The 144,179-nt window shown below is 41.9% G+C and overlaps 4 protein-coding genes across 6 annotated transcripts in view; 3 read left to right on the plus strand and 1 right to left on the minus strand.

The window, feature by feature from the left end:
• The window catches only part of LOC140467013 (protein transport protein Sec61 subunit alpha), a 27,245-nt gene extending 20,780 nt beyond the window's left edge, over positions 1-6,465 (plus strand). Inside the window, exons 8-12 of the mRNA XM_072563030.1 lie at positions 100-260; positions 1,421-1,618; positions 2,716-2,907; positions 3,763-3,839; positions 5,437-6,465. Of these exons, the coding sequence (XP_072419131.1) occupies positions 100-260; positions 1,421-1,618; positions 2,716-2,907; positions 3,763-3,839; positions 5,437-5,623 (815 nt within the window). The 3' untranslated portion in view covers positions 5,624-6,465. The remainder of the gene's footprint in view (positions 1-99; positions 261-1,420; positions 1,619-2,715; positions 2,908-3,762; positions 3,840-5,436) is intronic.
• Positions 6,466-7,815: 1,350 nt separating this feature from the next.
• nudt5 (nudix (nucleoside diphosphate linked moiety X)-type motif 5) lies at positions 7,816-47,941 on the minus strand. 2 transcript variants are annotated; one of them, XM_072563031.1, is made up of 9 exons: positions 33,888-34,086; positions 33,477-33,544; positions 31,968-32,020; positions 23,483-23,590; positions 16,435-16,530; positions 12,131-12,232; positions 11,436-11,444; positions 10,417-10,470; positions 7,816-9,159 (listed from the first exon to the last, which is right to left on the minus strand). In XM_072563031.1, exons 1-9 carry the CDS (start codon positions 33,930-33,932, stop codon positions 9,050-9,052), a joined length of 645 nt encoding a protein of 214 aa, XP_072419132.1. In that variant the 5' UTR covers positions 33,933-34,086; the 3' UTR covers positions 7,816-9,049. The 2 variants fall into 2 exon arrangements, 1 of the variants encoding a protein (XP_072419132.1); XR_011955325.1 differs by lacking the exon at positions 33,477-33,544 and adding an exon at positions 47,822-47,941 and having other exon boundaries at positions 10,417-11,444; positions 33,888-34,089.
• A 53-nt stretch (positions 47,942-47,994) lies between these two features.
• On the plus strand, positions 47,995-83,642 carry cdc123 (cell division cycle 123 homolog (S. cerevisiae)). The gene is made up of 13 exons (XM_072563032.1): positions 47,995-48,124; positions 57,600-57,671; positions 58,821-58,881; positions 59,026-59,058; positions 59,422-59,517; positions 62,183-62,289; positions 63,529-63,577; positions 67,899-67,974; positions 68,065-68,187; positions 71,992-72,020; positions 76,257-76,373; positions 80,685-80,822; positions 83,326-83,642. Exons 1-13 carry the CDS (start codon positions 48,051-48,053, stop codon positions 83,365-83,367), a joined length of 1,017 nt encoding a protein of 338 aa, XP_072419133.1. The 5' UTR covers positions 47,995-48,050; the 3' UTR covers positions 83,368-83,642.
• A 28,604-nt stretch (positions 83,643-112,246) lies between these two features.
• camk1da (calcium/calmodulin-dependent protein kinase 1Da) overlaps positions 112,247-144,179 on the plus strand; it is a 433,544-nt gene continuing 401,611 nt past the window's right edge. Inside the window, exons 1-2 of one of the 2 annotated variants that reach the window (XM_072563034.1) lie at positions 112,341-112,422; positions 113,051-113,180. Coding sequence is in view for 1 of the 2 variants with exons in the window: in XM_072563033.1 (XP_072419134.1) it covers positions 112,331-112,422 (92 nt within the window). In the remaining variant the exon portion in view is untranslated. Of the gene's footprint in view, positions 112,423-113,050; positions 113,181-144,179 lie in introns of both variants that reach the window. The other variant, XM_072563033.1, reaches the window with a different exon arrangement.

Raw genomic sequence — 144,179 nt, forward strand, 5'->3', positions numbered from 1 at the left:
ATTAATGTAGCTATCAATAGCTGAAGCCCTACAAAATGAGTTCCAGCACTCTTACAACTCAAAACTCGTGACTCAAATCATCATTATGGCTTTGTCCAGGCACTGAATTTGAGGGTGCAGTGATCGCACTCTTCCATCTGCTGGCGACTCGACAAGACAAGGTTCGAGCTTTGCGGGAAGCTTTCTACCGACAGAATCTGCCCAATCTTATGAACCTCATTGCCACTATATTTGTGTTTGCTGTTGTTATCTACTTCCAGGTAAGGTTATGTCTGGAAGAAGGAGATGTTCTTTTTAAAATCCAACATTATAAAGTTCAAAAGAAGCCACGTGCATCTTGCCTGATTCAGTTCAGGCTAAGCATTTGCTCAAATAAAAGTGTAACACTGCAATGAAATCGTCTTTGCAATATCAAAAGTGTAATGCTCCTAGTGAATTGTATTTATTTATCCAGCTGTGCTCAGACTATAAGTTGTGGTTTGATTTTTATAACTTCTCAATTCATTGTGTTTACAAAGCTTATCTGAATCATCCTGTGGATTATTGTACCTCCCAGGTGGGGGAATGGGAGAGAGTACAAGTGGGAATCTTCAGCAGAGTCTCTGTGAATTAGCCGGATCCAGTCTGATGCATACAACGTAAACTAAACATTCATCCTGAGTTGATGATGGGCAGCACTTTTGTGGACTAGTGGCAGAGGTTGATATTGTCTTTACCCCAGGAGCATGGTGATGGAACAGGGAATCAAATAATTTCTTCACAAAGTTTCTGTATTGGTTTTGTGATAGAAACACTGCAATCAATAGCTTATTGGGAATGTTCTTCATGTTGTATTTAATATTAAAGAACTTGCGAGATAGGAGCAGGAGTAAGCCATTCAGCCAGATCATAGGTAATATTCCTCCAGCATATACCTGTTCTCTTCCCACATCCCTTGTATCATTAATATTCAGAAATCTATTGATATTTGTATTGAATATGCTCAGTGTCCGAGCTCCCACAGCCCAGATTTACTTCTAAGTACCAGAAAAATAAATTTATTAAGAAATTTCATTGTTGGTAAGAATAATGTCTCTTGATATGGGGATGATTTTATTTATGTACTCTTCGGTTAGTATTGAACAGCTTGTGGCCTGCATGTTTTACTGGAAATTATGCATTTTCAGCATAAAATTGTTCCACTTCAATTTTTTAAAAATTTGTTATTGTCTTTGCACTGTTTTTTCCTCCTGGAGTATGCTAGGCTGCTTATCTTCCCGGCAGTGTGTTCTTTTTGTGAGTAAGCATTCATTTGTTGGTATAGAAAGTCATATCGATTACGATAGATGTGACATGTGCATGCTCTAAATGATAGATGGAAGTTAGGACATTTTTACTTATTCAAATAACTGTAAACAGCTGTAAATGTTTTATTTTTCAGGGATTCCGCGTGGATCTACCCATCAAGTCTGCTCGTTACCGTGGACAGTACAGCAGCTATCCCATTAAGCTGTTCTATACATCTAACATCCCTATCATACTTCAGTCTGCTCTTGTATCCAACTTGTACGTTATCTCTCAGATGTTGTCTGTTCGATTCAGTGGCAACTTCTTGGTCAATCTGCTGGGCCAGTGGGCTGTAAGTATAACTCTGCACCAATTTATTTTGAATGCTGATGTGAAGTACAGCTGCGTTCATTGCTATCGCAGATGCCTTTTAAAAATGCATTGTTACATTTATTTTGGAAAGGGTATACTTAAAATAATTGGCCCTTTTTTTAAAGAAAACAATTTCCCCACGCATCCAACTTTGTTGTGACTTAAAAATGCTGTTTTTTGTTACAAGATTGGTTTAATGTTAGTTGTATTTGCAAAGCAAATTTGTATTTCTGTGTGAAACTTTTAACAGCCTCAGCATGTCAAAATGCACTACTGCTTTATCATTAGAAGCATTTCAATTAATGTTTTAAAGATGGTTCATGGCCATAGTTTTGTAATCTGTGTGATTTAGTGATTTGTTTTTGCGCAAACATTTTAATTAACTTTGGAAATTCTTTTTTGCAAGGTTTGTGAAGGTTTGTAGCTCAGGTTGAGGTTTAGGGTGTAGGTTTGCTGAGCTGTAGGTTTGATATCCAGACGTTACCTGGCTAGGTAACATCATCAGTGGCGACCTCCAAGTGAAGCGAAGCTGTTGTCTCCTGCTTTCTATTTATATGTTTGTCCTGGATGGGGTTCTTGGGGTTTGTGGTGATGTCATTTCCTGTTCGTTTTCTGAGGGGTTGATAGATGGTATCTAGATCTATGTGTTTGTTTATGGAAGTTCTGTTGCAAGATGGAAGTAACCAATCTCAATGTTGTACTGTAAAAAAACTGAAAGACTTTGTGAATTCTGTACTTAACGAGTTATCCTAACAGTGACCGAATATTCAAAATAGTTTTTGCCATCTCCACCCCACTTAATTGTAATTTTTTTAAAATTGTGGATATCCCCCCAGCTCCATCCCTGCTAGTAACTTCAGCATTGGCTTACTCCATTTAAGATTATGGTGCATATTAACATTTGTACAGCAACTCTTCTAACCCTTGCTCACCTTCTGGTTATTGCCACAATAATTTACAAAAGTTAAACTTGTTGTTTAAGATAAAGAATTAAAAGATTCTTGTTTTCCTACCTGCATTTGTATTATGTTTTGTTGTAGTTTTAAAGCTCTTCACTTATTTGGTGATCACTTCCAGGATGTAAGTGGAGGTGGGCCAGCTCGCTCATACCCTGTTGGTGGGCTCTGTTATTATCTTTCACCTCCGGAGTCTATCAGTGCTGTGTTTGATGATCCCATCCATGTCGCTGTTTACATCATCTTCATGCTCGGATCATGTGCTTTCTTCTCCAAGACCTGGATTGACGTTTCTGGTTCTTCCGCTAAGGATGTAAGTAATATTGAGTCACAGTCCGCCTGGATTAATTGGTTATGATGTGGATCAGAAGGTTATAGGAATGAGCCTATGGTGGGTTTTGAACACCGAATATAGGCCAGTGCTGTGTACATTTTTGAGAGAGTACTGCATTATGTGAGCTGCTGTCATTTGAACAAGATGTTAAATAGAAGACCCATCTGCTTGTTCAAATGCACATTCAAAATCTGGAATGGAAAGTCAAGAATGGGAATGCAATTCTGGAAAGAAGTGACCAAGCAGATTGCATGCTTCCAAATAGATTCGTATTGAAGTTAACAACTAAAATTGTATTGTTATTCCTCAGTATTCCCTGTAGTCTATGTCAAGATCCTTCCCATACTGAGTCTTCGTTTAAAACTGTTCACTTTCTCTTCCATAAGTATTTGCCAGGATCTGGTAAATTAGTGTAAGCCTCAAGTTATTTTTAAGTGACTTTTAGCAAATGTACAGTACTAAATTTGACACTTTGAAGTAGTGCAGAAATATTTGGGTGTATACTGTTGCTGTTGCTTTCTCATACTCTGGTTCTAATGATGTACGCTGTCAGAAAGATGCTGGACAATATTCTTCTATGCTCATGGAGATCGTGACTTGTGTCTCCGAAACAGCATAATGAAGCCAGGATTGGGGGAAAGAGGTTGGAAGGGGTAGCAGGCTATACCAAGTCTTCTCTCTACCAAAGGAAATAGTTAGAGGAAACCAACTCTGCATGCTCTGAATTATCTCTCAAAATGTGAAAGCTGCTGTTTCTAGCAATATGATAAAAGGGGACAAAATCCCATTTGCAAAGAATGCTAAATATTCATTACAGGATGTATCTTTTTTCAGGTTGCTAAACAGCTGAAAGAGCAGCAGATGGTAATGAGAGGCCACAGAGAAACCTCAATGGTCCATGAGCTCAATAGGTCAGTATTAACTTTTTGGATTGTGTTGGATAATTGTATATTCAAAATATCGTAGCTGTAGTGGAAACCTCCTGAATTTGAGATAATCATTAAATGATAGAGGCTGAAATTTAAACACTCAAGTAAAAATACATTAATCTCTCAGGTTTAATGTCTTTTTGCGATGAGGCAGACCCGACAGATCCTAAATCCATTTTTAACATTGATTCCTATGTCACAATTTTCAAGAATGCACAACTTTAAATGAGGACTTGCTATATTTCAGATGTAATCCTATTACTCAGCAACAAATGAGGTGTAAAGTAGACAAATAGGAAGCTGGAGGAACATTGCAAGTCAGACAGCACTGGGAGGTGGCTCCTGATGTTACCTGGCTTGCTGTGCTCCTCCAGCCTCCTGTTTGTCTACTTTGGATTCCAGCACTTGCAGATTTTTAAAACAAATCTCTAACCAATGAAGTACAGTTCATTTAAAAAAAATATATTGTGTAGAGCTCTGAGAACATGGAGGAAAATATGCCCAAAGTTATTATTAGAAAAACTAATTGCATGGCAATCTACTTGTATTTTACATTTAAATACATTGTAATATGTGCACCCAAACGGTGCAACTTTTAGTGCTGTTTTGTTTTGGGAAGTAGTCTAATACTTCATATCAAAATTATTGCAAATGAGTTTTAACCAAAATGAGTGTTAGATAAAATAATTCTTTTTTTTGATAGACCATTGTCTATTGTATTTTACTGAACTCGAGATCAAATTCTTTGAGAATGGAAAAATGATTTTTCATGAAGTACTATAAGCTATGCAAAATCTGTATTTCAGACAGCATTATTCAAAGGAGAAATAGTATTAACGTTTCAGGTTTGCAGCTGTTCATCAAAAATAATCAACTGGTTCTGATGTAAGGTCAAATTTGACTGCTTTCTCTCTCCACCTGAGTATTTCCAGCATTTTCAGTTTTTATTTTCGATATGTTGTATCTACTCTTATTTTGATTCTTTCGAAGCAATATGGTTTACTTCACATTTAAAATATTGTTGATATTTGTAATAAAAAAAAAATTACATTTACATGGTACCATTCACAACTTCAGGACACCTTAAAATGCTTTACAGCTAATGAAGTTGGGCGGCACGGTGGCACAGTGGTTAGCACTGCTGCCTCACAGTGCCAGAGACCAGAGTTCAATTCCCGCCTCAGGTGACTGACTGTGTGGAGTTTGCACGTTCTCCCTGTGTCTGCATGGGTTTCCTCCGGGTGCTCCGGTTTCCTCCCACAGTCCAAAGATGTGCAGGTCAGGTGAATTGGCTATGCTAAAATTGCCCGTAGTGTTAGGTTAGGGGTAAATGTAGGGGTATGGGTGGGTTGCGCTTCGGCGGGTCGGTGTGGACTTGTTGGGCTGAAGGGCCTGTTTCCACACTGTAAGTAATCTAATCTAAAAAAGTGTCGTCTTTTAATTTTAAATGTACAGGTATTAATGATTCCGTATGTACCAGTGAATCATTTAATACTTTATTATCGTGCTGCATCTTGTTTTAAAACATCCATCTGCTGTTGTTTTCAAGTTTGTAATGGGCTTTCTAATTTACCTCAAGGTATATTCCTACAGCAGCTGCTTTTGGTGGGCTTTGCATCGGAGCACTTTCAGTCCTCGCAGATTTTCTGGGAGCCATTGGATCTGGAACAGGAATCCTACTTGCTGTTACTATTATCTATCAGTACTTTGAAATCTTTGTGAAAGAACAAGCTGAGGTTGGAGGCATGGGTGCATTATTCTTTTAAATTGCCAAACCTTGAAGAATTTACTTACTTATGGAAAAGGGATTTTTTTAATGTTATGCACTGTCTTCTGTATGAAGTTTTGTTTTTGCTTATCCACTTAAAAACTCTTCCCCCCCCTCCCCCACCCCCACAGCTGTCTTTGAACAGCATACTGTTCATTGCCTTCACTCTTAACACTCCAGTACTAGCTAGCATCATCAGTGCTAAGTAGTGCTTTCTGATGCTTTATTACTGTCACAATATCTGCAGTACAGATGTATTCAATAAGCATGCCTGTTCCATTTTGTCTGTCTTCTCATAAACAGAAGAAACTTGGATAAGTTAAATTATGATTTCCAAAATGCTAGATGAAATAACTTTGTTTTAGATGTGAAAGTGACTCTCTATTTTAGCACATCATAATTTTTAAAATTCTAAGTTACAATCCAGTGTTTTTTTTCCCTGATTTATGCTTGGAGTGGCATTTTGAAATTGCCTGAACTTATGTCTGGATTCCAGGCTGAAACCATTTGTCCTGTATCTGGCAACCAATCTGTGCCAAATGTATTCATGTAAATTATTCATAAAAACAGTAGTCCATATGAATGTGCATTTGTATGAAGACATACACTACAGTTCATTATTTATTATATACTGATATAGAAGTGAAAAGTCAAAAGTATTAAATAAATGTATTGATGCCTGAACAGGTAGAACTTGTGTTAAAAGTGTACACTTTGGGATATTGAGACCATTGTGGTAATCTTGTAAGTTGATGCTTTTAATGATTTCAGTAAAGTTAGGGATGACACAACAGTTTGAGTTTCAGTTAGGACAAGTTTAATAAATCTGTTTCTGTGTTACACTATTTCTCAGTCGTTACTTCAAATTTGAGCATTTGTAAACTTAGTGAAAATGTTGCAAAGTTTGCTTGGATTCTGCTTCCTTTCCTATGGTTCTAAGTGCCGACATTATTAATTGCACTTTTTTTTTTAACTTGAGCCTCTCCAGTGAATGCCAGGTAGATTTCCAACCACAGAAGGTATTACATCCTAGGCTGATCTTCAGCTCACTCCAACTTCGACTGTCTGAGGAATACCTAAAAGGTAGCTAGATCCCCATCTTAAAATCTGTTGTTACTGATTCATTTGAGACTGTTTAAAGTTATGTTGAGTTAACTGTTGTAATGGAACTTAAATTTTCTGACGTCTATAGTGCATAATCAGAGACTGGCATCCTTTATGGAAAATAGATTTGACGAAGGCTAAAATACTTCAAATTTGACATTTTCTGCAACAATTTTGAACATTAGTTTGATTTAAACATCTTGGATTAAAGATATGTTTAAGGAAAATATAATTGGAGATCTACAAAATATCCACTCTAGATGTTGGAATCCATCATGCTTTGATTTTAATAGCTCTACCCTTCTACAAGGTTATTTGCAAATCATGTAGCCCCTCTTTTCCTATCTGAATAAAATCATTACTGCTAGTTCTTGATCAGCAGTCATTTAATCTGTAATCACATTGAAACTGTAGCACCAAATTATGAAATTGTCAGAAGACCTTTAAATTGACCCTGGATGGAAGTTTCTTCAGTGAGTACAGAGATCACATAGTGAGCAGAGTGATAGTTAGATTGATCAGTTATGTTCTTTCGGATAACTGTTTACATACATTGTTCTGGGGTAGTAAGAAATGACATAAACTATTACTCTGTAAATTCTGTACTTTTGTTGAAGATGAGCCTTTCAGTGTTACAATGCCATATCACACATCATTGGTCAGTACCTTCACAGTGACTTTCTCAAATAGCTAATGCCTTCATTAAACTGCAGGACTGTTAGCATCACAGAATTACATTCACAAGCATTGATTTAAAAAGAGAGTTTGGAAGCTTTGAACTAAAAAAAACCTTATTGCTCCAAATGCCAACCTGTTATTTTGACTTTTCTAAAAGCTAAAATCACACGTTGCTTTTTATAGAAAGCAACATTATTTAGATCACTTGGGACTGAAAATGTGTTTGGCAGGATAGCATTTATTTTCTCTAATCCAAAAATTACTAGCATGCTGCTGTAAATCTAAACTCTTAAACCATTAAATCTGAAACAGCATCCTTAATCCACTTTCATTATTTCCTCAAATTTACAGCAGATATAAATAAATGACTTCTTAAAAAAAAACAAGTCAGAACAGTAATAAATCAAATGCTTATGACAAACATGTTCTTTACTGAAACACATGTTGAATGCATTTTTCTTTACAGTAGTTGTATGGTACAAAACAAAATTGGCCTTGAGGATTAAAGCAATCCAAAAGGAATGTTTTTTTTTGACAACCAGAAAGGTTGATTAATGGATGTGAAGAAGATATGCCCTGTTTCTGATCCTACATATCCAGGATTACATATCTATTGAGAGTCAGTTACTGGTAAGCAAACAAAATTTTAAAGTGCCAACCTCAAAAGTGGTCCAATTATCCATTTTTGTGAGGGTAATATTCTCTACAGTAGTTAAAAAAAAAATTGACAGCAGACTTGTTCAATGGAAAGTTGTGTGGTTCATCATGCCACCTGAAAAACTCCTTGTAACAGTTGCCTACCTAGTGAGGCCTAAGATCCTAACTTCCCAGTTACATAACAATCAGCTTATAGGGAAGGGAAGGGAAATAAAAGCACAGGTAGGGAGATACATTACATAATCTGTCAAAGATTTGAGATTTGCTCGAGGGAACTACCTCCACACTAACTTCTCAATGGAGACCTAGAGGGACAATCACAGTCCTTAGCCTCTATTCCCAGCTAATCTGCAAGCCAATATCCAATCAGTAAAATGATTTTGACTCCCAATAATGATGGGAATTCTAAACATATGCCAATGTGGACAGAGTGCATTCCTAACCGGGACATAGGAAGCCCTGTAGATGTCTGAGTATCTTGAAATAGAGATTCCTAAATGTGGTGATGGGTTTCTGCTAATCAAAACTAATTGTACTTAATGCTATGATTTTAGAGGCTAACAAAGGCTGCTGGTTTTGCGTCTATAGTATAATTTTGCAATAATTCAGATCATGTTCCACAATTCTGTCAAACCAAAAGCTCACACCATAATATTCAAAGATTTCTCTACCAACTCAACGCTGATTTGTACTGGCTTTAGGTATCTGACCCACACACAACTTTCTATACCAGGGCAAAAATTTGAAAGACATTTTTAAAAAGTGCAGTTTATTTGCTGCCACGTATGGATTTTGCAAAGATAAAGTGATGCAGTTATGAATAAGGCAGTTCTGTAAATCTGGCTTCTTAAATTTAGTTAATTATATCAATGTTATTACATTCTAGACAAATGGTTCTTTGTTCCTTAGTACAACAGTAGAGTTCAAAACTGAGATTAAATATATCCATGTGCAACAGCTGTAGATGAGAAGATCTTTAAGACCTTCAAGCTTTCAAAACAGGCAACATGTTGGGCTTTGAAGAGGCATACATCAAACCCATCGCAAAGGCGTAAACTCGAGCATCCACCACAATATTTTCTTTTTGGAGCATTTCTGGAAAATAAATTGAGCACAATCATGAAAGGTGAAATGAGAATGGCTAGCTGTTTATAACTGTAATCCTACATTGTGTTTTCACTGATGGCCCTCAATACCTTTCAGCAAAACTCTGACTTTTCTTTATTTGTCATGGAATATGGCTGTGCGTTTCAACCACTGTGCACTAGGGGGCTGTGAAGTTTTGTACGAAGGTAATGAAAATCAATACTAGTCAAATATTGTTTTTATCTTAATATTCTACCGAAGCAAAATTACTCATCAAACTCATGGAAAGTATTGTCTTTCAGTTTTAAAATGGACATTTTAAACACATGATTAAAGGGAAAAATTAAAATGACATGAAAAAATGAGTGTGCGACATGGAATTGTTTTGTCTCATTGAAGTGTGCTGTGTCACTGAAAAGATTGGGAACCAGTTTAATAGTAGTGTTAGTGGCAAGGCCAACACCTATATTCTGTATCTAACTGCCTTTAAGAATGCAGTGGTGAGCCACCACCTTGAGCTGCTACAGACTGTGTTGTGTAAGTAGACTAACAGTACTGTTGGAAAGGGAGGTTCGAGACTTTGACTTGATAAAGGAGCAGCACATACATTTCCAAGCCAAGATCATGTATGACTTAAAGGGGCTTTTGCAGGTGTTGGAATTGCTATTTGCCCACTTCCCTCGTCTTTCCAGGGACTACATTAAGTCCAGAAGCATCAAAAACAGTGGCCTCAACCTTCCATTCACAAGCAGTAATCATCTTATATTTTTGTATGACGACTTTTTAAAAAATTCCTCCAACTCTGTAAACCACTTTTGATAAAACCCTCAGCTGTCTCTAGTGTCCTATTGAGAACAGAGTCAAAGTGTGGCACTGGAAAAGCACAGCATCCAAGCAGCAGGAGAGTCGATGTTTCAGGCGTAAGCCCTTCATCAGGACTGCATGATCTGCAGTCTTCAATTTCTCTCCGGTTGAGAACATTACAGTGAGCCCACCCCAGTTGCTGGGAAGAATTGAACGTTACTACCCAACAACTCTTGGAACCAAGTGCTCTGACTGTTACATTTCACAAAACATTGGCTTGTTCAGTATAAATGAAATGGCTATACAGGTAACTGGAGGATTTCCTCACACATACAACTACAAACTTTTGCCACAAGCCAATAATAAGATATTAAAAACTACACTAGTTACTGTCTGCACATTGTTACAAAACCTAAACTTCTAATCTTGAACATTTCAGCAAGAGCAGAAAAGCAATCTTACCATCAAGTTTCTTACGAAGCTCATTCATTGGAATTAAAATAACCTCAACAAACTCTGAGAAAATAAAAAGTTTCAATCAGATGGTAATGCACTGTTAAACAATTCTATTTACAGCCTCAAATAAAGAATATTGGCATTTGTGTGAACTAGAGGTGTTTTTATAAGGATGCTGCCAGCACTAGGAATTGTAGCTATAGGGAAAAATTGGATAGCTGGGGCAGTTTTCTCTGAAACAGGAAAGGCTGAAGGAGATTTAATTTGTATATATGAAATTCTGAGGGCCTGGATTGACAGGACGTGCAAACGGTTCTTGTTGTGGAGTGGTACAGTCCCCACACCTCTGGGCCAGGATATGTGGGCTCAATACAATGTAGCACAGGAACAGGCCCTTCAACCCACCAAGCCTATATCGATTCCTAATCCTTATTTAGACCTGCTACTTACTGCCCATGCATGTTATCTATCCCTCTGCTTGCCTCATGTTCATATGTCTAGCAATATTTAAGATGTATCTTGATAATGTGTCTGCTTCTATCACAACTTCTACCTGCTCCAGAGGGAGTATCATAACTATCAGAACAGGTTAATTAGAAAATATCTAAATAGGACGTGACCGATACATTTCCCTTGGGAAAAAAAAGAGTTCAATAACCAAGGACATAGATTTAAAGGCAGTTTACAGATGAATAGCAAGAGGTTGAGGAGAATGATATTCACTTGGAAGGTGGTGGTACTGGTCATAATTTGCTGTCTGAAAGGGTGCTTGAAGCAGAAAATCTCATCGCATTAAAGAAAGGTACTTGAACATACACTTGAAGTGCAATAATCTACAGGGTTACATATCAAGAGCTGGGAAGCAATATTAGGCTGCCTGGCGCTTTTTTTTCCTGGCAGAGACTTGACTAGCCAAATGGCCTCCTTTGGCGCAGTAAATGTCCAAGATTTAAATTTTGAAAGAAGGATAAGCATACTTATCCAAGTCAGGCCTCCAAGTTATTTAAATGCAAATGAAAACGTACCTCCATCATCTGAAAAGGTAAAAAAAGGTCTACTTAATCCATGTGGAAATTATGGATTTCACAAACATTCAGTATGTCTCCAGGACCCAATACAACAAACTCTAAACTGCAAAATAGTTTGAAACATTATAGAACAGATTAAATAGAAAACCCAAAATGATTACAACATAATCTGGACCGGAGGTTTCCGTATTCATGTACAGTATTGTTTCCTTATTTGAACTGTTTGGAAAATACCATGAATTGAACCAAACTGGTGCTTTGAGAACTCTTATCAGAGACAAGATAGTGGGTACGCATATAACCTAGACTAACACATCACTGTCCTATCAAAGGAGTTACAGTGTAAAGTTGCCAAAATCCCATAGGGCTTCTGTTTCATCAGACAGAGACAGATGACTAGTGGATAGTTTGACCCGAGAATCACCATCTCAGGTGAGAGGCCAAACCTTGATCTCTGCTGGTACAGGAATTACCCCACACTGTTGGCAACCTCACATTGCAAATGTAAGCTGTGTCCGGTCTACGTGACCTCACCCTTCACGTGAGGCATGGTGACCTTCATGTTAAACTCATCACCAGTTGTCTCCCTCTGATGAGACACAGTCCTATGATCTTCTGGGACTGTGGTGACTTTGCCCTGTAGCAAAGGAGTAATGCAGCGAGAACACTACGTAAGAGGCTGCCCCACTTACCCAGCCTCTGTTTTGGATGGAGGTTTTCTGAATCATCACCGTTAATATTAACACTCACATACTGCATTGTGCAGTTGGTTAATCCGGGATCCAGGCATAAATCTGAAAGAAGTGAGGATTGAAGTTATGTTAGACATTGTTCAAACTCAAGTGGAATTTCCCAACTTGTTACAGCTGTGCAAAGTACTCTTACAGATATAATTATAAATAACCTTTAAATTGCATATAGGTGGTGTAGGCTTCACAGTATACTTCTCACTATCCCAACAAATTCTAAAACACAGCACTGAGTCCATTAAACTTGTCATATTAAACTTGAACCGTGAGCATACGGGAAAACAAATTGGTAGAAAGTAAGCACTGCAGATGATGGACATCAGAATTGAAGAGTGTGGAGCTGGAAAAGCACAGCCAATCAGGCAGCATCCGAGGAGCAACAGAATTTTTGTTTCGAGCATAATTCTGATGAAGAGCTTATGCTCGAAACGTCGATTCTCCTGCTCCTCGGATGCTGCCTACGACTGGGAAACAAAACTGACCAACTTAAGCAATGATTTGATAAATCCCTCTGACTTCCTATGGCAACCAAGTAGTATCTGTAGTAAGTGGTTTTGAACTCCTTCCAATCACAGTTATGGGGAAACGTACTCATAACGGCAATTGTAAGAATTTGCCATGTTCTCTTTAAAAGGACTAATTTACTGAGTTTTGAAAATATTTGTAGCTCACGTTGAAGTTCTGGATGTAGGATTGGTTGCTGAGCTGGAAGGTTCATTTTCAGACATTTCATCACCATTCTAGGTAACATCGTCAGTGAGCCTCCAGACGAAGGCCTCATATGGTGACAAAACATCTGAAAATGAACCTTCCAGCTCAGCGACCAATCCTACATCCAGGACTAATTTACTTTCGTGCCATTATAAGAAAGTATTTGTAATTGACTTAGTTAAGATGTATAGAAAAGTAAATGTAACTAAAATTTGGAAAGGATTTAACAAACGTTTGCTTTCATCTTGTTTTGTTTTATTCATTCAAGGGAGGTGAGCTTTGCTGGCGACACCATTATTTATTGCCCAACCCCAACTATCCAGAGGCAGGAAAGAGTCAACCACTTTGCTGTGGGTCTGGAATCACATGTAAGGAACCCCCAGGGAAACACTACAGACTTCCTTCCCTAAACTGTTAGTGAATCAGATGAGTTTTTCCCACAATCGGCAAAGGTTTCATGGTCATAATTATACTCTTAATTCCAGATTTTTATTGAGTCAGAAGAGCATTTTCGAAGCCCACAGAAACTATTATTTAGCTTTATAATGTTCTGTATAGGTTATATTGAGATACTATGTTCAATTTGATAGCCACTCCACAAAAGAAAATCTCCATGTTTTGTCAAGCTGAAAAACTGATCAACGTGCTAAGATATTGACTTAGAGTCATACAGATGTACAGCATGGAAACAGACCCTTCGGTCCAACCCGTCCATGCCGACCAGATATCCCAACCCAATCTAGTCCCACCCGTCAGCACCCGGCCCATATCCCTCCAAACCCTTCCTACTCATATACACATCCAAATGCCTCTTAAATGTTGCAACTGTACCAGCCTCCACCATATCCTCTTGCAGCTCATTCCATACACGTACTACTCTCTACGTGAAGAAGTTGCTCCTTCGTTCTCTTTTGTATCTTTCCCCTCTCACCCTAAACCTATGACTTCTAGTTCTGGATTCCCCGACCCCAGGGAAAAGACTTTGTCCATTTACCCTATCCATGCCCCTCATAATTTTGTAAACCTCAATAAGGTCACCCCTCAGCCTTCGATGCTCCAGGAAAAACAGCCCCAGCCTGTTCAGCCTCTCCTTGTAGCTCAGATCCTCCAATCCTGGTAACATCCTTGTAAATCTTTTCTGAACCCTTTCAGGTTCACAATATCTTTCCGATAGGAAGGAGACCAGAATTACACGCAATATTCCAAAAGTGGCCTAACCAATGTCCTGTACAGCCGCAACATGACCTCCCAACCCCTGTACTCAATATTCTGACCAATAAAGGAAAGCATACCAAACGCCTTCTTCACTATCCTATCTACCTGCAAGTCCACTTTCAAGGAGCTATGAACCTGCACTCCAAGGTCTCTTTGTTCAGACTTGTGAAAAAAGATTAAAGAAACCTTACAGCTGAGAAAGAGTGATTTATAGTACTGCATCATTTATATATGCAGTTCAATTTAATGGTTTAAGATGAGATAAACACAGTTTATTGCTTCTATGTAAATCAGGAAAGCTGCCCTGAGTGGGGAGTCAGAAATATTAATTTAGGACAGTTACCAAATTTTACTTTAAATCAGAGTGAGAAATATTTGGAATAATGTGAGAAATCAAGAGCGTAGATAGGCATGAGCACAGGAATTGTTCCGAATACAAGTAGCTGTGACCATGGGGAGAGGAATCTGAGTGGAACAGGCTGGAGAGTGATTTCTTTGATCTTGCCCTGTTGTGATTCCAGATCCCTGCACAAATATTGCATGACATAATTTCAAGTGCATAAAGGATTACAGAGGTCCCACTTTTTGTTTTCTCATTTTAGCTGATCCCTAGGGATGGCTGCAGTTGCCCCAATAACCTTCGGTTGTGAAATGGAAGTCGTACTGCCCAGTGGGTGACAACTGTTTCTGTGCCCTGACCTGGAAAAGGGGGGTGAATGATGTGAGGGGGCATTGTGATCATCTGTTTTAACTTGTGCACTACTGCCATGTCTCCACATGTGTGTGCGCATGTGCGAATGGCACTGGTGAAACTATCAGTGTTATGTGAGCTTCACCCACCACAAGCTCAGGTTCAGTATTTGGAACATCAGGTCAATTTGTAATCCCTCATTTAACATAATTCTTCAAAAGGTCAACTGAAGTTCAACTTTCAGAAGTGGTGTGAGGGAAGTTGTGATGGCATAACTTTCCAAACATAAGTCTTTAATTTCTCATGTGGCATTCAGTCAAGTAACGTCTGTGCCACACAGATGCCAGGCAACGACCACCTCCACTAAAGGGACACCAGTCCTTGATATTCAATGGTGTTACCATCAATGAATCCCCCACTATCAACATCCTAGGGTTACCACTGACCAGAAATTCAACTGGACTAGCTGTACAAATACAATGGCTACAAGAGCTGGTCAGGGGTTAGGAATAATGCAGCAGGTGACTCACCTCCTGACTCTGTAAAGTCTTTCTATCATCAATAACGCACAAGACAGGAGGGTGATGCTCTCCAGTTGCCTGGACTGGTGTAGCTCCAACAAAACTCAACACCATCCAGGGGTTGGCACATCTACCAGCATCCACTCCCTTCACTACTGACACTCAGAGCAGCAGTGGGTACTATCTACAAGATCCACTGCAGAAATTCACCAAAGATCCTTAGGCAGCATCTTCCAAATCCACAACCTCTTCAATTTTCAAAATCAAGGCAGCAGATACATGGGAACACCACCACCGTAAATTCCTCTCTAAGCCACTCACCATCCAACTTGGAAATGTATTGCTGTACCTTCAGTGTCGCTGGATCAAAATCCTAGAATCCCCTCCGTAAGGGCGCTGTGGATCAGCCTACAGTAATGGACTGCAGTGGTTCAAGAAGACAGTTCACCACCACCATCTCAAGAGCTACTAGGGATGGGCAATAAATGCTGGCCAAGCTAGTGACATTCATGTTTCATGAGTGTATGAAATGAAAATTCAAATTCCAGGACCTGTCATGGTGGAGTTCAGGTGCCCAGGACATTACCTTGGTCTCTGTACTCTAACGAAAATATGACTAGGCCATTTGCTCCCCTCATTTCAGATGACACAACACAGCTACAATTCAAAACTAGTGAGGGTGGGAGTGATTATATGCATTGTACATCTACCTCCACCATTCAGAAGGACAAGGGCAGCAGAAATGTGGGAATATCACCACCAGTTCACTGGGAGGATCCCTGGTATGGTGCGATTGTCTTATAAGCAAAAGCTAAACAGGTTGGGACTGTACACACTGAAGTTTATAAGAATGAGAGGAGGTCTCATTGTTCAAAATGTTCACATTGAAGACACACCATCCTGACTTGGAGACTTAGCACCATTCCTTCACCACCTCTGGGTTGAAATCTAGGCCCTCCCTTTCTAACAATACTATGGGGTTACCTAAACCACTCAAACTATAGCAGTTCAAGAAGTGGCTCCTTACCACCTTCTGGAAATCAATAAATATTGGCCTAGCCATTTTCCCCCAGATCCTGTGAAAGATGTTTTTGAAAAAAGAATCAAACCTGGAGTTGTTTCGCTGATCTCTCCTATGTATCCGGTTTCTTCCAAAAGCTCCCGTAAAGCAGCAACCTCTGCAGTTTCACCATCATCTATGAGACCTGAGATGGAAGCATACAAACAGATATCACCAAAGTGAACATAAGCCCCTTAGGAAATGAATCTGGGGAGACAATTATGGGGAACTAGAAAATGGCAGAGGAGTTAAATGGATATTTTGTACCAGTCTTTACAATGGAAGGTATGTTGAACATTCCATTAATGCTAAAGAATATGGGGCAGAAATTAAGTAGCATCACCATCACTAGAGAAGCCGTACTAGACAAACTAATGTGTCTGAAGTAAGATAAGTCCCCTGGCCTTGATGACTTGCATCCGAGGATTTTAAAGAAATAGCTACAGAGGTGGTGGATGCAATGGTTGTAATTTTCCAAAATTCCTTGGATTTTGGAGAAGTTCCAGAGGACTGGAAAGCTGCCAATGTGACACCCCTATTCAAAAGGCAGGGAAGCAAAAAACATGCAAATGTAGAGCTACTAACCTAACATCCATTGTGGAAAAATGTTGGAATCAATTACCAAGTACTAGCAGCACATCTCAAAAATCATAATCTAATCAAGCAGAGTCAGCACAGTTTCATGAAAGGGAAATACTGTCTAATTCATTGGAGCTTTTTGAGGATGTCTCAACCAGAGGGGAACCATTAGATATGTCATATTCAGACTTTCAGATTGTGTTCAACAAGGTACGCACAAAAGGCTGTGTCATAAGATGTGAACCCATTGTGTTAGAGGTAGTATATTGGCATGGATAGAGAATTAACTAATGGGCAAGGAACAGCTATTGAGGTGAAGGGATTCTTTTTCAGGTTGGCAACCTCTACATGTGGTTCCACAGGGATCAGTGCTGGGACCACAACTGTTTACAAAATATATTAATGACTTGGAGGAAGGTAGTGAATGTATTATAAACAACATAAAAATAGGTGGAAAGGCAAGTTGCAATAAGGATACCAGCAGTTTCCCGAAATATATCGATAGGTGAAGTAATTGGGCAAAATGTTAACAAATGGGAGTTTAACATGGAAAAATGTGAAGTTGTTCATTTTAGAAGGGAGAACAGAAGAAGAGTATTATTTAAATAGAAGAAAGCTGCAATACACAGGGACTTGGGGGGACTGATGTACCAGACACTGAAAACTAGCACACCAGTACAACAGGTGACCAGGAAGGAGTAAATGAGCAGGGAAGTCTTACTGCAACTGTACAAGGTGCTGGAGAGACCACACCTGGAATTCTGTGGGCAGTTTTGATCCCCTTAGTTAAGGAAATATATCATTTCATTGGTGGCAGTTCACTGGGATTGCCTTATGAGCAAAAGCTAAACAGGTTGGGAATGTACTGACTGAAGTTTATAAGAATGAGAGGAGGTCTCATTGAAACATACAGGATCCTTAAGGGGCTTGACAGGGTCAGTGCTGAGAGGGTGTTTCCCCTCATGGGAGAGTCTCAAATAAAAAGTGGTGCCAATTTAAGACTGAGCTGAGGAGAAATTTCTTCCCTCAGAGGATTGAATGTCTTTGGAACTCCTTGCCACAGAGATCTGTAGAGGCAGAATCCTTGTGTACATTTAAGGCTTAGAGATTCTTGATCAGTCAGGAATCCAGGGTTATGGGGAAAAGGCAGGAAAGTGGACGTGAGGAATGTCAGATCAATCATGATCTTATGAACGGCACAGCTGGCTTGAGGAGCTGAACAAGGCAAAAGTGAGGACTGCAGATGCTGGAGATCAGAGTCAAGGTTAAAGTGGTGCTGGAAAAGCACAGCAGGTCAGGCAGCATCCGAGGAGCAGGAAAATCGATGCTTCGGGCAGGAGCCCTTCATCAGGAAGGATTCCCTGCTCCTCTGATGCTGCCTGACCTGCTGTGCTTTTCCAGCACCACTCTGATCTTGAGGAGTTGAACGGCCTACTCCTGTTCCTATTTCTTATGGTCTTGTACCACGTAAGCAGTGGTTTACGTAAGCACAATGCAGACACTGCCGTATCATGTTTTTAACTCTCTCAACTCACCATGAAATGTATTTGATCAAAAACATCAAACCAATATGATGTACCATTTATATTGATTTGTATTTTTCAAGCTTCAACTGAAATTATCCCAGCTTTTGTAGAGTCATTTTGAGTCACTTTCTTCAGAGAACCAGTTGTATACTAAATAATTTTTAAAAAATCTATGGTATAGCTCCTTCTCTCACACAACAACCTTTCAAAAAAGTGCAATGAGTGAAGGTTTTCCAAAAGGTGCCACATCAAATAGCACTCTAGAAACTGGAGTACTGGTACAGATAGATTTGTGAACAATCGGAAAACAGAGTAGATCCAAATAGGCTTTTTCCTGGCTAGCAATATGTAACAAGTACTCTACACCAGGGATCGGTGTTGGGACCTCAACTGTTTATAATTCATATAAAAATGATTTACATGTCATTGTGCTAGCACCACAAGGTTGGAAAGCAAGCTGAAAAAGAGGACATAACAAGGCTATAGAAGGATACTAATAGGTTAAACAAGACAGCAGAGATCTGGTAAATGGAGTACAATATAGGAAATGTGAAGTTGCCCACCTTGACACAAACCTGTTGAGATGAGAGATTGCAGCGTTCTGAAATGCAGCGGGATTTGTGTGTTCAAGTTCATGGATTGTAAAAGCAGGTACAGCAAGTAATTAGGAAAGCTTTTAGGGTGTAGGTTTGCTCGCTGAGCTGTAGGTTTGATATCCAGACGTTTCATTACCTGGCTAGGTAACATCATCAGTGGCGACCTCCAAGTGAAGCGAAGCTGTTGTTTCCTGCTTTCTATTTATAGGTTTCTCCTGGATGGGGTTCCTGGGGTTTTTGGTGATGTCATTTCCTGTTCGTTTTCTGAGGGGTTGATAGATGGTATCTAGATCTATGTGCTTGTTTATGGCGTTGTGGTTGGAGTGCCAGGCCTCTAAGAATTCTCTGGCATGTCTTTGCTTAGCCTGTCCCAGGATAGATGTGTTGTCCCAGTCGAATTGGTGTTTTTTTTCATCCGTGTGTAGGGCTACGAGGGCCACAAAAAGACACGACCCTCTCTCCCTCATAGCCCTACACACGGATGAAAAAAAAACACCAATTCGACTGGGACAACACATCTATCCTGGGACAGGCTAAGCAAAGACATGCCAGAGAATTCCTAGAGGCCTGGCACTCCAACCACAACGCCATAAACAAACACATAGATCTAGATGTCATCTATCAACCCCTCAGAAAACGCACAGGAAATGACATCACCACAAACCCCAGGAACCACATCCAGGACAAACATATAAATAGAAAGCAGGAGACAACAGCTTCGCTTCACTTGGAGGTCGCCACTGATGATGTTACCTAGCCAGGTAATGAAACGTCTGGATATCAAACCTACAGCTCAGCGAGCAAACCTACACCCTAAACCTCAACCTGAGCTACAAACCTTCACAAAGCTTGCAAAAATTAGGAAAGCTAATAGAATGTTACCATTTATTTAGAGAGGAATCGAACACAAATGTAGGTTTTGCTTCAGTTATACAGGGTATAATGAAACCACTTCTAGAGCACCACGTACACTACTGGTCTTGTTATTTAAGGAAAGATTTAAGTGCAATGAAGCAATTAGGAGAAATTTTATTAGATGAGAGAAAATATTGGACAGGCTTAGTTTGTATACCCTTCAGTTTAGAGGAATGAGAGGGGATTTGAGTGAAACAAAAAATCCTGGATGGTGTGGGGACATTTGATAGAGTTGATGCTGAAAGCATGTTTTCATGGGTGAATCTAGGTTAGATTCCCTACAGCATAGAAACAGGCCCTTCGGCCCAACCAGTCCAAACTAACCCTCTAAAGTGCAATCCACCCAGACCCATTTCCCTCTTACTAATGCACCTAACACTATGGACAATTTAGCATGGCCAATTCACCTGGCCTACACATCTTTGGACTGTGGGAGGAAACCGGAGCACCTGGAGGAAACCCACGCAGACACAGGGAGAATGTGCAAACTCCCCACAGACAGTCACCTGAGGCTGGAATCAAACCGGGTCCCTGATGCTATGAGGCAGCAGTGCTAACCACTGAGCCACCATGCCACCAGGGTCTAGAATCAAGGTCACCATTTGAAAATAAGGAGTCACCCATTTAAGACATAAATTAGGTGCAACATTTTTTTTCTCTCAGGGTTGATTATGAGTGGTTACAACTCTCTTCCTCAAAAGGCAGAATACTTTGAATATCCAAAAGGCAGAGGTTGACGGTTCTCGGTAAGAAGGGAGGCGAGAGGTTGTAGGAGGTAGGAAAGAACGTAGAGTCGAGCTTACAGTCAGAGCAGACACGATCTGTTACATCCGAAACATCGGATTCTCCACCTCCTGATGCTGCCTGTCTACTCATGATCTTGTTAAATGGCAAAATAGGCTTGAGGGACAAAATGGTCTATTCCTGTTCCTAGCTTATTTTTTTTTCAGTCAAGCTCTGCAAAACGTCATCCATTTTTTAAAAAAAAAGACATATTGAAAGTGAAGAATATTAGTGGCGTTTAGGTGAGGATACTTTCCCACTTCAGACACTTCTAGGTCAGACACAATCAGATACAGAGTGAAACAACCTTCATTCTGTTCCAGTCTCCAACTAGCACCTCATTTACAATAAGGGATAGGCAAAAGACCATTGGGTCCAGTTGCTTTATTAGTGCATCATTTTTACACTTCCCATTTAAGGAATCCCATAGCTTTTAGAATCATTGATTCTGATATAGAAAAAGCAATTCACTGTACTTGTGCCCGCTCTCCAAGCAATGATGCTCTTTAGTACTAAATTAGGGCAAATTCCAACATTAAGTTCTGCTTAATTTACACACATTGTTAGAACATAAAACATTCCAGCACAGTACAGGCCCTTCAGCCCTCGATGTTGCACCATCCGGTGGAACCAATTTGAAGCCCATTTAATCTACCTATTCCATTCTTGTCCATATGCCTATCCAATGACCATTTAAATGCCCGTAAAGTTGGCGAGTCTACAACTGTTGCAGGCAGTGCGTTCCAAACCCCGACTACTCTCTGAGTAAAGAAACTACCTCTGACATCTGTTCCATATCTATCACCCCTCAGTTTGAAGCTATGCCTGAACCTGCATCAGAAACTTTGAAAGAAAAAAAAGGCTTGCATTTATCAAGACTTGCCTTTCACACCACAGGATGGCCCATTGCTCATAACAGCTAATTAAATACTTATTGTCGTAACATAGGAAATATAGTAACCAGTGTGCACACACCAAGGGCCTAACCAGTAGTAAAATGATGATGATAATTGTTTTGCGATATTAATTGAGGGATAAATAATTCAAAGTTTGTGAGAAGATTTGTAGCTCGGGTGCTCGTTGTTGTGGTCCTGTTCGCCGAGCTGGGAATTTGTGTTGCAGATGTTTCGTCCCCTGTCTAGGTGACATCCTCAGTGCTTGGGAGCCTCCTGTGAAGCGCGTCTGTGATCTTTCCTCCGGCATTTGTAGTGGTTTGATTCAAACTGGAAGCGGCAGATTCAATCCACTACAAATGCCGGAGGAAACATCACAGAAGCGCTTCACAGGAGGGTCCCAAGCACTGAGGATGTCACCTAGACAGGGGACGAAACGTCTGCAACACAAATTCCCAGCTCGGCGAACACAACCACAACAACAGGGATAAATAATGGCTGGGGGAACCAGGAGTAAACATCCCTCTCTTCTTCAAAATAAGACCATGAGGTATTATACAAATTACAGCAGGCAAAACAGGACATCAGTTTGATGTTTCATCTGAATGATGGCACTTATTACCACGCAGATCATCCTCAGTACTGCACTGGAGTTACAGCTCAGACTGTGTTCAATTCCCGGGGTGGCATTCGAACCCAAGTGTAACCAAGTGAGCCACAACAGGCACTCTGGGAACAACATGGCAGTCTGCCATCACCCCTGCTAGAAACGGAGTCAACAGAACTTGGAAACAAAGTGTAGGAAAAAGAAAATCTTCGTCCGATTATGTACAAGAGAAACTGGAGGCAGTGCAGAGAAGGCTCATTAGGTTAATGCCAGGTATTGAGGAGTTATCTTGTGAGTGATTAAGTTAGGACTATATTCATTGGAATGTAGAAGATTGAGAGGCGACCCCAGTGAAACATATAGGATTATTAGGAGACTTGACAGGATAGACATGGAAAAATTGTTTCCCTTTGTGGGACCAGTCTAGGACTAGATGGAATAATTTCAAAGTAAGGGTCTCATTTAAGACAGAGATGAGGAGTAATTTCTCTCAAAGGGTAGTAAATCTGCGGTATTCTTTACTGCAGTGGGGTGTCAAGGCTAAAGTAAAGGTACACAATCCTTTATCCAAAACCCTCGAGGCCAGCTGGCTTTTGGAATTTGGAATTTTTCAGATTTCAGAATAAGTGACAGTTTCACAATGAAATTTAAAAAAAACTTACCATACAGCAGGCCCACCTGTGAATACTACAAGCACAGACAGAATTGATGCCTGCCAGTACTGGGCCACGCCACCACTTCATGTCTGAGTGACATGGATCAAGTGGTTATGGAGTTGGGTTAACTGTTTGCATGCCAAACAACCTTGTTATGGAGAAAACAACTTCACAAAAGAAACCTGGGACTTCAGAACTTTTTTGGATTTCAGATAAAGGACTGTGTACCTGTATATTCAAGACTGAGGTAGACAGATTTTTAATCAGTAAGGGAATCGAGTACTATAGGGATGCGGGAGGAAGGTGGAATTGACTATTATTAGATCAGTTGTGATCTCATGGAATGGTGGAGCAGACCAGATGGGCCAAATGGCCTAGCTTTTGCTTCAATATGACCCAAGTGTAATAACATTTACAGGAATTTCAGAAAGACATGATGATATTTGAGACTTTTTGTATCATTCTTGCACAGTCTCTTCATAACCATTGTTGTTAAATCAAAATAACGATGAGTATGTTCAAACGAACATGTACTACATCACCTGCTGGCAATTCCAGACAGTAGCATCCCATTGGTGGCCTGAACTGTTTCACCATAATCAAACAGTCATAATGCAGAGTCTTTTTCAGCACGGCTAGTACAGCCACTCCTAAAGGTTCGGAGAAAACAAAGACATGTTATTAGTTTGAAAGCTGAAATTGAAAGAGCATAACAAAAGGAGCAGGAGTAGGCCATTCAGCCCTTCAAGCCATCCAATATGATCAGGGCTGATCTTCTACATCAATTCCCTTTATATTGATTGATTCCCAAATCCTTGGAGTTCAAGAATCCATCAATCCTGATGTTGAATATAACCAACACTGTAGCTCTCTATGGTACAGAATGCCAAAGACTCAAAACCATCTGAACATAGACATTTTTCATCCCAATCTTACAACAATCACCCTCTCATGCTGCATCCATGAACCCTCATGCAATTCTCCACTGTCAGCAGAAGCAGCATTTCTGCACCTCCTTGTCAAACCCTCTCAGGATGTTGCATGAAATCACCTCTCACTCTTCTAAACTCTACACAGTACAGGGTAATTTTACTCAGATTGACATTATCCCCCAGATATTGCTGTACGAACAATGCCAGATGAATTAATATACATGATCAATTCAGTGCCTTTCAGCTAACTACAAGCTTCTGCTCTCTCAAATTAATAGTCTTTTCAAATATTACATTTATTCATAAATGGAATGCAAGGCTGCTTTAAGAAAGGTTTACCTCAGTCACAACAAACTGGTGACCGCACAGACAATTATTTTTATTTTCAAGGCCCATGCAGCACTCCATAAGAACTAGGAGTGGAAGTAGACCATTCAGCTCATTGAACTTGCTCTGCCATTCACAGGTGAGTTTGGGTTTCAACTTCACTTTCCTGATCACTGTCCACATTTCTCAATTTCCTGAAAATTCTCTCTCTCCCAGCCTTCAGTGTATACAAGGATAAGTGACCATAACCCTCTGGAGTAGAGAATTCCAAAGGTTCACACCATATGAGCAAAGAAATTTCTCATCTCAGTACTAAAATGATTGGTCCCTTTGCCCAAGACTCTGGTCAAAGTTTTAGATTCGTCCAGCAGCAGAAACAATCTCGCAGAATCTATCCTGTCAAACATCTTCAGTATTCTGAAGGCTTCACTGAGATTGGTGCTTAGAGAAATCAGAGACAATGAATATAGACCCAATTTACTCAGGCTCTCATCATAGGTCACTCCCTCATCCCAAGGCCCAATTTGGTGAACCTTCACTTCAAAGCAAATACATCCTTCCTAAAATGTGATGACCAAAACTGCACACAATCCTCAGGATCTGGGCTTAGCAACCTCTGGTACAATTGTAGCAATAATATATTTTTATGAAGAAAAAATAGATTTTTAAATATTACAAAAAATACAAAACAATGCAAATCAAAACAGTACAAAAATAGTACAAAACTAAACCCAAATAATAAAAAAAATTCCCCAACCCACTCTCCTATACGAATGTACAAACATATATAGAGAAGTATAAAATTAAAAAAAACCTAAACTAGCTATTTAACTAAATAAATAAATAAATACCTAACAATAAACAAATAAATAGTAATAACTCAGCACAGCCGAACAAAACACTCATACATTCACAGTTCCTCCTCCCTGGATATTGGACTCATAAAACACAGTCGTTACGGCTATATAAAAGCCCTCGTTAGTGTGGCAGATAAATCTGTGTCCAGGTATTTCAAAAAGTGTTGCCATGTCTTGTAAAAATTCTCAGTTTTGTGGTGTACCATATTTGAGAAAATTCAGGGGAATATGCTCCATAACAATCTTCCGCCAACCCGACAGGCCTGGGGGTTTTTCTGATATCCAACCTAGCAAGATATTCTTCCTTGCACAGAATGTAAGAATATTGAAAAGTTTTGCCTTATGCACGTCTGCAGGAAATACAATGGGTAGGCCCAAAAGGAGAGAAATAGGGACCTTCTCCACCACTACACCTAAAATCCTCTCCATTGCATCCACCACAGTGCTCCAATATGTTTGAAGCCTGTTCCAAGACCAAAGACAATGGGTAAGAGTGCCCGTACAGACCTTGCACTTGGGACATGCTGAAGATACCCCTGGTTTAAATTTTGACAAACGGTCTGGGGCTAAGTGGAGAATCTTCAACTGTAAAGCATGGGTCCTATTGCAAATTGATATCTTCCTTGCAATCTCCCAAATATCCTCCCAAGCCTCTGAAGAAACTTCAACACCCAGCTCTCTTTCCCACATCTTGCAGAGTCGATCAGACTCATCTGAGGTGGCACCCCCCCCAATAGGTGATATAAAGTACTGACAGAGTGTACTCTTAGCCCTTAGTACCCCTCTTTCTATGTCAGATTTGTAGGGATCAGTCAAAAGTGTGGTCTTTTTTTGAATGAAATCCCTAACATGAAAAAAAACAAAAGAGGTCTCTATTAGGTAACTCGTACTTCCGTACTAACTGATCGAAGGACATTATTATATCTCCCTCAAATAAATCACCCATGCAAGATATACTCCTAGCTGCCCAACATTTAAATTCTGAATCTATCATACCTGGATGAAAACCCGGCATACCCACTAAAGGTGTAAACAAAGATGTTTTGCCAATATTACCTTCCCTCTGCCGAATTGCCCTCCATGCTTTAACAGTATTGATGATTATTGGGTTATGGCAATATTCCCTAACTGTCCTCACCTTGTCCAAAAACAGCAAACTGGTAAGGGGGCACCTTGCCTGGGAGGCTTCGATATCTAGCCATATTGAAAGAGGGTCCCCACAAACCCAATCACTTACGTAGGTCAACAGCGAGCTTAATTGGTAATTTTTAATATCCGGAAGATCTACTCCCCCCAATCTGTGAGGCAACTGCAGTTTGGCTAATTTAATGAGGGGCCGTTTACGATGCCAGATAAAGGAGCTGAACCAACTGTTCAGTCTCCTGAGTGTTTGTTTATTGAAAATCAGGGGGAGCATCCGTATAGGGTAATGCAAACGAGGAAGAATATTCATCTTAATAAGGGCTATCCGACCCAACCATGAGACTGGAAGTGCCTCCCATCTTTGGCGATCTTGTGTAATTTTTTCAAATAATTGAGTAAAATTGGCTTTGAACAGCCAATCCAGAACTGGAGTAATGAATATGCCCAAATACACAAAACCCGTGACCACCTAAATGGGAATCTATAGTCACTCTCAAGAACCAACTCTTTCGTAAGACCACCCATAGGCATAGCCTCTGATTTAGCAAAATTAATCTTATATCCTGAAAAAGCGCCAAACGCGTGTATGCATTGTATTGGGCAAGGCACTGAGACTGCTGGATTTGTCAAGGAAATTAGAACATCGTCTGCATACAGCGAGATCTTATGTAATTTTGACCCCACTTCTGGAGCCGATATATTGAGATCCCCATGAATGGCCTCTGCCAACGGTTCAATCACCAACGTAAAAAGTAATGGTGGAAGGGGACAGCCCTGCCGGCTGCCCCTAGAAATATTAAAATTGCTTGATTGTACCCCGTTGATAATGACCGCAGCGAGAGGTACACTGTAGAGAACCTTTACCCATCTTACAAAAACTTCACCCAGACCAAACCGGTCTAGAGTATAGAAAAGGTACGGCCACTCAACTCGGTCAAATGCCTTCTCTGCATCTAAAGAAATCACCAATCCCTGTATTGACTGCTGTTGGCATGCTTGAATTACGTTATGCAGCCTCCTAACATTATTGGAGGATCTGCGACCCTTTATGAAGCCCGTCTGATCCTCTTTAATAATAGAGGGTAACACAGTCTCCAGTCTTAACACGAGAGCCTTAGAGAGTATCTTAAAGTCCACATTTAAGAGCGAGATGGGCCTATACAAAGCACAGTCTTCCGGATCCTTCCCTTTTTTAAGGATAAGTGAAATATTGGCCTCTCTCAGAGATGGTGGGAGACAAACATGACTGTATGAATCATTGCACATATTCAGCATCAGGCCTGACAGTATACTTATAAATTCCTTATAGAATTCACTAGGAAGTCCATCAGGACCGGGCGCCTTTCCACTCTGAAGCTGCCTCACAGCTTCCTGCACTTCTTGCTCTGATAATGGGGCTTTGAGAAAGGACTGTTGTTCGGGAGTCATACCCGGGAGCTTCAGATCTCTAAAAAAAAAAGGATTGCATTTTGGCCTGCCACTCCTCACAATTCTCAGACTGATATAATTTAGATAGAATCTCAGGAACACCACATTAATCTTTTTAGAATCACATGTTAGGTTCCCAGACCCTTCCCTAATCGCTGTAATGGTTTGTGGGACACTTCTCTTTCTGGCAAGGTATGCTAAGTATTTGCCTGGCTTGTCACCATGCTCGTATAACCTTTGCTTTGCAAAAGCCAGCTCTTTCTTTGCCGTCTGCGTGAGCACGGAATTTAGTGCAGACCGCAGTGCCGTGATCCTCTGTAGTTTGACCAACGAGGGTCTGTCAAAATAGGCCTTCTCGGCTGCCTTCAACGAGACGTTGCTGCTCACCCTTCTGCCGCTTCCTACTGGCGGAATATGAAATAACTAACCCCCTGGCATAAGCTTTGTCTGTTTCCCAGAGAACAGATGAGCTATCAACCGAGCCTATGTTGATGTCTAGGAATGCCTGAAATTCCCTAGAGGAATACTCCACAAGTTTACTGTCCATGAGAATAAAGGGTCCATTCACCAGTACCTTGAATCCACTGCAACATCCTTAATTTTAACCATGAGTACACTGGAGCATGACCAGAGATGGCAATATTACCAAACATACAGGATGCCACCAGATTCAGGGTTACTGCAGGGGTCAGAAAAAAATCAATCCTTGTGAGACAACTATGCGGATTGGAGAAAAACGTGAAATCCCTACCTGTAGGGTGGAGACACCTCCAGACGTCCACCAACCCTAATTCCCCACACAAACCCAATAACTGTTTAGTTTGTGCAGAGGGTATCGAGGGACCTTTAGGTAATCTGTCTACTGTGGGGTCCATGAGGCAGTTAAAATCTCCCCCTATAGTGATGTGCCGAGACTTGAGACTTATCAGTTTAGAAAAGCATCTACCAAGAATTTAAGAGGATGAGCTGGGGGACAATAAACATTTAAAATATCATATCCTTCCCCATTTATCAAGGCTTTAAGAATTACAAACCTCCCGTATGTGTCTTTAACACATTCCAACAATTTAAATCAGAGATTTTTCCTTACCAATATAGCCACTCCCCTACTTCTGGTATTAAATGAAGAAAAATAAACTCAGTCAAAGCCATTCTGCTGTAATTTCAGATGCTCCTTCTCATCCAAATGTATCTCCTGTAACAAAGCAATATCCACCTTCTCCTTTCTAAGACTCAAGAGTATCTTCTTCCGCTTAATTGGTGAGTGACTTCCCTTGATATTCCAGGTAAACCATTTAATGAAATCATTAGCCATAATCTTCTGCAATTATATTTAAATTCCGGAGAGGAGGAACCCGAACCACAAATTGCTGCGTCTTAGTGTCGCATGGTCCACCAAATATAAAAAACTACATAAACTAAAACCACTACATTTAACAAACATACAAAATTATTAAAATAAAAAACAACAAAAATCAGAAAACAAACCAACATATAAAGCGCCAATAGTGCTGAGTAGGGGAACTCACCCCCTGCCCGGAGGGGGCAACTACCTGTCCCGAACTGCCCATAAATAGGCATCTAACCATCTCAACCACCTTCACTTCTCCCAGCTAGAGCCGCATCGCAAGCACAAGCTAAAAAGAATAAACACCCCCAGAATATCAATTTGAATAAAAAAAATTATTTTATTAAAAAAAAGGGAATAAATACCCCACCCATCCTTTGGTATGTCCCAACTTACAAATTTAAAATGTACATCTTAACCACTGCCAGACATAGTTTGAACCAAATTATTGTCAAAAGCGGAAAGAAAAAGGGGGAAAAACAAAGCTCCAACCAGATTTCCTCCATTTCTTTTACAGAATGATAAACGCATATCCAAGCACAATATTTATACATACTACAATTGTTTAAATTAGGTTAGTTTGTCCACAAACTCTCTTGCCTTCTGCGATGTGTCAAAGAAATGCATGGATCCATCTAAGGTGATCCAAAGCCCTCTGGGCATCTCGGGGAGTACTGAATCCCAAGTCCTTCAGTATTCTCTTGACACCATCATATGATTTTCATTTCTGGATCACCACTACTGAAAAGTCCTGAAAAAACATCATTTCAGACCCCTCGTAAATTAGGGCCTTTGGATCCTTCCCCTGGAGTCTGGAAGCCTCCATGACTCTCTCTTTATCCCGGTAATGATGGAACCGCACCAGGAAAGGACGAGGGCCTTGACCCAGACCTGACCTCCACGCTGCGACCCACTGAGCCCTCTCTATCCTCAATCCTCTCATGCCAGTCTCCAAGTCAAGGAATTTCGGAAGCCAATCTTCAACAAATTCCACAGGCCGCTCACCTTCCTTACCCTCAGGCAGACCGATGATCCAAATGTTTTTTCTCCTGCCCATTTTCAAGATCCACTTGGTCACGCAAATTACGAACCTGCGTCTTCAGAGCTTGGATCTCATCCTTGAATGAACTGGCATCAGCTTCCATCACTGTGACCCTGTGCTCCACCTCATCCGTCCTCTTCTCCAGGTCTCCCAGCTGCTGCTCATACTTCTGCAGCATGAGAGAGATTGGAGCCAGCTTCGCTTCAATCTCTTTCCCCAGCATCTCGCAAGATTTCGAGTGCTGGTTCACCAGGTCCTGGAGAGTAATCGGCTCCGAGGCTGCTGCAGGCTGAGCTGCAGACCCGGCCTCGGATGCTCCTCCTCCCTTTTTAGGTATTTCTGGACAGCTGAAAATACAGGTAAGTCAATTTTTAAATGTTTCTTGGGGCTCCACAAGCTTTCCAAAGCCCCAAGAAATCCTGATGACCTGGGTTGGGCGGGCTAAAGGACCGTCCTGCTCCTGCTTCGATGCGAAGCTCTGCAGTGTGATCTTCTCAGATTGTCACCATCTTAGATCCCCCATAGAAAGACTTCTTGAGTCATATACTCTAATCCCCTTGCAGTAAAGGCCAGACTGGCATTTTTTTTATAAACAAAAGAGTGAAAGGTGGCAGCAACTAAGTTTTCATCTGGGATCAGCTTCAAACTACAGTCTGAACATGGGAACAAGGCAAGAGTGTGGATAGATACAGCAACACCTGTTACTGTTCTCAATATCTTTAGGATATAGTCAGTCTCATCAAATAAAAGTTTAAATGGTCAACCATGGAAGTAGAAACCCTTCATGTTGATGTAGTGGTCAACAATGATTTATTGAGTAATGTAGCCAGGTTTTTGATTATTAAATGGGCGGACTTAACTCTCTCTATCCATGGACTGTAGTGGTTCAAGAAGGCAGGTCACCATTTAGGGTTGGGCCATAAATGCTAAACCAGCCAGCAACACCCACTTCCCACAAATGAATAAAAATAAATGACTTATTTGTTCCAATTGCATCTCTATGTAATGCTCCTTCAACTCAAAAGGACAAGGCTAATTCAGAAATTCTCCATTTGGTCAAAAAAAAGGATTCTTATTGAGATGAGATGATTTCAGGTGACCAACTCAGATTGTATTAATGAGTGGGTGATGTGGCACAACTGCAAATAGTCAGAAATCAGAATTGAAATTTTGAAAGGGTGATTGAGGATCTATTATGAGTGCTGCCTGTCTTTTCATTCCCAGATGTTTGAACCGATCATAGTTTAGGCTAGGGAAGATGAGAACTCGAAGCCCATATTGCCACGCTAATTGGTAGAAGATTGCTAAGGGAGGTATCGTTTCACACTCTAGTGCAGCCGTGATTGTGGTTTTAATGGAATACTTACTCCACACACAACTGATTTCTAGCCAATTAGTAATTAGCTGTTTACTGACTAGACATCAATATATAACAGAGTCCAATATATTAAGTAGAGTGTTATAGGGTCATTCTGTCAAATTTTCCATGGAAACATTTGATGCATAATACTTTTTCTGGTTGTAGCAACTTTAGAGACAATACAGTTGTAATTGTTATTTTCTGGCTATGTTTATTGTGAATGCGACCACTAGGCGAAAGGGCAGCCAGGGGATAGCTTGTACGTTCTGTCATAGTAGTGAGATGTTATTACACCATCTGCACATGTGCAGGTGACCAGTGGTCGTCTGCCATTTGGTAACATTGGTATTTTATAGGGCAAATGCATCTACAATCTTGCGTAAACATGCAATGCAGCACTGTCTCAAAGTGAATGAGAAAATGAATCACATTTGGCTTAAGGTTTCTGTATCTGCAAATGTTCAAGTTAAAATGATTACTGTACACTGCACTTACATCTGAGACCAACTGATGTTATCGCAGGGAATCCAGCCACAGAACAGAAAACAGGCATGGGTAATAAACGATGAGAATTCTGATCGTTCACTCACCATCAGATTTACTGCTTGGTTTCCTGGTTGTTCGTTTCACTGTTTCCCAAACCCTATTTAAACAAAAATAATGCAAATAAAACAATATTTAGATTTGTCATTACTTTAATGTTTTTAATTTATAAAAATGCATCAGTGAGCTTCACTGACGTGTAATTAGGCAATTATAGAAGCTAAACCAAGAGACACAACCATAAATTTGGTCAAAGAGTTGGCTTTAAGAAAGCCTTTGAACAAAACAGCAAGGAGGAGACAGAAGAATTTACTGAAGGAACTCCAGAGCAAATCGTTAGAGGGGATGAAGGCACAGTTACCAGGTGATGGGATGAAGAAGAGATGTACAAAGCCAGCAGAGGAAAAGTGAGTTGTTAGTTGTAGCACTAGAATAAGCAACACATAGGAAATAAAGAGCAACATTCAAGAATCGATCTAAGAATTATATTCACGCACAAAAGCATGGGAAATAGGAGCAGGTGGTTATTCAGCCCCTTAACCCTTGCCTGCCTGGTCCACAAAACCCCCAACTCTGCCAAACTCAGCCATAGATACATCCAATGACTGTGGAAAAAAATTCCAAAGACCAATGACCCTTTGAGAACAGAAAATCCTCATCATTTCTATTTTAAAACAGAAACCCCCAACATTCAGTCTGCGAAGCACACTCAGCATTTTATATATTTCATTAAGATCACCTCTCATTCTCCTCGACTCCAGTGAGTACAGGCTCACTGCTTCTGAGGAAGGCAATCCAGGCATCAGCCTAGCCAATCTTCTCTGAACTGCTTCCAATACATACACATCCAAATACCAAGGAAGGAAGTCCAAGTATGCACTGTACTCCAGGTGCGGTCTCACCTGTACAGCCATAACAAAATTTCCCTTTTATATTCCAGTTCCCTTTGCAATAAAGGTCAACATTCCATTTGCCTTCCTAAGTATTTGTTGTGCCAGTGTACAAGGACACACAGATCCATCTGTACTGTAGTATTCTGCAGTCTCCCTTCAATTAAACAATACCTGCTTTTCTATTCTTCCTGGCAGAGTGGATGACTTCACATTTTTCCACATTATGCTCTGTTAATGTTCTCGCTTAATCTATGTATTATAAATTCTTTCTATCCTCCTCATTCCTTGCTTTCCTACCCATCGTTGTATCCTCAACAAATATGGCCACAATACGTTATGTCCCTTCATGCATATCATTAACACAAAATATAAATAGCTAAGGCCCCAGCAAATACAATTAGTCATGACACATTGATCTTCCAGATTACGTACCTGTTATCAAGAGTAATGTGGAAGGAGGAGTTCAGGGCTATTGCCCATAAGTTATGAACTACTTGCTGGCTAATAGAGATTCCAACAAGCAGTAACTACAGAATCTGGCTACATTTCCTTCTCAGCCACAATGATTTTAAATCCTGAAATTCCAGATCTTGTAGGATGAATACTTCTTTATCAAGTTGTGGCAGAAAGCTCAAAAAAATGAAATATTTTCCCCCACCATACCTGGTTTTGCCAGTAGGATCTATGTAGGTTGTCTGTAAAAGTTGAGCCCATTTGCCTTTTGCCAGTACCTAGAAATGAATTAATATCATGTTCAACAGAGCAGAATGAACTCAGTTTTACTGACTTTGACCCACAAGGATAGATCAGGAAGATCCAAGGCTGATCCCTGATCTAAGGGGATAATTGCACTGCAGCAGGACAGCTATAATTGTCCTCAGTGTCACTCAATTAAGTAGTTTAGGATGGGGGTGAGGGATGTTCGGAGAGATGGAGGGAAAAGTAGAGTACTCAGGCTGGAAACACATAACCACAAATACTAGCTGAAGTGAAAGTCATTTTGCAGAGTGTGCTGGCTTTGTGGTTGATCAGCATGTATGAGATCAAAACTATAGAGCAATTTGAACATGTTACCTCTTCTTTGACGATTGATTGGTTAGCTGTATTATTTGGTTCCATGTTTGCTGATGGTCCCTGAAGTTGATAGTTAACTTTGCTTTGCACAGTGGAAGCAAATCAAATGGACCTTTGGACTCAGGAATAACAATGCTCTGTTTATGGATTCTGGCCAGGTCACTCTGTGCTCTCATCAAAGTTTCTCAATCTACAAAGCAAACTGAAGGAAGATTTGTTTAAGCTCAATGTTTGCTAAAACATCACCAGCACAAAATAACTCAACTGTCACAGAAAATAAAAACTAATATCTCTTTTATCATTGTCTCTACTCTTGGCTCTAAGCCATTTGCAGCTCAGAAAACAAGTCTAAGCTGTAGACTTATTAAAGGCATCAGCATAAATCCATCCAGGTACATGAATCATATGGGACTGGCTACAGATATAAAGAACCTTAAACTGGCCATAAAAATAACAGAAAAGTGCGTTGGCAATTGATAAATCACCGTCAAGCCCCAAAAGAAAACAGACAGACTCATCCAAGGTGCTGCAGAAACTTCAAGTAAATTTAAATAATAATTGCTAGAGTTAGTCATGCTTGCAACAAAAGAACAAAATAATTATTTATCATTAAAATATGATTCACATTCTGGACCTTTTTTTTCCAATAAGGTATAAAGATTAGCTTAGTAAGTGAAATTGACTATTTAAATTCCTCTCATATGATTTAAGCTATTATTTTACTGTTATTTTGAGAGGTTGGGTTTATCTGCAATGCTTCATGTGGTTGATTAGCTCATTAACACTGATCTGAAGTCTCAGGTAAAGAAATTAGGGGAGGTGATGGCCTCGTGGTATTATCACTGGACAGCCATTCCAAAGACCCAGGTAATGTTCTGGGATCCTGGGTTTGAATCCCGTCATGGCACATTTGAATTCAATACTGTATTATTTGATTCCATGTTTGCTGATAGATCCTCAAGTTGATAGTTAAGTTTGGAACATGGAATTTGAATTCAATAAAAATCTGGAATTAAGAGTCTGATGATGACCATGAATCCATTGCTGATTGTCGGGTTCACGAATGTCCTTTAGGGAAGGAAACTGCCATCCTCACCTGGTCTGGCCTACATGTGACTCCAGACCCACAGCAATGTGGTTGATTCTTAACTGCTCTATGGGCAATAAATACATGGAACACTACAGCGCAGTGCAGGCCCTCTGGCCCTAAATGTTGCGCTGCCCTGTGAAACCAATCTGAAGCCCATCTAACCTACACTTTTCCATTCTTGTCCATATGCCTTTAAAATTGGCGAATCTTCTACTATTGCAGCCAAGCCATTCCACGCCCCTACTACCCTGAGCAAAGAAACTACCCCTGACATTTGTCCTGTATCTATTACCCCTCAATTTGAAGCTATGCTATCTATTACCATCCATCTCACTGTCCACCTGATCTAACCCTCTGATTATCTTATATGTCTCAATTAAGTCACCTCTCAACCTTCTTCTCTCTAACAAAAACAGCCTCAAGTCTCTGAACCTTTCCTCGTAAGGCCTTCCCTCCATATTAGGCAACATCCCAGTAAATCTCCTCTGAACCCTTTCCAGAGCTTCCACATCCTTCCTATAATGTGATGACCAGAACTGTATGCAATACTCCAAATGTGGCCACACCAGAGTTTTGTACAGCTGCTGCATGACTTCATGATTCTGAAACTGAATCCCTCTACCAATAAAAGCTAACACACTGTATGCCTTCTTAATAGTCCTATCAACCTGGGTGGCAAGTTTGAGAGATCTATGTACATGGACAAAGATCTCTCTGCTCATCTACACTACCAAGAATCTTACCATTTGCCCATTTCTCCTTCCAAAGTGAATCACCTCACACTTTTCTGCATTAAACTCCATTTGCCACCTCTCAGCCCACCTTTACAGCTTATCTCCATCTCTCTGTAATCTGCAACATCCTTCGGTACTATCCACAACTGTACCAATTTTAGTGTTGTCCGCAAATTTATTAACCAATCATTCCACACCCACACCCTCGCTTATAAAAATGACAAACAGCAGTGGACCCAAAAACAGATCCTTGCGATAGACCACAAGTAACTGAACTCCAGGATGAACATTTCCCATTAACCACCACCCTCTGCCTTCTTTCAGTTAGCCAATTTCTGATCCAAACCACTAAATCACCCTCAATCCCATGCCACTGTATTTTGTGCAAGAGCCTACCATGGGGAACCTTATCAAACACCTTACTGAAACCCATAAAGGCTACATCAACGGCTTTACCCTCATCCACTTGTTTGGTCACCTTCTCAAAGAACTCAATAAGGTTTGTGAGGCATGACCTACCCTTCACAAAACCGTGTTGACCATCCCTAATCAACTTATTCCTCTCTAGATGATTATAAATCCTACCTCCTATAACCTTTTCCAACACTTTGCCCATAGCCAAAGTAAAGCTCACTGGTCTACAATTACCAGGGTTGTCTCTACTCCCCTTCTTGAACAAGGGAACAACATTTGCTGTCCCTCAGTCTTCTGGCATTCCTGTAGTCAATGACAGTACAAAGATCAAAGCCAAACGTTTGGCAATCTCCTCCCTGGCTTCCCAGAGAATCCTAGTATAAATCCCATCCAGCCCAGGGGCTTTATCTATTTGTACACTCACCAGAATTTCTAAGTTAAAAATCATGCAACACCAGGTTATAGTCCAACAGGTTTATTTGAAAGCACTAGCTTTTGGAGCGCTGCTCCTTCATCAGGTGGTTGTGGAGTATAAGATCGTTAGACACAGAATTTATAGCAAAAGTTTACAGTGTGATGTAACTGAAATTATATATTGAAAAAGACCTGGATTGTTTGTTCAGTCTCTCATCTTTTAGAATGAATATATTGGTTTCAGTTCTTTCATATGTAAATCGTAGAACTTTTTTAGAAGTTACATTCTCAGGTGAACTTTAACAATTGGTGTCATGTTGGCCCAGATAATGTATTTGAGGTGTGAGCTGCCCGTGTGAGACTGTCTGTGCCACTATGGTCAGACTGATTATCATCTTAAAAAAAACAGAATTACAGAATCTTACATGGGTTTATGCAGTTTTTGAGGAATGTAAAGGAGTAATGAACATATTGGCTTCAGTTCTTTCATATGTAGATCGCAATCTTTTTTAAAAAGTTACATTCTGAGGTGAACTTTAACAATTGGTGTCATGTCGGCCCAGATAATGCATTGAAGGGGTGAGCTGTCCTGTGTGAGACTATCTGTGCCACAATGGTCAGACTGATACTAATCTAAAAAACAGACTTACAGAATCTTACATGGATTCATGCAGATTTTGAGCAAATAAAATGTAATTTTGCAAGTACAAATTCACCCCACAAACCTATATGTGTATGTGTGCATGTGGGTGGGTGGGTGTGTGCATGGAGGGGTATAAATGTCTGACAGAGAGTATGCGTATGTGTGAGTGTGAGTGTAAAAGGGTAGAAATCTGTGAGAGGGTTCATGTGTGAGTGTGGGAGTGTATGTGTGAGCTTATGAGAGAGGGTCTGTGTGAGTGTGTGTGTGTCTGTGTGTGCGTATAGTGCAATGGGGTCACATGTAGTGTGACATGAACTCAAGGTCCCCGTTAAGGTTTTTAGATTAGAATCAGTCTGACCATTGTGGCACAGACAGTCTCACACAGGACAACTCGCACCTTCAATACACTATCTGGGCCGACATGACACCAATTGTTAAAGTTAGCTTCAGAATGTAACTTTTAAAAACCGTTCTGCGATTTACATACAAAAGAATTGAAACCAGCATGTTCATTCTAAAAGATGAGAGACTTAACAAACAATCCAGGTCTTTTTCAATGTGTAATTTCAGTTACATCACATTGTAAACTTTTGCTCTAAATTCTGTGTCTTACAATCTTATACTCCACAACCACCTGATGAAGGAGCAGCGCTCCAAAAGCTAGTGTTTCCAAATAAACCTGTCAGATGATAACCTGGTGTTGTGTGATTTTTAACTTTGTACACCCCAGTCCAACACCAGCATCTCCAAATCAGAATTTCTAACACCTTCTTCTTGTGAACCTCGATCCCATCTACTGGATTAGTGGTGCTGGAAGAGCACAGCAGTTCAGGCAGCATCCAACGAGCAGCGAAATCAACGTTTCGGGCAAAAGTCCTTCATCAGGAATAAAGGCAGTGAGCCTGAAGCATGGAGAGATAAGGTAGAGGAGGGTGGGGGTGGGGAGAGAGTAGCATAGAGTACAATGGGTGAGTGGGGGAGGGGATGAAGGTGATAGGTCAAGGAGGAGAGGGTGGAGTGGATAGGTGGAAAAGAAGATAGGCAGGTCGGACAAGTCAAGGAGACAGTAACTGAGCTGGAAGTTTGAAACTAGGATGAGGTGGGGGAAGGGGAAATGAGAGTTTCAAACTTCCAGCTCAGTTACTGTCTCCTTGACTTGTCCGACCTGCCTATCTTCTTTTCCACCTATCCACTCCACCCTCTCCTCCTTGACCTATCACCTTCATCCCCTCCCCCACTCACCCATTGTACTCTATGCTACTCTCTCCCCACCCCCACCCTCCTCTACCTTATCTCTCCATGCTTCAGGCTCACTGCCTTTATTCCTGATGAAGGACTTTTGCCCGAAACGTTGATTTCGCTGCTCGTTGGATGCTGCCTGAACTGCTGTGCTCTTCCAGCACCACTAATCCAGTATTTGATTTTCAGCATCTGCAGTCATTGTTTTCACCTCGATCCCATCTAGTCTAGTAGCCTGTATCTCAGTATTCTCCTTGACAACATTGTCTTTTTCCCAGTGTGAATACTGATGAAAAATATTCATTTAGTGCTTCCCCTATCTCCTCTGACTCCAGGCACATCCTCCCACTACTGTCCTCGATTGGCCCTAACCCTATTCTAATCATTCTTTTTTCCCTTATATACCTATAGAAAACTTTAGAGTTTTCCCTTACCATATCTGCCAACAACTTCTCAAGTCCCCTCCTCACTCATCTTAGCTTTCTCTTTAGGTCTTTCCTGGCTACCTTATAACTCTCAATCACCCTAATTGAGCATTCACATCTCATCCTAACAGAAGACTTCTTACTTTTGACAAGAGATTCAACTTCCTTAGTAAGCCACGACTCCTGCGCTCGACAACTTCCTCTGACAGGTACTCTCTGCAACTGGATCCTCAGATTCTGACCCACAGGCCACAACCAGTGAAAACTGGGGACAATATTGCATCCTCACTAACACTCAATACTACAACCCCCAAGGGTGCGTCTCAGCCCCTGACTGTACTCACTGAATACCCATGACTGTGTCGCCAAATACCAGACTAATGCCATTTTCAAGTTCGCTGATGACACCACCATAGTCAGTCGAACCTCAGGTGGCGATGAAACAGACTACAGACGGGAGGTAGAAGACCTGGAAAAATGGTACACTGAGAACAACCTAGCTCATAATGCCAGCAAAACCAAGGAACTCAATATTGACTTTCGGCGTGATGTTAGTCATGCCCTCCTACACATTAACAGCACAGAGGTGGAATGAGTGGAGAGTGTCAAGTTCCTGGGAGTGGTTATCCACAACAAGTTTTCCTGGACTCTTCACGTGGATACACGAGTTACAAAGGCCCAACAACATAATCTTTTGTCAGGCAGCTGAGGAAATTTGGCATGCCGGCAAATACCCTTGCCAACTTTTATAGGTACGCATATATCAAGAGCATTCTGTCTGGATGTATCACTACCTGGTATGGCAACTGTACTTTTCAAGATTGGAGACGGTTACAGAGAGTGGTGAACTCAGCCCGGACAATCACAAAGGCCAACCTCCCATCGATAGAATCCATCTACCAGGTCCGCTGTCAAGGAAAAGGCTGCCAGCATTCCCAAAGATCCATCCCACCCTGACAATGTTTTTCTACAACCTCTACCATCGGGGAGAAGGTACAGAAGCCTGAACATACGCACCAGTTGGTTTCGTAACAGTTTCTACCCTACTGTTGTTAGAATACTGAATGGACTCACAAACTCTTAACATTCGTCTGTACCTGTGTTTTTGTTTTTGCTGTTGTTTACCTATAACTTACTTACCAGCGCTACTTAACTCTGTGATCTGCCTGTATTGCTTGCAAGACAAAGCTTTTCACTGTACCTCGGTACATGTGACAATAAATTCAATTCAATTCAACATACTTATCAAGGACACACAGTAAATGTTCCTTGAATAAACTCCACATTTCTATTGTGCCCAACCCCTGCAGTTTCCTTCCCCATCCTATGTATCCTAAATCTTGTCTTATCGCATTGTAATTACCTTTCCCCCAGCTGTAGCTCTTGCCCTCTGGTGTATACCTATCCCTGCCCATTGCTAATGTAAACATAACTGAATTGTGGTCACTATCACCAAAGAGCTCACCTACCTCCAAATCTAACACCTGGCTGTGTTCATTACCCAGTACCAAATCTAATGTGGCCTCACCCCTTGTTGGCTTGTCCACATACTGTGTGGAACCCTCCTGCATACAATGGACTAAAGTACTTGAACTACAGTATTCCCAGTTAATATTTGGGAAGTTCAAGTCCCCCATAACAACTACCCTGTCACTCTTGCTCCTATCGAGGATCATCTTTGCTATCCTATCCTATCCTCTACATCTCTGGAACTATTCAGAGGACTGTAGAAAACTCCCAACAGGGTAACCTCTCCTTTCCGGTTGCTAAAGTCAGCCCATACTACTTCAGTTGACGAGTCCTCAAACGTCCTTTCTGCAGCCACAATATTGTCCTTGACTAACAATGCCACACCTCCACCTCTTTTACCATCTTCTTTGTTCTTACTGAAATATTTAAGTACTGGAACATGCAATATCCATTCATGTCCCTGCTCTATCCATGTCTCTGAAATGACCATAACATCGAAAATCCCAGGTAATGACCCATGCTGCAAATTCACCCACCTTATTCCAGATGCTCCTGGGAATGGACAAACTTCAAACTAATTTTTTGCCTGCCGGTGCCCTCTTGCGACCCTGAAACCTTATTTTGGACCTTCCTACTCTCAACCTCCTGTATATTCGAACTGCAATTCAGGTTCCCATCTCCCTGCTGAATTAGTTTTAAACCCACCCGAAGAGTATAAGCAAATTCCTCCCCCCCCTCCCCACCAGGATATTGGTATCCCTCTGATTCAGGTGAAGACCATCCCATTTATAGAGGTCCCACCTACTCCAGAATGAGCCCCAATTATCCAGGTATCCAAAACCCTCCATCCTGCACCATCCCTGTAGCCACGTGTTCAAATCCTCTCTCTCCCTATTCCTCATCTCGCTAGCACGTGGCACGGGTAACAAAAAGATAACAACTGTTTGTTCTAGCTCTTAGCTTCAACCTTACCCTCCCTGAATTTCTGCCTTAAATCCTCATCTCTCTTCCTACCTATGTCGTTGGTGCCTATGTGGACCACGACTTGGGGCTGCTCCCCCTCCCCCATAAGGATCCTGAAAACATGATCAGAGACATCACGAACCCTGGCACCTGGGAGGCAACACACCAACCGTGAGTGTCTCTCATTCCCACAGAACCTCCTGTCTGTCCCCCGAACTATGGAGTCCCCAATGACTAATGCTCTGCTCCTCTTCCCCCTTCCCTTCTGAGCAACAGGGACAGAATCCGTGCCAGAGACCTGTACACCATGGCCTGCTCCCCCCAACGGTATTCAAAACAGTACACTTGTTGTTGAGGGGAACAGCTACAGGGTTTCCCTGCACTGCCTGCTGGTTCTCTTTCTGTTCCCTGATGGTAACCCATCTACCTTCTTTTTTTAACCCAGAGGTATGACTACCTTCCTGTAACGCCTCTCAATAATCCCCACTGCCTCCCGAATGACCTGAAGTTCGTCCAACTCCAGCTCCAATTCCATAACATGCTTTTCGAGGAGCTGAAGTTGGGTGCACTTCCCGCAGATGCAGTCAGCAGGGACATTGGTGGTGACCCTTACCTCCCACATTCTGTAGGAGGAACCTGTGCATATTTCCACATCCTATTTATTTCAGCAAGGCGTTCGATAAGGTTCCCCACAGTAGGCTATTAAACAAAATGTGGAGGAATGGGATTGTGGGAGACATACCAATTTGGATCAGTAATTGGCTTGCTAAAAGAAAACAGAGGGTTGTAGTTGATGAAACATGTTCATCTTGGTGTCCAGTTACTAGCGGCATACCGCAAGGGTCGGTGTTGGGTCCACTGCTGTTCGTCATGTTTATAAATGACCTGGATGAGGGCTTAGAAGGGTGGGTTAGTAAATTTGCGGATGACACTAAGGTCGGTGGAGTTGTGGATAGTGACGAAGGATGCAGTAGGTTGCAGAGAGACATTGATTGAATTCTGAGCTGGGCTGAGAGGTGGCAAATGGAGTTTGTGAGGTGATACACTTTGGACGGAGTAATCGGAATGCAAAGTACTGGGCTAATGGTAGGATTCTTGGGAGTGCAGATGAGCAGAGGGGTCTTGGTGTCCATGTACACAGATCCCTGAAAGTTGCCACCCAGATTGACAGGGTTGTTAAGAAGGCATACGGTGTTTTGGCCTTTATTAATAGAGGGACTGAGTTCCGGAACGAGAAGGTTATCCTGCAGCTGTACAAAGCTCTAGTACGGCCACACTTGGAGTATTGTGTACAGTTCTGGTCACCACATTATAAGAAGGATGTGGAAGCTTTGGAAGAAGTGCAGAGGAGATTTACTAGGATGTTGCCTGGTATGGAAGGAATGTCTTACAAGGAAAGGCTGAGGGCCTTGAGGCTATTCTCGTTAGAGAGAAGAAGGTTGAGAGGTGACTTAATGGAGACATACAAAATAATCAGAGGGTTAGAAAGGGTGGACAGGGAGAACCTTTTTCCAAGTATGGGGACTGCAAACACGAGGGGACACAACTTTATAAGTGAGGGGAGATAGGTATGAGACAGATGTCAGAGGTAGTTTCTTTACTCAGAGAGTAGTAAGGGTATGGAATGCTTTGCCTGCAACGGTAGTAGATTCACCAAGTTTAAGTGCATTTAAGTCGTCATTGGACAGGCATATGGACGTACATGGAATAGTGTAGGTGAGATGGGCTTCAGATTAGTATGACAGGGCGGCGCAACATTGAGGGCCGAAGGGCCTGTACTGCTGTAATGTTCTATGTTCTATGAATGAATTTTTAAAAATCCAAAAGGTGAATGATCTGCATCCCCAAAAAGACTCCCGAAAAGACATTTAAACTGACGGGAAAGTACCAGCAAGTCTGAACACAAAGAAAAACATGATAATACAACAATTTCTTTTTTAAACACGTGACAAACGTCTTTCAAAGACATACTGTTTCTTTTTTATCCATTCTTGGGATTGGAGGTCATTGGCAGGGCCCAGCATTTATTGCCTGATCCTGGTTGCCTGTGAGAAGGTGGTGGTGAGCTATGTCCTGTACTGCAGTCCACGTGCTGTAGGTAGACCCACAATGACCTTAGTGAGCCACTTCCAGGATTCTGACTTAGCGACAATGAAGAACTAGTGATAGATTTCCAAGTTGGGATAGTGAGTGGCTCGGAGAGGAATTTATGTGGGGTGGTGTTCGCATGTATCTGCTGCCTTTGTCCTTGAAAATGGAAGAGGTTGTGGATTTGGAAGGTCAAAGGATCCTTGGTGAATTGCCAAGGTGCATCTTGTTGATAGTACGCACTGCTTCAGTATCTAAGGAGTGATGAATGGGACTGAAGATTGTTTGCCGATGATTGCACACCCCCACTTCTGACCTCATGATGGAGGGAAGGTCACTGATGAAACAGCTGAAGATGGTTGGGCCTAGGACACTACTCTACGTGACTGCCCTCTCACAACCATGACCGATCTTCCTATGTGTTAGGTATGACTCCAATCAGTGGAGAGTTTGCCCCTGAAACCCATTGATTCTAGTTTTACTCAGGCTCCTTGATGCCATACTTGATCAAATGCAGCTTTGATGTCAAGGACTGTCACTCTCACCACATTTGTGGTATTCAGTTCTTTTGTCCAGGTAAAGAGGTCAGGAGCTGAATGACATTGGCAGAACCCAAACTGGGCGACAATGAGCATGTTGCTGAGCAGATGCTGCTTGACAGCACTGTTGGTGACAACTTCCATCACTCTATATTGATGGACGACAGTAGACTGTTGGGGCAGTAATTGGCCAGGTTAGATTTATGCGTACAGGACATACCTGGGCAATTTACCACATTGTTGCATAGATGCCATTGTTGTAACTACATTGGAAGAGCTTGGCTAGGGGAGTAGCAGGTTCTGGAGCACAAGTCTTCAGTACTATTGCCAGAATGTTGTCAGGGCCCATCAACTTAGCAGCATCCAGTGCCTCCAACTGTTTCTTGATATCACATGAATGGGGCAGGTCATATCCAGGGATGAGAATGGTGGCATTTGGGACATTTATGTAAGGTTTGATTCCCCTAATTTTAGCACGAGGCCCAGATGTTAGTAAGGAGGACTTTGCATGGTCCAAAAGCACATTATGTTTCTTCGGCACTCACACTGAGGAGAAAAATTACTGAGCAGGAGCTAAAGGGAAATGGATTTCAGTAGATGAATGAAGGAAGACTAAAGATTTTGATAAGGCTTTTGACAGTTGTGTGGTGGGGGGGGGGGAATGTGTGGTGGGGCAGAGAAGAGATAGTGTTAAGATAGAAGGGGGCAGGAGTATAGTAGCTAAAAGAATGGCCTGCAATCATGTGATGCGAGTCTAAAAGTAAAAGGTGCAGGCAAACCTTGAATTAGTCATAATTTGAGCCAATGTTAAACAGCAGTGTAACTTTTGTGGATGAGGACATGAATGGTGCTGTTCAGTTTGAGTTGTAATATGTTGAAAATTGAGGAAGAAAGGCCAATTCCAGCAAGTGGAGAATCAGAGAAGTCAAACCTCACAGTGATCCTGTTCCTCTGCCTCCCTGTACCTCCCTGACATCCGTTCATTCCCTTCCAAAAACATCTTGGTTTTAAGATTCTCACCTTGTTTTCAAAACCCCTCATAGCTTTGTCCCTCTCTATTTCTGATCGCCTCCAACCAACAACCCTTTAAGATATCTGCACTCCTCAGCATCCCCAATTTAATTGCCCCATCACTGGCAGCCACACCTTCAATTCTCTTGACACAAAGCTTTGGAATTCCTTCCCTAAACCCCTCTATTTTGCTTTTCTCTTTAAAAACATATCTCTTCAAACAAACATTTTATCATCTGATTCAATACCTTACGTATCCTAGTGTCATATTTTCTTTTTAAATGCCCCACCCCACCCTGTGAAATGCTCTGAGATATTCAATTACAAGGAGAAAGTGAGGACTGCAGATGCTGGGGATCAGATCTTAAAAATGTGTTGCTGGAAAAGCGCAGCAGGTCAGGCAGCAAAGGAGAAGGAGAATCGACGTTTCGGGCATTTTTAAGATATTCAATTACATTCAAGATGTAAACAAAATTGTTGCTGCAGCCGTAAGGAAGTACCTATTGATTTATTTATTAAGATAGCTCTGTTAGCAGATTCCCAATTCTTGATAAGTAGATTGTTGGAACGGGACTATACTCTGAGGTCTGAGTTCAAAAATGGGGCTGAGCAAATTTGTACAATGTGCCGTGTTCCCCTGAGACAGCAATCAATGGCCTCTCTGCCTGCTCTTCCTAAAAAGACTGTGACCCATATCGAGCCTTAAAATTGACACAACCCCTCAGGGGTGTTGACAGAGCTGGGGCCTAGTTATAACTCTATTAGAGCTCTATCTCAGTATTGATATTTCAAAGCTTAAGATGCAAAGATTTCAGTTCACGCTTCAATTTTGGGTCCTAACCCCCAACTTAACCAGGCCTGATCCAAGTTCCCTGGGGCACATTCTCCCACATTCCACGCCAACACTCTTCCCTTAACCAATTATGTCTCACAAAACAAAAAAGGGAAAATAACTATATGCAAGTTTTATTATACAGAACAATTAACAACTAACAGAACGAGGACAAAAAAAAAAAGACTTTAGCACAATGAAGCTTGAGATAAAATGGAGTGTGACTGAAAAGAGAGAAGTTGAGAACACAAGACAATGCTGAAAACTAACTGTACAAACGTCCTTAAGACCATAAGGTAAAGGAGCAGAAGTTAGCCATTCAGGTCAAATGAGTCTGCTCCACCAATGAGATCATGACTGATCTGATAATCCTCAATTCCATTTCCTTGTCTTTCCCCCACAACACTCCACTCCTGTACTGAATAAAAAAATGTCTACCTCAGCCTTGAATATACTAAATGACCCAACCTCAACAGCCCTCTGTAGTCATTAATTTCATTGATTCATTACTTTCTGATGGAGACATCTCTGTTTTAAATATCTGACTTCTTATTCTGAGACTGTCCTAAACTCTCCCACAAGGGGAAACGACCTCTCAGCATCTACCCTTTCAGGCCCTCTAAGAATCTGATATGTTTCAACAATGTTTCCTCTGATTCTAAATTCAAGTGAGTACAAGTCCAATCTCTTCATAAGACAGTTCCTCTGTACCTGGTATCAGACTTGAGAATATGGTGGTGACAAAGCACAGCAGGTTAGGCCACATCCGCGGTGCAGGAGATTCGACGTTTCAGGTATAAGCCCTTCATCAGGAATTGCTTATGCCCGAAACGTTGACATTCCTGCTCCTCAGATGCGGCCTGACCTGCTGTGCTTTTCCAGCACCACACTCTCAATTCTGATCTGCAGTCCTCACTTTCTCCCATACCCAATTTCAGTCTAATCAACTTTTTCAGTATTGTCTCCAATTCCAGTACTGTATATCATTCCTTAACTGTTTGCAGAATTCCTACTGAGGTCGAACTAGTAGTTTTAGCAAAACCTCTATTTTTGTATTCCATTCCCTTTGATTTCTGTTCAGATAATTCAGAGAAAGTGTGGGAGTACATGCATTAACTGAAAGTACTATTTAAATGTGTCATTTACAATAAGGAAACAAAACGAACAATGTGAAGTGAGATTATCTGAATGATCAATTCTCCTCTCCAAAATTAAAAATCACACAACACTAGGTTATAGTCCAACATGTTTAATTGGAAGCACTAGCTTTCGGAGCACTGTTCCTTCATCAGGTGGTTGTGGAGTACACAACTGTAAGACAGAATTTTTAGCAAAAGTTTACAGTGTGATGTAACTGAAATTATATATTGAAAACTATCTTGATTGCTTGTTAAGTCTCTCATCTGTTAGAAGGACCACGATAGTTTCACTTTTTTCATATGTTAATCACAAAAAAGTGACATTCTCAGGTTAACTGTAACAATTGGTGTCAGCCCAGATAAGATGTTAAGATGTTGAAGGTGTTAGCCCCCTGTGTTCTGCTGTCTGTGCCACAATGTTTAGACTGATTCTAATCTAAAAAGTGAGTTAACAGAATCTTACATGGATTCATGCAGTTTTTGAGTAAAGTACAATGTAACTCTGTAAGTAACTTCATTTATTCATTCCTGGGATGAGGGCATCACTGGCCAGGCCAGCACTTATTGCCCATCCCTAATTACGCAGAAGGTGGTTATGAATCAACCACATTGCTGTGGGTCTGGAGTCACCTATAGGCCAGACCAGGGAAAGGTGGCAGATTTCCTTCCCTGAAGGACATTCTCTCAAATTGAACTAAATCTGAGGGAACTTGTAGAACAGGGATCACCCTTTCAAATGTACAAGAAAAAAAATGGAACTACAACAATATAAGGAGTAATGTTTTAACTATTTACAAATTAAAATTCCACACAGACAAGAGCCCTGGTTACCTGCAATTACTCACACTGGCGATTCTTTGATAACGGAGCATCAAATTTAAAATAAAAGTTTCCCCGAACGTCAGCGAGACTAATATAAATCTGGTACTTTACCAACAAATGGGAGGATGTTGTGGAGATTGACCAAAAATAAGACGTTTTTCACCAACAGCGCTCCCACAAGAGCCTTCCTGCAGCCTCACCCTATGAGCGGCCCGAGCGGCTTTTCCTGTGACACCGCCTCAGCAACCACACCCCACTTCCGGCCGGGCCGGGCCGGGGGGAAGGGTTTGGGCGGCGCGCAGCCACAGCGGAAGCGGAGCCGCCGCCGTTGCCAGGAGTGATGAAGAAGGAGCAGGTGGTGAGCTGTCAGCTCTCGGCCTGGTACCCGCTCTTCAAGAAGCTCACCATCAGGAGGTGGGTCTCGCCCTCGTCCTGCAGTCCCTGCGACTGCCGCCGCCAGCTGCATTGCTGTAGCGCCTTCTGTGCAGCCAGTATAGGACATCAGGGAAGCTGGACGGGAACCTTACAGAAAGGGGCAGGTTTACCAGGGCGGGCGGTGGTTCCTGAGGTAGGCCCTGGGGACCAATCTCATAGAGTCCTACAACACAGAGACAGGCCCTTCGGCCCAACTGGTCCATGCTGACCAAATCATCCACCCACACTAACCCTATTTGCCTGCACTTGTGGCCCATATCTTTCTAAACCTTTCTTATTCATGTATTTAGAGTCATAAAGATGTACAGCGCAGAAACAACCCTGCAGGGGATGGAAACTGTCTTCTGAGCAGTATATTTGGACAAATCTTTTCTATTATATAATCTTGAGGGGCATGGATAGGGTAAATAGATAATATTTTTTTTCCCTGGGCTGGGGGAGTCTAGAACGAGATAGCATAGGTTTAGGGTGAGACCGGAAAAATTTGAAAGAGTCCTAAGGGGCAACTTTTTCATGCAGAGGATGGTGTGTGTATAGAATGAGCTGCCAGCTGAAGTGGTAGAGGCTGGTACAATTACTGCATTTAAAATGGATGGGTATACGAATAGGAAGGTTTAGAGGGATAGGGGCCAAGTGTTGGTGAATGGGACTAGGTTAATTTAGGATATCTGGTTGGCATGGACGAGTTGCACTGAAGGGTCTGATTCTGTGCTGTACATCTCTGACTCTCAATACATGGATGCAAAAGGTTTAGAAGGATATGGGCCAAGTACAGGCAAATGAGATTAATGTGGGGATATGTTTTTGTAAGCGTGGACCAGTTTGGGCCGAAGGGCTTGTCTCTGTGCTGTAGGACTCTATGACTCTAGAGATTGGGCCTGAACTCCCAGAAGATTGGAATAGTAAATATCACTGGAATATTGAAGAATCAGAGGTGACTCAATTGAAACATATACTTGGGGGACTTGACAGAGTAGCTGAAGAAAAGTTGCTTCCCCTTGTTGGACAGTCTAGGACCAGAGGGCATCATCTCCAAGTGAGGGGCCTCCGATGTAAGACAGCGATGAGGGTAGTAAACCTGTGGAATTCTTTTTGGGGAAATAATCCTGAAAGGAATGCAGGTGCTGTAAATCAGAAAAACAAACATAAATTGCTGGAAAAGTTCCGCAGGTCTGGCAGTGTCTGTGGAGAGAAATCAGAGTTAATGTTTTGGGTCAAGTGACCCTTCCTTAGAATTGAAATCCTTTGTACCATTTCTCAGTTATCTTAAAGTTTTAAAAGTGTATTCAAGGCTGAGATAGACAGATTTTTAATCAGTAAGGGAATCCAGTGATTTGGGGGAGAAAGTGGATTTGAGGATTATCAGATGAGCTACAATCTCATTGAATAGCAGACCAAACTCAATAGGCTGCATGGCCTACTTCTGCTCTTGTGTCTTTTACACAAAAGTTGTACACAAAAGTTTTCAAGACTCTTCTCCCCCTGCAGTACTGGCAGAATAACAACTTGTCAGAAGAACCATCTTTCAGATGACACATTATACCCAGGCAGTGTCTGCCTTTTGGGAGGTGAAGGGTTCAGTAGCTGTGATTTCAAAGTATTGTAAAAACGATTCCCCCTTCAGTGTCAGAAAATAAACGATTATCCAGTTGTTATTATTTCCCTGATCTTGCCATGTGCAAATTGATTCCCAGAGGTAACAGTGGCTGAAGGACCTGAACTGAAGGGAATTTATATTTGCCAGGAAATGGTGTTGGAGAGACTGTTAGGTCTGAAGGCTGATAAGTCCTTGGGGCCTGATGGTCTACATCCCAGGGTACTGAAGGAAGTGGCTCAAGAAATCGTGGATTTGTTGGTGATTATTTTCCAGAGTTCGATAGATTCAGGATCAGTTCCTGCGGATTGGAGGGTGGCTAATGTTGTATCAATTTTTAAGAAAGGAGCGAGAGAAAAAGCAGGAAATTATAGACCAGTTAGTCTGACCTCAGTGGTGGGAAAGATGCTAGAGTCAATTAAAGGATGAAATTACGACACATCTGGATAGCAGTAACAGGATAAGTCAGAATCAGCATGGATTTATGAAGGGGAAATCATGCTTGACTAATCTTCTAGAGTTTTTTAAAGATGTAACTCCGAAGATGAACAAGGGAAATTCAGTGGATGTAGTGTACCTGGATTTTCAGAAAGCCTTTGATAAAGTCCCACATCGGAGGTTAGTGAGCAAAATTAGGGCGCATGGTACTGGGGGCAAAGTACTGACTTGGATTGAAAATTGGTTGGTTGACAGGAAACAAAGAGTAGTGCTAAACTGCTCCCTTTTGGAGTGGCAGGCAGTGACCAGTGGGGTACCGCAGGGATCAGTGCTGGGACTGCAGCTTTTTGCAATATATATTAATGATATAGATGATGGTATTAATAGTAACACTAGCAAATTTGCTGATGATACAAAGCTGGGTGGTAGGGTGAAATGTGCGGAGGATATTCGGAGAACACAGGGTGACCTGGGCAGGTTAGGTGAGTGGACAGATGCATGGCAGATGCAGTTTAATGTGGATAAATGTATGGTTATCCACTTTGGTGGCAAGAACAGGAAGGCAGATTATTGCCTAAATGGAGTCAAGTTAGGTAAAGGGGCAGTACAACGAGATCTAGGTGTTCTTGTACATCAGTCAATGAAGGCAAGCATGCAGTGAAGAAAGCTAATAGCATGCTGGCCTTCATAACAAGAGGAATTGAGTATAGGAGCAAAGAGGTTCTTCTGCAGCTGTACAGGGCCCTGGTGAGGCCGCACCTGGAATATTGTGTGCAAGTCTGGTCTCCAAATTTGAGGAAAGACATTCTGGCTATTGAGGGAGTGCAGCGTAGGTTCACGAGGTCAATTCCTGGAATGGTGGGACTATCATATGTTGAAAGATTGGAGTGACTGGGCTTGTATACCCTTGAGTTTAGAAGACTGAGAGGGGATTTGATTGAGACATATAAGATTATTAAAGGATTGGACACTCTGGCAGCAGGAAACATGTTTCTGCTGATGGGTAAGTCCCGAACGAGAGGACACAGCTAAAAAATAAGGGGTAGGCCATTTAGGACAGAGATGAGGAGAAACTTCTTCACCCAGAGAGTGGTGGGTGTGTGGAATGCTCTGCCCCAGAAGGCAGTGGAGGCCCAGTCTCTGGATTCGTTTAAGAAAGAGTTGGATAGAGCTCTCAAGGATAGTGGAATCAAGGGTTATAGAGATAAGGCAGGAACAGGATACTGATTGAGGATGATCAGCCATGATCATAATGAATGGTGGTGCAGGCTCGAAGGGCAGAATGGCCTACTCCTGCACCTATTGTCTATTTCCTACATTACAGCAATTGCTACACATCGAGAGATATTTTATTAGCTTTGAAGATTTCATGGAATAAAGGGAGAACTAGCCATTTGGATACAGAACTTGCTCAAAGGTAGAAGACAGAGGGTGGTGGTGGAGGGTTGTTTTTCAGACTGGAGGCCTGTGACCAGTGGCGTGCCACAAGGATCGGTGCTAGGTCCTCTACTTTTTGTTATTTACATGAATGATTTGGATGCGAGCGTAAGAGGTACAGTTAGTAAGTTTGCAGATGACACTAAAATTGAAGGTGTAGTGGATAGTGAAGAGGGTTACCTCAGATTACAACAGGATCTGGACCAGATGGGCCAATGGGCTGAGAAGTGGCAGATGGAGTTTAATTCAGATAAATGCGAGGTGTTGCATTTTGGGAAAGCAAATCTTAGCAGGACTTATACACTTAATGGTAAGGTCCTAGGGAGTGTTGCTGAACAAAGAGACCTTGGAGTGCAGGTTCATAGCTCCTTGAAAGTGGAGTCACAGGTAGATAGGATAGTGAAGAAGGTGTTTGGTATGCTTTCCTTTATTGGTCAAAGTATTGAGTACAAGAGTTGAGAGGTCATGTTGCGGCTGTACAGGACATTGGTTAGACCGCTGTTGGAATATTGTGTGTAATTCTGGTCTCCTTCCTATCGGAAAGATATTATGAACTTGAAAGGGTTTAGAAAAGATTTACAAGGATGGTGTCAGGGTTGGATGATTTGAGCTATAAGGAGAGTCTGAACAGGCTAGGGCGTGTTTTCCCTGGAGAGTCGGAGAGGTTTACAAAATTGAGGGACATGGATAGGATCAATAGACAAAGTCTTTACCCTGGGATCGGGGAGTCCAGAATAGAGGGCATAGGTTTAGGGTGAGAGGGGAAAGATGTAAAAGAGACCTAAGGGGCAAGTTTTTCATGCAGAGAGTGGTGTGTGTGTGGAATGAGCTGCCAGGGGAAGTGGTGGAGGCTGGTACAATTGCAACATTTAAGAGGCATTTGGATGGGTATATGAATAGGAAGGATTTGGAAGGATATGGGCTGAGTGCTGGCAGTTGGGACTAGATTGGGTTGGGATATCTGGTCAGCATGGACGGGTTGGACCAAAGGGTCTGTTTCCATGTTGTACATCTCTATGACTCTTAAGTGCTTTGATATATCCAGCAATTGCAAAACGTGTGCTACAAATATGATTATTTTTCGTTTGGTAGTTGAAGTTTCAGTCACAGAGTGATTAAACTTGAGGATTAACAAGACATAAGAATTAGAAAAATACAGATATCTCTGGGTTTTGGAGCAGATGCCACATATTAGGAGGGGTGAGGCTGAGGAGAGAATTGAAAATGATGACAACAATTCTAAAATCAAGGCTTTTCCTAACTGGGGACCAGTGTTAATCAGCGAGCACTGAGGTGAAAGTATGGTATGAGTTAGGGTATGGGCAGCATTATTTTGGATGGGTTGGAGGTCTGCAGAGGGCAGGCTGCTAGCTGGACCATGCTGATATAGCCAACGTTAGAGTTAACAATGAGGAATGAGGGTTCCTGCAGGAGGTAATTTGAGGTGGGGTAGAGTTGAACAATATTTTGGGGGGTAATGGGTTTTTTCGCAGTTATTGCACCCTTATTTGTCAGCACTTGTTTTTTTTTTATTTGCTCAAGGGATGTGGGCATTGCTGGCTTGACCACTGTTTATTGCCCATCCCTAATTGCCCAGAGGGTAGTTAAAAGTTAGCCACATTGCTGTAAGTCTGAAAGTCACCTGTAGGTTAGATCAGGTGAAGACAGCAGTTACCTTCCCTGAGGGGCATTAGTGAACCAGATGGTTTTTTCTGACAATCAAAACCAATTTCATGATCATCACCAGATTTGGATTTTTAATTGAATCCAAATTCCACCATCTGTGGCAGGATTTAAACTCAGATCATTAACTGGGGTCTCTGGATTAATAGTCTGGTGATAATACACGGGACATTACTATTAATATGGTTAGTCCCACCACCAACTGTTACCATGATGGAGATGAAATGAAAAAGGTATGTGAACATCCCAAAACCTCTTTAGTCCAACGTCTACAGCTTACCTTCAGCTGTCTAGCCCAAAGGGGCCATGGACATCTGTTCCAAAGATAGATCAGAGAAACTGGAGTTGTTTTCATTTGGAGATATAAATATAATTTCAAGAAACTTTATTTGAAACTATTAAAGTTATATCAGTTAACCATAACAGTATCGGTCAGATTGATCACCGTACAGTTCTAACGGAAACGAAGTCTTGCCTTCACATTGAGAATACCCTCCATCGTGTTGTGTGGCACTATCACCGTGCGAAATGGAACAGACTTCAAACAGATCTTGCAACTCAAAACTGGGCATCCATGAGGTGCTGTGGACCATCGACAGCAGTAGAATTGTATTCCAGCACAATCTGTAACCTGATAGCCCAGCATATCCCCCACTCAACCATTACCACCAAGCCAAGGCATCAATGGAGTGTGCAGGAGGGTGTGCCAGGAGCAGCACCAGGCATATATGAAAATGACGTGTCAACCTGGTGTCGCTGCCTAATAGGGCTACTTACATGCCAAGCAGCATAAACGGCAAGTGATAGGTAGAGCTAAGCGATCCCACAACTGACGGATCCAAACTAAGCTCTGCAGTCCTGCCACATTAAGTCGTGAATGAGGGTGAACAATTAAAAAATTCATTGGAGGAGGAAGTTCCATAAATATCTTCCCTCAATGAGGGAAGTGGCCAGCACATCAGTATAAAAGATAAGGCTGAAGCATCCACAGCAATCTTCAGAAGTGCTAAGTAGATGATTCATCTTCGCCTCCTCCAGTGGTCCCTAGCATTACAGATACCAGTCTGCAGCCAATTCAATTCACTCCACATCTTACCAAGAAATGGTTGGAGACACTGGATACTGCAAGGTTCTGGGCCCTGACAACATTCCAGCAATAATACAGAAGACCTGTGCTCCAAAACGTGTTGATCCATTAGCCAAGTTGTTCCATTACAGTTACAACAATGGTATCTACACAAAAATGTGGAAAATTGCCCAGATATGCCTTCTGCATAACAAGCAAGACAAATCCAACCCAGCCAATTATCACCCCATCAGCCTACTCTCGATCATTAGTAAAGTGATAGAAGTTGTCATCAACAGTGATATCAAGCAACACCTGCTCAGTGATGCCTAGTGTGGGCTTCACGAGAGCTACTCAGCTCCTGACCTCCTTAAAGCCTCGGTTCAAACATGGACAAAAGAGCTAAATTCCAGAGGGGAGGTGAGAGTGACAGCCTTTGACATGAAGGCTACATTCAACTGAGTGTGGCAATAAGGAGCCCTAGCAAAACTGGAATATATGGGTATTGGGGCAAACTCTCCAGTGGTTAGAGTCATATGTGACACATAGGAAAATGGTCATGATTGGTCAACTCCAGGGCATCTCTGTAGGAGATCCTCAAGGTATTGTCCTAGACCCAACCATCTTTAACCGATTCATCAATGACCTTCCCTCCATCATAAGGGCAGGCGTGGGGATAATTGCAGATGATTGCACCATGTTCAGCACCATTCATGACTCCTCAGATACTGAAGTAGTCTATGTTCAAATACAACAAGATCTAGACAATATTCATGCTTGGGCTAAACAAATGGCAAATAAAAAATAACATTTGCCCTACACAGATTTCCAGGCTATGACCATCACCAGTAAGAGATTATTTAACCACTATCCCTTGACATTCAGTGGTGTTACCATTACCAAACTCCCCCACACAATAAATGTCCTGGGGGTTACCACTGACCAGAAATTCAACGGGGCTCGTCACATAAACACAGTGGATGCAAGAGCAGATCAAAGGCTGGGAATACTGCGATGTGTAACTCCCCTTACTCCCCACTTGCTTGGATGAATGCAGCTCTAACAACATTTAAGAAGCTTTACACCTTCCAGGACAAAGCAGCCTGTTTAATTGACACCATATTCACAAGCATCCACTCCCTCCACCACTGATCTTCAATAGCAGCATTGTGTACCATTTACAGGATGCACTGCAGAAATTCATCAAAGATCCTCAGACAGCACCTTCCAAACCCACAATTACTTCCATCTAGAAGGACAAGAGCAGCAGGTATATGGGAACACCACCACCTTCAAGTGCCCCTTTCAGCCACTCACCTCCTTACCTGGAAATATATCGCTGTTCTTTCAATGTCACTGGGTCAACCTACAACAGGTGGACTGCAGCGGATCAAGAAGGCAGCTAACCATACTGGCCAGCAAATGATGCCAACATCCCACACATTAATTTTTAAAAAGTCAAACGTTAACAGGAATATTTACTACAAATAAATACTGATACATTTCTTACAGTTGTCACTTAAATTATACTCACCGAAGGTGAAAAAAAGCAGTGGGTAAATCGACAGGGATAACTACCATGCCTTTCCAAAAAAAGAAGTCATTTCTTTTTCTAAACTTGTTTAAATATTAACGGCAAGACCAACACTTTTCGAATAATGCGTCATTATACTTAAGAGAAGGGTCGAAGGATATTTGGAGACAGTGTGCAAAATTATGTGGGATCTAGATAAAGTAGATGGAAAAAACAACTCTATTGACAAAAGGCTTAAGGACCAGGGGACCGTGATTTGGTAAAAATCTGAAGATGATACATGGCAATGAGTGATTGTCTTCTGGAATATGCTCCCTTGTGACTTTCAAAGGGAATTGGATAAGCACCCATGGGAAGTAAACAGGGAAAGAATTGGATTGTGGGGCGAGCATAATTTTTCTTCCAGAGAACCAGCATAGATTTGACAAGTTAAGTGGACAATTTCTGTCATGTCAGCATTCTATACTTCTAAAGCCACGCCACCTACTTCCCATCTCTGCTCCTTTAAAGCCCATGCCTGACCAAGCTTTGAGTCATTCCCCTGTTAATATATCCTGCTTTTGCTAAATCTTTATCTGGCTATTCTTTAGTGAAGCAATTTGGAATGTTTTCCTATGTTCAAAGTTATTGAAAATTGTTAAATAGTTTGCTGAAATCTTTGGTGATCATTTTCCATCCATGTAAACTGCTTCTTCTGTTAGGAAAACCTAAGAGCCAGAGTAGTCAGGGCATGATATTTCAATCAACCTGTTGAGACTTGTTACAAGACATCATGGGCCAGGTGAGACCTTTGGAGTTAAAGTTGAATATGTTGGGAAGATTTTGTAGTGTCATCATCTGACTTGAACTGTACACTTAAACTAGAAGTGCTCACTGCTAACTTAAAGGACAAAAAGGCAAGCATTCCAAGAAAAAAAAGCAAATTCTAAACAGATATTAATGCCTGCTTCATCTAGGTCCTAAATTTTAAATTGATTAAGATTGCTAAAACGTTTATTTCCCTCTAAAGGGTAACAGCATTTTCCTGCTAATCAATGACTTGCTTTGTGACTAGATGACTAAGATGACATTATGACTAAGTATTACAGCATATTATTTCCAGATTGGGTTGACCTTTTCATTTTAAGATCATCATGGATAAATGAGCACCAATTTGTATTCACTCACACTGTTTGATATATGACTTTAGTGATGTGGTTTGAACACTCCATCGAGGTAGAAATAGACTGTAAGCCAATATCCCAACAATAGATAAAAGCAAATTACTGCGGGTGCTGGAATCTGAAATCAAAAGAGAAAATGCTGGAAAATCTCAGCAGGTCTGGCAGCATCTGTAAGGAGAGAAAAGAGCTGACATTTCGAGTCTAACTGACCCTTTGTCAAAGCTAAAAAAAAAGGGAGAAGAAAAGAGCAGTACTACTTCAGGGTAGGCATTCCTGGAAGAGAGGTGGCAGTGGGTTAAACACTGTGGATGCTGTAAAGCAAAAACAGAAACAGAAATTGCTGGAAAAGCTCAGCAGGTCTGGCAGCATCTGTGCAGAGAAATCAAAGTTAATTTTCTCCACAAGTGCTGCCAGACCTGCTGAGATTTTCCAGCAATTTCTGTTTTTGTTTAGAATCTGAAGCTCCAGTTTCCCTTAATTAGATGATCTGGATAGATGTGCGACCTTTAAGTTGTTCATGTACATTTCTCATTTTACAGTGTCATTCTTCCACTGCCACAGAATGTAATCGATTATTTACTGGATGATGGGACGCTGGTGATTTCTGGAAGGTAATATCAAGCTATGTGTGTTTGATCACATGCTTTTCTTTGTGTAGTGGATGCTGCAGTACAGTAGAAAAGACATGCCAAATTGTGGCATTTGTCACAGTCTTATTAGCTATTTGATTAGAAATTGTTATTACTAATCCATCTGAATGCAATTGCTAGATTATATTTTTTGTGATGAAACTGCATTTACTTGTTAATTAGTATGATCAATTGGCTTCATCCCATGGAAAACTTGAATAAAGTTCAGTAATTCAAAATATAATCATTACAAGATATGCACAACTTAGTTTTCAACTTCACAAGGGAATAATGTTCTTCAGTTTGAAATCATGAACTTAATATGATTGCAAAATGAAAAATTCTAGTCAGTTTTGTACTAAAATTATTAACAGGAAGTTTCATTTTCAAAATACTTACCATTGGGAATTGCATTATTTGCACGTTTAAATAATGCCTCCATTACTCTAGCCCAGAACATACAAGTCAAACATAAAAAGGAGATAACACCAGGTTACGGTCCGATGGGTTTATATGGAAGTATTAGCTTTCGAAGTGCTGCTTCTTCATCAGTGAGCTGTGAAGGAGCAGCACTCCAAAAGCTAGTATATCCAAATACACCGGTTGGACTGTAGCCTGGTGTTGTGTGATTTTTAAAATCATCTTCTACCCCAGTCCAACACCGGCACCTCCACATCATTAAAAAAAAGGAGACACATCTACATTCTGCTGACTGCTTGTGGGCAGTAAGGAGCAAAACAATGTCTCAAGTTTAAAGATTTCAATTCAGAAAGTATTTTTGAATCATTTTGTTTTAATTTAATTGCATTTTAGTTGGTTAGGTGAGTGTTTGCAGCCAGTGATTAATTTCTTGTTTTGTGAAATATTCAGATGAATCACAAACTTTTTTGGTAGGTCATTGTCTTTCTGATGCTGATAATGGTGTAATTTGCTGCAGATGGTTGCTGCAGTTTACAGTGTGCCACTGATGAAATAAAAATCACAATCATACAAACACTGCTGTTGGTCTGTTTTAACTGTTCAGGGCCATCCTGAATAGTTACGTATTTCTTCATTCCACCAATTTTCAACGCTCTTTGAGCCCAGGTTTCTGAGTTTTGATTTATAAAAGCTTGTTTCCAATTATTTCAGAAATGAAGCCCCAAGTTGTTCACGTGTAGGTGATGACAGTGATGAAGAACAGGATGTGCAGGCCAGTATTGTCTATTGTTTATTGTATTAATGAAATATTTGTATACTTTTCCATATTAGACATAAATTTACATTAATGATCTCTTACAGTAGTTTCTGATATGAGAGTGATTGCGAGGTAACCTTTTGTGTTCCTTTCATGTAGTGGTCAGATGATGAGAATGTGACAACTCTTACGGTAAGCGATAGATTTACGTGTCTGTGGATGTGATATTTGTGTTGAATATAATTAGTCTGTTGGCTGAATATAAATTTTAACTAATCAGAACATTTTGGAATTATAGCTTTATTTGCTGTACTTAATTTTAGTAATCACCCTCTCCTACCCAGGAGACACCAAGGTCTGCATTGTATACTTTTCAGTTACAATTTTCTGTTCTTTAGTTTGTCAAATTTGTCAAATAGCTGTGTTAACTATTATATTGTACTTCAACCTATTTTTAAAATTGAGACCTTTACTGAATTGGAGCAATTCATTGGTTTTAATTTAGAAGTACTTTTGTTTTGTTAACACTTGAATTTATTTGTTTTTAAAATGCAGGCTCCAGAATTCCCAGATTTTGCAGCAAAAGTGCAGGAGGCTATAAACTCTCTCGGAGGCAGTGTGTTTCCAAAGCTTAACTGGAGTTCTCCAAGGGTAAGAAATCTGAGGAAGATCTTGCACTTGAAAATGTTTGTTGTCAGCATTTTTAAAACCTGCCTCACTGGCTGGACTCAAGGAAAACTCTGATAAATGAAAAGCGAGTTTATATTGGGTTGGAATCTCTGCTTATTGTACAGATGGGGGTATGATTGTATCAGACAATGTTACTCTATTGTAAAATCTATTCTTTGATAAATGGATTATTTAAGTAATAAAGCAAACTCTGTATTTGCTTGCACGTTTCCTCACCAATCGATTGTGTTTCTTATAGATGCAAAATAATTGCAATTCTTATAATTCTGTCACCCTAGTCAGGCTACATCTGTCAGTGTTAGAGAGGAGCAACCAATTAAGTCTTGGCTGGCTTCACCAATCTTTAACAAAATATTATGGTATATTACCCAAAGGGAAAGGCACCTTACTTTTAAGTTGGTTGAAGTCTAATTTAAAAATTAGGACAGCCAACAGAAACATTTGGAATTTGAGAAAATAAAGCTGGGCCAGGGAACTTGTGATTACTCCTGTCACTGCATTAGCATTTTTGGTTTTGTTTTGGCTTTCTTGTGTGAATTGGATCAGCACAAAAGTAGTTGGTGGTGATGAGTGATATGGTGTGTCATGCAATGTTAGAAAATGCTTGAAAAGTCTCAGCTGGTCAGGCAGCATCCATGGAGGAGGAAACAGAGTTAACATTTTAGCTTTCATCAGAACATTTTAAAAATGTTAAGAGATGTAATCAGTTTAGAGCTTGTCTGGGAATGTGAGAAAGAAGAGAACAAAAGTGGAAGGTTTGGTTGAAAGGTGCAGACACACTTGAGTTAGGTAGATTAGCCATGGTAAATATGGGGTAATGGGGATAGGGTTGGTCTTGGGAGGATTAGTGCAGACATGATGGGCCAAACAGCCTCTATCTGCACTGTCGGGATTCTATAATTCTACAATGGGCTGAATGACCTCTTTCTTTTCTGTACCTGTTTTATGGCTCTGTGATGGGAACATTATAAGTAGAAAAATAAAGGTGGGTCTAGAGGAGGGTTTTTAAAAGATCCTTTCATGCGATCTGGCATTACTTGCTGAATGTAAATGGCTAGAGCAAAATGTACACATGGTAGGTGTCCAACAAAATAAATTGGATCCAATTGGGGTGGCACGGTGGTTTAGTGATTAGCACTGCTGCCTCACAGCACCAGGGACCCAGGTTCAATTCCAGCCTTGGGCGACTGTCTGTGTGGAGTTTGCACATTCTCCCCGTGTCTGCATGGGTTTCCTCCGGGTACTCTGGTTTTCCCCCCATATTGCAAAGACGTGCAGGCCAGGTGAGTTGGCCGTGCTAAATTGTCCATAGTTGTTAGGAGCATTAGTCAGAGGGGGGTGGGTTACTCTTCGGAGGGTCGGTGTGGACTTGTTAAGTCGAAGGGCCTGTTTCCACACTGTAGGGAATCTAATCTAATCTAAACATTTAATAGTGTTCAACTCAATGCTGCCTCCTGATAGGATGTAAAATGTATCATCAAAGAATAAGATGACCGATTTTTGTAATAAAAAAAAATGCATCCAGTCTGATGATTCAGAGGCAGGGTAATTTGATTCATTAAATCACTTATGTCCTTTAATTGGGTGACATGAAAGTTTAGCAGAACTTTAAGTCATCTTGCATGAACTTAATTGAGATTTTTTCTCAAACTAACTCAGCAGCTGGCCACGTTTTCTCCTCTGTCCACTTTTGTGAAGATTCATTGTGTATGATTCCACAGTGTTTGTGTCACTAGCCTTATGCTGTGGTTTGTTGATATAGCTCTTTCAGCAGTCGTGTTGACAAATCAGTGGACACGAGGCAAATCAAAATTTGAGGTGAACCTGATGCTATCTTCACCCATATCCCAATTCATGAGTTAGCAATCAGTGTGAACAATGACTAGGGGTATTGATATGAATTGTCATGTGTCAAAAGAAAAGCAATAGATACCGGTCAATTAATAATTTAAAATCTGAAATCTATAGATTTTACTAGGAGGCATGTAAAAAGATGTAGAACGAAGGCAGAAGGATTGAGCTGAAGTAAAGATCAGCCATGATATCACTAAATAACAGAACTAGCTCAAAGGTCTGAATCCATGCCCAAGTTATGCCATCATAACAAAACACAGCACTAACCAAGAATCTAATCTTGGCATTTCTAGTGTATATGTTCTCAGAAGCTCTCTGCTTCTACTGCTTGAGCATAATAACTTGATGGTTTGTTTTACAATAAAATGTTAGAGAAGGTTTGTCCTAGCTGGAGAATTTAAACAGGCAGTCTTTTCAATCTTACATGAAACATATATGGCTAGATCGTTTTGGGTTGTTAATTCTGAATGCATAAAGTCCTTCAATATTCTATTTCCTCAAGTTTTTTATTATTTGATTTTTAACGTATTTTGTCCAATGCATAACTATGACTCTCAGCTTCTACAGACAGGTATCATCTATCGAGGGTGACTAAGAGGTTAGTTTGTGTATTGGTATTTTGTCTGGATATTTCATATTAGGTAATTAACAGCTATCAAAAGAATTCTCACATTTGTTTGAAATGAGTTTTGCTTAAAGATAATGCAAGGATCTTCAGAATAACACTATGGTCTACTATGTTTTTCCTTTGTCTTTTCTCTGTCTACCCTAGGATGCTCAATGGATTGCAATGAACAGCTCACTCAAGTGCAATAATCTTAGTGACATCTTCCTGCTTTTGAAAAGTTCAGACTTTGTCACTCATGATTTAACTCAGCCGTATGTACTTGAATTGTTAATACACAAAGCTTCGGAGTTTTTTATAATGTTTGATTGTACCAGTCAAGTATTGCACTTTCTTTTCAGGCTGATTTTGTTTTCCCCCTTGTCTCCTTTACTTCATGCATTCTGATACTTCATCTGAGCCACAGTTTTTTATATTGAACTGTATATTATAAGGTGACTTGAATGCAGAAGCGTCACAATGAAGCCTGATTTATCACTCATTTGTGTTGACAGGCTGAGCTGTTAACTCAGCAGAGGTCAAAAAACGTGACAGATTTTATATTGATATCAATCATTGAGAAATACTAACTCTTTTGTTTTATATATGCATGGAATGTAAGCAACACTGACCATCATCGTCCATCTCTAATTGCATTTGAGAGATTGCTAGTGAAACATTTTCTTGAACATAGCAAGAAGGCATAATAGACCATTTCAGAAGACAGTTTCGACCCATCCCCTTTGCAAGGGTCTGGAATCACATGTGGGGCAGACCAGGTTAGGACATCAGATTTCCTTCCCTAAAGAACGTTAATTTCCAGTGGTTCCATGGATATCATTTTGATGCAAATTTTGGTTTCTAGATTTAATCAATTATGTGAATTTAAGTTTCCACGCGGACCTGATGGTATTTGATCTCATATCTCTGAGTCATTAATCCAACCTTTGAAATGACTAGCCCAGTAATGCAACAGCTATGACACCTGTGGGATTCTACTTCAGTGAGTTCAGTCTGAATAGGAATGGTAAAATAATGCTTTTTTTTTTTAAATAAAAAAAAATCTTGATATGGAGCTGTTCAAGGTTGTTTTGCCTTCACTGTTCATCCTTCCATAAAGCTTTCCATTTAGCTGAGAAAGTTGCTGCTATTCAAGTCACTTGTTTATTTCACTATTTTGAACCCTGCTGATATTTTAAGACACAAAATTATTTGGAAGCAAAAATAATACTGTGACATCCTGCCAAAGAAAATCTTCTGAAATCATTGCTATTATCAAGTAGCACTGACTGTAAACAAAGTTCAATCCAAGTTACTTTTTAAATCATTCATGTTTATGGGCAGGTCAGAGCAATAAGAGTATTTCAGGAGATAGTCTATCAGCAAATAAATTACACACTATGGTCACCTCTCAGAATAATAGCTGTAAGCATGTGATTTTTGTTCAAACTGCTTATTGTCCAGATAATTTCTTAAGTTTATCAGAAATCTGTTGACTGATTCTTTCCATCCAGATTTCTTCACTGTACTGATGACTCACCAGATCCTAAAGTAGATCCTCAAGTAAGTCCGTTTCCAGCTTCAAATCTCCTGGGTTCCATGCATAAATGTGTGGGTCATTATGATGCATGTAGCTAGCAAACATCAGGTTTCTTATTCTATTTTTTATCGTGTTATGACTCTATATTTGAAAATTATATTGTTGGCCTGAATTTTGCTGTTAAAATTATTGGTGCTCATGGTTATTAAACAGTAAATAGGATAGCAATTCCTGATACACTCTCAGTGTGGATATTAAGGACTTGTACGTGATTCCCAGCTTTTGTACTCGATACCTCTAATTATTCCGAGTGCCTTGGGATGAAGAATCTTTTGCTAACGACTCTGTCAATATGTCCCACCATCTAATCCATAAAAGTTGTGTCAGCCTGAATGCATAATTACTGCATTTTCCTTCCTGCCAATGTCTCATACTTTTAGGTATCACAGACGTTTTGTTACATATGACAATGTGTTGATCTTTAATTGGCTAATTGGTTGTATAAGCTACAAATTCAACTTTTACACCAGTTCAAGTGGATTTTTAAGATAATTAAAATTGATTAAAATTCATGCAGAATGGGAATTAAATTGGAATTTGTCACGTGAACTCAAGTATCGGAATACATGAATACAGTGAAAAGTGTACAAAGTCACCATTCTCCATCTTGGTTACAAAACCAGAATTTAAAAAAAAACAAAAAAAGAATTAAAAGTTAAGAAGATGTCAGAAGTTCAAATTTTTCTCCACTGGATTTAATTAAATGTGTTGGAATTATTGATCGACCTACTAATTGGAATCAGGGCTCTAGGCCTTCTGGAGTATATATAGAACGTAGAATGTTACAGCGCAGTACAGCCCTTCGGCCCTCATTGTTGTGAAAATAATCTATGCCCATCTAATCTACACCGTTGCATTAGCATTCATGTGTATGTCCACTGCCCATTTAAATGCCCTTTACGTTGGCGAGTCTACTACTGTTGCAGGCAGACTGTTCCACGCCCCAGTACTCTCTGAGCAAAGAAATTACCCCTAATATCGGCCCTAAATCTATCACCCCTCAATTTAAAGTTATGTCTCTTCGTGTTAGCCTTCATCATCTGAGGAAAAAGGCTCTCACTGTCCACCCTATCTAACTCTCTGATTATCTTATACATCTCGATTAAGTTATCTCTCAACCTTGTTCTCACCAACAAAAACAGCCTCAGTTCCTCATCCTTTCCTCGTAAGACCTTCCTTCCATGACAACCCCCCCCCTCCCACTCCACCAAGGACATGCAGGTCCTCGGACTCCTCCATCGCCAGACCATAGCAACACGACGGCTGGAGGAAGAGCGCCTCATCTTCCGCTTAGGAACCCTCCAACCACAAGGGATGAACTCAGATTTCTCCAGTTTCCTCATTTCCCCTCCCCCCACCTTGTCTCAGTCCCAACCCTCGAACTCAGCATCGCCTTCCTAACCTGCAATCTTCTTCATGACCTCTCCCCCCGACCCCCAATCCGGCCTATCACCCTCACCTTGACCTCCTTCCACCTATCGCATTTCCAACATCCCTCTCCCAAGTCCCTCCTCCCTACCTTTTATCTTAGCCTGCTGGACACACTTTCCTCATTCCTGAAGAAGGGCTCATGCCCGAAATATCGATTCTCCTGCTCCTTGGATGCTGCCTGACCTGCTGCGCTTTTCCAGCAACACATTTTCAGCTCTGATCTCCAGCATCTGCAGTCCTCACTTTCTCCTTCCTTCCATACCAGGCAACATCCTAGTTAATCTCCTCTGAACTCTTTCCTAAGTTTCCACATCCTTCCTATAATGCGGTGACCAAAACTGCACGCAGTACCACAGGTGCAGCCTTACCAGTGTCTTGTACAGCTGAAGCATGATCTCGTGGCTCCGAAACTCAATCCCCCTATCAATACACGCCAACGCACGTATGCCTTCTTAACAACCCGTATCAACCTGGTGAGTGGCAAATTTCAGTGATTTATGCGCCAGGACACTGAGATCTCTCTGTTCATCTACACTACCAAGAATTTTACCATTAGCCCAGTAATCTGCATTCCTGTTATTTCTTTTGAAATGAACTACCTCACACTTTTCTGCATTAAACTCCATTTGCCACTTCTCAGTCCAGCTTTACATTTTATTTGTGTCCCTTTGTAACCCACAGCATCCTGCGGCACCAGCCACAACTCTGCTTACCTTAGTGTCATCTGCAAATTACTAACCCATCCTTTTATGCCCACCTCCAGATCATTTATAAAAATGACAAACAGAAGTGGCTCCAAAACAGATGCTTGTAGCACACCAATAGTAACTGATGTCCAGGATAAACATTTTCCATCAGCCACTACTCTGTCTTCTTTCAGCTAACTAATTTCTGACGCAAACCGCTAAATCACCTTCAATCCCGAAACTCCTTATCTTGTGCAATAGCCTACTGTTTGGAACCTTTTCAAACGCCATGCTGAATGCATATACACCACATCAACCGCTTTACCTTCATCCACTTGTTTGTCGCCTTCTGGAAGACCTCAATAAGGCTAGTGAAGCATGACCCACCCTTCACAAAACCATGTTGACTATCCCTAATCAAATTGTGCCTTTCCAGATTATTATAATTCCTATCTCATAACTTTTTCCAACATCTTATCCACAACCGAAGTAAGACTCACTGGTCTATAATTACCAGGATTGTCCCGACTCCCTTTCTTAAACAAGGGAACTACATTGATCTTCTCCAGTCTCCTGGCACTACTCCTGTCGACAGTGGAGACATAAAGATCAAAGCCAAAGGCTCTGCAATCTCTTCCCTGGCTTCCCAGCGAATCCAAGGATAAATCCCACCCAGCCCTGGGGTCATATTTATTTTCAGATCTTCTAAAATTGCTAAAACCTCCTCTTTGTCAGCCTCAATGCCATCTAATCTGGTAGCCTGTATCTCATTACTCTAACTAACAATTCCTATTTCCAATGTGAATACTGACAAAAAGTATTCGTTAAGCACTTCCCTATGTTCTCAGATTTTACACACAGCTTTCCACTACTAACCGTGATTGGCTCTAATCTTACTCTGGTCATTCCTTTATTCCTGATATGCCTATAGAAGGCCTTAGGGTTTCCCTTGTTCCAATTTGCCAACAACTTCTCATGTCCCCCTCTCCAGGCTCATTTTAGCTCTCTCTTTCAATTTTTTTCTGGATAACTTATAACTCTCCAGCCCCCTAACTGAGCCTTCACGTTTCATCCTCACATAAACCTTCTTCTTCCTATTGACAAGAGTTTCAACTTCTTTAATAAACCATGGCTCCCTGTCTCGACAACTACCTACCTGCCCAATAGATATATACTTATCAAGGACTCACATTAGCTGTTCCTTGAATGAGCTCCACATTTCAAGTGTGTCCATCCCCTGCCGTTTCCTTCCCCATCCTATGCATCCTAAATCTTGCCTAATTGCATCATAATTGCTTTTCCCCTGTTATACCTCTTTCCCTACGTTATATATCCTTGCCCAATGCTATTGTAAATGTAACCAAATTATGGTCACTATCACCAAAGTGCTCTCCTACCTCCAAATCTAATACCTGGCTGGGTTCATTCTCCAGTACCAAATCCAATATGGCCTTGCCCCTTGTTGGCCTGTCTACATACTGTGTCAGAAAACCCTCTTGCACACAATGGACAAAAACCGACCCATCTAAACTACTTGAACTATAGTATTCCCAGTCAATATTGGGGAAGTTAAAGTCTTCCATAACAACTATCCTGTTACTCTCGCTCCTATTGAGAATCATCTTTGCTATCCTTTCCTCGACATCCCTGGAACAATTCAGAGACCTATAGAAAATTCCCAACAGGGTGACCTCTCCTTTCCTGTTTCTAACCTCAGCCCAACGTGGATGAGTCCTCAACTGTTCTCTAGGCTGCTGTAATACTATTCTTGATTACCAATGCCAGCCCTCCCTTTTTTTTTAAACCGTCATCTCATTCTTGCTGAAACATCTAAATCCCCAAATCTGCAACAACCATTTCTGTCCCTCTAGCCATATCTCTGAAATGGCCGCAATATCGAAATCCCAGGTACCAACCCAGTACCAATATAGATGCTCAAAATCAAACAAAGTTTATTTTTTGAGTTGGGTAGTTATGCAGTAAATTTGCTGTCAGTTGTTTAGTGCATTAGTTTGGTTAGTATCCATTATTTGATGCTCTACCATAAAAGCCATTGTCATTGTCCATCTATCGTCTTGTGTATGATTTTTCTGGAAGGACATGACAAGTAGTGTTCTTTTAATAATGTTACTAAATTGACGCAACTCAGATCAAGATTTCTTTTCAGCTTGTTCTCAGGAAATGGTGTGAATTAATTCCTGGAGGGGAGTTCAGATGCTTTGTCAAGGAAAATAAACTGATAGGTATTGTAACAAAAAAAAATCAATTTCAACTATTTTAGTTAAAGATGTTTGCCAAAACAGACTTCAGTTTACTGGCTTTGTTTCTGCCAGGGATTGCACAAAGAGACCACACGCAGTACTATGATCATGTCTGTAACCAAGCAGCTAATATTCTTGGTTCGATACTGGATTTCTTCAGAATTCAAATACAGTACAAATTTTTGGATGAAGATTGTAAGTATACTTCATTTTTTAAAAATAAATTCCCAGTTGATTATAACAATTTGCCTAAACTGACACAAGATAGTCTACCAGCTGAATTTATTTTTGGAATCATTTAGTCCAAGATTGTTTCCTCTGCCACCATCTACATTTTAAATGCTTCATACATTCTTACAGACCCAGAGTAAGTTTTACATATGATGTTGTTCCTATTCTCTCACACATGCTGTCTAAGAAGCAACAGCCATGCTAGATCTGTACCAATAAGATTGCAACTATTATTCATGCAGTGTAATCACTGAAATTCTAATGCATACTAACTAAACTTTCCAAGTTATTGAACAGCAATTTCTGTATCCAAGTTGTATTTAACTCCTTTACAATGTGTAGAACTTCAGAATACTTAATGAAAAAATGCATTTTGAAATGCAAGAATAAAAATGTCTTTCTCTTGTGATTTCATCTGAATTTTTGTTGAACCAATCCATTCTTCCTGTTATATGATTCCCATCTAATAACTGGAAATTGTAAGAAATATTATTCGTTGTAATTTTTTTAAAATGTGAACTCTAGGATGTAGCCCATCAGGGCCCAGAGATTTATCAGTTTTTAGAACTTTCAGCTTTTCTAGCACCTTCTCTTTTATAATGGCCACCATACTCACCTCTGCCCCCTGACTCTCCTTAATAGTTTGGATATTACTCATGTCTTCCACTGTGAAGGCTGATGCAAAGTACTTATTGAGTTTTGAGCTATTTCCTTATCTCCCAGCACTAGCTTTCCAGCATCAATTTGGAGCGGCCCAACGTCTACTTTTGCCTCTGGTTTGTTTCTTATGTATTGAAAAATGTTTTCTATCATTTCTAATATTACTGGCTAGCGTACCTTCATATTTGATCCCCTCCTTCCTTATTTCTCTCTTTGTTATCCTCTGTTTGTTTTTGTAGCCTTCCCAATCTTCTGATTTCCCTGTGCTCTTGGCCACTTTATAGGCTCTCTCTTTGTCTTTGATACATTTCCTGAGTTCCTGAGTCAGCCATGGCTATCTAATCACCCTCTCCCCCCCCCCCCCCCCCCCACCCCACCCAGGTAATCTTTCTTTTCTTTGGGATGAACCTCTGTGCTGTGTCCTCAATTACACCCAGAACCTCCTGCCATTGTTGCTGTTCTGTCCTCCCCGCTAGGCTCTGCTTCCAGTCGATTTTTGTCAGTTCCTCTCTCATGCCCCCTGTAATTACCTTTATTTAACTGTAACACGATTACATCCGATTTTGCCTTCTCGCTTTCAAACTGCAGACTGAACTCTACCATATTATGACCATTGCCTCCTAAGTGTTCCCTTACTTTAAGATATTTTATAAAGTCTGGCTCATTACATAGCACTAAGTCCCGAATAGCCTGCTCCCTTATGGGCGCCATCACAAGTGATCCAAAAAGCCATCCTGTAAGCATCCCATGAATTCCCTTTCTTTGGATCCAATGGCATTGTTAATCATCCAGTCCATTTGCATACTGAAGTGCTCCATGATCACCGTAACCTTACCTTTCTGACATGCCCTATCTATTTCCCGGTACATCTTGCACCCCTGGTCCTGACCACTGCGAGGAGGTCTGTACATAACTCCCATTATGGTTTTGTTTTGTCTTTGTGGTTCTTCAACTCCACATCATCTGACCCTATGTCATTTAGTGCCACAGATCTCTCTCTCTCTCTCTCACTCACTCACTCACTCACTCACTCACTCACTCACTCACTCACTCACTCACTCTCTCTCACACTCTCTCTCACACTCACACACACACACACACACATACACCCCTGTCTTTTTGATAAGTTGTAAATCCTTGGATGTTTAACTGCCGGTCCTGAACCCCCTGCAACCACGTCTCGGTGGTGCCTACCACATCATAATCATTCACGATGATTTGTGCCGTTAATTCATCTACTTTGTTACAAGACTCTAATTACTACAAGCATTCAGGTATAGTGCCTAAATGCTAACTTTCTTGTCATTACGAGAGATATTGGAATTCATAAGATATCCCTAAGTTTTCCTTCCTATTTGCTGCATTCCTCGTCTGCCTCGAGCTTAAACCCACCTGCTGCTTATCTTTCCATTTAACTCCATATTCCCTGTAACTTTTGTTTTCCCTTCCCCCGACTCAGAAGATTAAAGCCCTAGCGACCACCCTATTTATCCTTTTCACTAGAACACTGGTTCCAGATCAGTTTAGGTGGACACCATCCCATCGGTGCAGATCCCCCCAGTTCCAGAACGGATGCCAGTGCTACATGAAATGAAATCCCTCTTTCCCACACTAATCCCTTAGCCACATGTTAACTTCCCTAACTGACTTATCCCTCTTCCAATTGGCATGTGGCTCAGGCAGTAATCCAGAGATCGTGAACCTTGAGGACCTGTCCTTCCATTTCCTTCCTAGTGCTTGATAGTCACCAAACAAGTCCTCCACCCTAGCTTTGCTTATGTTGTTAGTTTCAACGTGGACCACAACAACTGGATCCTCTTCCTCCTCTTCCTGCTCCAATACCCTTTCAAGCCGGTCAGAGATATCCTGCACCCTGGCAGGACGACTGGATGATTTCACATTCTGCCCATTATATTCCATCGACCACTTTCTCACCCAATTACCTTGACCCATCTGAATTCCTTTCATCCTCATAACTTTCTTTCCTATCTAACTTTGTAGCACCAGCTAACCTGGATACATTGCACATGTCCCATCATGCAGGTCATTGATGTCAGTTGTAAATAGCTGAGGCCTAACGCCAATGCTGATTGACTTCTCTCATTACAGCCTGACAACCCAAACATTTACCCGTTCATCCCCACTTTAGGCATCCTAATATATTATGACAAATCCCACAAGCACTAATTGTGTTTAACATCATATTCTGTGATAGAATGTTATTGAAATAATGTTATTGAGCACTATTTTGAAAATCCAAATATCGGGCACTACATCGACTAGTTCACCTTGCGTAACTTATTAAATACATCCCCAAACATCTCTAAGAATTCTCAAATGTGATTTGCCTTTCACGAGTCAATGTTGACTCTGCTCAATTAATCATGATTTTCTAGCAATCTTGTTGTAATTTCCTATTAATGGATAATAAATGTCAAGTTAACTTTGTTCTCTTGCTCCTTCTTGAATTGTGGGGTTGCATTTGCAAACATTCAATCCACAGGGGCGTTCTAGAATCTAAGGATTTATTATGATTCTGCCAAAGTCAGTATTAGATACTGACCAGTGTGGTAGTTCACTGTCACCTTCAAAAAGGTAGTTAGGGATGGGCAACAAATACTGGCCTTGCCAGCACTCGATGGCACTCCTTCCCAGGAGTCAGGAATGTCATCTTTAAGTGTGGCTACTTTAAAGGCTAAGAGATATTTGAACTACAGCGTGCAAACCGAATTCTATCCCCTTTTGAACATCATGCAGGATGTCCTTATTAGCTTTAGTTGAACAGCTAAATGGGGAGTAGATCGGAAAGCACACAGGCAGAAACAGTTGTAATTTTTCTGCAGTGCAAACTGAGGAGCTGGGAGTTGCAAAGTTGAGTTACTACAGGATGAGAGAGTATAGCTACTGTTTGACTAGTGTACATCGGCAGCTCATTGAAGTATTCTGTAAGAGTGAAGTATTCCACCACAATATTTGATGTCAATGCCTCTCCATGCTGGAAAATAGCCTCAATATGTTTGTCTCGCATGCTGCATTCTTACAATAGTATTTTTGGGTGTTACTTGTGCATTAGAAAGCTTATCCATGACTTCTCTTTTCCGTTTACAGTTGTATTTGATGTATACAGAGACAGCCAGGTATGTAAACTCATCTGAAATAGCACCAGTAATATTTTAATTGTTCTCAGTGTTGAAAATAACATGCCTGCGATAACAAGATTTTGCCTCTTTTTCTGATTCCCTTCTCAAAATCTGAACAAATGCTTAAAAACTATTTGCAAACATTTGCTCTCGCTCTCTCTTTTTCCCTCACCCACAACCACCATCACCATCCAATGTTGTTTCAATGCTTATTTTTGAAGGAGAAGAGGTTTGTTGGAGAAAGACAAAGTGAGTTGATGAGAATCATAGAGACTAAGAGTCTCCGGGGCTTCGGAAGGGGAATAGTGCAATATCCAATCTTGGGATAAGAAGGCAATCTTGGGGATGCACTACTGAATAGTAAAGTATCTCTAGCACAGAGGAAGTTGGAGGAAAGATCTCAAGGGTTGAGCAATGCAGAGTGGGCATGTCTTTATTTAAATTAAACAAAGAAGTGTGGATGCTGGAGATCTGAAACAGAAACTATGGCAATACCGGCAACATCTGTGGGAAGAAAGCAGTTAATACTTTAACTCTGGTGACTCTTCATCAGAACTGATAGCAGCTAGGAAAAATGGTATTGGGTAGATGGAAATGGAGGCCAGTGAGAGATTAAGTAAAGGGTTAAGTAAACGAAGAGAGTATGGATAGCAGTCCAGGACAGAAGAAGAGATGAATCAATTATAATCGGAGTTAAGAATAGGAGAGATGGGTGAGCTGTATTGAAAGCAAGAGTTGAGTGTGTGGTGCTGGAAAAGCACAGCAGGCCAGGCAGCATCTGAGGAGCAGGAGAATCGACATTTCGGGTATAAGCCTTCCTGAAGAAGGGTTTATGCCCGAAACATTGACTGTCCTGCTCCTCGGATGCTGCCTGACGTGCTGTGCTTTTCCAGCACCACACTCATGACTCAGATCTCCAGTATCTGCAGTCCTCACTTTCTCCCTATATTGAAAGCAACCCATATAATGTGTCAATAGGCCTGGGAATAGGTTAGATTAGATTAGATTCCCTACAAATTGGAAACGGGCCCTTCAGCCCACAAGGCCATACTGACCCTCGGAAGAGCAACTCACCCATACCCATTCCCCTACCCTATATTTACCCTTGACTTGGCAATTTAGCATGGCCAATTCACCTAACCTGCACATCTTGGATTGTGGGAGGAAACCCACACAGACACAAGGAAAATGTGCAAACTCCACACAGACAGTCGCCCAAGGTGGCGCTGTGAGGCAGCAGTGCTAACCACTGAGCCACTGTAACTTTGCTAAAAAGCCACCTATGTTATATTAGGACCGAGCATGGCATGGATTTAAAAAAATTGAACGGATGGAATCAGCTCTAAAGTTATTGAATTCACTGTTGGGTCCTCGAGGCTGCAGGATCCCTTAGCAGAAAATGCGATTTTGTTCTTTGAGCTTGCCATGGTTCTTGGAGAAACAAATCATGCTGGAACTTGTCAATTGGCTGCATTCCAGTTATGCTAGGGCAGCTTAACTGGAAAGGTGATTATTTTAGGATTTAATGTGCAACATGTTTTCTTGTGTTGATTTACTCTATTTCCCATTCACCTCCCTCTCCCACTCCTGAATGTTATAGAGGGTCATTTCCCCTGGTAGCATCATCCAAGTTACTGTGTTTCTTAGACGAAATCAGAGCAGTGAGTTTCAGCATGCTGTTGTATTGTGAAGGGCATTCCAATGCATTATCTAACAGGGACCACAGGATTGCAAATAGAGCAGAAATTCTAGCTGGTTTCCACACCACCCCTCAGCAAACCGGCAGGTCATGTTAGTGCAGCCAAATTCTGCTCTGCCCAAAATCAGGCTGGGAATTGAACCTGGGACTTCCTGGTTTATAGAAATTGATATGTTTATGCACTAGAGAATTGGAAAATCTCCACCTGCCATTAATTAACATTGCCCAGAGCCTCTGAGATGATATAGAGTCAATTCAAGCAGTCTGTTCCCAAGACTGCAGTCAGTCACCAGAAAATGCATATTGAGAGGCATCAGTTGACTAAATGCCCATTAAATTCCAGCTACCAAATAAAGCAGCTAAAAATGAGTGATTGATTCTTGCAACTGATGGGTTCCTCTTGCTTCGTAAAATACTATCTGCTCCTCAATGTTCAAACATTTTAATCTCTGCAAAAATGTTGACCCCCATTGCTGACACAGCTAGAGATTAGATGTTCCTAAATTCTGCTGCCTAAAACTTTCTTAATCCCAACTGGAAGAAGATGTTCTCTACTGAAGGACTATTCACATTTCAGTGTTAATGGATCACATGGATATAGACTATAGTTTCCAGAGGGCCAATAAAAACTTAAAATGATGTTTGTAGAATCCCTACAGTGTGGAAACAGGCAATTTGGCCCAGCAAGTCCACACCAACCCTCTGAAGAATAACCGACTCAGACCCATTCGTCTACCCTATTACTCTACGTTTACCCCTGACTAATGCACCTAACCTACACATCCCTGACCACTATGGGCAATTTAGCATGGCCAATTCACCTTAAACTGCACATCTTTGGACGGTGGGAGGAAACCCACGCAGATTCTGGGAGAATGTGCAAACTCCACACAGACAGTCGTCTGAGGTTGGAATCGAACCTGGATCCCTGGCGCTTTGAGGCAGCAGCATGAACCATTGAGCCACTGTGCTGCCCTTGTTGGCATATCAAGTTGCCGATTCTAGCTGACCATTTGAACAACAATATAGTATCAATATCCACAAAAATTTTTAAACCCCTCAAATCCATTAAATTCCAACAAGAAACTATCATCACATAATTATGAAGAGACTGTTAACTATTAAAAGTAAATTTGAATTCCCAGTGACCAATAAAGAATCATGGCAAGGTTTCTCATTCAAGGAGTTTTACCGTAGCAAACACAATAAAAGCAACATCGCCTACCTACTTAAGCACCCTGCACAGCAAATTACACAAAAGATATCCCCTTAATTTCCTAACACAAGCAACAGTCCCACACAGCATTGATGCAATGCACTACAACTTGAAGATTTGTTGTTGCTCCCAACTTCCAACAGTACGCTTCTCCCTGTTTTGCCGAGTCATTATGTTGTCTGTCAAAAATCGTTTTCCTCAGTCTTTTGAGAATCTCCAAATTGACTTCAGGCAGCACAATCACTCCAGTGGCTTCCTCTTCCAGCCCAGCCAGAGTGAATTTTCCAGAATCCTTAAATTTCTACAGATTCCATCTCTTGAATATAAAGCACATTCCCACCTGCATTATACCTGGTGGCTCACAAATAATAGTCTCCTCCTCAGGTGTTTTCAACAGCTGCTGTTTCAGTTTTTTCCTCTCTCTCTGTCCTCCTTTCTTTCTCTGAGACTTCCTGTCTCTCGCTGTCTTTCCAGGGTGTCAGAATCGGTAAATGTGAGAAATGTGTAAGTCTACCCACAGTGCTTCCTTTCTTTGTCCCCATATGAAAGCTGGCATTTGGGGTTCAGTCAGACTCAAATTGGGCCCCCAATCCCATGTTAACTGCACTACATGAGATTATTGCCAGGTAGAACTATAGAAGGTCACATGCTCCATTTTATCTTGAATTAAAAGAAGACCACTTAAAACGTAATTACTTTATCAACACTAATGTCTAACAATATGGACATTTATCATTGAGTTGGTAGAGTTTTAAAGACAATATTGTACGTATTCAGGATTACGGCACTCTAGAGTTGTTGACTCACTGTGGATGCCTGAATTTCATGGCAGTTCTCAAACTAACTTGTGTGGTAGTTTAGTTTGGTCCTGTGCGAAAGTGAGGACTGCAGATGCTGGAGATCAGAGTCGAGATTAGCACAGCAGGTCAGGCAGCATACGAGGAGCAGGAAACTCGATGTTCCAGGCTGTGTTCACATTCTCCAATGAAGATCTGCCATAGCAATATAGAAACTAGGTGCAGTTCTAGGCCATTTGGCCCTCTGAGCCTGCTGTACCATTCAGTAGGATCATGTGGCTAATCCTCTATCTCGAGGCCATATTCCTGCTTTCTCTCCATAACCCTTGATTTCTTAAGCTGCTTTTTTCTGGAATAAAGTTTCAGCTATGATAGGATAGTTTATTCATTTGCTTTGCTATTAATTTATGCTTCTTTTCAACTGTTATCTCAAAAGTTTGTTTTTTCAATTATTTTCTCAAAGGTAATTTTTGTCATTGTGTAGCTAACATTTCAAAACGTTTTCCACATCTATTTCACAGGGCAAGGTGTGGCTTATAGATTTTAATCCTTTTGGAGAAGTGACTGACTCCTTGCTGTTCAGCTGGGAAGAGCTGACATCTGGACAGACCATCAGTAAAGGAGACCTTAAGGATCCGGTAAGAGTTTTGAGTGATTTAGTGGGATGTATTCACTGATTAGTGTATTTTTGTGGAACTCTCCTTTACTAACAACTGATCAATGTAGTTGTACCTCTTTGTTCCTTAGCTTGAACCAAATAACCTAGCACTTACTTCACTTGGTCTTTTAATTTCTCCTGCCTTCCACCCTCCCATTCCCTTTTGTTCTTTTTCCCTGTCCTGTCCCTTTGCCTGTCTTTGTGTCTGTGCTTAAAATCTGTTACCTCTCTTGTCTTTTCCCATTCTGTTGAAAGGTCATTAACATGAAACTTTAACTCTGTTTCTCTCTTACAGATATAACTGAGTAGTTCAAATATTTTCTGTCATTATTTCAGATTTCAAGCATTTGCACTACTTTGTTTTTATACTTTTCCAAGCCAACTTGCTACTTAGTTTTTGTCTAATGCGCATTTCTTTTCGAAGCTGAAAGAGGTGTTAAATCTAGTAGATGTAAAGTATCCTACTGCACAATCTTGGAAGAGCAGTGGAGTTATTCCCATTGTCCTCAACAATATTTATTCCTTAATCAAATCACTATAATGATCATCATACTGCTGCTTGAGGGAGGTTTCTGTTTGCAAATTGCTGTCATGTTTGCTGCATTACTTCTGCAACTAGGCTTCTAAAAGATTTCATTGGCTTTAGGATACCCTGTTGTCATGAAAGTCTTCCCTTTCACACCAAGCTGAGCTTCCGGACTCCATTACCAAGGCAACCTACTTCTGCATCTGCACCATTCACTTATCTGTGCCTTTGCTTCATCTTGTTTGCTACTACAACCTATTTATATGTGCCTTTGCTACCTCTAGACTCAACCATTTCAATGCTGTTCTCAGTAGCCTCACACCTTGCACTTTCTGTAAGCTTCAACACATCCAAAACTCCACCACCTGCCCAGAAATGCTTTGTTTTTTTTTGAAAATTGTCTCCTTTTATTTTAAATTCCTCCATTGCCTTACTCATACCAATCTCTGTAACTTCCTCCAAATCTACAACCTTCAGATCCCTGGGTCTTCCCAGTTATGAATTTTGTTTTTGTCACATTGGTAGTTGTGCCTTCTGCTTCCTAAACTCTATAGTTTCCTCTAAATTGCTTTTAATTGCACCATATATCCACAATGTCTTTGACCAAGATTTTGATCATTTTTTCAAAAAACACTTAATGGCTCAGTATCAAGGTTTTTCATTTGCTTATGTTCCTGAGAAGTGCCTTAGGCCTATTTTGTAATGTTAAATACAAGTTCCTGTTTTGTTTTCTATGTCCAGGATAACAGTAAATGGAGAATTGCAGGTTTTTGCCTCAGCAAGTGCCCAAAATGGCAGTGCGACCAAGTCAACATGGTGTGTGACTGGGAGGGGGACCTTGAAGTGCTGGTGTCCCCAACACTTCACAACGCTTTTCAATCTTCATTAGAGCTGTCCTGAGGGCAATCAATTCTCATCTGTTTAGAAAGTGAAGGCAATTCATTTGGCCAATTAACCCAAAGCCAATTCTCAGCAAATAGTCATAGAGTTGTACAGCACAGAACAGACACTCTGGCCCAACTCGTTCATGCTGACCAGATATCCTAAATTAATCTAGTCTCATTTGCCAGCACTCGGTCAACATCCCTCTAAACCTTTTCTATTCTTGTACCTTTCCAGGTGCCTTTTAAATGTTGTAATTATATCAGCCTCCACCACCACCTCTGGCAGCTCAATCCATATAAACAACCCCCTCTTGTGTAAAAAAGTTGCCCCTTAGGTCCCTTTCAAATCTTTCCCCTCTCACCTTAAACCTATGCCCTTTAGGTTTGGACTCCCATACCCTGGGGAGAAGATCTTCACTAATCACCCCATCCATGCTTATAAGGTCACCCCTCATTCTCTGATGGTCAAGGGAAAATCCCCTAAACCCAGTTGCATTGCTGATGGTTTTGTATAACCTTTCTCTCAACAATCTCAAAGTTCTCCTCAGCCAATGCCATAGTTGTGAATTTAGCAAGTTTTGAGAAGATTTGTAGTTCAGGTTGAGGTTCAGGATGTAGGTTTGCTCACTGAGCTGGAAGGTTCGTTTTCAGTCTTCGTCTGGAGGCTCACTGAAGATGTTACCTAGTAGGGTGACGAAACATCTGAAAATGAACCATCCAGCTCACCGAGCAAACCTACATCCATACTTGTGAAGTATCACTATTATTGTAAGTGTGAAATATATCAGCCAGTTTGTGCACAACTAACTCCTATAAACTGTAATGTGATAACAGTCAGATAATCTGTTTTTGTTGTTGATTGAGGGGCAGAACAGTGGGAATAGCTGCCCTGCTCGTTTTCATTAAGCACCATCATAAATCATTCATATTCACCCAAGCAGGTTCAGAGTGGGACTTTGGTTGAGCATCTCACCTGTATCGAGAGTGTGGTGCTGGAAAAGCACAGCAGGTCAGGCAGCATCCACAGAGCAGAAGAATTGAAGTTTCGGGCAAAGCCCTTTATCAGGATTGTTCATGAAGAGAAATCAAAATTAACATTTCAGGTCCAGTGACCCTTCCCCAGAACAGCAACTGCAGTTCTTTTGGTTATTTTCCTTGTTAGAATTTATTGCATGTGAAGTACTTGGAAATCTATTTTAAATATTTGAGACTGACAAACATACAGCACTTGTTCTGAACTCATGTTTCCTAGCATGGTGTAGGTAAATGAAGTCTAAGGAAGCAACTCCATTCTCCTTCTTGATATCCTTATCGTTGTCGTCATCATTGTCGTCGGCGGCGGTCCCTCACAGAGGAGGGTAACTCTTTTCCACTGTCAGGGTAAGTCAGTAGATGGCTGTACAGTCTGATGCGGCTTCCACCTGGGGTAAAGGGAGTTCGTGGGAAGGATTAGTTGAGGAGTTGGTGTGCCTTCCTTAGGCTGTTTTCCCCCGGCTTCCACTTTTACCCAACCTCAAATCTCAAGCTGTACAACGCGTTCCCGGATGCTCCTCATCCACTTCGGATGGTCTTGGGCCAATGATTCCCAGGTGTCTGTGGGAATACCAGTGATGCCTTGAATTCTGAGATCTGCCCACCATGCACCCATAGGACTGCCTGGGCATAAAATGCAGGTGGTTGGAGCAAAAGCCCACAAGCGACTTTACAGCCATCTACCGACTCACCCTGACAGTGGAAAGGAGTTAGCCTTCTCTGCGAGGGACAGCTGATGATGACGACGACGATGACATCAGAAAGGAGAACGGGGTCGCTTCCTTGGACCCCATTTACCTAAACCATGCTAGAAGACATTAGTTCAGAATGAGTGCTGTATGTTTGTCAGTCTCAAATATGTAAAATAGATTTCCAAGTACTTCATGTGCATTACATTCTAACAAGGATAACAACTGAAAGAACTGTGGTTGCTATTCTGAGGAAGGGTCACCGGACCTGAAATGTTAACTTTGATTTCTCTTCATGACCATTCCTGATAAAAGGATTTTGCCCAAAACATAGATTCTCCTGCTCCTCGGATGTTGCCTGACAGGATGTGCTTTGCCAGCACCACGTTCTCGACTCTGATCTCCAGCACCTGCAGTCCTCACTTTCTCCCATCTCACCTGGAGGGTGACGCCTCCTGTAGTGAAGCACCCCCATTGAACTGCACGGAGTGTCAGCTTGGACATTGGTTCTCAAGCCCTGGAGTGGGACTTGAACCTGGATTCTTGTAACTCAGAAGAAAGAGTGCAGTTAGTGAACCACAACTAATGTCTTAGGAGGGAATTTGTTCAAATTAAAACTGAGGTGAAGTGAAATGCACATAATAATTATCATTTTTCTTCATCTTTCCCACCATTTTGTTAATTTCACTGGAATATTTTTGCAATCAAGTGCGCTCTTTTAGTGCATTTTGGTTTCAAAGTAGTTTTGTGTTCCACTGAGTATCATTGATCTCCAACCATTAACCTAAAGTCTGCACAAGAATTTGGTCAATTGATTTCATCTTTCAGCTGCTGAGCATTTTTTTGTTTCTGCCCATATTTTGTGAATAAATTATTTTGAATAAAAGCATTCTGTGGATGCTGGAAATCTGAAACGAACACAGAATGCTGGAAAAACTCAGGTCTAGCAGTACCTGTGGAGAGAGAAACAGTTAATATTTTGGATCCAGTCTGACTCTACTTTGAAGAACATTAACCTAGTTTGTCTCTCTCCATAGATACTGTCAGACTTGCTGAGTTTCTCCAGAAATTCTTTTGGGCTAGTTGAAGTTTTTTTGTTCCTGCATACTGCACTTATCCGTGGTTCCTGATTTTGATTGGGGGTTTACTGTCATTTCTAGGACTTACCAGCCTTTCGCTACATAACAAGTGAAATGACAGTACAGCCCAGTCCCTATTTAAGGTACCGGCTGCCAAAAGACTTTGTGGACCTGTCGCAAGGGGAAGATGCACACAAACTAATTGATTTTCTCAAACTGGTAAGCTAAATTTAGAAGTGTATGACTGATTTTCTTTTAACTGTTTTCCCTGAAGTATCAAAGGCTGAGGGGTGACTTTATAAAGCTAATAAAATCATGAGGGGCATGGATGGAGTAAATAGACAAGATCTTCTCCCTGGGATTGAGGGGTCTAAAACTAGAGGGCATAGGTTTAGGATGAGAGGGGAAAGATTTAAAAGGGACTTAAGGGGCAACTTTTCATGCAGAGGGTGGTGCGTTTATGGAATGAGCTGCCAGAGGAAGTGATGGAGGCTGGTACAATTACAACATTTAAGAAGCATCTGGATGGGTATATGAATAGGAAGGGTTTAGAGGGATAGGGGCCAAGTGCTGGCAAATGGGACTAAATCAATTTAGGATATCTGATCGGCATGGGCAAGTTGGACTGAAGGGTCTGTTTCCGTGCTGAACATCTGTATGACTGTATATTAAATGTAAAATAACTTTTTTTTTAAAAAGCAAGATTCTAATTAAAGTCTTGTGGTCAGAATAAAATATTATCTCTGATTTCTTCTGCAAAGTAAAGAGACCAGGAGATTGCATTATATAATATTTGATTTTGTACAGTGGACTCCCGAAGTTACCAACTTGTAACAACTGTCAATAGTTTGCACACAGTGAATCTATCATTTGATTGCAAGATCTGGCATTAGTATGTGGGAAGTTCAGAGCAGACACAGAATAGAAGCTGTGCTGAGACATTAAGTCTCAGAGAAGGTATAGTTAAATACTTCCCTTTTTGCAAAGTAAGGACGGTGACATTTTGCAGTTTTAATGGTTTCAATTTACACTGATTTCCAGTTTGACAAAGTTTATTTAAATACTTAGTTTACAATTACTTCTAGCAAAATGCTTCCAAGTGAAAATCTAGTTAAAGTTGGAATTTTCTATAGAATTTTATTGTTTGAGTTTGTGACAGTCCACTGATCATTTGAAGTCCTTTTGTTTTGAATAAACCTCATTAGTGATTATCTCTATGCGTCAGTCTATTAGCTGATGGAAAACGTCAAGGACTGAAAAATTTGAAGTGATTCTTTACAATTTTCCTTTGCACGCTATTTAAAAATCTGTGATTGAGGAATGAGTGTGGATACTGGAATAAGCTTCTAATTATTGCTAGCTCATCGATAGATTCTCTTTTATATAGTGAACAAAAAAATCACAAAACAAGATAAAATGGACTATTTGTGTAGGAGAAAGACACAGCTCCCATTTGCATCTTTTAGAGTCAAACAGTCATAGAGATGTACAGCATGGAAACAGACCCTTCAGTCCAAGCCGTCCATGCCGACCAGATATCCCAACCCAATCTAATCCCACCTGCCAGCTCCCGGCCCTTATCCCTCCAAACCCTTCCTCTTCTTTTACCCATCCAAATGCCTCTTAAATGTTGCAATTGTACCAGCCCCCACCACTTCTTCTGGCAGCTCATTCCATACACATACCACCCTCTGTGTGAAAATGTTGCCTCGTAGGTATCTTTTATATATTTCCCCTCTCACCCTAAACCTATGCCTTCTAGTTCTGGACTCCCTGACCCCAGGGAAAAGACTTTGCCTATTTACCCTATCCATGCCCCTCATAATTTTATAAACCTCTATAAGGTCACCCCTCAGCCTCCGACACTCCAGGGAAAACAGTCCCAGCCTGTTCAACCTCTCCCTCTCGCTCAAATCCTCCAACACTGGCAACATCCTTGTAAATCTTTTCTGAACCCTATCAAGTTTCACAACATCTTTCCGATAGGAAGGAGACCAGAATTGCATGCAATATTCCAAGTGGCCTAACCAATGTCCTGTACAGCCACAACATGACCTCCCAACTCCTGTACTCAATACTCTGACCAATAAAGGAAAGCATACCAAATACCTTCTTCAATATCTAGGAGGTGAAGGGAAGAGAGGGATGGCCATGTATCTTTTACATTTTCTTCTCTCGGGATCAGATTTGATCAGAGAATTGTGGACTGACTGCACCATCATAGAAACACATTGAGAGTAGTTCCCTACAGCAAATTATTGTCCTTGTTTCAAAATGCGGAAGAAAAACAAAGAATGTTCTGGGTTCATACTTAATCATAAAACAATGAATCATACTGTCCGCTTGCTATTCCATCAGAATTAATTGGCTGATTCTATGAAATCAGCCTTTTAGATATTAAAAAAAAAAACCCTGCAACTTCCTGAGTGTGATAAACCCTTTTGGTTTTGGGGCCCACAGAGATTTTATTTTATGGAGACTCTGAAAGCCAAGGCTAAATGCTAGTCCATCCTGCAGGAAAGGGGAAGGAATACTGACAAGGTTATCTGAGGCCTACTGGTTAAATCTCGAGAGCTCAAAAAGTCACTTATGACTTGGTGGCATGTTATCATCTTCACTCTGAAAGTTAATATTCTAGAGAGATCTAATGGAGAGAGAAGAAAAATACAGCTTATAAAAAGAAATCTTGTTTAAAGTTAATTTTTTTTTTCTTCGCCATTAGACAAGAAATCAAGAACCAGAAAGTTCAGATGAAGAGGGATAACGTTTTACAGCGACAATCTTCATGGGATAAATGCAAAGCAAATGAAAGACTTCATGTGGAGTTCATTTGATGTTCCTTGGCAAATATCAATGAGAAAATTTGAAAGGTTGCCTAGTTTCATCTAGTAAAAGAGACTGATGTAACATTATTGTAAAAATTATGAAATAAATTGAACAAACTGTAGAATAACTCTAAATGATAACCATGTGTTAGTGAAGAAGTCTACATATCTATAATAAATTTCTGTAAAATAAAATTTTATAAATTTTATTGAATTCAGTTGTGATTGCTGTTGTAATAAATTGGTGCAGTTGCCATTTGCTAAATAGACCTAGAAAAGTATGTGGTATGCAGCGAGATCTTCCACATGGGAGACTATAGTCTATCACATAAACAAAGGAAAGTCAGTTCAGAACAATGTTTGCTGCATTTCAAAATGTAATTCATTGCATAAAATGCTTGATGCAATTTGCACAGAAGGCGCTAATTAGCTTCTGCTATTATAACCAATGGAATTGGAAATTTCAAAATGAAATCTTTCAAACAAAAATGACTTTTTGTGCCAGTTTGTGACATTTGTGAACTAATAACATTTTCAAACAGAAATGTACGATTGTGTCTGGGTAATCAATGATCACTCAATGCGGTTTTTCTTCAGCCTAATTGTATTCCAAGTTTAAAAAATTTTCAAAAGTTTTCAATGAACACACTGGGAGATTGAGAAGTTTTAGATTTAAGATATAGCTTAAAAGTAAAATATGCAATTTTAACTATCTGTTTACCTCAGATAATGTTTGTATCTTAAAAGTTACCTAACAAAAGTATTCTTCATTTTGAAAAAATTTATTTAATTTTGACATTAGAAGTAGGAATTATAGATGTAATGCATGCTTGCAAAATATTTTGCAATATTTAAAGAATGAAGAAATAAGATAATAAATAAAAGGGGAAGAATATACGTGGAGAATTATGTAAACCCCCTAACAGTAGTTGTACAGTAGGACAGATTAAATCAGGAGATAATGAAGGTGTAAAAAGGCAGTACATTAATGGGTGACTTTAATTTTTTTTTAATTACTTACAGTGTGGAAACAGGCCCTTCGGCCCAACAAGTCCACACCGCCCCGCCGAAGCGTAACCCACCCATACCCCTACCCCTGCATCTACATCTGCCCCTTACCTAACACTACGGGCAATTTAGCATGGCCAATTCACCTGACCTGTACATCTTTGGACTGTGGGAGGAAACCGGAGCACCCGGAGGAAACCCACGCAGACACGGGGAGAACGTGCAAACTTCACACAGTCAGTCGCCTGAGGCGGGAATTGAACCCGGGTCTCTGGCGCTGTGAGGCAGCAGTGCTAACCACTGTGCCACCGTGCCGCCCACAATCTTCATGTTGATCAGGAAAGTCAAATTGGCGAAGGGAGCCATGAGAGAGAATTCATACAATGTATTTGGACAGGTTCCTAGAACAATATGTTTTGGATCTGGTGATGTGTATTGAGGCAGTTTTAAAAATGACCACAGTGAAAAAGTCCCTCAGAAATCAGTGATCTTAACATTGTAGAACTTAGTGTTCAATTTGAGAGGGAGAATCTTGAATTGGATATAAGCGGTAAACTTAAAAGGATAATGACAAAAGAAAAAGGTCAGAGCTATCGGCAATGGATTAAACTGGGAAGGGGAGTGGTGTGCTCATCCTGCCAGATATGGGAGATCAGGGAGCAGTCTAATGTCCCTGATGACTATGTTTGTAGGAAGTGTGACCGGCTGCAGTTCCTCACATGTTTGGTTGAGGTGGCAGTTGGACACACTGAGGAACATACAGGGGGCAGAGAGTATGATAGACACTATATACAGGGAGGTTCAGTCATAGATGGGTGACCACCAGGAGAGGCAGGCAGGTCAAGCAGGAGTTTCCTGTTGCTCTTCCCCTCTCTAACAGGTAGACCGTTTTGGATACTGTTGGAGGGGAAAGCCTCTCAGGGGAGTATGTTAGCAGCAGCCAGGCCTGTGGCACCACAACTGGCTCTGCTGTAGAGCAGGATCGGGGAAATCTAAGTGAGTGATAGTGTTAGGAGACTTGCTTGTTAGGGGCACAAACAGGTATTTCTGTGGCCATGTTTGAGACTCCAGGATGGTGTATTCCTCCCTAATGCCAGGGACAAAGATGTCTCTGAGTGGTTGCACGAAGTTCTGAAGGGAGAGGGTGAGCAGACAGAAGTAGCTGTACACATTAGTACAAATGACAAAGTTAGAAGGAGAGTTAAGATATTGTGGAGTGAGTACAGGGAGTTAGGAAAGAGACTGATAATCAGGACCTTGTAAGATGTCATCTCTGGGTTGCTACCAGTGCCATGTATTAGTGAGGGAAGGAATAGAAAGATAGGATAGATGAATGCATGCAGGGGCAGGGTTTCAGGTTCTTGGATCATTGGGACCTCTTCTGGGTGTTATGGACCAGGCCAGACCCCTCAAAACATTTCAGGAAGGTAGCCCAGACCCCAACTTTGCTAGTTGTTTTAAACGGGTGTACAGTGGATATTCCAGGAGGGATGCTGCTGGTCAAACCACTTAGTTTTAAACAAAATCAAATTTATTTACAAGATTACAGAATGAAACACAAACAAAAGAGTACACAATACTGAATAACAACCTATCCAAAAACCCAACAGATCATCCCAACTTAATGCTGCTGTTCCAAACACTTGTAACAATCCCTATAAACACGTCTTGGCACAAAAGGTAAAATCAAACACAGGGTCTTACAGGAGAGGATTCAGAGAGAGAGGACTAGCCTGGACCTGCTTCTTTGGGTCCAGCAGCCTTTTCCACACTATGGCTAAAAAAACCAAACCAAACCAGAGAAAAGCTGAGCTAGGAGAGCTGACCACTCCCTTTCGTTTTACAAGTATTTTATTTTCAAAAACTTGAAAGCCTGTTATCTGTTCGCCATAATCAAACTGGCCCTAAAACCCTTCAACTCACACTTTTCAGAGTCTGTCTTTTACGACCTCTCTGGGGAAAAAAAACAAGGATAACATAACCTTGTTAAAGGGGCAGCATCATCACATGGGGCAGGGGAGACCTGTACAAGAGGGAAAGGTTGCACCTAAACTGGAGGGGAGCTAATATCCCCACAGGAAGGTTCACTACTCAGGAAGGTTTAAACTAGAGTGACGGGGTGAGGAACCAGAGCAGCAGGTCAGCAAGTGGAGGGGTTGAAGAGAAGTAGATGTTAGGATCAGTAAATAGAAAGGAAGGACAGGCAGGAATAGGTAAATGAACAGGATGGTACTAATGGGCTGAAGTGTGTATATTTAAACGGAAGAAGTATTATAGGTAAGAGAGATGAGCTTAGAGCCTGGATCAGTCCATGGGACTAAGACATTGTGGCCATTACAGAGAATTGGTTGAGAGAGGGACAGGGCTGGCTGCTCAGTGTTCCAGGGTTTAATTGTTTTAGGCGAGATAGGAAGGTAAAGGAGGTGGAGGGGTTTACAAAGTAGGGAGAGAAGACATACTGGAGGGCTCATCCACTGAAGCAATTTGGGTAGAGCTCAGAAATAAGATAGGTGCAGTCACTCTGACAGGATTACTCTACAGGCCCCCTAACGGCCACCAGGATATTGAGGAACAAATATGTAGGCAGATTATGGAAAGGTGCAATAAAAACAGGTTTATTACATTGGGTGGCTTTAACTTCACCAATATTGACTGGCAGTCTAGAACAAGAGGCTTAGATAGGGCAGAATTTGTTAGGTGCATCCAAGAGGGTTTCTTGAAACAGTATGTGGATAATGCAACTAGAGGAGGGGCCATACTGGACCTTGTCCTTGCTAATGAGCCTGGCCAGGTGATTGACCTTTCAGTGGGAGTGCATTTTGGAAACAGTGATCACAACACCTTAAGTTTTAAGATAGCTTTGAATAAGGATAGGTCAGGACGCTGTTTTAATAGCAGCAGCAGTGTTGATTATGGATCTACACAGCTAAAAGAAATTGTCTGGACCTAGTGCCAAGGTACTAAATTGGGGGGAGGGCACGTTATGTGAGTATTATGTTAATTGGGAGGAGCTGTTATTAGGCAAGTCTGCATTTGACATACAGGAACTATTTAAAGACCTGCTGATGAGAGTTCAGGAACAGGATGTGCCAGTAAGGGGACAGGACAAGGATGGCAAGGTAAGGGATCATCAATTTAGTCAAAGGGGAAAAAGAAGGACAGGAAGCTAAAATCGGACAGGACCCATGAGGAAAATAAAGAAAGCAGGGAAGAACTCACGCAGGGAATTTGGACGGCAAGGAGGGGCCATGAAATGATCTTGGCAGGTGGAGTTAAAGAGAATCCCAAGGCATTCTATACATATATTTAAAAACAAGAGGATAACTAGGGAGAAGGTAATACTGGTTGAAAACTATGGCATTGGAAAAACACAACAGGTCAGGCAGCATCCAAGGAGCTGGAGATTCGACATTTCAGGCATAAGCCCTTCATCGGTAATGTCAAGCATTCCTGATGAAGGGCTTTTTCCCGAAACGTTGATTCTCCTGCTCCTCCGATGCTGTTTGACCTGCTGGGCCTTTCCAGTGTCACACATTTCTACTCTGATCTCCAGCATCTGCAGTCCTCACTTTCTCCTAGAAGGTAGCCCTACTCAAGGATAAAGTAGGGAACTTGTGCTTGGAGGCAGAGGATGTGGGTGAGATGAGTACTCAGGATTTACCCAGGAGAAGGATATGGAGGATAGTGAAATTTGTGTAGAGCATGCTAATATGCTAGGGCATTTTGAGATCAAGAAAGAAGTGGTATTGGGACTTGTGGAGAGCATTAAAGTGGATAAATCCCCAGGCCGTAATGGTATCTACCCCAGGTTACTGAGAGAGGCAAGAGAGGAGATTGCTGAGACCTTGGCCAAGATCTTTGTACCCTCACTAGCCATAGGGGAGGTCCTGGAGTACTGGTGAGTAGCTAACGTTGTTCTTCTGTTCAAGAAGGGAAATAGGGATAATCCAGGGAACTTTCGACCAGTGGTTCTCAAATTGGTAGTTGGGAAGCTATTGGAGAGAGTTCCCCTAGGGATAGGATTTATGCACATTTGGAAAAGCAAGGCCTAATTATGGACAGTCAGCATGGCTTTGTGCAGGGCAGATCATGTCTTATCAACTTGACTGATGTTTTCAAGGAAGTGACAAAGGTGACCAATGAAAATAGAGCAGTAGATATTGCTTATGTGGATTTTCGGAATGGTCCCATGGTAGGCTCATTCAGAAGTTTAAGATACATGGGATCCATGGTGACTTGGCCAGGTGGATTCAGAGCTGGCTTGCCCATAGAAGGCAGAGGGTAGTGATGGAAGGATGTTTTTCAGGCTGGAGGTCCATGACTAGTTGTGTTTTGCAGGGATTTGTATTGGAACCTCTGCTGTTTGTGATTTATATAAATAACTTGGAGGAAAATGTAGATGGGTGAGTTAGTAAGTTTGCAGACGATACACAGAGTTGTGGATAGTGTAGAATGTTCTCAGAAGGATACAGCAGGATATAGATCAGTTGCAAATATGGGCAGAGAAGTGGCAGATGGAATTTAATGTGGGTAAGTATGAGGTGCAGAACTTTGGGAGATCAAATGTTATGGAAAAATATACAGCTAATGGCAGGACCCAGAACAGCATTGACGTACAGAGGGATCTTGGGGATCAAATCCATAGTTCCTTGAAAGTGGCCATGCAAGTAGATAGGGTGGTAAAGAAGGCATATGACATGCTTGCCTTTATTGGTCAAGAAACTGAGTACAAGAGTCAGGAGATCATACTGCAGCTTTAGAAGAGTCGAGAGAAGAGTGCTGGGAAAGCATGGCAGCTCAGGCAGCATCTGAGGAGCAAAAGAATTGACGTTTTGGGCATAAGCTCTTCATCAGCATTCTTGATAAAGGGCTTATGCCTGAAACATCAACTCTCCTGCTCCTCGGATGCTGCCTGACTTGGCTGTGCTTTTCCAGCATTACACTCTCAACTCTGATCTCCAGCATCTGAAGTCCTCACTTTCTCCCTGCAGCTTTATATGACTTTGGTTAGGCCACATGTAAAGTGTTGTGTTCATGTCTGGTCGCCGCGTTACAGGAAGAATGTGAAGACTTTGGAAAGGGTGCAGAAAAGGTTTACCTGGATGCTGCCCGGATTAGAGGGCATAAGCTGTAAGGAGAGGCTAGAAAAACTCAGGCTATTTTCTCCAGAGTGGCGGAGACTTGACAGAAGTCTATAACGTAATGAGATGCGTGGATAAGGTTGACTGTCAGAATCTTTTTCCCAGAGTTATAATGTTTACCACTCGGGGGCATGCATTTAAGGTGAGATGGGGAAAATTCAAAGCAGATGTGAGGGGCAAATTATTTACACAGAGGGTGGTAGGAGTCTGGAACCTGCCCTCAGGGGTGGTGGTGGAGGCAGATACGACAGGGGCATATAAGGGGCTTTTAGATAAGCTCATGGATATGCAAGGAACGGAGGGATATGAACCAAGGGCAGGCAGAAGGGATGAGTTTAGTTTGGCGTCATATTCGGTACAACATTGTGGGCTGAAGGGCCTGTTCCTGTGTTGTACTGTTCTATGGTAATGATTAATGGCAAGGGGAAATCATGCCTGCGAAATGTTCTAGAATTTTTTGAGGCAGTAACAAAGAATAGATAAGCGAATGTGGTGTATTTGGATTTCCAGAGGGCGTTTGATCAGATGCCACATTTAAGGCAACTTAAGAAGGTAAGAGCCTAGAGCACTGGAGGTAGTGTGTTATACCCTATATGGATAGAGGATTGAATAAATAATAAATTAAAACAATTGGGATAAGGGGAACATTTTCATGATGACTACCCGTAACTAGTGGAATGCAACAGAAATCAGTGATAGGGTCATAATACATTTAATGACTTGGATGTGAAAGTACTACAACCAAGTTTGTGCGTGACAAAAATAAATGAGAAGGTAAGTGGTGAGGAGAGGAGAAAGAGTCTGCAGTGGGATAGGGGCAGGTTAAGCGAGTAGGCCAAACCTTAGATGGAATATTTTGTGGGAAAATGTGAGGCTTTGTCTGGAAGAATAAAGAAGCTGAATATTATTAAACGGAGAAAGACTGCAGAAAGCTACAGCACAGAGAGAGATTTGGGAGTCATCACACACAAATCTCATGAAGCTAACATCTGAGTTCAACAAATAATTGGGAAGGCAAATGGAATGTTCCCCTTTATTTCAAAAGGAATGGAGTGTAAAAATAGGGATGCACTTCTAAAATTACACAAGGCAATTTCTGAGAATATAGTTGGAAATATTGTGAACAGTTTTAGGCCTTTTGTTAAAGGAAAAATACCCTGGCATTGGGGGCAGTCCAGAGAAGGTTCTGTCGTTTGATGCTGGGTGTGGACTCTCTCATGAGGAGACACTGGTCCAGCCTGGGCCTGTGCTCATTGTCATTTAAAAGAATGAGAGACGGCCTTATTGAAATGTTAGGGGACTTGGCTGGGTGAATGTGGAAAGATTGTTTCCCCTTGTAGGAGCATTTAGGAACAGAGGTCACAATCTCTGAGTGAGAGGTCAATCTTTTTTCTCTCAGTGAGTAGTAAATCTGTGGAATTCTTTACCAAAGCGGGCTGTTGAGGTTGGGTCATTAAGTATATTGAAGGCTGAGTTAGACAGGTTTTTAATCAGAGAGGAAATCAAGAGTTAAAGGAGAATAAGCAAGAAAATGGAGTTGAGGATTAACAGTTCAGCCATGATCTTATTAAATGGTAGAGTAGACTCAAAGGGCTGAATGGCCTTCTTCTACTCCAACATCTCATGGTCGGAGGTGGGATGGTTGAACATTCTGCGGTTTTGCTGGATTCCCTTTGTAGGTTCATAACATTTACAAAAAGGTTCCAACTGGTCAACTGGGTAAGTAAGATGGAGCCTGTAATTACATCTTATCTCAAGTGATGCTTGAGCACTCAGATACCCTCTTTTTTTGTCCTCTGCCGATTAATCCCCTTAGACCATATCCGAAATCAGTTAAATAAGTATAAACAAAATCCAACAAGTGATGGAAATCTGAATAAAAAACACAGCGAATACTGGAGAAACTCAGTAGGCCTGTCAGCGTCTGTGAAGAGAAACATTTCAAGTCTGGTATGACTTCTTCAGAACTGAAAAAGTTGTATTTGATTCAGTTTTGTTTCTTTCTCCACAGATGCTGCCAAGCCTGCTGTGTCTCCAGTATTCTCTGTGTTTGTTTCTGAAATTTACATGTATTCATTTTGGAGTTAGGACGCATATAATTTAATTTAAACCCCACATTAATCTATAGATTTAAGTTTTACTCTCTGCTGTGGTTATAACCTGAGACTACTTATTAACATTTCCACTTATACTCAGATATTCCCACAATTTTAAATTAATGTCTTCCATACACAGTATTTGAATTTAGAATGTTTTATAACCACAATTAAACTACCTCATGTAGGTTTTCAAATTTTGTTTTCCTATTTTACTTGAAATTATTCGCTGCTTCAGGTTTGTGTCAGATTTACCAGGATGTTGCCTAGTCTGGAAGGAAGGTCTTATGAGGAAAGGCTGAGAGACTTGAGTCTGTTCTCATTGGAAAGAGAAGGCTCAGAGGGAATTTGATAGAGACATACAAGATGATCAGAGGATTAGATAGGGTAGACGGTGAAAGTCTTTTTCCTTGGATGATGATGTCAGCTTGTACGAGGGGGCATAGTTACAAATTGAGAGGTGATAGATTTAAGACAGGTGTCAGAGGCAGGTTCTTTACTCAGAGAGTGGTAAGGGTGTGGAATGCCCTACCTGCCAACGTAGTTAACTCAGCCACATTAGGGAGATTTAAACAATCCTTCGATAAGCACATGGATGATTTTGGGATAGTGTAGGGGGACGAACTGAGAATAGTTCACAGGTCAGCACAACATCGAGGGCCGAAGGGCCTGTTCTGCGCTATATTGTTCTACGTTCTGTGAATTTTATGGATTAAGACATGTGACCCAACTATTACTTACAGGTTTACAAAATAGAATGACACCTGTGGTGATTGTAAAAAGGTCAGCCGGATGGATCTCAATGTATGTGAGTTCCCTGATGGGGGTTGTTAACCTGGTCGAATCAGGAAGCCCTGGCTGACAGATTGAAACAGGAGTGTGGCCGCAGCTCAGCCCGGAGGACGCCGGAAGGCTCAATGCTCCCGTCACCTTAGAGGAGCTGACCAGTGCCCTCGGCCGGCTCTCGAGGGGCAAGTCCCCGGGCCTGGACAGGTTGACTGTGGAGTTCTTCAGGGCGTTCTGGGACGTCCTGGGGAGCGACTACGCACAGGTCCTGGGGGAGTGTCTAAATGCCAGAGAGCTGCCCCTTTCTTGGCACAGGGTGGTCATCGTCCTGCTGCCAAAGAAGGGGGACCTTCGTTCTTTGAAGAACTGGCGTCCGGTCTCCCTCCTCAGCACAGACTACAAAATCTTCACCAGGGTGTTGTCTTCTCGCTTGGCTTCCGTGCTGGCCCACATGATTCACCCGGACCAATCCTACATGGTCCCGGGCCGGAGGATACATGACAACATCCACCTGGTCCAGGACCTGATCCATTTCTGTCAACGGGCTCCTCCAACTCTATTTTGATTTAATCCCTGCCCTCCCCTTCACTGTTTGATCACACAGCATTGCCCTTTGATGTGAAGGGCACTGCTTGTCACTGGCCACTCGGGTGTTTCCTATCTTCCTGGTGGTGGAAACTGAATAAAGATTTGTGCACCTTGTGTCTCACACCTGCACACACACAACATGGGTACTGGGGAAAAAATAAGCACTACCGCAGTTAGGTGGTAGTGTGGGGGTTAAATGAAAAGAAAGGAACATTTTGTTAAAAAGAAACAGGAGTGTTACGCAGTCAGTGTGTTTATTACTGCTGTTGGGTCTCTTACTGAGGAAGAGTTTTCTTAAATGAAACAAAACAAAAAGAAAAAAAAAGAAAAATAATAAATAGGAATTTTAAGGGTTCTGCTCACTCTAGAAACTGGTGGTATACTCGCTGGGTCAGTGTCATGTGCTATGCACATGCAAGTAAAGGGTAACAACATACCAGTCTTCATTGAGTTATTTCAACTCACATAAATTTGAACTATATTATTGCATTATGACAACAAAGCTGGGAAGAGCAAAGATTATTTGTCCCTGTAGGGATTTCCTAGTTCTTCTGGGTTTGACTACAAAATGAACAACTGTAAATTAAAATTCTCATAATCTTTTTCTTCAAAGTGCAACCACAGAATTTTTTTTTGTATTTGTTCACTGGGTCAGGCTAGGTCTTGTATCTGCTGCTTTTCTCCGAGGTGGTAGAGATTATGGATTTGGAAGGTGCTGTCAAAGGGAGGATTGATGAGTTGCATCTTGGAAATGCTGCACTGCTTCCAGTGTGCGTCAGTGGTGCAGGGAGTGAATACTGGCTGAGCAAGTGCCAATTAACCAATGCATGGAAATCAAATGTTTAAAATGTTGGTTTGGCACCTGCTATAAAAGACTGATATCAAATATATTTCTTGTCTTATGTGTAAAATATTGAAATTACTAAGACTGTAACTTGAAATGTGGCATAGTTTAGACAGCTGTTTAAATCAAATGGAGCATTACTAATTATTTTCTTGTGTTAATCTTGCTTATTCGCGACTTCATCTGTGTGACAGATATATTTTATAGACTAAGTATCATAACCCTTTGTTTCACTGCAACATGTTGATTTGTGGATATTTTAGGATAAATGGTACAGACAAAATCATTAAAGGTATATAAAAAAGACAGCAGTCCTCTCTAGCAAATGCCTGGTTATGTTGTAATTATTGCGAAATTCTAGAAGTTGTGATGGCTTAATTTACTCTGAATTGCTTATCTCAAAACAGGAAATGAATTTTTTTTTAAAAGTGCTGCAGTCAGTGCCTAGTATGTTTACAAATGAAATAAGACATCACTTTCATCCACTTGGGGGAGCTCAGACTTCAGTATAACTCCAGTCTGTTCACCTTTCAGTCTTGTGTTCGTTACTATGTGCAAGGGACATAGGACAACAGTCCCCAGACTAATACTATTAAGGTTTCATGTAGAGAATCAAAGAAAAGGCAAATTTACATACAATTTCAACTTTATAAGGGATGAACTGTTTGAAAAGCCATTATTGGCAATATGTCAATATTAATCTGTGGATGTTGTCACCCAGTGGTTTACTAGTCAATAGGTAAGAGACAGGACTGATTATAAAAGCTATATACGAGTATTGCTGAGCACATTTGCAAAATAATGCATTTACCAACATTTACAAACTGTGCACTGAATGGATCATTTACACGTATCATTATTTACAGTGATGGATAGGAGAAAGCACAGGAACAGCAGGCCATTCAGCCCCTCAAGCTGGTTCTGCCATTCAGTGAAATCATGGCTGATCTGCGGCCTAATTCCATTTACCCGCTCTTGGCCCATATCCCTTAATACCTTTGCTGAATAAAAAAATGTATCTATCTCAGATTTAAAATTAATAACTGGTCCAGCACTGGAAAGACTTACAGCACAGCCCATCAGGTCAGGGTGAGACTATAAAAAGAGTTATCCAGCTTAATATCAACTTTCAGCACCTGGTCTGTAGCTGTGTAGGTTACAGTACCTCAGATACATCTCTGAGAGTTTCCTAAATGTGGTGAGAGTTTTTGCTGCCACCAACCTTCTGGGCGATGAATACCATGAGTCTTTGGGTGAAAATAATATTCCTGATAATACCTGATCATTCTAAATACTATTGGCGTTGGCAATGGACCAATGTTAACAAATTTAGGACTCTTCCACCCACTCTAACTAGACACCTCATAATTTTTATACCCCAATTAAAGCTTCCCTCAGTGCCTGTTTGAATTGAACCAAACCCAGCATATCCAATCTTTCCTCATAACTAACATTCTCTAATTCTGGAAATATCTCTTTAAATTTGCTTTGTATTGTTTCAAGAGTGATCAAACCCCTTCTGGAATGTGGTGACCAGGATTCTAACTGTACCATATATAACTTGTTTTTAGTATATTTCCAGCATTACCTTTCTCCTTTTATACCTCAGGCTTTTCCAAATCAACTTGTAATGATAGATAACTTATAATTGGGGTGGCACAGTGGCTCAGTGGTTAGCACTGCTGCCTCACAGCATCAGGGTCCCAGGTTCGATTCCAACCGTCTGTGTGGAGTTTGCACGTTCTCCCTGTGTCTGTGTGGGTTTCCTCCGGGTGTTCCAGTTTCCTCCCACAGTCCAAAGATGTGCAGGTTAGGTGAATTGGCCATGCTAATTTGCCCATAGTGTTAGGTGTATTAGTCAGAGGGAAATGGGTCTGGGTGGGTTACTCTTTGGAGGATCAGTGTGGATTGGTTGGGCCGAAGGGCCTGTTTCCACACTGTAGGGAATCTAATCTAATTGGAAAGTCATCCAACTTCATTTGTTGCACTAATGCAAGCACATGGCTTCAGCTCCCACTGTATATCTCTTTACTCAAGATCTTGGCTGGATCATCAAGTCAAAGGCAAAACAAAAGAGAAGAAACCTGAGGGTTGTTCTCTTGCACATACTAATAGATATTCACAGAATAATATGAGAATAAAGATACTTCACATATAATCCTGTCAGCTCAGGACTGGAGAAAATTTAAGTAAATATGGGGTGGGCAGGGTGGTGAATGTTGAAGAGGGATAGAATCAGCACTTCATGAATATGTTCAATTAGAAATGTACAGATGTTTAGCATTTCTGCTGTTACACCCTATGCTGAATCTATTTTAAAAATATCAAAACAAACTAGTGAATGTTAAAGTTGCTTTTTGTAGAGAAGGGGACTGTAGGCATGTGATTGCACATTTAGAGCAAGTCATTGTCCCTCCATTATGCACTGACATGGCTGTTTCAGGTGAGATGCTGGCAAGATGGTGATTGGTGACTGGGCAAGCACTGTGGTGACCTAGGTGATGTTCTGGGGTCAGGGGTTCAAATCCCACCATAGTATCTGGTGGAATTTAAATGCAGTTAGCAAAAAAAATCTGAAATGTAAAGCTAATCTGGTAACCATAGGAACTGCCATTGATTGGCAGAAAACCTAATGTCCTTGAGGAAAAGAAATCTGTCATCCTTATCCTTAGTAATGCCAGACCCACAGCAATGTGTTCAATACTTAACTGCCCTCTGAAAAGAATAAAGAAAAAAAGTCACTTGAATAAAAAATGCAGTGCATTAAAATTTAAAACCTATAACAATGTATTTATTCGTCTTGGAAAGTGGGCATTGCTTCCTACAGCATTTTAATTTCTATCCTTTGTTCCCAAGCGAATATAGAACCTGCTGAAATTAGCGGTGTCAAAAGACTTCGCCTACTCTAGACTCAAGTGACTATTGTCAAGAGTTGAACAAAACTTATTAATTTTGAGTCGAGAATAAGGTTCTGGAAAAACAAAGCAGATCAGGCAGCATCCGAGGGGCAGGAGAATCGACGTTTCAGGCCTAAGCCTAATAAAGGGCTTATGCCCAGAACATTGATTCTCCTGCTCCTCGGATGCTGCCTGACTTGCTGACCTTTTCCAGCACCACACTCTTGACTCTGATCTCCATCATCTGCAGTACTCACTTTCTCACTATTAATTTTGAGCCAGTAATCAAAATTATCTCCCATTTATAATAAATGTACAGAATAGCTGTACATTCATCCAGTTTTACATAATTGGAAGATTATCTGGTGTTGTCACTTCCAATCATAGATTGAAATTAAAATCTCTAAATTCAGAGCTCTTAAATGGCTGTTTTGTATATTTGTGGATCTTGAAATAATTTTTGTCTTTACTTCAAAGGTTGCCACACTCCAGTTTTACTTTCTGGTTAACTGGTTCCTTAGAAATGTGATAGAGTCATAAAGTCAGAGACATATAGCATGAAATAAGGCCCTTCAGTCCTATAATCCCCACACCAAACTAGTCAAACCTGCCTGCACTTGGCCCATATCCCTCCAAACATTTCATATCCTTATTCTGGATTAGTGGTGCTGGAAAAGCACAGCAGTTCAGGCAGCATCCAACGAGCAGCGAAATTGACGTTTCGGGCAAAAGCCCTTCATCAGGAATAAAGGCAGTGAGCCTGAAGCGTGGAGAGATAAGCTAGAGGAGGGTGGGGGTGGGGAGAAAGTAGCATAGAGTACAATGGGTGAGTGGGGGAGGGGATGAAGGTGATAGGTCAGGGAGGAGAGGGTGGAGTGGATAGGTGGAAAAGGAGATAGGCAGGTAGGACAAGTCCGGACAAGTCATGGGGACAGTGCTGAGCTGGAAGTTTAGAACTAGGGTGAGATCCTTATCCTAATGACTTTTAAACATTGTAACGATACCCACATTCATCACTTCCTCTGAAAATTCATTCCACACATGAACCACTCTCTGTTTTGCTCCATTTAATTTTTAATTTGTGCTCATTTCAGTTTTAAAACGTTAGAATGGGTTTTGAAGAAAATAATCAAAAAGCTGAACGAAGGAGGAGACTTTTCCTGGTACACATTGTTACTGTCCAGGGTACTGAAATTATGAATTATAACTCGTTACTTCATCCTAGTTCAGTACCACAGTGCTCAGTATTGTGTTCCCACTTACAGAATAGTTTTGTAAGTTAGGCGTGCACTGTGGACAGCTGAAATGAGTGATAATCAAAATGTTACATGAGTCAAAATGGATGTTAATGCATTGGAAACAGTTCAGAGAAGGTTTATTAGACTAATACCTGGAATGAGTGGATTGCCTTATGAGGCAAGGCTAGACAGGATAGGCCTATACCCTTCTTCATACAAAGGATGACAGAAGTTTGGATCTTTCTTTTGTGAACAGCAATGGATTCTAGACTAATCTAACAACGGAGATTGATAGATTTTTAAAAAATCCATGGCTATTCAGCGAAATAAGTTAAAGGTCAGATATTGAGATAGTGACAACATGAGCAATGATGCTATTGAATGGGGTGCAGGCTTTGGCAGGAGGGAGGGGACGCTGCTAAATGCCTTCTCCTATTTGCATAGTTCTATGGTTCTGCTGTAAAATGTGGTGTTACATTAGCATTTAAAAACCATCAGCATTTATACATTAATGGCTTGAGATTCCAACCAGGCTGGGAAAATAACAATCATGATTTCTTTTGTGGCAGGTTAATGTAGTGGATAGTGTAAACTAACGATGTAAAATATTTTTGGTTTTGCTTCCAAGTGTACAGTTAGTGTTGATGTGTGTATAGAGTGACATCCATCACATGGCTTTGTTTTGTATCTAAAGTGTGCCTAGTTGGGATTCTTTCATATTCCCCTCATGTTCTAATTATTTACTAAGGTTAGGAGGAGAGTGTTTGTAAGGTATTGCTGTGCAGATTATGTTGTTTCTTCACACCCCACAGCATCGATGGACACCCTTAGACTACAAAGTACTATCTCTGCACTATGCTTAGATTAGAAGTAGGAGTAAGTGGAGGATACAGATTGAATGTCAGTTGACAATCATCTAGAAATTGCAACCAGATCTTGAGGCATGTTTTCTGGTCCCTCTTCAGTGATAAGCTAATTGCCAATCAGAAATTCAATGTAAATAGAGCATAATGTAAACTGCACTGTCCTTGACCTACATTGGAGGGATGAGGGTTTCTTTCTCCAGCAGAGACTGGGTTAGACTACAAGCTTCATAATATTGTTATTCTTAAGTAATTATGGTTGGTGATTTCAATGTTCACAAATTAAGGTCGTTAAAAAAAAGTGTTAAATGCAGATGTAATGCATTGAATTATACCTCAATATCTGAATTCTGACAACCACTTTATGATTACACACAAAAGGAAGACAGTAAGAGCCCTAAAGCAGAAGATGGATTTTATTATAAAATTGAAGACTTGGTACCGTTTTTAGGAGGAACATAGGAATAGTTGTGCTCATTCAGCACTTTGAAACTATTCCACCTTTTAGTTTGATTGTGGTTAATCTCTCTCTTGGTTCCATTTAGTTTTGTATCCCTGTCGGTGATGCACACACTTAACCTGCTATTGTCTCTGCAGTATCCTGGCTAGACTGCTTACTATACCATCAGTCTTTGCATCATCAGCATAGTCAGATTTATTTGTTTCTGTTGTGTTAGTTAAGTTGTTGATAAATATAGAGAATAGCTGAGATCCCAATAGAGATCATTGTGGGGCATCACCTCTTTTGCAATTCAAATATACATTCATTAACCCTACTCTTGGACATTGTAGGTAATTATTCTTCTGTTATGAAAACGCATTACATGCTCATAGAATTGTGTATTTGTCATTTATACAATTAATAAGTAATTAAGTAGAATGAGGCGCACAACAACATCATATTCTAGAATGCAATACTTTTTTTATTATTGAATTTAGTTTATATGGAAGTATTTGCAGTGGATTTATTTGTGCCCCTTATCTTGATTTGAGTTTGCTATTTCTTCCAAATGTCAGAAATCAAACATATAACATGGACTGGTAAAAGTGATTAATTATTACAGAATGAACTAGGTAAAATAAATATATAATTGTTGATGATGGCATGTTTCTTGCAGCTGCAGTGACACCAAGAGGAAAGGAAGGTGGTTGTGGTTAATATCTCAGTCCTAGGACATAGCTCCTCAGGGTAGTGGGTTAGGTCTAACTACCTTCAGTTGCTTCATCAATGGCTTTCTCTAAGGTGAGAAATGGAGATCTTTACCAATGATCACACTGCGTTAGATCTCATTCACAATCGTCAAGTAATGAAATATATCCATGTGCAGCAAGAGCTGGACAGCAATCAGTCTAATAGATGGTAACATTTGTGCCATATGACGATTATCTCCAACAAGCGTGAATCGGACCAATTGCGTTTCATCTACTGAATCCTCCATCACCAACATTCTAGTGAGGAGAGGATCAACAGTCACCAGAAGTTGAACTGAGCTTGCCAAATAAATACTATGGCTACATGGGTTGGTCAGAGGCCAGGAACTCTATGGTGAATAACTCACCTCCTGACTCCCCAGTGTCTGTCCACCAACGACAAAGGGCAGATCAGGAATGAGATGGAATACACTCCACTGAGTGAGTTTAGATTCAGTAATACACAGGATGCTCCACACCATCCAGGACAAAGCAATCCACCTGATGAGCACCCCATTCATCACGTTAAATATTGCTTCCCTCCACAAATAGCCCATCACTGTAGCAATGTCCACCATCCACAAGATACACAGTAGAAAACCCATCCAGGGCTCTTCAACAGCAAGGACATAGAAACATAGAAAATAGGAGCAAGAATGGGCCATTCAGCCCTTCAAGCCTGCTCTGCCATTCACTATGGTCATGGCTAAATGACCACCCAGTCCCTGTTCCTGCTTTCTTCCCATACCCTTCAATCTCTTCAGCCCCAAGAACTGTATCTAACTCCCTCTTGAAAATGTTAAATGTTTTCACCTCAACTGCTTTCTGTGACGGAGATTTCCACAGGCTCCCCACTCTCTGGGAGAAGGGATTTCTTCTCATCTGAGTCCTAAATGGCCGATAACTCCACATCTCTAAGCTGTGAGCCCTGGTTCTGGACTTTCTGATCATTAGGAAGATCGGTCCTGCCTTTATTCTGTCTAGTCCCGTTAGACTTCTGTAGGTTTCTATCAGATCCCTGCCCTATGTCATTCTTCTAAACTCCAAGGGCAGCAGCGATAATGGACACTTCCACTTGCAAGTTCCCCTCCAAGTCACACACCATCCTATTTGCAGCTTACTGCTATTCCTTCATTGTTGCTGGGGCAAAATCGAGGAAGTCCCTCCTTAACAGCACTGTGGATAGACCTAAAGCATACGGACTATCACAGTCTAAGAAGGCATAATAAGGGGAAGGAAAACTAGAGCTATCAATCATGGTGTCACATCTCTGCCCTTGACCAATTCGCCCCAGTGAAAGTGATTCACAAATTCTTCTGTATTGAGTCCACGGTGACAATCTGTCTCTTAATGCAGAAAGTGATATACACACATGAGGAAAGTAGCTACAACAACTGGATGACTCATGAAACCAACATGGAATGACATTGAACTGATACTGAGGATTAAGATATCTCTTAATAGAATCATAGTCATAGAGCAGGTGAGCCAAATGTTCTCAGTCTCTTGGACGGCTGTGAAACATGGAGGACTTACTGAGCTGGCAAGAAATGGAACTGAACAACTTTGTTCCTTGCCTCTTGCAGCACATTCCAGGCAGATTACAGAAGGACAACATTCCAATGCTGCAGTTGTCTCAAAGTCAAAGCTCCCAGGTAGGTTGGCACACATGAAAGCAGAAGCAACTTTACCGGCGCTAGCAAGAGGGTGGTCACATACGTAAGGGTTTCTGCTTGGCAAGGTAACTGAAGCCAGACAACCTGAGGAACACCCCACACCTCCCTCCCCCCAACACAATGCACTAATGTCCAAAGCATTGATGCCCAGACCTTGGGGGGAAGCAGTAGGCGATGACAGGAAGAAATGGTGGCAGTGCCTGTGGGCTGGCTGGTGTCACCATGGTGATGATCAATGGCTACAGCTGCTTCGTAACTGGTGACAGCACCAAAAAAACCCAACAACCGCCTCACGTCTGGGCACTTGGGGCAGAACATGCTTCTCACAAATCAGTTACATCAGCCATCAGCAGAGTGCTCCATGTGAATGTTATATGGGGTGACACCACAGTAAGGTGCCCCCATTGTGAACACATTTGACCAGCTGGGTGTCAAATATGATATGTATTTGGAAGGATGTTAATGATATGGTGATGACTCTGAACTAAGGATTGCAGAATCTCTGGAGTTTTACAATTTCTTTGCTTGAAAAGCTACCGTCCTCTCCTTGTGATCCATTCATTGTACAGTAACAATCTCTATCATCCTCAGTTGTAAATCTCTCATCCTAATTTTAACACTCTGCCTCTCCTCATCTATTACAATTATTAAGTCAGTGAGCTAGCCACTTTTCCTCGAGTCTAGTGTTGAAATATTAGGCTTTGATTGGTTTTGAGGCAAACAGCAATTTTCTGGAGAATGCTTTGAATCAACACTTTGCTAATCATGTTTTGTAGTTTAATTTTAAAACCACTTTAAAGAGAATGCTTATTTGCAACAGCTAGTGGGAGCAGTTTCTAAAGAGCTCCCCAGAGCAATAGATGGAACCAACATCAAGGCTTCACAATTTCCTAACAATAGCAGCAATTGTATGTGGGTTTTACTTTCAAAATAATTCAGGAAGGACCTCCCAAAATATACAGCTTTTAATCATTTCATAGTAACTATACTCGTGTGTCTCTCATATCTTGCAATATTTTGTAGAAATGGATATTAGGATTGTATACACATGCAAATTCTATATTCTATACTTGTAAATTATAAAATAATTGATACTACATTGGTTAAAAAAAAAGCTTAGTTTGAAAAGGTGGGTTCTAGCTGTGTATTATTGATTTAAAAGCAGAAAACGCTGGAAATCCTCAGCAAGTCACACAGCATCTGTGCAGAGGAAGGCTATTAACAATTACGGTCAATGATCATTCACCACTGGTCGTTTAGGTACCACACAACACATAAGTTAGGACTAGTGACATTTTCAAGTTGGGAACAAAACAGTGCCTCTGTCAGATTTTAAAAAGATTGGCAAAATTTCCGTGGAACTGAAATACCACTGCTTTCCGATATTTCATTCCATAAAACTGTGGCTTTTTTTTAGGCTTGGAAAATAAGGAAATTAGTGATAATTGTTCAGTTTAGCAACCTTGGAGAGGGGTATTTGTGTTGCTTGTGTGTATTTTCTAAGATAAAGTAAGGCTTTAAGAGGGGAGGGAGCTTTATTAGATTAATTTTCTTCTTTGATGTGATTCGATCCCCTAAGGTTACTTGGGACCAGAACTCACAGGAACTTCACAGAGAAAGCAGCTCTCAAATAACCGAGGGTGCTCACCTGGAGAATAAGAGGGGAGAGGAGTCCAAAACTAGAGGGCATAGGTTTAAGGTGGGGGGTGGAAGATTTAAAAGGGACCTGTGGGGCAACTTTTTACAATGAAGTGAGCTGCCAGAGGAAGTGATGGAAACTGGTATAATTACTTGGAGATGGTGAGGATTACAGATGCTGGAAAGTCAGTGTCGATAGAATGTGGAGCTGGATAAAGCACAGCAAGTCAAGCAGCATCAGAAGAGCAGGAGAGTCAACATTTTGGGTAGGATCCTGATGAAGGATTCTGTCCGAACTGTCAACTATCCTGCACTTGTGATGCTGCTTGACCCGCTGTGCTTTTCCCAGCTCCATTTTTTATTGGCGCTGGTACAATTACAATATTTTAAAGGTATCTGGATGGGTATATGAATAGGAAGGGTTAGAGGGATATGGGCCAAATGCTGGCAAACAGGACTAAATTAGGTTAGGATACCTGTTTGGCATGGACGGGTAGGACCCAAGGGCCTGTTTCTGTGCTTTCCAGAGTTTGCTTTTTTTTCAAAGGATTGGGCTGCTTTGCTGCGGCCAATTGCATAGCGGGGAGTCAGTAATAAAGAAACGTTGACCTGTTTTGGAAAAGTGGTGACTGTAACATTGCTCTCTCTTTCTCAAGTGCACTGCTCAAAATAGCCCAACACTTGGTAATAATTTTGACCGTTTCCTGCAGAGAGGTCCTTGAGGAAGGGATGTGTGAGAAATTAAGTTGCTATTCTCAGCCAGTGTTTTTGAAGTTGGTTAAGATGAATTCATGGAACAACGTATACGCAGCTGGTCTGAAATTTAAATAAAAACATTGCATTTTGAGATCGATTACCTCATGCAGCCACGGATAATGCATACTCATCCAAAGTTACATAAGATCTTATTTCCAAAATCTATTCTGAAATGCACTTAAAACATATATTAGGATTAATTGTGGATAGCATTTAGTCCTCCAGCAACATGGTTAAGACAGCTAATCTGGTCATTATCACATTGCTACGTGTGGGAGCTTGCAGTGTGCAAATTCATTCCCATATGGCTACACTTCAAAAAGTACTTTTAGTTCTTATTAATTCATGGTGTGCGAGCATTGCTGGCCAGGCAGCATTTATTGCCCATCCCTAATTGCCCAGAGGGCAGCTAAGAGTCAATTACATTGCTGTGGGTCTGGAGTCACATGTAGGTCAGAGTGAACAGCAGTTTCCTTTAATAAAGAACATCAGTGATCTCGATGCATTTTTCCCGACAATCATTTCAGAGTTATCATTACACTCTCAAATCCACATATTTTTAAAATTGCATGCCAATTCCATCATCTGCCATGATGGGATTTGATCCCAGATTCCCCCAAAAGTTACCCGAGTCTCTGGATTATACAAGATATAATCTGAGCAGACCACAAAACTGCACGCTCATTAGAGACAGAGAGAGAAAGAGATGGTGGTCAGCATAACCTCCAGCTCACTGTAATTCAGGTGAGTTTGAGGGATTAATAAAAATCTAGCCATAATACCACTAGGCTATCACCTTCCCTAGGTACACCTCATTGAGTGCAAAGTGCTCTTGTGATAGCCTGAGAATATGGGCGGTGCTATATGAATGCAAGTTCTTTCTTTACATGCTTTGACTGATTTATTGTGATCAAAGGTATTGTTACTTTGTTCTTTCATTTTATTTCTGAAACACTCAGGAACATCTGTTCACGTTTGCCTAACTGGATTATAATAACTGTTTCTGCAACATGGATAGAGACATGAGAGATTATAGGCCAATCTTATTGGTGATCTCTGAGAGTCGGAGAGCTTGATGGCCTCACAGTGCAGAGAATTCCCTCTTGTTTGTCTTTGGTGTGTATGCAGCTTGTTCATTGCGTTGTTGCTGTGTGTGGCTATACACTTCGCAGGGAAGTCACGGAGTCAGACAAAAATAAGGCCCTTCAGCCCATTGACTCTGCGCCAGTCAAAAACAACCTCTTAACTCTTCTAATCCCATTTCCCAGCACTTGGCCCATAGCCTTGAATGGTTGGCATCACAAGTGCACATCTAACTATCTCTTCAGTGAGATGGGGGTTTCTGCCTCTCCCACCTTTATAGGCAGTGCGTTCCCACCATCTGGGTGAAAGAATCTTTCCTCACATCCCCTGTAAATCTTCCGCCCCTTATGTTAAATCCACACCACCTGGACATTGATCAGTCCATTAAAGGGAATAATTTATTTCTGTCTATACTTTCTGTGCACTCATAATTTTAAACATTTCAATGATGTTTGTCCCCCTTAGTCCCATACATCTCCTCTGCTCCTAGGAAGACAACTCCAATCTATCCAATCTCTCTTTAAAACTAAAACTCACCAGCCAAGACAACATCCTGATAAATCTCGTCTGCATCCTCTCCTATAACGTGTAGACATGGGTTTCTACACATCATGATTGTAGTTTCAATAGGCAACTTATTCATGATTCATGTTCAATATAACCTTCAGTTAACCTGGATTAAATATGTTTGTCAGCCAGCTAAATAATTTATCAGTACTGCATTGCAATTTTGAGATTCATAAGATTGTTCTGAATTGGGATTGTATTTTAAATTTAGAGTAAAATCAAGAGTGTTTACGTGGGTGACATGGTGGCTCAGTGGTTAGCACTGCTGTCTCACAGCGCCAGGGACCTGGGTTCGATTGCAGCCTCAGGTGACTGCCTGTGTGGAGTTTGCACATTCTCCCTGTGTCTGTGTGGGTTTCCTCCCACAGGCCAGGTGAAATGGCCATGCTAAATTACCTAGAGTGTTCTGGGATGTATGGGTTAAGGGTAAAAATAAGTTAGGGGAGTGGGTCTGGGTGAGATACTCTTTGGAGGGTCTGTGTGGACTTGTTGAGTTGAAGGGCCTGTTTCCACGCTGTAGGGATTCTAATATGTTCTGAAGTCTGCCTGACAATAAGCCTGGGTAGTGTGACTGTTAAAGATTAAAGGAAGGTGTGGTTGTTTTGCTGGGAAGAAGGTTTAAGGTGCTCATGCTTTGTGACAATGGCTGAAACACCTATATGAACAATGTTGACATTGCTTGTCTCCAAAGTCCTAGGAAGGTATTGAGAATGTTGGGTTGCAAACATTTATGCTTTAAGTTATCATATCATTCCAAGATATAACAGGGTTAGGGACTAAGGAATAGCTCATCTATACCTGGATACATGGCCCATGAGATTCATATTGTCATGGAGTTGGGCTTTGAGAGGGGAAAAGGCATTGTCAGACCATGTTACAGGTTTTCCTTAAACATCACTAATTATCTTGAACATTGATAGCTTGAGAGGAACTGAGAGAGAGGGAGCAGCTAGATTCTGAAAATCTCCAGCGGTCACCATGCAGGAGTGTATGTGGGAGTTCATGCTTGATTGAGAAAACCACATTGGTGAGGATTCGGAATGAAGATTCACCTGGCTTGTGCTAGACAGAGAGTCATCAGTAAAGAGTCTCACTATGAAAGACAGTTCTGAGGTCAAATCTTATGAGCGTGTGAAAGAACAGGAAAGAAAGTAAATCTCTGGAACTAAAATATACTTCTTTCTGGGTTCAGGAAAATCAAACAACTCTTTAATAGACAGTGTAAGGAACACCTGTCAAGTGGATTTATCAGTTGTGTGAAAAAGAAGAGAGGAATGTTCTGTTCTGTAGTTTAAAGCATAAGTTGCTTACAAAAAATAGTGTTTATTCAATAGTGCCTTTAATCTGTTACAGTTAAAGACTTAAATGTGAAATCTTGTCATGTCAACTTTTCAGCTTTTAACTGGAAGTTCAAATCTTTTTTTGAGTTACTGTTCTCTGCAAGAATTGTAATAATTGTTCGATTGCTGGAGAGAGTAACAGTGTTAAAAAAAAAGCCCTATATTTATTGATTTCTTTCACATTCATCACAAAGCACTGGACAGCCAATAACGTATTTTGAAATGCAGTTAGTTTCATGCAGCAATCAAATTGCCTCAATAAACTAACATACAGTAATATAATAACAAACAGATATTTTGTAATGTTGACTGAGAGGTTCCTGAAGAAGGGCTCATGCCCGAAATGTCGATTCTCCTGCTCCTTGGATGCTGCCTGACCTGCTGCGCTTTTCCAGCAACACATTTTCAGCTGAGAGGTATATTAAGGAGTAAACTTTAAGAACTTTGAAATAACTTCACACCTCTTTGAAGCAAAAGCAGAAAGATCTTTACAACCATCTGAAAAAGCGGATGGGGCCTTTATTTAACATTGTATCTGAGAGGTGGCACCTCTGACAGTGCAGCACTCCCTCAATCCCACACTGGGGTATCTGTGAAGATATCTGGAGTGTCTCAAACTCTGGAGGGGAACGTGAACCTGAACCATGTCACTAAGGAATGTTCATTTTCATTCTTTCAGGGTTCACTGACAAGGCCTCAAACATTACATTTACCAAAATAACTTTACAGTCAATTTATTACAAAGGAAGGTTTTGTGTGTTGGGACAAGAGAGCTCCAGAAAGGTATATTTGATTGAAGAGGCAAAGAAGGATCATGATCCAACGCTGCTAGCACAATGGATGTGACAATATTCTTTGTATTTGATTAGTATAACAGAAGACATGATAATCTAAGGCAACCTTCGTTTTATGTGATTTATAGAAAGGACTAATTTTATTTTCCTTCCTCATATCATCTCATGTTTGCATTGAGTAGTCAAAGCCAATGGCTGAAGAAATCGAATTCTATTGTTGCAGGAGTAATTGTCCCTTCATTCTGCCATTTCTCTGTAAAAGTGAACCACTATAACAGACAATATATGGACAGTCAGTGGTATAGATAATGCATGCCTGATCAGTGGTCAGTGTTAAAAGCACAATGTTGGCAACTGATGACAGAAAGAATATATACACAGTCAGTAGTATAGATAATGCATGCCTGATCAGTGGTATCCACAATAGCTCTTTGTTGTTTAATACTGTAGGAAAGCATGCAGCAAAATATTGGATAAATATTCATTATTTGGTATTAAGGTCTTACCTTTGTAAAATATCCAATTTAATCCGAGCAAATGACATGTTTTCTGTTTCCCATCCTAACAACTCTTTCTATTCCGCATCCTAACTTTTTTTTCTGTTCCTGCGCCTAACATTTTTCTATTCCCTACCCTAACATTTTTTCTGCTCCCTATCCTAACAGTTTTTTTCCTGCAGTACAGACCAGATAGCAACATGCTCTTACACCACTTGATAACTGACCACTAGGAGGTGTACAAAAAGATAACTTGCCTTCCTATTTCTGCTGGCAAGAAACACCCAACTTTCACTGTACTCTCCTGTAACAGCCTGGCGAAGGTCAAAAACCAGATGGAGATGTACAGTCGTCTGCTCCATCTCTGCCACATTCTACACTCTGTAAACTTGAGGGCATCTCATACACTGCTGCCCATACCTAAGCACACCAAGTTTGTTCTCCTGTCACCTCTACACTCATGGAGCTTAGTTTAAAAAGCTGATTCCAATTTTCAAAAGCCTTCACTCAACTCCCCCATGTTATTGCTGCAATCTCCATCAAGCTGACAACCATCTGAACAATTTGTCCCCTCTCTTTCTTATCTCTTGAGTATCTTCCTCCTTTAACTGCCTAGGTCTTAAACCACAGTCCCTCTGTCTCTCAAGTTGTCCTTTAAAACAAGTGGAACAATGGCCCAGAAGGTGATCTTACAGCAAGACACTCCTGGTAGCTTGGTGGTTCACTGGTTAGCACTGCTGCCTCACAGCAACAGGGACCAAGGTTTGATTCCAGCCTTGGGTGACAATCCAAAGCTATGTAGGTTAGGTGAATTGGCCAGGCTAAATTGTCCATAGTGTTCAAGGAAGTGTTGGTTAGGTGCATCAGTCAGGGATAAATGTAGGGGAACGGGTCTGGGTGGGTTACTCTTCAGAGGGTCATTGTAGGCTTGTGGGCCAAATGGCCTGTTTCCACACTGTAGGGATTCTATGATACACCTATCTGTTGGACCTAACTGCCTTGTATGCTTTGGGATTAGTGAGGTTTGAGAAGATTTGTCGCTCAGGTTGAGGTCCTGGATGTAGTTTGCTCGCTGAGCTGAAGGTTCATTTTCAGATGTTTCATCACCATACTAGATAACATTATCAGTGAGCCTCTGGATGAAGCACTGGTGGTATGGCCCACTTTTTATTTATGTGTTTAGGTTTCCTTGAGTTGGTGACGTCATTTGACATCACCACAGGAAGTGACATCACCAGCCCAAGGAAATCTAAGCACACAAATAAAAAGCGGGCCGTACCACCAGTGCTTCATCTGGAGGCTCACTGATGATGTTAACTAGTATTGTGATGAAACATCTGAAAATGAACTTTCCAGTTCAGCAAGCAAACCTACATCCAGAGGCTTTGGAATGTTTCATTGTGCTACAGGCAGTGTAAAATGCAAGTTGTCGTTGAATAATTTCTATGTTAAAAAGCTTTCTTCTATCAGCAGAGAGTCATAGCAGAAAAAAAGGGCTGTTCAGCCCATCCATTGTGCTAGTCAAAAATAACAACCTAATTATTTTAATCCCATTTTCTAACATTTGGCCCTTAGCCTTGTCTGTCTTGGCATCGCGAATGCCCATCTAAATACTTTGTCAATATGATGAGGGTTTCTGTCTCTCCCACCCTCACAGGCAGTCAGTTCCAGATTCCCCATCACCCTCTGAGTGAAAAACATTTTCTTCACATCCCTCTAAACCTTCTGCCCCTTTCCTTAAAACTAAGTCTCTGGTCATTGATCCTTCCAGCAATCATCGATGTCCTTTCCTCCATCTATGCCCCTCATAATTTTCTACATTTCAACCATGTTTCCCTCTTGGTCCCTTCTGTTCCAAGGAAGACTATTCCAGACTGTCCAATCTCTGTTGCCTTGCTGGTTGCATGTTGTTTCGAAGGACCATGAGGGGTATGGATAGGATAAATAGGCAAGGTCTTTTCCCTGGAGTGGGGGAATCCAGAACTAGAGGGGCATAGGTTTAGGGTGAGAGGGGAATGACTTAAAAGGGAGGTAAGGCCCAACATTTTCACGCAGAGGGTGGTGCGTGTATGGAATGAGCTGCCAGAGGAAGTGGTAGAGGCTGGTACAAGTACAGCATTTAAAAGGCATCTGAATGGGTACATGAATAGGAAGGATTTAGAGGGATATGGGCCAAGTGCTGGCAAATTGGATTAGATCAGTTTACAATATCTGGTTGACATGGACAAGTTGGACCGAACAGTCTGTTTCCATGCTGTACAGCTCTATGAGTCTACAGCCATTGCTTTCCCTTTCTGCAGGACTCCTGAACCAGCTCCCGACATGGGGTTTAGATATTTAGAGATTATTACACACTCTGGAGTAGGTGAGACTTGAACCTGAGCCTCCTAGCTCAGAGGTTAGGGCAATATCCATGTACAGCAAAAGCCCACAGCACCTGGTATTAACTAGGCCTGAGTCGTCTGAGAAAAATCAGACATTTTCACCTTATAGAATCCCTACACTGCAGAGAGAGACCATTCTGCCTGCGCAGACACACCAAGGAACACCCAGCCAAGACCTATTCCCTACCTATTGCCACATTTACCATGGAAATCCACCTGCTTTGGAGTGTGGGAGGAAACCAGAGCACCAGGAGGAAGCCCACATGGGGAGAACATGCAAACTTCACACAGAAGGTGGAATCGGGCCCCAGGTCCCTGGTGCTGTGAGGCAGCGGTGCCAACCACTGAGTACTACTGATATCATTCAATTTCTTCTGCCTGCTACATTGTGGCTTTTACTGAGCACTGAACTCAGTACAGGGGACGCCAGTAGGTACAGAGAGACAGGAATTGGCCAGGGATATCCAGATAAATCACAATACAAGTTAAAAAAAATAAAAGTTCTTGCTTAGCAAAGTAAAATAAATGGCAATAATATGACTTGAGTCAATTACGGGAGGGGGGGCACAATTTTAAAGTGAAAGGCGGGAGTTAATTTTGGGAAAAAGTTCCCACCCCCGGGGGATTTGAAATGTACTGCCTGGGAGTGGGGGGGGGGGTTGGTGACCTCACAATGAGCATTTCAAATGTTCTAACATTCATGCCCCCCCCCCCCAGGACCTTGGGAGTGGGCAGGGACTGTTGGCAGAATCCGATGGGCTGAAGGGCCTGTGGAGTGCTGTGTGATTCTGCATTCCTGCTAACAGTCCCGTTTAAATTTTAAAAACCAAAGCTGGAAGGTCTGCTGTGGGTGGACCCTGAGAGGGAGATGGGGCTAAAGGAAGGGGTTTGGAGGGAGATTGAGAGAGAGAGAGAGAGAGCACTTGTTAGCTCCTTCGGTGTGTGTGTGAGCCTGTGAGGTGTAGCATTGAGTGGGGAGGGAGGGAAGAGAGAGAGAGAGATCTGTGCTTTGCTGCAGTGCGATTTAGCGTCAGTCACTCCGTCTCTCTCTCTCTCTGTGAATGTGTCTCCCTCAGTCACAGTGTGGGCTGTCAGACAGGACCACTGCCTGGTCCCCCAAGCCCCAGTATTAGCCACTCCCCGGCTGGCTCAGCCCAGGCACCTCCTCGCCGTCTCTTTTCACCCCCCCCCCCTCCCCTTGCCCTTCCCCTTCCCCTCCCTTCTGCAGTTCCAGGCTCCGAGCAGACAGATGCCCTGCTCCACTTGAAGAAAGGGCAGAGCAAGAGCCCACTACAGAAAGGGAGATAAGGCAGCGCTGGCTGTTATTCCACAGTCACATCCTTCCCCCATCAGGAAGTGGTGTCTGCAAGCAACACCACACACAAAAAAAAGGAGGGTTGGGGGGGGGGGGGGAGGCGGATTAAAAGACAAGCCCCAGACTTCCTCTTTCTGAGTTTCTGAGCTGTGTATTGGGGAGGGGGTCAGAGAAGGAGCTAGGGCCGGGGGTGGGTTGCAATGGCTCGGGAATGTGAAAAGAGCCGCCTTTCCTGGAAAAAGCAAGCGGACGACATTAAGAACATTTTCGAATTTAAAGAAGTCCTGGGGACGTAAGTACCGCTCCCTGCAGAGCAGGGAGTTAGCAGCAGCGGAGGGAAATACATCAGGCATTTTAAATGCAGCTTTTGGAGAGAGAATGTGTGACATTTCAGTTTTGTTTTATATATGTAGTGAATGAAAACGTGCTTAATATCAGCTTCACTAGACTCTGGCGAGTTATGCCTCGGTGTTTGTCCTTGAGAAATAATTTGTGTTTTATATATATATATATGTGTATTTATAAAGTTTGCCTTAATTTTGTTTATTGTGGTTGTTGCGATTTAGGATTGTACCAGTTAAATATGGGATTGTATTCTGGAGTGCTCTGCACTGGGACACAGTTGCTGGACAGAATATGTATAAATCTCGCTTTTGGATGTTTGCAGGTTTCACTGCAGAAGAAGCGGTTCATATCTATGATCCATTGCTGAGAAATCTTTATCCTTCATGTGCGTTTGAAGCTGCAAACGAGAGCTATAATCTTAATCTTACAGCCCACATGAAAAAACACAGAGACAACCGCCAGAACAGTTTGGTGATTAATAAGCAAGTCATGTTCGCAGGGTAATGTTGGCAACAAAGAGGTGTAACAAATTTGAAAGGTTATGTCAATGAGCTTGTTACATTTGTGTTGATTAGACCATGCTGCCTATCGTGAATACAGTAAACAGACACAGGAAAAGTGACTTAAGATCTCTATCAGTCGACTTGAGTTGCAAGTTTTGCATCAGCTGACACTACCTCGCCACAGAACAGAACAGCTCACCAGGTGCTTTGAAATTGTTTGTCCTGTTAAATGACTTGATTTGTTTTCTTAAGCGGGACACTGGACGTTTAATGTATAATGGCTGAAACGAACAGCTTGAATATTCTGTGGGATCCTGGAACAAATCTCCTGGTCCCAAAGTTGAAACTGGGAATGCTGTTTTGAAGCTGACATCCTGGAGTGATCATCAGGATAGATTTAGAGAAAGGCTAACTCAGATGGACTCTTTAATTATCCAAAACTCTGCTGTTTTGTCCGGTAGCCCTCCAGTATTGACCTCAACTTGCCCTTATGGGTTTTGTGTAGAAAATGTCAGCTTGTGTCTCTAACTCTCCGGACACGTGTACATCAGAGAGACTGCCTTTATGCAGGGAGCCTGCTCATCGTGTACAGTGCTCAGGGTCATAATCACACACACAGTTGGATAAAGAGTACAACATTTTGGAAAAGTGCAGGTCAGATTCCGCCTCCTGCTGAGTGACACCTCAAACGTTAGTGTATAAAACAAATATATCCCTGTAGTTTGGACATTTTCATGTCTGAAAATTCATTTTTCACTGAGGTTTAAAGATGAAATCTTTTATTTTTAAGAAAACAAACGCTTCTCTTGTTAACTTGTAAGCTTCATTGCCCAACACAGTTCCTGGCAAAACCCATAATTATGTTTTTAGAGCAAATCCATACAAACACATTGATTTGATAATTAGGACAATGGTTTAGGCTTGATTGCTCACTGGAATGTCTCTTGAGATTAAATTTGCATAAAGTAAATATAATCTTCTGTTTTTTTTTCCCTTGCGATTTTGTCTCTGTGTAAAAGCAACACTTCCCATCAAGGTACAGCACCCTCAGGATACTGGCTGCTTTCTTGTTCATTCTCCAAGTGATTTTAATTTAATCTTTGTGTGGACAGAGCAGGTCAGAGCTGAAAAATGTGTTGCTGGAAAAGCGCAGCAGGTCAGGCAGCATCCAAGATGCAGGAGAATCAATGTTTTGGGCATAAGCCCTTCTTCAGGAATGAGGAGGGTGTGCCAAGCAGGCTAAGATAAAAGGTAGGGAGGAGGGACTTGGGGGAGGAACGTTGGGAATACGATAGGTGGAAGGAGGTTAAGGTGAGGGTGATAGGCCGGAGTGGGGGTGGGGGCGGAGAGGTCGGGAAGATGATTGCAGGTCAAGAAGGCAGTGCTGAGTCCGAGGGTTGGGACTGAGATCAGGTGGGGGGAGGGGAAATGAGAAAGCTGGAGAAATCTGAGTTCACCCCTTGTGGTTGGAGGGTTCCTAGGCGGAAGATGAGGCGCTCTTCCTCCAGGTGTCGTGTTGCCATGGTCTGGCGATGGAGGCGGCCAAGGACCTGCATGTCCTTGGCGGAGTGGGAGGCTGAGTTAAAGTGTTCAGTCACGGGGCGGTTGGGTTAGTTGGTGTGGGTGTCCCAGAGGTGTTCCCTGAAACGTTCCGCAAGTAGGCGGCCTGTCTCCCCAATGTATAGGAGGCCACATCGGGTGCAACGATGCAATAAATGATGTGTGTGGAGGTGCAGGTGAATTTGTGACGGATATGGAAGGATCCCTTGGGGCCTTGGAGGGAAGTGAGGGGGGAGGTATGGGCGCAAGTTTTGCATTTCTTGCGGTTGCAGGAGAAGGTGCCGGGAGTGGAGGTTGGGTTGGTGGGGGGTGTGGACCTGACAAGGGAGTCACGGAGGGAGTGGTCTTTCCAGAACACTGATAGGGGAGGGGAGGGAAATATATCCTTGGTGGTGGGGTCTGTTTAGAGGTGGCGGAAATGATGAAGGATGATACGATGTATATGGAGGTTGGTGGGGTGGTAGGTGAGGACCAGTGGGGTTCTGTCCTGGTGGTGATTGGAGGGGTGAGGTTCAAGGGTGGAGGAGCAGGAAGTGGAGGAGATGCGGTGGAGAGCATCGTCGATCACGTCTGGGGGGAAATTGCGGTCCTTGAAGAAGGAGGCCATCTGGGTTCTACGGTATTGGAATTGACCCTCCTGGGAGCAGATGCGGCGGAGGCGAAGGAATTGGGAATATGGGATGGCGTTTTTACAGGGGGCAGGGTGGGAGGAGGTGTAATCTAGGTAGCTGTGGGAGTTGGTCGGTTTATAGTAAATGTCCGGGTTGAGTCGGTCTCCTGAGATAAAAATGGAGAGGTCTAGGAAGGGGAGGGAGGACTCTGAGATGGTCCAGGTAAATTTGAGGTCGGGGTGGAAGGTGTTGGTAAAGTGGATAAACTGTTCAACCTCCTCATGGGAGCACTAGGTAGCGCCGATACAGTCATCGATGTAGCGGAGGAAAAGGGGGGGGGGTGGTGCCAGTGTTGCTACGATTGATGTAGCAGATGTAACCAACCCAACCGCCCCGTGGCTGAATCCTTTAATTCCCCCTCCCACTCCACCGAGGACATGCAGGTCCTTGGCCTCCTCCATCGCCAGACCATGGCAACACGACGCCTAGAGGAAGAGCGCCTCATCTTCTGCCTAGGAACCCTCCAACCACAAGGGGTGAATGCAGATTTCTCCAGCTTCCTCATTTCCCCTCCCCCCACCTTTTCTTAGTCCCAACCCTCGGATTCAGCACCGCCCTCTTGACCTGCAATCTTCTTCCCGACCTCTCCGCCCCCACCCCCTCTCCGGCCTATCACCCTCACCTTAACCTCCTTCCATCTATCACATTCCCAACGTTCCTCCCCCAAGTCCCTCCTCCCTACCTTGTATCTTAGCCTGCTTGGCACACCCTCCTCATTCCTGAAGAAGGGCTTATGCCTGAAACATCAGCATCTTGGATGCTGCCTGACCTGCTGCGCTTTTCCAGCAACACAGTTTTCAGCTCTGATCTCCAGCATCTGCAGTCCTCACTTTCTCCTAGAGCAGGTCAGAGGCTCTTTCAGATGGATCGTAGGCCAACACTTGTCATCGCCTCACCAGAAATTCACAAACAAGCCCTTTCCAAATCGGAGATTAGGATACCGATTCCCTGCAGAAATATTAACTGCCAACCCCCTCCCTGTGCCACCCTGGAGGGTCTGTTGTATCGGCTGACTTGACAGGTTCAGGGTTGGTAAGGAATTGACTAGGAGAAAGTGAGGACTGCAGATGCTGGAGACCAGAGTTGAAAAATGTGTTGCTGGAAAAACACAGCAGGCCAGGCAGCATCCGAGGAGCAGGAGAATCGACGTTTCAGGCTTAAGCCCTTCTTCAGGAATTTAACAGCAAAGGTCCTTTGCAGGTCTGGGAGAGTGTTTTCCTGAACTGTGGTAGGGCTGACTGCAGGGAGTATAGGTGGCGGCGCATGGCTTGAAGCGTGGAGCAGAGGATCCGGAGTGAGGTCTGTAGTTGGAGGCTTCGGATTTGTTGCAGGTACAGGTTGTCCTGGTTGGGTCCAAATTGTGTTGGTTTGAATGTAGTCCGGAGTCCGTGCGGGGTCAGTCGGTTCCGTAGGCAGGTGCTGAGGAAAGAGATGTGGCTGTGGTAGCGAGTTTGTCTCAGGACGTGGCTGAAGAGCTTCAGGGCAGAGGAGATGATCTGGGGAGTGCAACAAGAGAGGGACTCACTGAGATCCTTGTAGAGGGAGGAGGAGAACCTGTTCAAGGTAGGCATCCTTGCAAGAGGATTTGCATTAGGTTAAGATCAACTAGGAGAAAGTGAGGACTGCAGATGCTGGAGATCAGAGACAAGATTAGAGTGGTTCTGGAAAAGCACAGCAGGTCAGGCAGCACCTGAGGAGCAGGAGAATCAATGTTTCGGGCATAAGCCCTTCTTCAGGAATCCCTTTGGTAAGGGATTGAACCTGAGATTTTTGGCGTTGGCACCCTTCAGTGTATGTAAGATGCTGGACATGCAGCAGGTGTATTTGTTAGGGATGGAGTGGCTTCAGTGCACCTCTGTTGATGTCTGTGAGAATCACATTTTGCCATAACCTCAGTCTATCTATTTGTTGTGTGTTGTTTGTTGGTATTGGCACCTGTTGCCACTGAATATCACACTAGTACACACCAGCCAATGGGTAATCACACCATTTCCTTCTGACATTGGCTTGTGCCTCTCTGCGCAAAAATCAACATACCTTTTTTGTGTCTGTAATTAACAGTAATCAGGAATATAAACTCAACAATTTCCATCTTGCCGAAGCCTTTTTATAGAATCCCTACAGTGTGGAATAAGGCCATTCAGCCCATTGAGTCCACAAGCGACCCTCCCAAGAGCATCCTAATTGGACTCCCTCCCTACCCTATCCCTGCATTTCTCCTGGCTCAACCAGCTAGCCTGCATATCCCTGGACACTATGGGCAATTTATTGACTTAAATTTTACAAAGTGAAACACTGGAATAGCACCGGAATGCTGGGATAAAGTCGACATTTGTTTGCAAGATCAAGCTCCAAAGAGCAGAATCTTTTTATTGTTTTGAAAAACTTTCAAATCCATGACAAAACTTTTTTAATTTTAAAAATATGCTTTATTCATAAAAAGTATCTTTGTGTATATGCATAGTCACTAACACAGATTGGTTCTGTACAGTTACATATCAAGAAAACAAACAAATATTGGGATGGATTATTTTAAAGCAGGCATGAATTCAGGGACGTGACATGGAAAAAATACAAACTGCATTTGTGATCAATCATATTTATGTATTAGTTATTGCAACTTGTTTGATGCCATGAGAATGTGTAATAATTATCATCTGCAGCATTGTGGCTGGAAATAGCTCTTTTGATTAAAAATTGTTCTCTAGAAGTCAGTACAGCCAATGATACAATGAGTAATCTCCATCTTATTTATGCCAAAGGACACTATTCTGCCACTTCCTACATATATCAGAATTTTGCATGCTGTCTGTTGATGATGAAACAAAAATCTTGTTGCAAATTAAATTGTTCATTAAGCCTGTTTTAAAGGAGTCAGAGGCTAAGAGTTAATTTTCCAACTAGTTGACCAAAGGCTGCAGAGTTTAAAATGTTTTGCAATTCCATGTCATAAGTCTCTGTTGTTTCAAGTGGGGACATGATTTATTAATTAAATTGCTGTCAACCGTTGACCTTGCAACACGTATTGGGAACTAACAGATATTATCATTTACTTGGAGCATTGTCGAAGAAAGTACCAAAATATTATAGCAAAATGTGATAATTAAATAAAAGCATTATTGAACGATACTTGAAAATGTGATGTGGCACCATTGCTAAAACTCAGGATCAAGCTCCACTGGAGTTTCTGAGTACATCATCTATACTGTCCCTTTAGCACCCTCTTGGATGAGTCTGATAATATTGGAGAAAACGAGGACTGCAGATGCTGGAGATCAGAGTCAAGACTGTGGTGCTGGAAAAGCACAGCAGGTCAGGCAGCATCTGAGGAGCAGGAGAGTCGCCATTTCAGGCAAAAGCCCTTCAATCCTGCTCCTCGGATGCTGCCTGACCTGCTGTGCTTTTCCAGCACCACACTCTCGGCTCTGATAATATTGGAGGTCTTTCAGATGAGATGGGAATTTGGGCCCTGTCTCCTTGTTCAGGTTGATGATATTGTTTACATTGTACAGTGTTCATTTCCAGTTGTAGAACCATCAAATCATACAGCACAGAAGAGACCCTTTGGCCCATCATTTTGTTTAGTGCAATGGTTTATACCCATTGACTGTGGTGCCATCAGTCACCCTCTTGCCACGGAGTCAGAAACATTTTCTTTTTCTCATTCACGGACTGCAGGGATCATTGGCAAGGCAGTCATTTTTGCATATCCCTAACTGAGTGCCTTTTTTATTTCAGAGGGCACTGAAGAGTCAGCCATATTGCAAGTCTCACTCTCGCTGAGGGAGTTTAAAATATTGGACAGTCTGAACTCATTGGTCTCAAGGTTAGGTGAGATCATCCCCTATTATTGGGTTGTGAGCATATGTGTACGCCAACAAGTACTAGACTGTGCCAAAAACTTACACCCTTCTTCAAAAACCTATCCAAGTTTCCTGTAAGCTTTTCCCACCATTCTGTTTCAGCTTATTTCCTGAAAGATTCCCTCCACTACTTCCCTGTTCTCTGTACCATGGTGAAGGGCAGATGTTTGTGGAGTTTTCCTTTTCACAAACCCCGCTGCCATCGTCTGTGGCAACTCAGATGTGTTATCACTATATAGTTAATGTATCTCTGGGCAATTTGATACTTTAATGCTTGAACAATATCTCCCTGAGTTTTCTACAGAATAAACATTGATCAACTCTTAATCGTTCTTCAACAACAACAGAAATTGTTGTAAAAGCTCAGCAGTTCTGGATGCATCTCTGTTCCGAGGAAGGGTCGCTCAATCTGAAACGTTAACTCTGATTTCTCTCCGCAGATGCTGCCAGACCTGCTGAGCTTTCCCAGCAACTTCTGTTTTTGTTGCTGATATACAGCATCTGCAGTTTTTTCGGTTTTCCCTCATCATTCTGCTTGGTTCAAATGCCGTTAGCTGGTTGCCTAATTCTGTGTTTAATTATGATAGCCAGAGTGTAGTCTTACCAGTGCTATGTGTATGTTCATGATCATGTTAAAATCTGATCAGCAAATTAATGTTCCGTTGTTACGTGGTGCACAGTTGCTTTAACTGGACTATTCAACAACAACAGTGGTTAGCACTGCTGCCTCACAGCGCCAGAGACCCGGGTTCAATTCCCGCCTCAGGCGACTGACTGTGTGGAGTTTGCACATTCTCCCCGTGTCTGCGTGGGTTTCCTCCGGGTGCTCCGGTTTCCTCCCACAGTCCAAAGATGTGCAGGTCAGGTGAATTGGCCATGCTAAATTGCCCATAGTGTTAGGTAAGGGGTAGATGTAGATGTAGGGGTATGGGTGGGTTACGCTTCGGCGGGGCGGTGTGGACTTGTTGGGCCGAAGGGCCTGTTTCCACACTGTAAGTAATCTAATCTAATCTAATCTAATCTAATCTAATCTAATCTAAACTAAACAAGCCTCTCCTGTGTTATGAGCTGTACTTTGAAACCTTATTCGTCATTCTGTCTCACTGCTCACATTACCTTGTGCTTGTCCACTCTGTATATAGTCTGGTACTCTTCAAACCCCCCTCACCCCTTTCAGATCTTTCTGTTTGCTTTGCACTCTTGTGCATTCCTTTGAAATCACCCTGAACTTGTTCTTGTCTGAAAACTAGTTCAGATGATCCCAGCTAATGGAACTACTGAGCATTGTAGATTCTGCTGGTGATTCCTGCTTTGTTGACCAAAGCTGCATTGACAACCACCCTTCACCTTTCTTCGATTTTGTCAACCTTCAATTTAGATTTCCTTCTATTTATCACCTTGTCAGCTCAGTGCCTGGTTGCATTATATGAAAAGCCTCGCGAAAATCCAAATGCTGTATAGCACATCCAGTCAATTCCCACTTTCTGTAAAGATCTGTTTCCTTGGAAAACTCCACAGAATTAGTTGTGCAAGATTTTGTTCTCATAAATCCAGGCTGATTACGGTAATACCATTTCTTCATTTCATCATCCTTACTGCCTGTCTATCATCTGTTATGGGATGCCTTTTAACATTGACATTGTGTGTGGTTTTTGTTTGCAATATTCAGGCATCATCATAATTATCTACAAGACTACATGTTCACACGATATTGATATCAAGGAATCTGTGTTTCTAGAAGTATCTGATTTTAGGAGATTTCCAAACTCAGTATTTCCCAAAATCATCTTCAGTTGAGAGCACCTTAGAGATGCTTTCTGTCAATACTGTCCACAATGGTTTATAATTGCCAAGAGAGAAGGCTGTTGCAGATCTGAATATTTTGCTCAGCCTGGTACTGTTTATTCTTGGATTCTCACTTCTGTGCTGCACCTTGTTTCAGCTGTGGGGAGTTAGAAGGTTCCAGGTTCAGTTCCTACTCCAGGCTGACTTCCCAGTGCAGTACTGATGGAGTGCTGAACTGTTGGAGGTACCGTCTTTCAGATGGGAAGTTAAACAAATGTCTCACCTGTCCCTGCAGGTGCCTGTAAGAGAAAGATACCATCACGCTATCTCCAGGAAGAGTGAGGGAGTTACCACTTGGCAGACCAAGAGTAAGACTGAGTCAGAAAGATATCAGGTTGCAGTTGTAAGCAGTCACTCTCTTCTTTTCGACTTTAGGCTAGAGTAATGTTATTATGCTGTTGACAAGGTTCCTCTGTAGTAGCTTAGATAAGGAATAAGAAGAGTACAGTCACTTTACTGCTGTAACCCCAACTTCCTCAGAATCTGGCAGCATCACTGGGTCTGTTTAGGTCGATCACTAAATTTAAAAAAATCAAGTTCTATTAATAAAATTATTTGCATGTTATCGCTATTTCCATGACCACAGGATATTTCAAAGTACTTTGCAGACAATAAAATGTAGTCACTCTTGAAAATGTAGGAAAAACAGTAGCCAACTACAGACAGCAAGCTCCTGCTTGACCAGATAATTTACTTTCATGGGTTTAAGGTAAAAAGGGGTTAGTTTAAAGGAGGTGTGAGAGACATGTATTTTATGCAGAGGGTGGTTAGTGCATGGAATGCACTGCCAGAGGAGCTGGTAGAGGCAGATACAATAGCAACATTTAAGAGTCCTCTTGACAGATACATGAATAGGCAAGGAATAGAGAGATATGGGCAGCACAGGCAAAAGATTTTCAGTTTAGAAAGGCCTGGTTCCTGTGCTGTACTTTTTTGTTTTGTTAATGCCTAACCTTTGATGTAGAGTACATTGAGAGTTATTGGCACTCTGTGAAGTGATCAGCTGTGTGATTTTAGGATTCCACCTGCCTTTGTGAATACTAGAATCCCAACAGTGCAGGAGGAGTCTGCGCAAACCTGCCAAAGAGCATTCCACCCAGTCCCCTACCCTCGTTATTCAATATTTCCCATGCCTAGTCCACTTAATCTGCACTTCTTTGGATTGTGGGAGGAAACTGGAGCACCCAGAGCAAACCTACGCAGACATGGGGATGTATGTGCAAACTCCACACAGACAGTCACCTGAGGGTGGAATTGAACCCATATCCCTGGTGCTGTGAGGCAGCAGTGCTAACCACTGAGCCACAGTGCTACCCAATGTGCTTGCTTTACTATGCTCAATCATTTCATGAATCCACCTATCCACCGAATCGATCAACTTTCCTGTATTGTGTTGAAGTGTGAGGTGTGTTGCAAACTTTCATGTGAGTCACAAACAGCATGAATATGGCTGATGAGAACATTATTATTCGAGAGGACCATAGCAACTACAATGGTGGTGATGGTATTGGGCTAGTAACCCAGAGGGTGAAAGTGAGGACTGCAGATGCTGGAGATCAGAGACAAGATTAGAGTGCTGAAAAAGCACAACAGGTCAGGCAGCATCTGAAGAGCAGGAAAATTGACGTTTCGGGCAAAGGCCCTTCATCAGGAATAAGGTTGGGAGCCTCCAAGGTGGAGAGATAAATGGGAGGGGCTGGGGCTGGGGAGAAGGTAGCTAAGAGTACAATAGGTGGATGGAGGTGGGAATAAAGGTGATAGGTCGGAGAGGAGGGTGGAGTGGATAGGTGGGAAGGAAGATTGGCAGGTAGGACAGGTCATGAGGATGGTGCTGAGCTGGAAGGTTGGAATTGGGGTAAGGTGGGGGGAGAGGAAATGAGGAAACTGGTGAAGTCCACATTGATGCCCTGGGGTTGAAGTGTTCCAAGGCAGAAGATGAGGCGTGCTTCCTCCAGGCATCGGGCGGTGAGGGAGTGACAATGGAGGAGGCCCAGGACCTGCATGTCCTCCGCAGAGTGGGAGGGGGAGTTGAAATGTTGGGCCACAGGGCGGTGGGGTTGATTGGTGCGGGTGAAGAACAGAAGCATAAAGGTGTTACAAAGTTCTAAAACTACTCAGTCCTGTAGTTGATATGGGAGAGCGGAATGTCATTTATCAGTCAAACTTCAGCTGGCAGGTCCGTTTTTTGTGGTGGTGCCCCTGTTGTCTGTCTCAAGCCAATCTCACACTTCGCAGTAGCTCGCCTGTAACCTCTGTGTGACATTGTCATGATTGGAACAAGGACCAGGAGGATCTCCTTGACTATGAGACCCTTGATTGGCATTGTTTACCTGGGATAATCAGGGAGCTCTGGCTGACAGATATAAACAGGAGATTCTGACGGTCTCCTCAGTCTAAGGACTGACTTTGAGCTGGCTGGTCAGAGCCCATGTACTGTGCACATGTAAATAAAGGGTGACTTGGTGACGGCATGTTGGCCTCTGTGTTGGCCTTTATTTATGTGTGCACTGTGCACGGACTCTGACCAGCCAGCATGATTAATTCAAATGTTTACCATGATTAATTCAAATGTATCCATCACAAATTCATGTGCATTTCCTGTATCTGTTTTGTACATTTCATCTTAAATAGAATAACCAACCAAATGTACTCAAAAGCTTACATTTATACAGATCCCGCCATTTGGCTTTCCAATACTTATAGTTGAACCTGTGTAAATGTACATGCTGAAATTATTTTTTTAAAGTTAGAACAATAGAAGCAGCCTGAATGGTGGGGTCAAGCTCCCACAGAACCAGGATTTTTATTGTTAGCTTATTGGTGCATGGATCTTGAAGCTGGATTTGGAATCTCTTATTCCTCTTTCAGTTACAGCTAAAAGCTGGGGTCCTCTTCCTGCTGCTAGAATTACATGTGAGACAATCTATTTTACTGAATTTACCTTTGCCAAGGGTGTGTTTAAGGGATGTTACTATATCGGATCAGTTAATTAGTAGGAGTTAATATATATTATTTTGTTAAGTGTTTTGATAAGGGTTACAGTTAAGCCAAGTCTTTTCTTTTTATTTTGTCTGTATTTAAACTATAATTAAAATGTGTTTTGCTTACAAAAAGCCCAGGCCTCTCAAGCTGTTTACTCTTCAGTATTGAGCTGACTGCTTGGTCTCAACCTCCCTTCATTAAAATATCCAGGAGAAAGTATGCCTCTTAAAGCCATAGGATCATTGTGCCACCACAGCTCTGACCCTCTTTAAGCTCAACCTGACTGTCCACAGATTGGCTTATTGGGTTGCTGATTTTCATTTCCCATGTCTTCGTACTTTCCTCCAGATCCCTCGATATTTTCCAGTCTATTTCCCAATATATCCAGAACTCTGAAGAAACCCAGCATGTATTTAATGCTTTGTACCTTCTACCTGTGTGAATGCCTGCTTCATAACTTATAATGTGCTTTACTGTGTTAAATAAGTTAACTCTCCGAGTTAATCAATCACTGACAAGTGATTGATTGTTAGACCCTGATCATCAAGGTGATATGGGAAGAGGCGTGAAACCAGACACACAGACTGAGGGAGGAGATGATAGCCAGATGTTGTCCAGACCCTCTCACCCAAAACTCTCAATCTCCTGGTGCTGGTTCAGAGTCAGTGCAGATGATCGAATCTTCTTCAGTTCCATCTGCATCTTCCTGGACCCAGTGGCCTTGAGAACCACAGTCAGGGTCCTGCAGCAGCAGCCCCAGCTGAATATTACATACAGAACCCAACTAATGAGGAAACAAACTGAGTCCACACGGGTGCGTGGCTGAACTGCGAGGCAAGTGTATAGCCCACAGGTGATTAGCTTCAAGCTGGTGTCAGGGGAGATTCAGGGTCGAATCTCCCCGGAGGCTGAATGACGTGAGTATGGGAGAGAAAGATCACGGTGCCTTAGCAATGCGCTACAATGCTCAAGGGGTGAGCATGCGAAGAAGGGAGGGAGACTGAAGACAGGAAACCACAGGCTGGTTAGCCCTGACCTTGATCATTGGTAAGATTTTAGAGCCCATTATTAAGGATGAGATTGCAGCGTATTTGAAAATGTACAGTAAAATAGGGCAGGGACAACACTGCTATGTCAAGGGGAGGTCATGCCTGACAAACCTGTTAGAATTCTTTGAGGAGGTAACAAGCAAGTTAGACAAAGGAGAGCCAGCGGATGTAATCTACTTGGATTTCCAGAAGGCCTTTGACAAAGTGCTGCACAGGAGGCTTCTGAATAAGATAAGGGCCGTTGGTGTTGGGGCAAAGGTACTGGCATGGAGAGAGGATTGGCTGACTGGCAGAAGGTGGTCTTTTTCAGGATGAGAGCTGATGACTATTGGAGTTCCGCAGGGGTCAGTGTTCGGGTCACAACTATTCACATTGTACATTAACGATCTGGACAAAAGAACTGAGGGTATTTTTGCTGAGTTTGAAGATAACACAAAGTTCAGTAGAGGCCCAGGTAGTGGAGAGTGGATAAAGAAGTGGCAAATGGGATACAATGTGGGAAAATGAAGTTGTGCACTTTGGTAGGAAGAATAGAGGTGTCGACTATTTTTGAAATGGGGGAAGACTTCAGAAATCTGAAGCACGAAGGAACTTGAGTCCTAGTTCAGGATTCTCTTCCAGTTAACATGCAGGTTCAGTTTGCACTGAGGACCACAAATGCAATGTTATCACGCATTTTGAGGGGGCTAGAATACAAGGACAGAGATACTGCAGAAACTATATAAGGCTCTGGTCAGACCACATTGGGAATATTGTGAGCAGTTTTAGGCCCGGTATCTAAGGAAGGATGTGCTGGCCTTGGAGAAGATCCAACTTACAAGAATGATCCTGGGGATGAGGAGCTTGTCATATGAGGAGAGGTTGACGACTTTGGGTCTGTACTTGATGGAGTTTAGAAGGATGAGGGGGAAATCTGATTGAAACTCACAGAATACTGAGAGGCCTGAATAGACTGGACCTGCTGAAGATGTTTCTACTGACAGGAGAGACTAGGACCTGAGGGCACAGCGTCAGAGAGAAGGGACGACCCTTCTCATTGAGTGTGGTTAAGACATAGATAGGTCGGCCCTTGATTAGTAAGGGGATCCAGGGTTACAGGGAAAAGGCAGGAGAATAGGAATAAGAAACATGTCAGCCATGATTGAATGGTGGAGCAGACTCGATGGGCTGAATGGCCTAATTCTGCTGCTCTATCTTATGATATCACAAGAAACCACACTAGTGCATGTCGGGAGAGGCTCATTGTGAAACTTGCTGGAAATGCCACCCTGCCAATTTCTGGCACGATTTCGCCCTCAGTAAATCCTGCAACAGTGACTTCACTTCACAGATAGCTAGGTGTTGCAGTTTGGGATATCTTGCAGTTGTGAAAAGTGAAACATACATGCAGCTCTTTCTCCTTCCTCCCTGTGCGACTGACCTGTGACCCCTCCCGTGTGCAAAGTTGAGGTGGCAGGATTTTGCTTGCTCAGGATGTTGTTCACATGGAGAATTCCGTATTTCTGTTCTCAGCCAAGGCCTGAAACTCTTGAAAACGATCGAAGATCAAATATGTGAGTAAAGCTTGAAAGGCAACGTTAGGCTAATCCAGAGATCAAAGGCTTGGCCTTAATCACTGAGCTTGATTAATGGCTTGCTGCTGTTGCTGGACTTTTGAACCACATGCTTTGAATGATGTAAAGTAACTTTGCACTTTAATGCGGATTGGGTGGCTATGGTTTCCTCAATGAAGCTATTGGAATCTAAATCAATATTTCAGGACAATAACCTTCCATCAGATCTGTTCCAATGAGTGGTCATTGATCAGAAACATTAATTCTGTAAGTTTTCAGACCTGCTGAGGATTTCCAGCATTTTCTGTTTACATCTCTGTTTTTTAGCATCTGCAGTATTCTGCTTTGCTCTACTTAAGGAAGGTACCAACTTCAGAGGACTCTTCAACCCCTTTGGCAATGCACTTGTATAATTAATGCAATGCAAAATTTGCAACATTTCTCCTGAAGTTGAAAGGTGACTGACATTGATAGTTGTGGAGGAAGAGTTCTGATGTTATATAGCTGCTGTGAATGCACACCATCTATCCTTGGCCAAAGAACAATGCAAGTTTGATCAGATTAGCTGGCTTTGTGTCACTGCAAGTATCTTCAAATTGATATTTGTAGTCTATCAGTGCCTTATGAACTCTGCCTCACGTATAAAATCACTACAGTAAATCACAGCAAATACGTTAGCCCGATTTGTAAGACAACCCCATTTTGCTGCCCCATAATGTCAGGATTTGCACACATTTGTGAATATGTTGACCTTCTTTCCAACCACACCATGCTATACTCGCATTAGTGGTCAGCTTTAATTTTTCTCCCACATGTTTACTGAATGATGCTTAGTGTTAGGGACTCAACAGGCGAGATGGGTTGTGTTGCAAAGGTACGTGAGACTTTTAAAATCAGCCATTCTCTTTGCATTGGAAGCTGATGACATTTCGAAATGACGGTGCCCACACCCACAACCTGTGGTTTTTGAAGGCGTTTTTTTGAGACTTCAAAGGTCAACTTATATTTTAATATCTGCAGTACTTCTGTTTGTGTGATCTCCATTTACCCACGCAGAAGTCGACAACTGAGTTAATAAAATTATAACTGGGAGCAGAATGGGACATGTTGCTGCTTATAATCATTGAAATAGCACACAGTGTCTGAAGGATTAAAAATTGAGGAATCATCAAGATTACCTCAATAGGAGATCATCAATTCATAAATTATCTAAAATTTTATAACATTCCCACTAGTCAGTGCAAAAGGTGTAAATAATCTTACTGGATGTAAAATGTCAATTTTTCATGTAGCATCTACATTTTACATTCTGCTGAACGCAGCAGTTTGATTTTCTTGATAACAGCCATTCACTTGGAACACTGTCAGCTCAACACTCAATCAAGGTATTCGATTACATTTCTCTCAGATTGCTCGATTTGTTTTTTTTAAACTCATGTACTTCACATGGAGTTGTCTCTTCTGAAATTAGTTAAATTTTCATGATGGAGAAATGTTCTTTTAAAGCATCTGTTTCAGACCCTTCACCACAAGTTGCCTAGGAACAGTGCTGAGTATTTGGCATTCATGCCATCTATTTTGTCAGAGTTACAAAGTAAACCAATATCATCTCTGCACTGGGTTCCTGTTGGCATCATTGCCAATTCAGCATGGGCATTTGAAATGAAAACAGGAAGTGAAGATGGAATGATTGGAGTCAGGGCTTGCTGGATCTCATTGATTATGATTTCCCTGATTGGAGTTGTTAACCTGACCCAAGCAGGGAGCCCTGGCTGACAGACATAAACAGGAGATATAGAGATTCCCCTGATTCTAGGGACTGGCTCTGAGCCTGGCTGGTCAGAGCCCATGTGCTGAAGAGGAGATCATCAACTCATAAATTACTTAAAATTTTATAACATAACTTTAGGCCTCTACTCTCTGGAATTTAGAAGAATGAGGGGAGATCATAATGAGGTATTCAAGATGATAAAAGGTGTGGATCACATTGAGGTGGGGTGGATGCTTCCTCTTGGGGGGCTTCCTAGGATGAAAGGTCATAGCCTTAAGATAAGGGGCAGCAAATTTAAACCAGAGTTGAAGAGAAACTCCTTCTCCCAAAGTGAGACAGCTTGTAGCCTTACATGTTACACCTCCACTAAGGAAACGCAGGAAAGTGCTTGACCATGGGGGTGAGGGGGCCCATTTGTTCAGAAGAATTGGGGACATCTGTTCTTAGCGTCAGTGGATCGGTGTAAATAAGGTGATAACATTTGTTCACTTGTGGAATGTGTGGCAGTACTTCCTTCTCGCCCCAGGGGCTGGAGGCGTGCATATTTCACAGTACCATGTTGAATAACTAAAAATTCTGGTTATGTCGAAGGCTCACACTCAGTAGGAAAAGAACTTGTAATTTAATAAGCTGAGTGGAACATGCACATAATAGAACAATCCTGATACATTTCCCTATACACCACACTGAGCAGATTTGAATTTATGAAGCTCAGCTCCCTCATCTTGACTGTTCTGGAATGTGAATGTCTCATTACCCTTACATACTCAGAAAACATGAAGGCTGAAACTGAGATAGTAAGGAAGTTGGAAGATGTTCATGTGTGCGTGAGAGAGAAAATGTTCTTCTGTAAATTACATTCACTGACTGAAGGGTTCAAGGGACACAGAGAGAGAGAGAGGGAGACAGGATGGAAGCTGGTGGAAAGATTAACTCATTATGGTCTGATCTGAGTGAATACTGGCTTGTCATGGATTGAATGTTTGTGTTGTTCCCAGGAGCTCGAGATCCAGGAAGGTTATGGATTTAATTTGCATTCTGGGAATCTAAGATGATTTTAAAAGAAAAAGCCATTTTGTAGGACAATGATAACTGGACATGCTAGCTGAGTGAGGTTACCTCATGACCTTTTCCACACAGTTTAGACTAGTCCCTCGTTATGATGTACCTGTTAAAAGGGAAGGTTATCTAGCCAAAGCAATTGGCCGTATGGCCTGGCTGGATCAGGGTTTCCCATTTTGACGTGCATGTAGCTTAGCTAGTCAAGTGTCCTCAGACCTGTCAATGCGTTTCTCTTCCTCTGTAAACTTTTGCCATTTTATTGCTGCTTATCTGATTAAGGGCATGTGGAGCTTTTGTAGGTTTAATACCAAATCCTGTGTAAAGACAGCTTGTTTACAGCAATAAGGAGAATAGCCTGAGAGAGCTCTTAGAGGTAAGAGCTGTCGCTGCTACTCTGCTAAAGGTTTTAGAACCTTCGCTCAAGCCTGGCCTGTAGGTATCAATGTTATGGTGTGTATTGATGCCATTGGTAAATAAAGGTAATAATTTAAACTAAACTGTCTGTAAGAGTTTTATATTCCAGACTGCCACAGAGTACGATCTCTGGGACGAACCAAGAGAGGTTGACAGGTCGAGTCCATCAGGGACTTTAACAAAAAGGTTGTGAATCTGTGGAATTCGCTATCCCAAAGTGTGTTGGATGCTGGAACAGTGAATACATTTAAGGAAGAGTTAAACAGATTTTTAATTGGTAATGGGTTGAAGGGTTATAGGGAGAAGGCAGGAAAATGGGGGTGAGGAGCCTATCAGCTATGTTTGAATGGCAGAGCCGACTCGATGGGCTGAACGGCCGAATTCTGCTCTAGATCTTATGAATTTATGTAAATAAAGGGTGACTTGATGGGATACTGGCCTCCTTCGAATTAGTTCAGAAGGTGACCCAAGGAAGGTTGACTCCTACCTGAAGAGACTATTTTAGAAATGTATCAGCTGAGAGAATCTTCTCTGGATTCCCTCCAAAACCAGTGTATCTATCCTTAGGTCGGGGACCCAGAATGGTTCACATTAATCCAGCTGTGGCCTGACTGTTGCCTTGTTTTGTTTTATGAATGTTTTGGACACAATGCTCTGTTCCTCATTTTGAGAAAGAATTCCACACAAGATGTTAATTTGTCAAATTTATTAGAGTCCTTTGAGGAGGGAATATGCAGGGTAGTTAGAGGGGAAACATTAGATGTAGTATATTTTGGAGTTTCAAAAAGCTTTTGATCAGCCTTCGCATATGAGACAATGTGGTAAGACAAGAGCTCGTGGAGCTGGAGGTAGTGTATCAGCATGCACAGAGGACTGGCTAACTAATAGAGGGCAGAGTGTTGGGTTAAGGGGCCAGCAGACTGTGATAGGTAGATTGCCACACAATCAATGTGAGGGTCACAGTTATTTACAATGTATGTTATTGATTTTGGGGCAGCACGGTGGCTCAGTAGTTAGAACTGCTGCCTCACAGCACTCTCCCCGTATCTGCACGAGTTTCCTCCCACAATCCAAAGATGTGCAGGTTAAGGTGAATTGGCCATGCTAAATTGCCCATAGTGCTCAGGGATGTGTAGGATAGGTGCATTAGTCAGGAGTAAATGTGGAGTAATATGTGAATGGGTCTCATTGCATTAGTTTTCGGATGGTTGGTGTGGACTTTAGATTAGATTAGCTTCCCTACAGTTTGGAAACAGCCCTTCGGCCCAACCAGTCCACACCGATCCTCCAAAGTGCAACCCACCCAGACCCATTTCCCTCTGACTAATACACCTAACACTATGGACAATTTAGGATAGCCAGTTCTTCTGACCTGCACATCTTTGGACTGTGGGAGGAAACCAGAGCACCTGGAGGAAACCCACGCAGACACGGGGAGAACGTGCAAACTCCACGTAGACAGTTGCCTGAGGCTGGAATCAAACCTGGGACCCTGGTGCTGTGAGGCAACATGCTAGCCACTGAACCATTGTGCTGCCCCTCCTTGTTGGGCTGAATTGCCTGTTTCCACACTTTAGGGATTCTATGATTCTGTGATGACTTGGGTGACAAAGTGAAGGTGCTATTGCCAAGTTTGTGGATGACATAAAAACTGCTGGGAAGGCAAGTAATGAAGATGACACAAAGAGTTGCTTTTTAAATTAATTCCTCCTAGAATGTGGGCATTGTTGTCTAGGCCAGCATTAATTGCCCATCCCTAATTACCCAGAGGGCAGTTTAAGAGTCACCTGGGTGTCTGGAGTCACATGTGCAGCATACCTCCTTAAAAGACGTCAATGAACCAGGTGGGTTTTTCCAATAATTGACAGAGGATTCATAGTCATCAGTTGAGTCTGAATTCCAGATTTTCATTGAATTCAAATTCCACCGTCTGCCTTGGCTGGATTCAGACCCGAGTCCCCAGAATGTTACCTGGGTCTCTGGATTAATAGTCTAGCAACAATACCACGAGGTCATTCCTTCTCTGTTGTCAGCAGAGGGATTATAGATATGGTAAGTGTGTAGAGGAAAAACATGGCAGCTGGAATATAATGTGGGAAAATGTGAGGTTATTTCAGAAGAATAGAAGAGCTGACTATTACTTGAATGGGGAAGGACTGCAGAAAGCTGCAGATCAGAGGGTTTTTGGTGTCTTCATACATGAAACACAAAAAGCCAGCATCCAATTTCAGCACCTAATAAGGAAGGGGCGGCACGGTGGCACAGTGGTTAGCACTGTTGCCTCACAGCGCCAGAGACCCGGGTTCAATTCTCGTCTCAGGCGACTGACTGTGTGGAGTTTGCACGTTCTCCCCGTGTCTGCGTGGGTTTCCTCCGGGTGCTCCGGTTTCCTCCCACAGTCCAAAGATGTGCAGGTCAGGTGAATTGGCCATGCTAAATTGCCTGTAGTGTTAGATAAGGGATAAATGTAGGGGTATGGGTGGGCTGCGGTTCGGCGGGGCGGTGTGGACTTGTTGGGCCGAAGGGCCTGTTTCCACACTGTAATGTCATCTAATAAATCATCATCTAAAGGTGTGAACTGTTGGCCTTCATTTCAAAGGGAATGGAGTTTTATAAGTAGGGAGTTGTTGCTAAAACTATACAAGAAAATCAGGCAGGCCATTAGATTAGATTAGATTCCCTACAGTGTGGAAACAGGCCCTTCGGCCCAACCAGTGACTGGGCCAGTACTGTAGACAGTACAGTACTACCAGTATTGTAGACCGTCTGAGCCCCTTATCAAAGGGAAGGAACATTGGCTTCAGAGACAGTCCAGAGAATGTTCACTAGACTAAAACCAGATCCAGAGAGACTACCTTATAAAGAAAGGTTGAGTAGGTTGGACCTGTGCTTGTTGGAGTTTAGAAGAATGAGAGGTGACCTCATTGAAACATACAAGATTCCCAGGGGAGTTGGACAGGGTAGATGTTCAAAGGTTATTTCGTCTTGTGGGACAATCTAGGACTGGAGGGGTCCTCCATTTCAGTCAAAGATGAAGAGGAATTTTTTTTTCTCGGAGGGGAGTGAATCTATGAAATTCCTTACCACAGAGGACTGCTGAAGCTGGGTCATTAAGCGTATTCAAGGCTGAGAGAGATTTTTGATCAGTAAAGGAATTCAAGGGCTCTTTGTAAAAAAAAAAAGGTAGAAAGGTGGACTTGAAGATTATCAGATTATCCGTGGTCTTATTGAGTGGTAGACTGGATTTGATGGACAGAATGGCCTATTCCTACCTCGATGACTTGTAATTTCTTTCAGGCACTGTTTGGTTGCTGTTGCCATGTTTCCATTCTTGGTCCAAAAACTCATCATTTTTCAATACCGTTCCTATCTTTTTTTTTCAAATCTTGTCCCGTGCCACAGAGTGGGGCTTTGTGTTGAAGTGTGGAAGAGTCAAAGTCTGACTTCATCTGGCCAGAGACTTTAGAATTCTGTGGAGTCAGAATTCTCAGCATTCTCTGAGGCTGTGTGGGTTTCCTCTTGACAATTTCCCATCCAATTCATTCCCCATTCTCACCATCAAACCCGCCATGGTGAGACTGTCAAGAGGAAACCCAGCCTCTTTCCTGTCTGCAGTGCAGTGCACATCCTCCCAGGATAGAGTTTTCCAGGACTTGCACAGTCCGGAACCCAGGGAAGATTGTGCATATTCCATGCTGCAGACTGTACTCTCCCTGCAAGGACAATCAGTGCCTGAATTGCACAATAGGATGTATTTTACATGGCCCACTGTCCCTGACTCGAAGCACCACCCATGATGGGTTATTCTGCACCCAACCTCATGAAACTACTGTCCAGATTTGGTTTGGGAGAGACTGAGATCTCACAACACCAGCTGATAGTCTCCACAGCTAGACCACAGCAACAACAGACTTTGCAAATGCGAGTGATTAGTTTGCATTGTGTATCACTGAGCAAAAACAAGCTGCCCCTTGTTGAGAAACTGTGGTTAGAAACATTGGTAACAGACAGTTAATACAGCATATAGAGGACTTTGGACTTCAGAGGACCTCATGAAATCATAAACCAGCTCTCAGGGATAAGAAAGCAAATGAGCTATAATCTGAAATGGACCTTGTCCACCTGAGTCTGACACTGGCACCTCCACACCCAACTCAAGTGATTCTGGTGAATTTTGCTCTATCAGGCTTCACTCCCCTCATTGCTCACTCTATAAAGAGAAAAGGTGAGGGCTGCAGATGCTGGAGATCAGAGTTGAAAAGCATGACGCTGGAAAAGCACAGCTGGTCAGGTAGCATCTGAGGAGCAGGAGAATCGACGTTTCCAGCATTCATGAAGAAGGGCTTATGCCTGAAATGCTGACTCTCCTCGCTCTATAAAGAGCATTGCGACAATGTGGGTGTGCTCTTTTACTGCAGTGAAAGAGTGCATTTGCTCTTTCTTCATATTATTGGATAATTTCAGCACTGCACTTTGTCATGTTAAAACTTTGGGTAAATGCAGCTTCACATGGAATTCCGAGTCAGAATAACGACAAGCCATAATGATCTCAGATGAGGAGGAGCCCTTGTGTGAAGGGTGTGAGTGAGGAAGATGTGAAGAATACTCGATAACTTTTTGATAAAATGTAGTTCATGTGGACAACTGACCAGAGAGGGTACAAGCAAACAGTTCAAGACCATGATACTCCACAGAATCAAAATGAGTCCGAGGGTAACACTGATCAGGAGTCGAGCGTTCTCTGCCTTCTTGATCCCCACAATCTTGCCTCCCCCCCCCCCCCCCCCACACACACACACACACACAATCTGTACATACGATTGGAAGATGGTTTAGCTTCCTGTTTCAGAGGCTGAACAATGATATGAATAGATCATCGGTACTTTGTAAAAATACTATTCTACGTCTCCAGGTAACTTTGCCTTTACTGCTGACGATTTCCTGATTGGACTAACCCTGGTGTCCTTCAGGCCTTGATCATTTGGAACTTCTTTACAGAGATCAGCAGGATTCCTGAGGGCGTTGGATGGAGCCTGGGGCATTATGCACCTCATTTTGAGGTTCTTGTTCCAGATGGAGAATCCACCTACCGAGGATTTCTGTTGGAGTTGCTCAGAGTCTGATGTGAAACTTTAAACGATCTGAATATATGTGAGCTAGGGTTTGAAGATGACTTTATTCCTAAAAGTTATCGACTTAGTCATCGAGATCTATGGCAAAAAAAATCTTTTTGCCCATTGAATCTGCACCAATTGGCCAAAATGCCAAAAAGCAGCCAATTAACTATTCTAATCTCATTATCCAGCACTTGGCTGTATCCTTGTATGTTTTGGCATCACAAGTGTACATCTAAATGCTTCTCAAATGTTAAGAGGTTTTTGCCTTGACCATTCTTACAGGTGGTGAGTTCCAGACTCCCACCACCCTGTGGATGAAGAATATTTTCCTCACGTCGCCTAAAAATCTCCTGCCTCTTTGCCCCTGGTCATTGATTCCTCCATCAAGGGAAAACATTTCTTCCTGTTTATCCTGTCTATGTCCCTCATAATTTTATACATCTCAATCATGTCCCCCCACCTCCAGCCTTCTCTGGTTGAAGGGAAACAATGTCAGTCTGTCTCATCCCCCTTCATAACTAAAACTCTCCAGCCCAGGCAACATCCCGGTAAATCTTCTCCGTACTCCTTCTAGTGCGGTCCCATCCCTGCTATAATGTGGATTAGTTGATTCATAGTTGCTATTTAGATGTTCATATTCTTGGTCTTTGGTGTTATGTTGCTTGTAAAATCGTACTTCAGTATTTGAAGTAATGTTTAGTTATGTTTTGTGGATGTTGGTTAATGTTTTAAGATTAACCATGCTATTACTGCAAATACTGTGTGGTAGAGTGGATATGTGCACACACACTAGTTGTGATTCAGAGTAACTGAAGCAAATTGGGGAAAGGTTTGGGCTCACGTATGAAAACATTTGTGGTGCAGTGGTAACGTCCCTACCTCTGAGCCAGCAGGTCTGGCTTCAAGTCTCCACTTGCTCCAGAGGTATGCAATAACATCTCTGAATGAGTTGATTGGAAAATAAATGCACATATTGAAGAGGCATAGTTCTACAACTGTTAGGCACTACAGGAACAGGGGGGTCCATTATCTCGGTAAAAACAATGATTGCAGATGCTGGAAACCAGATTCTGGATTCGTGGTGCTGGAAGAGCACAGCAGTTCAGGCAGCATCTGAGGAGCAGTAAAATCGACGTTTCGAGCAAAGGCCCTGCATCAGGAATAAAGCTTTATTCCTGATGAAGGGCTTTTGCCCGAAACGTCGATTTTACTGCTCGTCGGATGCTGCCTGAACTGCTGTGCTCTTCCAGCACCACTAATCCAGAGTCTATTATCTCTGCCCACCATAGCATTTCAACGTAATGTTTCATTTGAACCTTTGATTTTATTACAATGTCACTTTATGTGGCTTTTTAACTTGTAATTCAGTTTTGAAAAGAGTTGAAGTGTTCGTTTTCACCTGCTGGGAACTTGCCTGTAGAAGGGCAATGTAATCTGCACTTGTACTGTGTGGGTTTTATGAATAAACCTTTGTGGAAGACAGGTTCCTCTGCAAGCTACTTTCTGTCTCAGATGGGTTAACAGATAAACCCACTGACTCGAACAGTTATCTCTGTTTGAAATAAACTTTCAACCAATTGTGTTGCCATCTTGCATTCTGTTTCATTCATGTTTTTTTTGTTTCTCTTTGCATTTCAAAGTTGGAAAAAACACAGCATGTCAAGCAGCATCTGAGGAGCGGGGGAGTCAACGTTTCCGATCGGAACCTTTCATTAGGACTGAAACGCCGACCCTCCTGCTCCTCCAATGCTGCTTGACCTGGTGTGCTTTTTCTGGCTCCACATTTTATCAACTCTTGATTCTCTAGCATCTGCAGTCCTCACTGTCTCAAACTTGTACAAGAGCCAAGTGCTTCCTGGAGTATAGCTATCAGATGATCCCCATGTCAGGTATCACACAGCCTTCAATTATGTGCTTACTCTGGGCATAAATGCTGGCTTTAGCCCTGATTCTCCAATCTCGTGGACGATGTAGTTCGGAACAGGAATTGGAGTCAGACAAGCCCACGTTAAATATCTCTAGCCATTATAATCCTCCTCCATTATAATCCTCCATCCATTCTCTCCCCTGAAATAGTTTCAATCCCTGAAGCTACTTCAGTCTTTCATGGCAACTGCTCTGTTCACTTGGAGGCAAACATATTTTGATAAATAAATAAACATTTTTGCATCACCTGCCATGACTTTGCAATGTCCCAGTGCAGCCGGGTTCAAAGTCTAGTCACTGTTGTAATGTTGGAGAGCTGAGCAGAATGCTAATAATTTCTTAATTGTCCCCACCATAGTTACAGACCAAGCCACTGTTCCAATTAACATATATTCTTCCTCTTACTGCCGTGGTGATTGCTTTACAATTAGCCATGTTGTAACATCACCTGTTATGAACGTATCAATTAGGAACATGATGGGCCGAAATGCCTCCCTCTGTGCCATACAAATTTGCAGATTCTGTGAGGAGCAGTAGTGGGCCATTTGTCCCCTTGGGTGTATTCCAACTATGACCTCTATTTAAATTCCCACCTCCCTGATAACCTTTGACTCCCCTATTAAGAATCTCTCAACTGCTAGCTTTAAATATTCGATGATCCTGCCTTCACCTCCCTCTCAGGAAGAGAGTTTTAGAGGCTCATGATCCACTGAGAGAAAACAGAATCTCCTCATTTCTGTGTTAATTTTAAACTGGTGACCCCTGGTCCAAATGTCTTCCACAAGATACGATCCTTACAGCATCCATCCTGTCTTGATCTGCTTACTTAAATTAAATCCCCCAAATCTGCCTCAAAGCTCACCATTATTTGTCTTGTGTTCTATATTGCTATTTCTAATAAAAATAAATATATTTTAATTTGCAATGCATGTGTGATTTAGATTTTATTTATAGCATGGACAGGGTTTAAACAGTCCATGTTATTTATCACTGAACATTTCAGAAGACATGTTTAAAAAGATATTCTGCATAATAGATATGATAATATGGCCTACATGCAAATAACTAATCCATCAGTCACAAATTAGCTACTGATTAATATAAATGACTGCCTGGGACATTAGTGAGGCTCATGGCAAAGTATTTTCCAACAGTACTTTGTCGGTGAACTTACTGAACTGGTGTGGATCAGGTTTAGGTCCTATAGCGTCTTAGGGCACGGAACCAGACCTTTCGGTCCAATCAGTCCATTCTGACCATAAGTTCCAAACTAGACTAGTTTTAAAATTGCTCCATGACCTAAGTTAAACCTTGCTCAGCAAGACTGCCCCCAATTTCCCCAAACGATTATGAATGAGGGACTGTCAGCATCTTCTGGATGGCTAATGTCGACTCAATTAGCCATAAGAAATAGGAACAGGAGTAGGCCATTCGGCCCCTCAAGCCTGCTCTGCTATGCAATAGGATCATGGCTGATCCAACATTCCTCACATCCACTTTCCTGCCCTTTCCCCATAACCCTTGATTTTCTAACTGATCAAGAATCTATTTCAGCCTTAAACATACACAATGACACTGCCGCCACAGCTCTCTGTGGCAAGAAGTTCCAAGGACTCTCAATTCTCTTAGAGAAGAAATTCCTCCTCATCTCAGTCTTAAATTGGCTCCCCTTTACTCTGAGAGTGTGCCCTCTGGTCCTAGACTCTCTCCTGAGGGGAAACATCCTCTCAGTATTTATCCTGTCAAGTCCCTTAAGAATGGGAGAGGGTCATTTTTGTCAAACCTAATACATCTTGATAAGGTATACAGTTTACACAGGTTTGAACCAGTACATTCAGTCATTGAAAGACAAAACAAGGACAGGCCCAATTAATTAGCCAGGCCCCAGCTTTGGGAGATGTAGGAAGTTGATTTCACTGGCCTCTTCTCAAAGAATGATGGAATGCAAGTTGACGACATTTAAAGTGACAATGTCACTTGCACAATGATGCTCACTGTACTTTTCCACTTCCTTTTGTCATGAACATGAGGGTATGAGAATACTAACATTTTCAGGTTCCTCTTTAAATCCTGAAATTGGAAAAATGTTGGCCCACCTCATTGCTGAGTTAAAAACCTGGAACTCCATTCCGAACACTGTGGGTGTACCCAGGGGTAGGACAGCAATCACAGGCCCCATTGTTGCTTATGGCCTGGAGCCTGGCCCCCCCCGAGCTGAGGATTGAGGTCCCATTCCAGCCATTCCAGAACTCGGGCCCTGATATTCCACAGTGAACGTCCTCCCAATCCCAGACTTTGGGGTGTGCCTTCACCATATTGTCTGCTGCCATTCAAGAAGGTGCCTCAGTATATAATATAATACAGTGCAGCTCAGGAGCAGGCCCTGCCAATTCCCAATCCTCGTTAATACCCGCTACTTATTGCCCATGGGTGGTTTCTATCCCTTTGATCGTTTCCTGTTTATGTGTCTCTCAAGATATGCCTTAAATGTTGCTAATGTGTCTGCACCCACCCACTTCACAGGCACTGTGTTCCAGGCACCTTCTATGTTTAAAACTAAGCAGCAATGCTCTCTATCAAAAGAGGAGACACGACAGCCTCATAAATAATCACTTTTTAAAAGAATGATCTGTTTGAAGCAATTTAGTGTGTCGCTATCTTCATGATGCTCAGTGAGCACTGGTCAGATGCAAGCAACTAAAGATTTATCAGCCACATGTAAGTTGTTTCCTTAAATTGGTTTTCAGTTTGATTACACGATGTTCACGTAAAGTTACCTCTTCTTTGCTCCACGATGAGTCTTAGCCTCAATCCTAATCTCAAAATAACAACCTGTAGCTCAGTACTCCAATTTACACAATCAATTCCCAATCTCTGACTGGAAGCACCAATTAGTGGCAAGCTATGATATCATGCTCCCTTTGAGCTGGGTCTCAAGTGTTGAATATATTTCAGAGAGAACTGCCAGGGTGGCATAGTTTAGAATTGTCAGCCTATTAGTCATCGGCATTTGAACCCTGGTCCAGAGTTTAAAGCAGACCACACAAACCAAGTTCATCCTCTCTATTTATTGCACGATGAGGAGTGGGCAATATAAATAGGATAATGCATCATCTCTGGTGTAATGCACAGTTGCAAAGCAAAAGATAATTGAAATATCCCATTAGAAAACAATGGGAGTCACATGGTCACCATTCCATGGAGCGTTGGTCTGTTTGTTGGTTAAAGGACTGAGAGTGTTATTTTCTCTCAATGTAGAGAAATACATAAATATGTTGGTACTTTCCTTTTAGACTGAAGTCACAGTTTGGAGCTGGTCCCTACACCAATGCAGATTTATAGACAGGACTATGGTTGCATTCTTGTGAGTGCAGCCTGGACTGTGTTGCATCATGTGACTCTTAGCAGAACCAGTCACTGCCTGAGATGCAAACGCATGGAAATAAGGCAACTGCCAGTCAATGGTGATATTCTCAACTCGCTATTTAAATATTTGTGGAGGAGGGGGGAATGCAGGGGGAATTTGAGAAAATATTTCTTTGCGTTGAGAATTAGATTTTTCATTTTCACTATGTCTTCTGACTTTTCTCATCATTACTCACGGAATGCCAGGCAGATGAAAATTCCATCCTCTATCACAAAAGAAGGATCTGAAAAAAAAATTAATTCGATATATCTTTTTAATCTGTTGCCTATGGCAACACTTCCAATTATCTTGTCTGGAGTAACTGGAATTATAATTAAGTTGTGCCCTACAGAGCAGCATTTCAGTACTGAGCCAATGATAGTAACTGGCTACCCAACATCCAGGCCCACATTCATGGCTTTGAGTTACTGATGTTGTTTAGAATTCAGTGTAGTTGGACATTGAACCAAGATCCGTTTCTACTTGGCATGAAGTAAATTAAACGTTCAGTTAGTTTAGAAATTCTTCGCTGATAAATGTCAGGAAGCATCTACTTTGTATTGTTTTAAGTTGACAAAAGGCACGATTGTCAGCTATTTTAACTACTACATGTATCTTTTGAACACAAAGTGTGGGAGTAGGGTAGATAAAGGTGTATTTAACCAGCCGATGTTGGACCACCTTCACCTTCCTTCAGTGTCGCTGGGTCAAATCCTGGAGCTCCCTCCCTTACAGCATTGTGGGTGTACTTACAGCATACGGAGTGCAGTGGTTCACAAAGGCAGTTCACTACCACCTTTTCAAGGGCAACTAGGGTCATGCAATAAATGCTGACCCAGCCATTTATACCTACATCCCATGTGTGAATAGAAAGTGTTGGAAATGGGAGTGGTGTAGATATTTTCCATTCAACTTGTTCAGTGATGGTACTACCTGCCTGTGGGGCAGGTGTGAATTGAACCTGCGCTTCCTAGCTCAGAGATTATGATTATGATGTGGTAGGCATCACAGAGACTTGGTTACAGGGGGGGTCAGGACTGGCAGTTAAACCTGCAAGTATTTTCAACTTATCGAAAAGACAGGGAAGTCGGCAGAGGGGGTGGGGTTGCCTTGTTAGTTAAGAACAAAATTAAATCTATGGCACTGAATGACATAGCATCAGATGATGTGGAGTCTGTGTGGGTGGAATTGAGGAACCACAAAGGCAAAAAAACCATAATTGGAGTTGTGTACAGACCTCCTAACAGTGGTCAGGACCAGGGACGCAACATGTACCGGGAAATAGAGAAGGCATGTCAGAAAGGCAAGGTTACAGTGATCATGGGAGACTTCTATATGCAGGTGGACTGGGTAAATAATGTTGCCAGTGGATCCAAAGAAAGGGAATTCATGGAATGCTTACAGGATGGCTTTTTGGAACAGCTTGTCATGGAGCCCACAAGGGAGCAGGCTATTCTGGACCTAGTGCTTTGCAATGAACCAGACTTTATAAAAGATCTTAAAGTAAGGGAACCCCTAGGAAGCAGCGATCATAATATGGTAGAGTTCAGTCTGCAGTTTGAAAGAGAGAAGGCAAAATTGGATGTGATGGTGTTACAGTTAAATAAAGGTAATTATGAGGGCATGAGAGAGGAACTGATGAAAATAGACTGGAAGCAGAGGCTAGTGGGGAAGACAGTAGAGCAAAAATGGCAGGAGTTTTTAGGTATAATTGAGGACACTATACAGAGGTTCATCCCCAAGAAAAGAAAGATTATCCAGGGAGGGATTAGACAGCCATGGCTGACAAAGAAAGTCAGGAAATGTATTAAAGAAAAAGAGAGATCCTATAAAGTGGCCAAGAGCAGTGGGAAATCAGAAGATTGGGAAGGCTACAAAAACAAACAGAGGATAACAAAGAGAGTAATAAGAAAGGAGAGGATCAAATATGAAGGTAGGCTAGCCAGTAATATTAGAAATAATAGTAAAAGTTTCAATACATAAGAAACAAATGACAGACAAAAGTAGACATTGGGCCACTTCAAACTGATGCTGGAAGCCTAGTGATGGGAGATAAGGAAATAGCAGGAGAACTTAACAAGTACTTTGCGTCAGTTTTCACAGTGGAAGACATGAGTAATATCCCAACAATTAAAGGGAGTCAGGGGGCTGAGTTGAGTATGGTTGCCATTACAAAAGAGATAGTGCTAGAAAAGCTAAAAAGTCTTAAAATTGATAAATCTCCTGGCCCCGATGGGATACATCCTAGAGTTCTGAGAGAGGTAGCTGAGGAAATAGCGGAGGCATTGGTTGAGATCTTTCAAGAGTCACTGGAGTCAGGGAAAGTCCCGGATGATTGGAAGATCGCTGTGTAACCCCCTTGTTCAAGAAAGGATCAAGACAAAAGATGGGAAATTATAGGCCAATTAGCCTAACCTCGGTTGTTGGTAAAATTCTAGAATCCATCATTAAGGATGAGGTTTCTAAGTTCTTAGAAGAGCAGAGTCTGATTAGAACAAGTCAACATGGATTTAGTAAGGGGAGGTCATGCCTAACAAACCTGTTAGAATTCTTTGAAGAGGTGACAAGTAGGTTAGACCAGGGAAACCCAGTGGATGTGGTCTATCTAGACTTCCAAAAGGCCTTTGATAAGGTGCCACACGGGAGGCTGCTGAGTAAGGTGAGGGCCCATGGTGTTCGAGGTGAGCTACTGGGATGGATTGAGGATTGGCTGACAGAAGGCAGAGAGGTGGGATAAAAGGTTCTTTTTCGGAATGGCAGCCGGTGATGAGTGGTGTCCCGCAGGGTTCAGTGTTGGGGCCACAGCTGTTCGCATTATATATTAATGATCTGGATGAAGGGATTGGGGGCATTCTAGTGAAGTTTGCAGATGATGTGAAGTTAGGTGGACAGGCAGGTAGTACTGAGGAAGTGGGGAGGCTACAGAAGGATCTAGACAGTTTGGGAGAGTAGTCCAGGAAATGGCTGATGGAATTCAACGTGAACAAATGCGAGGTCTTGCATTTTGGCAAAAAGAATAAAAGCACAGACTACTTTCTAAACGGTGAGAAAATTCGTAAATCCAAAGTACAAAGGGATCTGGGAGTGCTAGTCGAGGATTCTCTAAAGGTCAACATGCAGGTTGAGTCTGTGATTAAGAAAGCGAATGCAATGTTGTCTCTTATCTCAAGAAGGTTGGAATATAAAAGCACCGTTGTGCTACTGAGACTTTATAAAGCTCTGGTTAGGCCCCATTTGGAGTACTGTGTCCAGTTTTGGTCCCCACACCTCAGGAAGGACATACTGGCACTGGAACGTGTCCAGCGGAGATTCACACGGATGATCCCTGGAATGGTAGGTCTAACATATGAGGAACGGTTGAGGATCCTGGGATTGTATTCATTGGAGTTTAGAAGATTAAGGGGAGACTTAATAGAGACGTACAAGATAATACATGGCTTGGAAAGGGCGGACGCTAGGAAATTGTTTCCGTTAGGTGAGGAGACTAGGACCCGTGGACATAGCCTTAGAATTAGAGGGGGTAAATTCAGAACAGAAATGCGGAGACATTTCTTCAGCCAGAGAGTGGTGGGCCTGTGGAATTCATTGCCGCAGAGTACAGTGGAGGCCGGGACGCTAAATGTCTTCAAGGCAGAGATTGATAGATTCTTGTTGTCTCGAGGAATTAAGGGCTACAGGGAGAATGCGGGTAAGTGGAGTTGAAATGCCCAGCAGCCATGATTGAATGTGGAGTGGACTCGATGGGCCAAATGGCCTTACTTCCACTCCTATGTCTTATGGTCTTATGGAGATGGGGATAGTACCACTGTACCACAAGGGCCCTTGTGGGACGAGTGTAGATCTAGTGTATTTTTCATAGTACAGACTTGATGGGTCAAAGGGCCTTTTTCTGTACTGTGATTCTGTAAACCTCTTGAACAGTGTCTGTTGGTTTTGCCACCAAACATTCCGACAAGAGAGAAAGAAAATGTAAATTGAAATA

The sequence above is a fragment of the Chiloscyllium punctatum genome, chromosome 44 (assembly GCF_047496795.1).
Source record: "Chiloscyllium punctatum isolate Juve2018m chromosome 44, sChiPun1.3, whole genome shotgun sequence".
Classification (NCBI taxonomy): Eukaryota; Metazoa; Chordata; class Chondrichthyes; order Orectolobiformes; family Hemiscylliidae; genus Chiloscyllium; species Chiloscyllium punctatum.

What these genes read in the sequence shown, in the direction of transcription:
- nudt5 (XM_072563031.1), bottom strand. Translation starts at nt 33,932, where the DNA reads ATGGAACCAAATAATACAGCTAACCAATCAATCGTCAAAGAAGAG. An exon ending in GATCCTACTGGCAAAACCAG is followed by an intron (nt 32,021 to 33,476) that starts GTATGGTGGGGG and finishes TTGTTTAAATAG; the next exon opens with GGTTTGGGAAACAGTGAAAC. An exon ending in GCTTCGTAAGAAACTTGATG is followed by an intron (nt 9,160 to 10,416) that starts GTAAGATTGCTT and finishes TTTATTTTCCAG; the next exon opens with AAATGCTCCAAAAAGAAAAT.
- cdc123 (XM_072563032.1), top strand. Translation starts at nt 48,051, where the DNA reads ATGAAGAAGGAGCAGGTGGTGAGCTGTCAGCTCTCGGCCTGGTACCCG. An exon ending in AGAATGTGACAACTCTTACG is followed by an intron (nt 59,059 to 59,421) that starts GTAAGCGATAGA and finishes TTTAAAATGCAG; the next exon opens with GCTCCAGAATTCCCAGATTT. An exon ending in TAATTGATTTTCTCAAACTG is followed by an intron (nt 80,823 to 83,325) that starts GTAAGCTAAATT and finishes CTTCGCCATTAG; the next exon opens with ACAAGAAATCAAGAACCAGA.